The sequence below is a fragment of the Xenopus laevis genome, chromosome 5S, assembly GCF_017654675.1.
Source record: "Xenopus laevis strain J_2021 chromosome 5S, Xenopus_laevis_v10.1, whole genome shotgun sequence".
NCBI classification, from domain to species: Eukaryota; Metazoa; Chordata; class Amphibia; order Anura; family Pipidae; genus Xenopus; species Xenopus laevis.
In genome coordinates this window covers 109,712,333-109,856,511 of record NC_054380.1, presented here as the reverse complement: position 1 = coordinate 109,856,511, position 144,179 = coordinate 109,712,333, and the positions used below count along the sequence as shown (strand labels likewise).

At 38.3% G+C, this 144,179-nt stretch overlaps 3 protein-coding genes across 5 annotated transcripts in view; all 3 read right to left on the bottom strand.

Annotated features, from left to right (window-relative positions):
* gyg1.S (glycogenin 1 S homeolog) overlaps positions 1–11,553 on the bottom strand; it is an 18,250-nt gene extending 6,697 nt beyond the window's left edge. Inside the window, exons 1-2 of one of the 3 annotated variants that reach the window (XM_041564020.1) lie at positions 11,402–11,553; positions 288–423 (exon numbers count right to left, since the gene is read on the bottom strand). In XM_041564020.1, the coding sequence (XP_041419954.1) occupies positions 288–423; positions 11,402–11,510 (245 nt within the window). In that variant the 5' untranslated portion in view covers positions 11,511–11,553. 3 annotated transcript variants of the gene reach the window in all.
* Positions 11,554–52,165: 40,612 nt separating this feature from the next.
* cpb1.S (carboxypeptidase B1 S homeolog) lies at positions 52,166–64,332 on the bottom strand. Its single transcript, NM_001095031.2, is given in 11 exon segments — positions 52,166–52,614; positions 54,125–54,209; positions 54,722–54,924; positions 55,047–55,137; positions 55,220–55,330; positions 55,824–55,925; positions 56,438–56,539; positions 58,023–58,119; positions 59,139–59,263; positions 64,095–64,170; positions 64,258–64,332. Coding segments are annotated over 11 exon segments (1,242 nt in total). The 5' UTR covers positions 64,323–64,332; the 3' UTR covers positions 52,166–52,429.
* A 15,431-nt stretch (positions 64,333–79,763) lies between these two features.
* Positions 79,764–113,622, bottom strand: agtr1.S (angiotensin II receptor type 1 S homeolog). Its single transcript, XM_041564958.1, has 2 exons — positions 113,533–113,622; positions 79,764–81,619 (listed from the first exon to the last, which is right to left on the bottom strand). Exon 2 carries the CDS (start codon positions 81,573–81,575, stop codon positions 80,484–80,486), a length of 1,092 nt encoding a protein of 363 aa, XP_041420892.1. The 5' UTR covers positions 81,576–81,619; positions 113,533–113,622; the 3' UTR covers positions 79,764–80,483.
* Between the last annotated feature and the right edge of the window lie 30,557 nt (positions 113,623–144,179).

Sequence of the window (144,179 nt, the reverse complement as noted above, 5' to 3'; positions counted from 1 at the left end):
GCCCCATTTATCAAAAGTGATAAAAGAAGAAAATTGTGAAATCTAACATCACCAATTAATAATGTAAAAAAAAAAAAAAAAAAAAAAATCAATTTCCTTGAAGCCACCCAGATGGCTTCATTGCTTGTCACTTGGCAGTGTCACGGTCAGAAACCAAGCCTTGTACATGATGGAACACTGTTCTTTAGGAGATCATATTCCTTACCTCATGGAGTCAGAGACCTGTGGAGTTATAATATTCCTTACCTCATGGAGTCAGAGACCTGTGGAGTTATAATATTCCTTACCTCATGGAGTCAGAGACCTGTGGAGTTATAAGCACAGCCAGCTTATTCCTAGTGTTATGTCGTCGGAGAGATGATCCCAACACCAGCGCTCCTTTCACATAAGTGTCATTCGTAGCCAGGGTGACAAAAGCTTGATCTTGAGGAAAAATAAAGCAGTTTTGGTGATCCCATCACTGGGCACCTTGGAAAGAGTCGATAGTTCAAATAAAACAGTGGTACCCAGATATGAAATCCCATTCCTGTACAGGTATGGGATCAGTTATCCAGAATGCTCTGGAACTGGTGTTTCCGGATTACCAATCTTTCCATAATTTTAGATATTTGTAAATTAAGTCTGCTAGAAAATCATGTAAACATTAAAAATAGGACGATTTCCCTTCCAATGATGATAAATCAGTTTGGATCATGTACAAGGTGCAGTTATTAGAGAAATGGAAGCCATTATTAAAAAAAAAAAAAAATTGTATAAAATGTATTCTATGGGAGAGGACCATGGCGTAGTTTGGTACAGGTCTGGGTCATCGTCTGAGCAGATTTATAGAAGTGAACAAGTGGAATGCTCTGACTTGCTAGGAGTTCACTCAGCTTTAGGGCTTCATGCACATGAGAGCAAACTCCCATGGTGCAAGAATATAGCTGGTTTCAACATGAAGGCATATTTCCACATGCATTTACTGTATATTCATAGTTTCCAGTATAAGGCAAGGTCAGAGCACCACTAGTGTTTGCATAACCACAATCAAAATGTATTCAAGTTAAGAAAATGCAAGGCTCATAACAGGGGAAGCTCAAATTGAGGCAACTGTTGGTTTAGCAGGGTTGTGGCACATAAGACACATGCAGAAGTACAAATACTTTCTTTTTAGGATACAACATTTTTGGCCCTTACCCAGACACAAAGCAGTGGATCGTTTGCCCCAGACTGGCAATAGTTAGCATAGGGATTGTAGACCATAGCTTAGAATCCACCTAAAGGAGCCAGGTTCATTTTTGGAAACTACTCCTATGCTGAAATACTAGGAAGGTTGGAATGCTGGCTCTTCCCTTTAGGCTGTGGCTGCTATTTGATGCTGCAAATTCAAGCCTCATTTGTCTTTAGATATGCTAATCTCGCTGTGTGACAGACAGCATTTGAATGGGAAGCCAGTATGCAAGTTACACCAAAGGAGATAGCTGTATTGTTCTGTTCACAACTTTGATCACTTCGTTTTCCGAAGTCACCCGGAGTGCCATCCTGCCGATGGGAAGGACATGTCGCTGGGCGACTAATTTAGCAGAACTACTGAACTCTCAATTCTGGAGAGAGATCTCTACAAAATCCGGAAAAAAATATAAAAAAAAATGCAACAGATAATGGGATAATGTGACATGTTGTAAAGTACACAAATTTCCATGTAGTTCACAAGGTATAAGCTACTGTTAATTATACAAAGAAAAAAAATGAAGCCAATTCAACAACATCTAGAACGGAGCCCGGAACGGTTTGTTTAAAAAAAGGTTTCTAAAATGCAGTATTCAATTTATCTAAATCTAAGTGCCTTATATCCTGAAACCTGGCTGCTGGTAAAGCTATAGATGAGCAACGATGGCCCTTATTGAACCAAATCAGCTAGAGGCAGAATTAGCAGAGTCTGTGAGCAAGCAAAATCACTGCGAAGGGAAGGGTGTGAAGGGGCCCAGCTGCATGGTCTGCAGCCTGTTCTTATTAAAAGAGGGAATGGTCATGAAATAGGCCAAGTGTTTAGCAGCCCACTGGGAATTTTCCTGGTATCCTGGTGGGATGTCCCAACACTGGATCCAGCTAGGGTGCCTATAGCAAGAGTTGGGGTCAGAGTTGAACCACCAGTAGATAAAAATTGAGTTAGCCAGATAGTACAAATATAGATCAGACTACCCTGTGACCAGGGCTTTTAGCTCTAAGGACTGGAATTGTGTCATAGCTTTGAACATTGATTTGGTAGCTGGTGGTTGTTATGTTAAAGTTATAGTAGAAAGACCAGCATTTCCTACAGTTGTGTGTGAGCACACAGACAATTGTGGCATGCAGAAAGAATTTTGTACTATTCTGACCTGAGCACACTTCTTTTTTTATAAAAGTGCATAGCCAAGAAGGAATTAAAGGGAACACTGACTGTGGGGCAGAATACACCAGCTAGAAATGGTCCTGGAAATCAAGGCCTTATTTGAATAAGCTGGTCGGTCCATATCAATGGAGGGTAGGGGGTGGCAAATTGGCTGGGTGATATTAAAATCATTTGTGAGTGACAGACTTGTGGGTCCTTGGGACAGCCAAGTATAGCAGTACATATGTACAGGTATTGGACCTGTAATCCAGAAAGATCAGGACCTGGGGTTTTCTGGATAACTGATCTTTCCATAATTTGGATCTTCATACCACAGAGATTTTAAGTGAGATACCGTCTGTTCCACTGAGCAGAGATGAAATGCAGGCGTCCCGTCTGATGTGCCAAATCCAAGGTTAGTAATAGGAATGTCAGACGTTGTTGATGCGTGCATACGACATGACTGTCAGATGCCAACGATGTGTCTTCAACAGTAGTGTTAGATGCATGCAGTGACAACGTCAGACATTCCCGTTACTTACCTTAAAGGTAAGGAGCAGCCAACGAGACACCCGTGATTCATCTTAGCGTGTTGGAACGGACGGTATCGCACTTAAAATCGCCCGTGGAGTTCTACCCTCAGTCTACTAGAAAATCATGTAAACATTAAATAAACCCAATAGGCTGGTTTTGCTTCCAATAAGGATTAATTATATCTTAGTTGGGATCAAGTACAAGATACTGTTTTATTTGAGAAAAAGGGAAAAAAAAGTTAATGGATTAGATTAAAATGGAGTCTATGGGAAATTACTTTCTGTAATTCGGAGCTTTCTGAATAACGAGTTTCCGGATAACTGATCCCATACTTTATGCTGCTACAGCTCCCTGAGCTTAAGGCCATAAATAGTGGGACAAGATACACACTTGCCTAATAAACGAACTAAAGTCTTCCAGTTCAGACTGAGCAGACAGTGTGAGACGCAACAAGGAATATCATGAAAGCAGTTAAATGCTTTCAGGAGAAACATAATCTGCTCAGAACAGAGTCTTCACAGGAGTATGATGCAACCTGTCGGTTGCAATAACGCTCGCATCATACTCCTGTGAAGACTGTTCTGAGCAGATTCTATATACGTCCTTACACGGAAGCATATTACTTTGAATTGCCAAAAGTTGATCATGCAAATTGCTTTTAGTCACATGATAAAAGTACTCCCTTTAGTTTCTTTTTTGGCTGCACAACAACCAGATGAGGGGGGAGGACAGAAAAAACACAAGGATTTGTATTAAAGGGGAACTATCCCAAAAATGATACAAACTTCCTCATACTGAAATAAAAAGCTTTCTAAATACAATCAAATATTCTGCATCGTTTGAAATCATCAAGTTTATCTGCACTATGCCTCTCTTAATTATCTTCTTGTAGCAGTTGGGGGTCAGATGAATGATCCCATATCCTATAGGGGGGGGGGGCTTCCTTTCCTAGCAGATGTAGTAGAGCTCAAATAGCAGATTCCAGTACAAACAAAATAACTGCCCTATGCACAAATCCTGCACGTAGAGAGACATGATGTCTGGTGATTTTAATAGAGTGAGCTCTAATACATCTTCTATGGAAAAGGAGCTCCCCTATAAGATATTGGATCATTAATCAGACACCCAACTCCTGGATGAAGACAGAATGAGGAGAAAGATACAGAGAGGGGAATAGTAAAGATAAACTTGATTATTTCAGAAATAATGCACTGCTAACATCTGCTTTGTTAGATATGTGTTCAGATGGAGAATGAATGATTGTGGTGGGGCTTAACTGTTTATTACAGAATGAAGCCACAGTCCTCCCTCATGGCAGGCATCAATACCACAGCGCAAAAACTACACAAGTCATTAAGCCGAGCATGGCATAAATGGTATTCGAGCAGTAATGGGCATCTGGCAGCCCTCCAGGGGTTGGGCAACACATTCCAGGATGAAAACAGGCAGCTAGAGAGGACATACAATGTGGTTATGTGACAGACCAAGATCAGATTAAACTGGACAGCTTTCTGTCGACAGATGTTTTTTTGAAGAGTAGAGGCTCAGGTATGAAGTAATGTTTGTATTGCCATATGAGAAACCTACTACATAGGCAAGAATGAACCATTTTAGAACCGTGTTCTGAATCAGACATTACTATACACATTGCAAGGCCATCCAGATATATTTAATAAAAGATCTGTATGAATAATCAGAAGACTTATATGTTCAGTCCCTGGCAGCTCCTCTGATAGCAGTGCTTTGCCCAGTGACAGCTATATGGCAAGTTTAATGCATATTTGAATGAAAGTCATTACAAGCTGGGGCTACTGAGTTCTTAAGGGATATTTGTTTAGTGCTACCCATAACACCCAAAGTGCAGCCTCTACTGGAATAAGTGGGCTCAGTTAACCCATGTGTTCCTTGCAGTGGAACACACAGTGGAAGAATCAAACAATTGGGTTTAAGAGAGCTAAGCCATTGTGTAACACATGCAAGTTATTTTTCATGTGTGAAATGTAAAAGTCACAGCTACATGCGCTTGGGTAGAGAAAATACCAACCCTTTTAACAGATTGGTGGGTTAAACACTCCGTATACTTCTGGTTGGGAGAAAAACCATCCTGAAACCTCTTGTAAGACACCAAGCTACATGCAGGATACACTCAAACCTCCTTTGGGGTGGGGGAAGATCATATTTGAACAATACCAACATAACCCCCACCGGAAGTAGGTAACAGTGGCAGAACTACTGGGGGGAGTAGGGGGTGCAGTTGTACCAGGGCCCATACTCCCTCCCCAGAAGATTGCGAACCACTGTAGCTGGCTGCAGCTGATAAGAAAATACATATGGAGGGGTGGGGCCTGGATGTACAGCCCGCCCCCACCTAGTTCATTACTGGTAACTTAGGACACACCATAGAAAAGCTTATGATTATTCCTCCTTCCACAACTCATACAGGTAGCATTCTGCTAGCAAACACGTTTGTCAGACCACCAGATGGTGCAACAAAAAAAATATCACTCCAAGTTTCACTGCTATATAGGCCAGCAGCACAGACTGCAGAGACCAGGGTAAATGCCTGGCGGTGTGTATACAAGCTCACCCATTTTATATACAATGCAAATTAATGTAGATTTTCAACAATTCTAAATGAAAGACTATCGCTACAGTAAATTTTGGCCATACATCTCAAAATTAGGTTGGGCAGTTGTAGCCAATGGGAGCCATCTGGACATGAACAGCAGATAGGGTGCCAGCAAATGCATGGTATACCTGCAGATGAGGAAAATAAGCCATAGGTCACATCAGGCAGTATTTAAAGCAACATGCTGCAAGTCAGCCCAAAACCCCCAGTTAAACAGTGCAGTCAGGCAAAGCCACATCTTAAAGTAGAAGGAAAGGTTAAACCTAAGTAAGCCTCATCAGAAAGGTCCACCTAAATATACTAGTAAACCCTCAAAGTAATGCTGTTCAGAGTCCTCTGTCAAAAGACTGCATTTTCCTTCTATTGTGTACACATGGGCTTCTGTATCAAACTTCCTACCTTTATCTTAAAACCTCCTTGCCCCAGGCGTGAGCATGCTTGGTTTGCTCCACTTCCCCACCCCCTTCTCTGCTGTAATCTGAACCCAGAGCTATAAGTGAGCAGGGAGAGACTCAGGCAGGAAGTGATGTCACACCAAGCTAATATTGCAGCTGCTATCCTAAACAAAGCCTGTAGAGCGTTTTACTCCGGTATGGTAAAACATTCTACAGAATAAATATAGCTTACACTATTGCAGCTAATATATTTGCCTCCAAAGCTTTTTTCTCCTTTAAGTAAACTTGGTATGTTACATTAGGTTGTATTTACAGGGGGGGGGAGTTGTTGGTTATACATATAGTGCACAAAAGACAAGGAAACAAACCCACCACCTTGTTCATGTAACACATAAGAATATGCCAAACTATCATTTTAAATGCCAGAAGTTCAGGTGACAAAATGCCCAGGGACACATTGCTCTATAGGGCCAACATTGATAGTTATTTTAGAGATTTGCTCACCACTATTTAGCAAATAAAACCCATCTAATTCTGAAATTAATTTGTTCTGTAAGGAGGGCCCTAAAGCCCTATTGGACCCAGGGTTGTTAAAAAGTGGTTTCTTTATATGGATTCCTGAAGTAAACAGGAAAGAAAGTTAGTTTAAGTGTGTGACAATGTTTTGATTCAGTTTTAGCCAAACCAATGTCATTGCCTTCTACTGACTTGTGTGGGAAGAGACTGGCAGCATGCAAATACTCCTAGTTAAAGCCCCAAGCACTCAGCCTTTTACTTTCAAGTCAATGCGAGACAGCAGGGGGTGATTTTGGGGCCGGTACCCCCCCCCCCCCATGAACCGACAGCTTTAAAGAGGACAGTCAACTGGATTTACTGGGGTACTATGTACATACAGTAGAACCTCCATTTTATATCCCCTGATTTTAAATTGTTGTTTTGTGGTCCCATCTATATATTATGCATTATACATTTCCCTGATTTTACACCATTTTTCTGGTCCCCTGAAAAATTTAAAATGGGGGTTTGATTGTACGTATGTTTATTTGTATAGCGCTCCTTGAGGGCAAAGCACTGTACAGCAAAGTTAGTAAAGGGGTCCCTGCATTATTAGAAATACAATTCACAATACAGATGAAGAGCTCAGTGTCAAGTGTACTAGTGTGTTTTGCAGCCCCCCACAAGTGAATACAATTTAACAAAGGGGTGTCCAACATACAAGACTTTCAGTTCATCAGAAATAAGACTTCCAATTAACTCTTTCCCTTTGTGGCTGTTTTTCCAATATTGAAGTTTCATTTTTCACCTGTCTTTCTGAAGCAGCTACTTTGGAGGGATTCTTTAGTCATCTCAAACCTCAAAGTTCAGACGGGTTCATTTATGTGTAACTTTTAAATGGAGAGGGGAGTGGGATTGATATTATAATTCTGTCACACCATTATGTGTTTTAGCACAATTGAACATTAAGCAAGAGTAGTGAGACAGGTTTTTAGGCAGGCTCACATGAAGCTCCAGCACAGTAATGCAGGCAAGCAGATGTGTCATGTTTGTAGCCATAAATTCATTCAGCAAGAGAAGCCTATTCTCCTGGATGTGATCACTTAGATCTGGACTCTTCGAAAGAATAGCAAGACAAGATCAGAAGCCGTGCGAAGGATACCACACAGATGGCAACATCCTAGATGCAGTAATAGAATAAATATAGAACATGGCAGCAACATCATTTAAGGAACACATGCCAAGAAACTAAATACAAAACTATCAGAAGAAACTTCCACACAACCATGCCACCAATTGCGTATTTGCACCGCAATGCAAGTGGGCCAATAATATTCAAAGAAATTCTGCAGGATCTACAACATGTACTTCACACCAGTGCCCTGTATGTTTCCAAAGAGGAAAACTAGATCAGCACTTGACATGAAATTCAAGACACTGTATCTGTAGAATGCTTGCTTGTGCTGTGAGCAAGTCTTAAATACACTGCAGCCTAGAATATTAACCCCATATTAATTTGACTTACTGAGCTGCCAAGCTGTGGTACAGCATAATTGTGCCGTCTGCAGAGAAAATTCCCAGCAGGAGTTAAGCCTGGAAACACAATATGTAGCTTTACCACCTGATCCACTATCCCACAATAGGTTTAACACATCCAAAGGTCGAATTTTAAAATCTCACATAAAACTCCTCTAGATTTGAAATTATACCAATATGAAATTTAACAAAATCTATTTTGACAAAAAAAAACAAATCAAATTCCATTTGAATTTAAGAACTCAAAAAAAAAACCAAAAAAAAACAAAAAAAAAAACACACAACTCGAATGTCAGGAAGGCTGCAAACAACTCCAAGTTGATCCCTGGACCTCTCCCATTTACTTTGGGCTGAACTAGACAGTGCTATTACATCAGACACGTTGCCATGCGATGACACGCATGAGACGTGCCGGGGTGGCATGCATCTGACTTGTCTGATGAGGACTCAGCGTGTGGCATCTTTATCCGACAGTCTGATACATGTTGTTTGTACCCACGATTTTATATGAAGCGCAGTTCTTTTCTGCACATCCGACACGTAGGAGTGTTATTGCATGGCAACGTGTCTGAAGCACAGTGTAGTTCAGCCCTTAACAGGGCCGGAACTAGGGGTAGGCAGAAGAGGCGCCTGCCTAGGGCGCAAAGACGTGGGGGCGCTAGGCAGGTAACTGTTCAAAAGTCTTCTGAATACCCTTAGTCCGGTTGACTGGCTCCCTGGCTGCCCTTCCACCTGTCACTCTTCCATACCTTCCCAAAATAAAAATGGCAACAACGTCGCATAACGAGGAACCAGAAGGCAAAATGAAAGCCAAAGTAAGGACTCTCTTATATTAACCAATCACAGCAGAGCTTTGGAGATGACAGTAAGCACTCAAACCAATGAGATTTCAGGAGATGTGGCTGAATATAGAGGTGAAGCTGGAAGTTTTTCAGGGTAACTATCAGCGCTGCCATATTAATGCACATTAATAGCACAGTCATGACGGAGTAATAATACCATGTTGGCTGTGGATGCTGCCGTTTGAAGGGGAACTCCATTCAAAATTTAGGGTTCGGGGGCGGTGGTAGCCAACCGAATGCCTAGGGCACCCCGGTTGGCTTGGCCCGGCCCTGGCACTTAAAACAGCAATTCAGCAGGTTTTAGGTGGCAAATATTGTAATCCGAGTTCTTTAAGGGCCAGAGTATGATAAATCTAAAAAATGTAATCTATTTATTTATTTTTTTTTAAACTCCCAGTTTGGACCATAAAAAAGAATTTTTTTTTTTTTTTTTTTTTAGAAAAGTGGACTTTTCAATTTGACCCTTGATAGATCTGCCCCTTAGTCAATACTTATACAATAAACAAGTTCTCAAACTTATAAAGGCCATGTTGTGCTACCAATAGCCCATGCCAATAGCCTTTTCTATACATTCACGGAATAGCCTAGCTCTTTAGAACTAGTAAGTTAGACACATTATACATCCTGTTGTGAAGAAAAAAGGGGGGCTGCCACTGAAAATGAATCCTATTCTAGGTATGTGACCCGTTATCCAGAATGATCTGGGGGGTTTTCTGGATAAAAGATCTTACCATAATTTTGACCTTCATATGTAAAGTGAACTAGAAAATCATGTAAACATTAAATAAACCAAAAATGTTGGTATTGCTTCCAATAAGGATTTATTAGCCTGGATCAAGTACAAGGTACGGCTTTAGTTTCACCAAGAAAAAAAAAAAAAAAAAGAGTTGACTTTTCCTGAGTAATTTCACTCATACCTTCATGAGAATATAGCGTTCTGGCAAGTCACTCCAATACAGCATGTGTTTTTGATTTTCTTTGAATCACCTGTATAAGCACTTTCCATTCTAAGTGAAGGGGGGGGCTGAATGATGGTCGCCCCCCCCCCCTTACAAAATGCAGCATTTGAAAATGTAGACTCTGCTGTACCAAGTAGGGATTGCACAGGGCAAGGCAGTCGCACTTGGAAATAATTAGAGAAAGACTGAAGGAGACCCCAGAGAGCAGGCCTGCATTCCATCTCTGCGCAAACAATTTTTACCCATTTTATTTATTTTTTTCTATTTTCTAAATTCCCCTGGGCTAACCTGTACAAATAGAAACCACTACAGGGTTGCCAGGTTTCCAGCCGAATTGGGCTACTAATTTAAAGCCCAGGTGAAAGTACAAACTAGCCATGGTAGAGATTTAGCCTACTTTTTGGGCCTTTGGCTAGTTTGTACTTTGGAAGCCAGCCAAAGTTTTTTGTTGCCCTAATGTGCCAAGCCCGAGTCTCCCGATGCATGTTGGGCAATGTAGTTTGTTTAACAATTTGCCAGCTGCCAAGTTGAATGAAGACTACAATACCCAGCATGCAATGGGACCTAAGTCAGGAGTTACCAGATTTTTGGCTCTGTACCCCAGTCTCGCGTTTTCTGGCGACTTCTCAATTTCAGACAATTTTGGGGCAAAAATCTACTGACCACCAAAATGTCTAAAGGTTCACCTGTTTTACCAATATTTATTGAAATTGTACGTGTATTGGGTTCTTATGGGACCCCCTATACTTGCTGGCCCTCCCCCAGACCCCCTCTGTAGTTACACTCCTGGTGACGGGCAAATCTGCCCCATCGAAAAAATTACAAATCAGTGAAAATTTGACAGCAGTGCACAGGCAAAGTTCCTGCAAACTGGACTGTTTTTTTGGTTTACAAAATATTGAGAAAGATTGGGAAGGGTGGATGTTGTTTATACAGAGCTCATTGCCTCCAGTTAGGCCAAATTCTAGGAGGCAGGAAGATTAAAATCAAAAGCATTTTTCCTTGCCAGCTTTTAAACACTTTAAATACTAAGAAACAGAAAATATTTGGCCATATGTTTAACAAGAGGTGTATATAGGGGTTTACTCCTCCAACAAGGAACCCGCTACATGTGACCCGGACCGAATCACTTTCTCCAGGAGGGGGGGGGGGTAATACCATTAAAAACGTCACCTCATTAAAGGGAAGCGGAAGGCTGACTAAATAACTGACTCCGTTCCACCCCCTGTAGTGGTGAAAGGGTTACAGCGAGTGTGTCACAGCTTGAGGCTAATGGATAGGAATGGAAGGTGCAGGTAGAACACAAACGGGCTCATCTCTACCTGTAAGGGAACTAGAAGCGTCCAACACCTGTCGGCAGGGAATGCTGGGAGCAGTAGTAGTAGTAGTAGAGTGGGATAAGTCATACTTTCTCCTGCCCTTTGCAAAGTATCACGATGTTCCCTAGACTCCCGCAGTCACTTTCCCCCTAACTAGCCAAGTAGCCGGCGAGTGCAGGTTGCTGTCACGTTGGTGTCAGTGCGAGGGATCCCACTAGCCGCTGTCCCACACGCCGTGTAGCCTTACATAGGATCCCCAGCACAGGAGCTGAGCGCCCGGACATGCTGCAGAGTTATCCCTTTGGCCCGTAACTACTCAATAAGCCGAGCGTGGGTCCTTACCTGCTGCCATGTCTGAGCTACTGCGTGCTCTATGCAGCGATGGCGCGTGCTGTTCCGGACTGACTCTAGCCTCCTCCCCTGACCCAGCTGTGCAGATGCTGCCGCTCATAAAACCCACAAGGACCTGCCTCTTTATACGCGACAGCCACGTGACCAGGCCCCGCCTTCAATCCCCTGTGTAGAAACACACGAGCTCACACAGTCACTCTCCTCAATGGAGAGATTGTGAGGGAGACGTGCGCACGGGTTTCTGTGTCTCAATGGCTAATATTCTGCAACCACCGTCTTATAAATATAAAAATCACTCAGGACATAACTCAGACTGTAAGCTCTATAGGGCAGGGACCTCCTTCCCACATTAAAAAGTAAGAATTAAGGGCATTTGAAAAGTTGCTTAGAATAAGCCATTCTATAACTTGCTTAAAGCACACCAGGGGGCCCATTTACTTAGCTCGAGTGAAGGAATAGAGGAAAAAAACTTCAAATTTCAAATGTTTTTTTTGGCTACTTCGACATTCGACTACGACTTAGACTTCGAATCCAATGATTCGAACTAAAAATGGTTCGACTATTTGACCATACGATAGTTGAACTGTCTCTTTAAGAAAAAACTTCGACCCCCTAGTTCGCCACCTAAAACCTACCGAGGTCAATGTTAGTCTATGGGGAAGGTCCCCATGGGCTTCCTAAGCATTTTTTGGTCGAACAAAAATCGTTCGATCGACGGATTAAAATAGTTCAAATCGAACGATTCGAAGGATTTAATCGTTCGATTGAATGATTTTTCATTCGATCGAACGAATAGCGCTAAATCCTTCGACTTCGATATTCGAAGTCGAAGGATTTAACTTAGACAGTCGAATATCGAGGGTTAATTAACCCTCGATATTCGACCCTAAGTAAATCTGCCCCTTAGGGTTAGTTCACACGAGCGACAATCTCCCCGAACTACCTCAGCGTATTTTCCCATAGGCTATAATGAAAAGCCCCCTGTGCTGATGCACACGCGGCGGTGCGTTTTCCATAGTTGCCCGAAGTGCCTCACTTCGGACAACTATGGAAAACGCATCGCCACGTGTGCATTAGCACAGGTGACTTTTCATTATAGCCTATGGGAAAACACGCTGAGGCAGTTCGGGGAGATTGTCACTCAGAAGACAAGGCAATTTGTCGCCAGGCGACAAAATCTCCTCGAATCTCCTCGTGTGAACTAACCCTTAAAGGTGAACCACCTTTGTACACTGTTAGCCACATGAGTTCTGGGCTGAACACTTTGTTCAACATTTGCGAACCTGGACAACTTACTTACTGAAGTAATATGACTGCCTTTGTTTACATTTGTGACTAGCATGGGGGCTACATCCAGCCAGTGACAGTTTATTTAAATATATATATATATATATATTTTTCTGAGACAACTGTGTCTTTGATGAGGATTATTTTGGATAGCAGAGTGCCAAGGCTTATTATCATCATTATTTATTTATATAGCGCAGACAAGATACTCAGTGCTTTACCTTAGTTATAACAAACAGGGAATAAATGGTGGATAACAAATGAAAGTTACAGAGTACAATAGGATTAGAGGGGCTTACATGCGAGCGTTTACATACTAAAGGTTAGGGTACAATTGAGACATTAGGATTTTAGAAACAATTTGTGATTTATGATACAGCAATGGTTGATTAATTAAGTTACATTAAATAAGCTTCTTACAGGTTGGTCTTTAAGGAGCGCTTGAAAGTTTGGAAAGAAGGAGAAAGTCTGAAAGCTCGAGGCAGAGAGTTCCAGAGAAAAGCAGATGCCCGAGAGAAGTCTTATAGTCGAGAATGGGCAGAAGTGATGAGAGGAGAAGCAAGGTGAAGATCAGAAGCAGAGCGAAGGTTTCGTGAAGGAGTGTATTTGGAGATCAGGAATGAAATATAGGGAGGGGCTTCATTATTAAGGGCCTTGAATGTGAGTGTTAGTAATTTGAATTTGATTCTAGAGGAGATTGGGAGCCAGTGAAGGGACATGCAAATGGGAGCAGCTGATGTTGAGCGGTGATATAGATGAATGAGTCTAGAATATCTGCAAGGAGTTGGTTGCAGTAATCAAGGCGGAGATGATGAGAGACTGAATCAGTGTTTTAGTTGATTCTGAACTGAGATATGGTCGTATTTGGCCAATGTTGCGCAGTTGAATACGACAAGATTTTGCAAGTGTTTGAATATGTGGTGAAAAAGACAGATGGGAGTCTAGGATAACTCCTAGGCAGCGTGCCTGTGTGGTGGAATGAAAGGTGGTGTTGTTTACTGTGAGTGAAATCTGAGGGACAGGGGAAGATCATGGAGGAAATATAATGAGTTTTTGAGAGGTTCAGTTTCAGGTGGCGCTGTGACATCCAGGAGGATGAACTTGTTGCAACATATCTGTGAACCTTACGTTTTGGCTTCCACTGTATTTAGATGAACTTTGCTGAATGCAGGGACCATCCTATATAATAAAGTTGAAGTGTCTCTTACTCCAGTCCCTGTGTCCGTGGGATTGCGCTACTGCGCATGTGCCCCACGGACCGTATGTTCTAGCGCCCGTTAATTTAACGGGCTTAATGTCTAGTCTAATATAATTTCCCTTTCCAAATGTCTTTCCATTTTACACTGCTTCCTGCTTCAGTGTGTACTATAGTATGGGAACACTATATCACATACAGTATATCACAGACAGTATATATGAGCATAACTTAGTTTGATATAAGCTGCTTGCTGATGGAGGGTATTAGAAATCCTTGTGACAAATGACAATTTATCATATACAGGTGTGGGACCTGCTATCTAGAATTCTCAGGACTTGGGGTTTTCCAGATAACGGATCATTCCATAATTAGGACCATAGAAAATCATGTAAACATTAAATAAACCCAACAGGCTGGTTTTGCTTCCAATAAGGATTAATTATATTTTAGTTGGGCTCAAGTACATTATTACAGAGAAAAAAATTATAATTTATAACATTTTGATTATTTGGATAAAATGAGGATGGCCTTTCTGTAATTAATTGAGCTTAATTACAGATAATGGATCCCATACCTGTACCTTGGTTCATGATTTTATGCATATTATTGTTAAACTGATTACAGGAAAGCACGGGTTAATTTATAACAAGGCCAAAATTTAATTGATTTGCAATAACCATAATAATAATGGGCAAGTGCTGAGTCATTATATGTTACTGTAACCCTCTTATCCTCTTACTACAGATTTCAAAATAAGAGAGAGAGGGGAATGGAGTTACCTTACTGGAGGTCTCAATATTCTTCAAGGCCCCTTGCATATCGAGAGACTAATGTATAGATATCTTAAACCCTTCATGCTGGACTGTGTAAATCAAGTAGGTGCCAGGAGATCTTAAAAAAAAAAAGCAAAATAGCTGTTATTATAAAATTAGGTCGTATTCTTTTAACGTATTCTTTTTAATTTTTCTTGTATGGACTTTTGTCTGCTAGTTTTCCTGAACCTAATCAAGGCCAATGGGTTTAGTTTTGGATTCTAACAATAAAACTTTGGCCTCTTCCAATTATGATTTATGTTGGGCCTGAGCTCTGGAACGGCAGATCAGTATGAGACATTTTGCCATTGTTTATGGACTTTCAGCTTTTACTAATAGACCTTGTGAAATCATTAGCTGCCTGTTATAAAACAGGCCTTCTGTCAATGCCATTCAGCAATCCAGGATGTTGTAGAGGAGGAGAAAGTCTAACGTTATAAGATAAGAGCAGCTGGCAAGATTCTGTACTGACAGGAAGTCGTTACATGGTGCAATCAGTTTCATTAAGGCAGTGTTCTAAAATATAGCAGTAACAGTATAAAACCTGTTGAAAGACCTGGTATGCCTTTGCATGACCAGGTATTTCTGATCTCTAATGGAAGAAATAAGCATAAGGCCCATTAGCCTTCCATATGCTTTTGGCATGTAGGAAAAATCCTGAGTATCCAGAGGAAACACAGCATACAAACACCACATACTGTAGATAGTTCCCAATATTAAATCAGACTAAGTACCCTAGCCCTGTATTTCATACTATTATGCATCAGTTTTACACAATTTTAAAGTTAACATATTTCACATGGCAAAATATATTTCAAGATATTCCCTACCCCCAGGGGTCCCCAACCTTTTTTTACTCGTGAGCCACATTTAAATGTAAAAAAGAGTTGGGGAGCAACACAAGCATGAAAAAGTCCATGGGAATGTCAAATAAGGGCTGTGATTGGCTGTTTGGCAGACCCTATATGGACTGGCAGCCTACAGGGGACTCTGTTTGGCAGTACACCTGGTTTTTATGCAACCAAAACTTGTCTCCAAACCAGGAATTCAAAAATAAGCTCCTGCTTTGAGGCCAATGAGAGCAACATCCATGGGGTTGGTGAGCAACATGTTGCTCGTGAGCTACTGGTTGTGGACCACTGCCCTAACCCAAGGACTGCAATAGTTTTATATTCCACAACTGCCAAATAAGAAGAATCACTCCTTGACACTACTCAATTTTTAATGCATCAGCTTTTTGCAAGAGGGCATATCGGTTTCATGCTGTGTTGCAGTTCAGAGCTCTGTGCTGCTAATGTTCTGTTTTTTTGCCAGAATATTAGCCCAAAGAAGAAACTGAAGCTAGAATTCAAATAGGACTGTACAAAAACACAGCACAACGAGTTTTAGAGAACATTATGCACTTTTTGCACAGGAGATTAAAATTTGCAGACATTTACTACACCACATCCATATCATGATTTTTGGGTTGTTAAAGGGGATCTGTCACACTGAAATAATTCCAAATCGTTTTCTATAATATTAGCTGAGCAAAATAATATGTACCTTCACTATATAAACATTATTTACATTTTATTTCCTTCAGTCTTGGAAGCCAATCACAGCAAGAAGGCTTACATGCATATATTCCAAGATAATGGTTATACATCACTATCCGAGAAAACAGTCATCTATTAGAAAATAGCAGTAGATCTTTATTTAAATTACCGGACACAAAATCATGCTATGCTTATAAATGTTTATAATAAGAATTAGATAAATATAAAAAAAACCTTTATTTTAGTTAGCCTAGCAATTTACTAGATTAGCCAAATAATTGACAGGAATGTCTAAATTTATAATGGTTTCTTTTTGTTTGGAATACTATATGTATCATTGTCATCATTCTATCCTCCCATAGTAAACATCTCTATTAGGCCTTTTCAATAAAAATAATATTGATCAGTTAGGCAGGGGTAAGTATACATGTACAGGGGTAAATCCCTATGTATGTATTTAACTGATTTAAAGGCAATATTCACAGAAGGCGAGCTGCAGAACTGTGTCCCCAGCAGTAAATGTCACAACATGGTAAAGGTCCAGTTCTCAATCTCTCTGACTCACTGACACACCGATACAAAGCCTTTCACCTTTATATTCAGGACAGGACAGTAATTCACATCTCAGGCAGCATCTTAGCTGACAGTATCTTCAAGAAAACTTTGCCAGGTATTCAAGGAAACTGTGTCGGCAACATGCAGGGACAAATGCCTAAAATACAACTCCATTGGGCTCTATGAGACTTGGCTAAAAGCATAAGCACCTGTCTACACTTCTCATAGGGGCCAGTGGAAGGCAGTTACAGTCAAGTTGTTTGCAGCAGAAAACAAAATAAATTGTATTTGTGAAAATGATGACAGTTACCCTTTAAAGGTACAGTAACACCAACAAAAATATAAGTGTTTTAAAGTAATGAAAATGTCACGTAGTGTTGCCCTGCACTGGTAAAACTGTTTGCTTCAGAAACACTACTATAGTTCATAAAAAATAAGCTGCTGTGTAGCAATGGCGGAAATAAAAAAAAAAGCTATATGGCACAGGTTAACTAATGGATAACAGATAACACCATTATGTTCTACAAAGCTTATCTGCTATCTGCTGTGTAACCTGAGCCTTTTCTCCTTTAAAAGGCTGCCACATTGCAACACAGCAGCTCGTTTATATAAACAATAGTAGTGTTTCTGAAGCAAACACATCAGTTTTACTAGTGCAGGGCAGCACTGCATTATATTTTTATTACTATAAAACAATTTAATTTTTTGATGTTATTGGTCCTTTACCATTATTGTTATCGCTGCTCCTCTTGCTTGCTTTTCCATGTATGCAAGAGTTTCTCCCCAATATTATATAGGTTCTGCTACATTTAATTGCCCCCTGTGGCTGGGACTGTGTAGCAAAGTGTCTGCAGATGCTCTGTCATGCTTTGTAAGAGATCATGTTGACTATAATACATTCTTTTTATGTTTCTGTTAGAGAGTAGCTGGCTTATATTTTGATATATATGTACCTACCTGGAGATACCCAGAGCTAAAACCCTGTATCACTGCAGTAGAAAAAGTGACAGTATTATTCTTCTTGCTATGGTAACTGACCCCCACCCAATTGAGTTTTATTCAGTCTAACTTCTTTATTTATGTAGCACCACCATATTCCAAAGGCATTTACAATGAGAGAGTAAAAGGACACTGATCCTGGTGCCTCCCAAAATTGCTGTGTCTGTTCCCCATATTGTTACAACACTGGTCAACTGTACAACGAGCAGAGGCAATGATATACAGGCCCATTCCCAGCAGGTTTTTTCGCACAAGTTTTCAAGCTTGGCAGGCAGGGGACATCACACCCAGAATTCCCCCAACCACCCCTGACAAACTCCACACAGGATAAAAATATAATTTCAAACAAAATAAACATTTATTGCAGCTTTGCAAACATGTGTCGATGTTTTTTTTTCTATGTCAAGGTAAAATATAAAATAAAAATGGGACCAAGTGATTAACCAGTGACACAGTTCAGTGGGTAAATCCATTTAATCCAATACAGGGGACATCACACCCAGAATTCCCCGAACCACCCCTGATAAACTCCAAACAGGCTAAAAATATAATTTCAAACAAAATAAACATTTATTACAGCTTTGCAAACGTGTCAATGTTTTTTTTTTCTATCTCAAGGTAAAATATAAAATAAAAACGGAACCAAGTGATTAACCAGCGACACAGTTCAGTGGATAAATCCATTTAATCCAATACGAACGCTGAGATAGTCCCTGCTGGAGGAGATTGCTGTCCAACAGATTGCACTTTCATTTTCTTCCGTCAGCTAGTACAATGTGTGTCAGAATTAAAATAATAATGAAAAAGAGCTTTTTGTCTGACACCTAATTAAACCACAGTGTTATTAATACAAAAAAGGGGCAGATAAATGGTGTACAATCAATTCCATAGACATTACACCTAATTTATTATTACACTGAAGTCTCATATATTTCGGGATACTCAGATTAAAAACATAATGATTTTATATAAAACCTAATGGATTACTGATTGAATTTAAAGGAACTTAAGCCCCAGAAAACGTGTCTAACTTATATAGAGTTGATAATGTGCTTTGCTGGGCTACAGCTAGTGCTAAATATCACTCACATGAGTCCCACAATACAAACTGGCTACATAAAGGCAATGGACACAAATGCTATTGTCAGTGGCTGATCGGCAGCTGTTGTCAGCCTGAGTAATTTTGCAGGCTGAGAGAAGCGGATCTGCTCAGTGCCCCTTCTCCATTGATTTGAATCTGATCAGCCTGTGTGTGCTCACACACAGGCTGAGATTAGCCCAATTAAGCAGGCTGAAAACAGCCGCTGACAACAGCCTGTGTATCGATAGCCTTAAGCTGGCCATAGACTCAAAGATCTTTCCCCTATATGCCACTAACGGCATGGCTATATCAGGGGTAATTTGAATGTTCGGCCATATGGCCGAACGATCGAATTACGATACGCCAAGGGGCACCGACGGGTCGGTTAAAAATCAAACTTTCCCGATCAATATCGTGGCCAGATATCGATCGGGAAGACCCGTTGGAAGCCCCCATACACAGATAAGCTGTCAAATTGGTCTAAACGACCGATATCGGCAGCTTTATCTGCCCATGTATGGCCACCTTTAGGCTTCTCAGGACATCAGGGACAACCGTGACATGCAGCTTATTAACCAAAACCTCACACTAGAACTTACGTTTCCAAAGATATTGTCAGGCGCTGCTGGGTTTTGATCCTGAGATCTCCTCGTTACTGGCTGCTCGCCCTAACCCCTGGGCAGCCAGCAGGTTCTTAGTTATACTTTAGCAGGATTAGCCTTCTCACCCCAGCATTCTTATTGGTGGGTTGGGCTTAGCCAATCAGGGCTAACCATGCCCTACATAAGGCCAGCCCTCCTCACAACCAGTGCTTGAGCATTGGCCAAGTGTGAGCACTGTGGCATTGTCCCTGGCTCGAGTTCTCTAGCTCTGGTACCCTGTATTGTCCTGACCTTGCTCCTGTTCCAGTCCTGCTGCTGTTCCAGTCCCTATTCCTGTCTGACTCTTTTCGGCCACACCATTAGGGATGGGCGAATTTTTTTGCCTTGTTTCGCCACGAAAATTACGCCCATAGACTTGTATGTCATTGTGCGTAAAAAAAAAAAAGACGCGTGTCAAAATAAATTTTCTTATGACCATAGACTTTAATGGGCGTCGGCGACATTTCACCACTGGCGAATTTTTGGCGAAACCAATCGGGTCAAATTTGCCCATCCCTAGAAACCATCCTGATCCTGTTCCTCTCTCTTCACCTGCACCGTCCTGTCCTGTTCTGTTCCTGTTTGAGTCTTCACCCAACCCGTCCTGTCCTGATCTTCATTCGCTCCATCATTATTCATCCAAACAATGACTCTTTGTCCTTGTCACCCTATTCCTGCCGTGCACAGTACTGGCTCTTGCCTGAAAGACTCACCATTCCCACCTCTACCCCCACAGTTAGAGTTGCCACCCGGCCGGTATTTTACTGGCCTAGCCGGTAAAACACCTGCCAAGGCCAGGGCCGGTATTACAAATTTACCGGCAATGCAGTTGCCGGTAATTTGTAATACCCTTTAAAAAAGCCCCTGGCCTGCCCCCAATTCGCACAGAACTTACCTTTTTTCCAGCGCTGTGGACATCTCTGCGATGTTGCTCTGCCCCTTTTGTGACATGTAGCTCCGCCCCTTTTACATCACAGACTGCCCCTTTTTTGTGCCCACCCCCACTGGCCGGTAATCTTTTTGAGTAAAGGTGGCAACCCTACCCACGGTGCACCCTACCTATCCTTGACAGATATGTTAAACAGCCCTTCTGCTTCTTATGATATTTACCCTTATTTCATCAAGGTTATAACCTATATCATGCAGTGCTTTTGTGGCCTCCACACACAGTCAGTTATTTAGAGGGCCCTGTGTTGGTATTCTTACATTAGTAGTTAGTTAACACATGTGTCTAGAGCAGGTTTAGGAATTGGCTAGAAAATGTGAATGGTATACATCTCTGTGAACCCCTTTTCAAATGAGCCCTTTCATCTCTAAGGTAAAAATAAATATACACAGAGCAATTTAATAGAAAGATAAGGTCAGTTCATCAGCAGGGTTTATCTTTGATACACTTTCCAGTTAAGGAGCATTAAACTCCTAAGTACAACGTGAACTGAATAAATATAGCTTATATACTGGAAATTCCTTCTGCTTATAGTTTTCATTAAACAGCAATAGCAATATTTTGTATCGTGGGACATATTTTCCACCCATTAAGGTTAAACACAGGTGTATTTTATGCTCTACACAGGCAATAAAGTATTATGTCAAGCCTATAACCTATAAGTGGGCTAAGGCGCCCCTATTCTTGTCATACCTTTTTTATGCCACTAATAGGGGATCTCTTATTTGGAGATCCAATAGGCAGAAATGTCGAATTTAAGGGAAGACCATGTCCCATAAAGGCAAGCCGAAGTGATCTGAGTGCCATCCCGCTGGCGATTTACATTCTAGCCTGCGGGAAGGCATTTTGGGGAGAGAAGTCGCCCGAAGATGGGAAGATTTGTCACTGGACGACTAATCTCCCCGAATTGGAGCCTGTACCACCATCCTTATGGGATTCTTCCGATTTTCTGTATGTACTGTGTATCCTTTGCTTGAATGGCTGCGCCCATTGCTACACAGCAGCTTGTTTATATAAACTGTAGTAGCGTTTCTGAAGCAAACACACCAGTTTTACCAGTGCAGGACCACACTACATTATATTGTAATTCCTTTGAAACACTTTCATTTTTGGTGTTACTGTTCTTTTAAGTGTTATTGATGTAAGATTCGTGTAATCCAAATTAGGATAAAAACCCTTATCTGACAACCCCCAGGTCCCAAGCATTCTGAATTATATATCCCATGCCTGAACTAGCAATTAGTTCTGCTACATTCTCGCTTTTCTTCATGTATGAGTGAGGGTAGCCTAAACCTATAACTGCAATTCTGCGCTGTGAACCTTGACAGAGTCTCTGTAAGACGCGCCGGGAGATTGCTGAGATCTCTTACCTCCTGGTGTGTCTCTCCCAGGCTGTTGGTGCGCAGGCGCGCACTTCCACATTCTGGCCCCAAGTGATGCCGACATTTGACGCTGAGCGTCATGACATCACTTAAAGGCACCAAATTTGAATTCTTGGCACCAAAACAGCTTTAAAAGCCCATTTCTTAATTTTGTGAACACCCAAGCTGGTTCCAGTTTTACTGTTCCTGTCGAATCGTTTGATTCTGATCTGAATTCCTGGTTTTCGACTCCTGCTTGACTTTGATTCCTGCCTTGAACCCCTCACCTGATTCTCAAGCACGTATCCTTGCCGGTACCTCGTTTACGGACTTAATGTTGTTACGCACTTCCTTGTTGGTTTTCCGCAGCAGAAAGCTCGGGCCCCAAAAGGGCATCGGTGAACACCGGAATCTGCAGGGAGCCAATGTGCATGTGAGTGTACCCATCACCTTTCAAGGTTCCAGAGAACGTGAGTGTTATAGTCACATTTGACACTTGAGGTTGAGGTATTTTCTTTAAACAACCTATAGCACAGCAACATCTAATACTGAAATTCAGATTGCACTGTTTCTTTAATAAGGAAAGTAATTTACCTCCCATGTACAATATAAATGCCAATACTGCGTGCAAAGAAGGAATGCCCTCAAGCTATACTAGTTATTTAAAAGAAAAATGCAAAGGTAACGTAATTAACTTCTACATATGGTTCAAGTTTTCCTAGTCTCATCCTTTATCAAAATACTGCTGGGATAGAAGTGGATTATACAAAAATAGGAAATTATGTGAGGATGATACGTCTATAAGATGGAAAAGTAATAACATTGCATTTATAATTTCAAAGAGCTTTCTCTGCTGAGTCACTTTTCATTGTGTTGGAACAAAGATATGGGTACAACATAAGGCTGAAGTGCTTGACCTTCAGCAGTGGACTCTACTTGTTGATATTAAAGATTCCAGAAGCTGTTCCATTAAGAATGTAGCCCATGGCCTCTTCAGGGGCACCACTAAAAGAAAATACTAAAGGAGCAGCATTTTGTTTCTGCATTGAATCAGTTACTAGTTACAACACACAATACGAATAAAACTTGCGTGTTCATATTAACAATCATTTCCTTTGTATACTATTTTCAAATATCTCGATCTGTCTTCATTCAGCAAGACAATAAAGCATATTACCACATTATATCATATGGCAGGACATTGCAGTACTAGATGAAGCTGGCAGCAAAATGCAACTCCCTACAGAGGATATGCACATTTAGTGAATTCTGTGGTAGGTATCACCCACCATATAATTTGATATTACCTATACAAAAAATACAACAGCTGTCTAGTACATAAGAGATGTAGCTTGGGAACATGTGTGGGGTGGGTCATAACAAAGTTTTTATTTTAACAGAAAAAAAACTAACGTTTCGGCTAGGGACCTAGCCGAAACGTTAGTTTTTTTCTGTTAAAATAAAAACCTTTTTTTCTCCATAAGTCCTGTGTGTATATACAGTATATGCTATATGCTGGGCTCACTCCCTCCTCTCTATAGTATCCTTAGAAATCCCTTACACTGGTCAATGGGTGCCAACTGATCTGCATATTTAAGGTTACATTTACTAAATGGATTTTAAGGTTTGCAGATAATATATACAAACTGCAACTTTTTGTTTAGCTAATTCATAAAGAGCCTTGAGGTTCTATAGAAAATGTTTGCACTTTACAGAGTGATTTCAATAACTTGGGAAAAAGGGCTGCAAATTGGGCAAATGAGGTTCAAAGTTTATAAATGCAAGGTCATTTTGTATGAATTTTATATGAATACTAGTTATAAACTAAAGGGAAGTGTGTTGGGAGCCTTCATATTTGTAATAATTTGGATGTCAATTCTACAACTGAAGGCAGCATTAGTATCAATTCTGATACTGATCTAATGAACATGAAAAATATTTGTAAGCACTGGCCATATCCAGCTATGGGGTTTGATAGCTCAGATATCAGGTAGGTATCAACTGTCCAGCACAAGCCCCTGACTAACATAATGTCTTCACCACATATTATAAATGCAAGTTTTTGGAGGACAAGGTTCAGTTAAACATTTGCATTCAATGTGCACCACAAACTGCAATATTAAAGCCCCATTGGAACAGATTTGCTGGAACCAGGAAAGGTAAGTTTTATAGTGACAACACACAGAATGTACTAAAACTAAAAGGCTTAGTTAGAACAAGTAAATTAAAAACACCACTGAACACAGATATATTGGTGAGGGTGTATGTCATACCTTTTTATACTGTGACAAAATGCATGCACTGGTGGCGTCCCCAGCCTGTTGGTAAGATACGTTGCTTCTGTCCCATATGTGAGTGTCCCAGACTGACACTATACAAGAATTACATGATTTATTGACCAGTACGTTAGCTGTGGAATATGAAGCATTTGCTATCTGTGCTACTGTGTAACAACTGCCAATGTCATTACATCTAGAATGCAGTACTAGGAGATAAAAGCATACCAATGTGCATTCCCAAGCAGCTACAACAGTAAGAAGTATCTTAACATTGTCCCTGTTACGTCGTCTTTCTGTTCAGCTGTTAGCTGCTTCATGTTTTATATGGGAAATACAATCTCAGCACTGTCCCAACTTTTAGTGACATGCAACTTTGTGCAGTAACTCTCAGAACTCAGGTGAGGCTGAGAAAAGATAATTCATGAAAAATAAGAAATATTTACTGAGGATGCACCAGACACATTTTGGGATTTTTACAGGATATCGATTTAGTAGAATGGTTATAGTTCATATTAGGTTGGACTGAACACTTAGGGGCAAATGGATTCAAATTCTAGAACTCATTTGAGAAAATAGCAGCAAAAAGAAAATGCGATCTTCAATCAACAATTTTTTCCAATCTTGAATGTTCCAGATATAGCTAAAAGAATCTCCAATAAAAAATTAAAATAAATAATAAATGCAGGAAATGATTACATTTTCATAATTGATTTTTTTTTTACAGCCACTTAATACAATGATTGTTTGGAAATGTGGTGTCAAAAAAAATAAACATTGGTCGCAAAAAAAAAAAAAAAGTGATTAATCTATAAATCTATACAATTAGAAAATGATATAAAATAAAAAAGTATAAAATTAATACATCAGCAACCCCAGGTCACATGACATTAAAGTTGCAGACATCTGAAAACAAGAATTTTTTGATATGTCTTAAAATTGATCATGATAAATAAGAGTTCAGATTTGGTATTCAATATATATATATATATATATATATATATATATATATATATATATATATATATATATATATATATATATATATATATATATATATATATATATATATATATATATATATACGCCATCCACTGCCACTTCTCGTCTTAAACCTTTCTATCTTGCTGCTCCTTTCCTCTGGAATTCCATCCCTGAATCCCTCCGTAAGGAGTGGTTTCTTAATCTTTTCAAGAAAAAACTAAGGGGCTGATTTATTAAACCAAAATTTTTTTGAATTTTTTTTTTGAATTTTTTTGACGCCAAAAATTCAAAAAAGCCATAGAAAAAAGTGCAAACTTTTTGGGATTTATTATGCGACAAACCTGCGACAATACGAAAATACTCCAGCTAAAACCTGTAATCGTGTAGAAGTCAATGGCAGATATCACTTTTATAACTAGATCTTTCTTTGATTCGTGGTTTTAGAGGTTTACAGCTGTTTTTGATGCTGCCCTTTGTGCAACAATATCAAAAAACCCTAGTTATTGTGTGACAAGTCGAAAAAGGTGTGTTCTTTCTGACTTTTCCAGTTTGTACTTTTTCAGTTTGATTTTTTTCATAAATTTCATGACATTTGGGGTTTAAGAGAAAGTGAGTTTAGTTGTTGTTTCAAAAACCTCTAAAATCACAAAAATTAGACTGTTGCCTTCATGAGTCTACCTTTTTTCCTCAATCTTTTATCTTTTTAATGTCAAAAAATGAATAAATCAGCCCCTAAGTGACACTGAAATGCACTGGGAGCACCACCCTGGGGTCTAAAATAAGAGATGATATGCACATTGACATCCCCTTAGTGAATGTGAGTTGTCTTTGATCCTAATCAGTATAGCTGACAGACTTGCCTGACTGGTTCTGCCTCATTAGGTCAAGAACATGGGATCGTTTTTTCTCCTACAGATTAGTAATTCTGTGGGTTAAGGGCAAAATACTAAAAGCTTGCTTCTTACTTATACTTGCTTGTCAGGCTATTGTGTAGAAGTTAGTGGTTAGTAGTCTAGTGTAGCTGATGGTTGGTTCATCATAGGAATTGCACTGTGTTAACAGCATTTTTTGCTATAGTAGAACAGGGTTTTTCCATTTTATGTCCCATTTACAAGCATAATTGGATAAGGATCTAAGAAAATATAGCTAAAAATAAAAGTATAACTTTTTCTGTGTTACAGTTTCCAAGTCAGCACAACTTGGAATCTATGCGGATTTTCTAAAATTCAAACAGGGCAATACTGAAGCAGCTGAAATGTGTTAACTTCTCTATAATAAGAAAAGTGTTTCACAAATTGATCAAAGCAGACAAACTAGTACATTTTTCAGTGTCCGTTATTCAACGCCTATCTGCTAAATGGCATGTTAGTGCTCAGCAGTAGTACTAAGCGCTAACAGTCCTTTCAATCATTAAACCCAGATGTGAATTAATGTGGAGATTAATGAGCATTTTTACACACTAGAAAAAGCTCCATCATGGAAAGGAACTAAAAAAATATTGATGCTTAAGAAATTGACCCCAGAACTGAAACTTTCCATTCCATAATCAAAGTACTTGGAACCTTACAATGCTAAATGTGTCCACTGTAAAGAGTCAAACTGCATGAACCCTGTTAAATGTTACAGTCTTGTGCAATGGGGTTGTCTGCTGGGAATTGTGGGTTTGTGCAATTCCCTGCTACTCATTTTATATAAAAGCTGTGTCTCAAGCGCTGGTACAAGGCAGCTTCTCTGGCTAAACACAGCTGCTTATATCTTCAGCAATCCTTGGCTGCCAAGCTACATAGTATTCAGGTATATATTGAAGAACTCCTCTCCGTGCATCAGACAAAAGGCTTAGTATTGATGAGATTGCTTCATCTTACTAACCAGGCTTTCACTGCATAAAGGAGGTGTACCAAGGTATGAGAGAGGTATGACCCAGAGATTATTAAAAAAAAAGGTTATTTGCTAATGTTCAGTGTTTGCTTTAACTAGAATATACCTATAACACCAGTCCTGTAAAATATGCAGACATAGAAACTTGAATGAAAACAATACCTTCAAAATGAATAATCAAGCAACAGTTTATATCGTATTAAGTGGCATGTTAAAGAATCTTACCAAACTGGAATATATATTTAAAGGGATACTGTCATGGGAAAAAACAATTTTTTCAAAATGAATCAGTTAATAGTGCTGCTCCAGTAGAATTCTGCACTGAAATACATTTCTCAAAAGAGCAAACAGATTTTTTTATATTTAATTTTGAAGTCTGACATGGGGCTAGACATTTTGTCAATTTCCCAGCTGCCCCTGGTCATGTGACTTGTGCCTGCACTTTAGGAGAGAAATGCTTTCTGGCAGGCTGCTGTTTTTCCATCTCAATGTAACTGAATGTGTCTCAGTGGGACATGGGTTTTTTCTATTGAGTCCGTTTCAGCCGCCATATTGGTTCTTTAGGGCGCGCGCCCGCGTCTCGTTGTACTTATTGACTGTGACGCTCAAGCGTCTGATGCAAACGCGCAATGGCATAAAAACTTGGCACGAAACTGTCACTATAAAAAGCCCAGTTGGGCTGCTAGACCTTGCCCGTGATAGGATCTTGTTCGTGGTGCTTTGTGAGCTTGTTATTCTGATTCTGGTTTTGACCCCTGCCTGCTAAACAACTATCCTGACTTCTATATCTGACCCTTGCCTGAATATCCACTACCCTGCTGCTGAACCCTCCTGTCTGATTGATTACCCAGTTTTGACCTTTGCCTGCCTGATTACGATTGACATCTGCCTGCCTCGACCCGGCCTGTTCTGACGACGATTCTGGTTTCCTGTTTTGACCGTGACCCTCGGCCTAAAGACTCTGGCCAACAGTCGTGCCCCTCTGCCTATCCAGAACCTCTAGCCTTGCACCTCTCGTTTAAGTCCTGGAGGCTTCCAAGTAGCTGAGGGCTCCTCCCGAGGCCACCGGTGGTCACACTACAGGTGAAGCACGAGCCGAGACCAGGGTGCTTGGCATTTGTTCTGGTGTTGGGTAATGGGAGCTTACAACTGCTTTTGCGGTGCAATTAAGTTTTATGCATTCCACAATGCAATTTTTAATTGCCATTAGCAATAGGCGGCTCTGTACCCAAGGGAATTGTTATTAACAGTAAATGCAAGACAAATGACCAAGTGCAAGCCTGAGGTAAGTTAGCATTTGCATTGCTGTGTGGTGGAATGCATTAAATGGAACCTTACGGCAAATATTATTTTAAGTGCCTGTGGGTCTGAACCCTCAATTCATTTCTGACCATATCTCTCTCTGCCATAGGCTGGAGTAACTGTAAGGGGCTAAAAAACTTTAACTTGGAAGAGTAAAGTGGAGGCAATATCAGTCAGTTGGGATCAACACTGAGCAATTCTGCATCATACCTTTGAACAGTATAAAGTTAGAAATGGAAGCAAAATGTCTGATTGGTTGCTATGGCATACTGCACTGGTGCACAATTGCTCAGTGTTTGGAAATGCTACCTGCTAAGATTTATTATGCAAACATTGCTTGATGGGTTATTTATGGCTTAGCATACATTTTGGATTCAGACAATATATATCTCCCACAAAAGATTTGGCAGAATAGTGAACTAAATGCAAACAGGAGCAAAATCAATAACACTATAAAGCTGTATCATCTTTGAGCACATAGTACCTCCAGTTGCCCAGTGCTAAACAAAATTACTGTACAGTAAGGGTTCTAATTTGGTTTAGTAAAATACCAAGGATTATTAAAGACTGTGAAAAGCGCTCTATTTGGTGCATAAAATATGGGTTTAATATAATGTAAGCGCAAGGAGTAAACTACACATTGCAGTGATACTTTGCACACTAAGGCTAGGGCCACATGGGGGCCAAAATCGGTTAGCTGAAATACGCTGGTTAATTTTATTCATACCGTTAGCAGTAGCCTTCTCTTTTTTCCATATTCAATTGGCTCAGCACGAACAGACTCGGCGGGATTCGACGAAGAATCCAAAATCTGCCAAAGTCTGTTGGCAACAAGCCGTTTCAATGCGCAAAAGAGAGGAGGCTACTGCATGTGGTAAGGCTGATATCAGCCAGAGTATTTCAGCTAGCTGATTTTGGCACCCGTCTGGCCGCTAGCCTAAAAGAACTCATATGTAACTGTTTTGTAAACCCTGACTATAAGGGCAATTTACTTACACAAGTGCAGATGCAAATCACCATGTTTTTAATTTGCAATGCCATTTTTCCCCCACAATCCCATTACAGGCAAGTGGAGTGTCGTGTTTACTGCAAAATTAATGCAATGGCACGAGTCATTGTTTTTAAACAGACACACATCTTACATTTTTGTAGTGTTTTCACCCATTGGAGATCAATGTCCTGTATAAAAGCCTTTTATATGGTCATGGAAGTCCTTCGGACCTTACAATATCCTTTTGTTTTGCAGTAGTATATTATTCCCTACATAATTGTTATTTCAGAATCAAGTTGCAAATCTAATATACACCCAGAAAAAGCTCTTACACTGCCAGGTTTAGAGTCTGGCCACAGCTCAATAAGTGGCAAGAACCACACACCATTTATCAAGTAGTGACATTAATCTTTGGATAACTGGGATGAGGGTTTCATATAACGGAACAGCTGCAAATACATAAAAGGTTTTGAATCATACAAGTTAGCACGCTGTCGTATTAGAGGCTTTCCCTGCCAGTACTCTCCAGTAAACAAGCAAGCTGTCCACTAATGTTTTCTTATTGGGTGCCAATAAACTAGCACATCAAGGGGTTTGCTCATACCAAACACATACAGTACAGTCATCTAATAGCAAGACTAGCAGGTTAATATGTATTCCACCATCATCTTGTACTGTTATGACTTAATAGAATGATAAACAGTACAGGTATGGGATCCATTATCCAGAAGCCCATTATCTGAAGATCTCTGAATCACGGAAAGGCTGTCTCCCATAGACTCCATTTTATCAAATATTCCAAATTTGTAAAAATTATTTCCTTTTTCTCTGTAATAATAAAACTGACATTGTACAGTACATGATCCAAACCAAGATATTATTCATTTTTATTATAAGCATTGCTAGCCTATTGGGTTTATTTATTGTTTACATGATTCTCCAATATTTTTTTAATGTTTACATGATTTTATAGTAGACTTAAGGTATGAAGATCCAAATTATGGAAAGATCCATTATCTGGAAAACCACAGGTCCCAAGCATTCTGGATAACAGGTCCCATACTTGTAAAGCTTAGTTTAACATCTGATCCCTAATTAACAGATAACAATAATAATTTAGATTATTACAAGTCTATTTTTCACACAGCCTTTAATATTCTGTTACTTTAAATTCCATTAGAAATTCAGGTTTTTTATATGTATGTATTGTAGGGACCCATAGGGTTCATTTGCATACTGGCTCAGGAAGTCTTGTTTACTGCTACCTCTGCCCTTTGGAAGGGAAGCACCCTTTATTGGCCTAAGTGAGTTATGCCAAGTTCTTGTTCATAGTTACAGGGGTACTATCTCGAAAATGATAATTTTATATTAGCTTCAGCATACTGAAATAAGAAACTTTCTAAATACAATCAAACTCTTCATTCAGGAGTTGGGTGTCAGATGAATGATCCAATATAATTTATAGGGGGCTCCTTTTCCTAGCAGATGTATTAGAGCTCACTGTATTAAAATCACCAGACATCATGTCTCTCTACATGCAGGATTTGTGCAAAAAGCTGTTATTTTGTTAGATTTTGTTTGTACTGGAATCAGTTATTTGAGTGAGCTCTAATACATCTGCTAGGAAAGGAAGCTCCCCTATAAGATATATTGGATCATTCATCTGACATCCAACTGCTGAATGAAGACAGAATGAAGAGAAACAGATGCTGAGAGAGGAATAGTGAATATAAACTTGATTATTTTAGAAACAATGCGGAATGTTTAATTGATTGTATTTAGAAAGTTTCTTACTTCAATATGAGGAAGCTTATATTAAATCTTCATTTTTGCAATAGTTCCCCTTTAATATAATGGGAGGGAGCACATAACACTTTCTCTTTGAGTCCACCTGTCCTCAGGGGTGGATGCTGCTTGAGAAACTGGAGCATAATCTCCTAGTAAAGACAGTGTACCCTTAGGAACCCCACCCCTTAGTGAAGTCAGTTACCAGTGTAACTGTATCCAAACAAAATTGTACTTTTGGGCTAAGAAAGGGTTACAGTATCTTTCTTAAAGTGGAGACTAGTGAACTAGAAATAACAGGTCATAACCCTCCTTTTGGTCTAACATTATGTCTGGCCCAATCCTCACCTCATTACAAGGTTACAGATGCATACAAATAACATTGGGATAGTTACAAGTATATCCAATACAGCTAGGGTTTCCATCCACCTGATTTTGACCCAGACAGGGTCGGACTGGGGGGCTTCGGGCCCACCAGGGCTACTGCCTATGGCCCCCCTCCGGCCACCCCATATGCTCCGGCACGCCGCAACGCGTTTGTGCATACACGCACGATGGCGGGTTTGTGTGTATGCGCGTGGCACCACATGAGTGCACGGCGCCATGTTTGTGCGCACAGGCAAAATTTTTATCTTTCCACAAGCTCAGACAAAGAGGGGTCACGCCACTAAGAAGCGGATCTGGCCCAGGGCCAACAAGAGCCCGGGGCCCATCGGATTTTTTCCCATTGTCCCGCCGGCCCAGTCTGACACTGCACCCAGACAGCCTGATTTTCAGAAGGGCTGTCTGGGTCAAAAGTACCTGCATGTTTTTTTCAAATTAGGAAATTGGGCAGGATTCTCCTAGATTGATGTGGCAATTGGACTGATCGCCACGCCATAGCCCTGCCCCATGATGTCATCAGCTCTGCCCAGCACCCCACCCGTACTTCGCTGTCCCGAAAGGTAACAACCCTAAGTACTGCAAATATATATTCAGCCCAACTAATTCAACTCTCAATTCACTAATAATGATTCAGCAAACAATCACTGTTCCCAAATAATACCCTACTTTGCCAGGGTCGGACTGAGCCAGCAGGACACCGGGAAAAAACCCAGTGGGCACTGGCCCTCATGGGCCCCTGCTCACTCAGGCCCGCTCCTCCAATCAGTTGCCCCCTGAAGTAAAGGAAAGTATTGGTGCATGATAAGACGCAGCGCAGCACCACTGCACAACAACTTACATGAGGTGGGGGCGATTTGGGTAGTTGAAGGGCCTTTGGTGTTGCAGCCCCGGTGGGCCCCAGTGCTCCAATCCGACACTGTCAGATGCCAGTGCTACAGTAGGGAATTTTGACTTATTCTGTGCAAGCAGAAAACAATCAAGCCAGACTGCCCCGCCACCAATTTTTTTTTTAGAGATGTATAGGACTCTAGGCAGCTTTTGCCCACTGCTTTATTAGATAAACTGGGACTAGCTGATCATATGTGTTGTTTTATTCCACCTTGCTTTTTGCCAACGAGGCACAGAAAGTCACAGAGAGTGCCCTAAGCTAAGGAAGAAAAAAAAAACTGAATAAATCTAGATGGGGGTGGTTTTGCTGGTTCAATCAGTCCTACTCTTGTTTTTTTTTTTATTGCTGCAGTCCATGAGTTCATTTTTATAGATTTTATTGATGCATTTAAAAGAAATACACAGGACACAAAGAAATAAAAATACCAAATGGGGGGTTGAAATTATACTATTACTAAAAATAGGTATAGACTAATTAATGTTGGCCTTTAATGTGTTTAATAAACACTATGCTTTCACTTTGTTGTGTGTTGTATAAAGGTTAGGGATTACAAAGCAAGTTTTTACATGATGGAAACGTGTATGACACGCTATAGTGGCAGCAAACATTGCCATCTACTGTGAAAATCAAATATTGCACTGCTCTTTATTTGTTTTCAGGAAGGCAAAGATGAAGAGAAGAGCAGAACATAGGGTTTTTATTATCTAACGGCTATTTAGGGTCTAGCATATCAGTTGCCCATAAATAATGGTTCTGCTTCTGAGGGTGCATTGAACTGGCTGAGCAGCATTATGCACCCCCATGTAAATGCTGATTTGGAGAAAGCAAGTGTACTCTCAGCAGCTAAAAGAACACAAATCTAATTTGAGAAAGTGAAGAATGAAAAAGAACAAAAAAACTGTTATTTTAACATGTACAGTATATATAATGTATATTGGATATAATATAAATTATGAAGAGTGAGCAAGAACATATTTGGCTATATAAGCAACTGCCAGGGTACTTTGTTTACTGGTTGCTATTATTTGGGATTGCGGGAGGAGAAATCCATTCTTGCCTTCCTCACACTCTAAAGTGAATGAATACTTAATTCCCAGTGAATAAGCCCAGTCATCAGATGAGCCAGCTGTGGGATCTAGAAAGCATACAACAAATAATAACTGTTATGATATTACTTAAAAGGACATTGCCATGATTCTAATGGTCCCTTTTATTCAATATTTCACATTATATTACAAGTAATTAATTCTATCATTTACAGTTTTATCAATATTTTGGAAGGTTTTTGAGTTGTGTGTTGGGCGATTTTACTATGTTTGATCCTGCGCTTACAGGAACGGAGCTTTTCCTCCTATGAACTTATTTTAACATGTGGGATGCTGAAGCTTGCTGCAGTCTTCTTTAAACCTGCTTTTTGGAAAGGTAAAGGGAGTCTGGGGTGTCATCTTTCCCTGTATGTAACATGGGTAATTTTGAGAGGAATGTCAAGAACAACCGATATTTATTTTATTATATTCTCTTATATCCTCTTAGATAGACAGATATAATAAATATGTATAATAGAAGTTTTAGGACAAGAAAACTTTGCACTTGCTGTCTCAGTTTATATCTCTAGTCAACAGCGCAAGGATTCTCTAAAACAGAAATATCAAAACAAACTGCCCCATATGCTTCAGACTCTCTATTGTAAATATCTGGATTATTTTTCTGTTTCACATCTATGACCACTGTGACAAAAAGCTGGCTAGGATCTCAGCAATAAAGTATGACCAAACTGCTGCTTTGTGACAGCCATAAGGCAACACAACCACTTAAACAGCAGAATATACAGTACAGGTAGGAGATCTATTACCAAAATTATCTGGGATTTTCTGCATAAGAATTTTTATCAATTACCATAAATCTCCATACCTTAAAGGGGTGGTTCACCTTTAAGTTAACTTTTAGTATGTTATAGAATGATCAGTTCTAAGCAACTTTTTAATTGGTCTTCATTATTTATTTTTTATAGTTAGTTGAATTATGTGCCACCTTCCTTTAAATGTTTTTAGCTTTCAAATGGGGGTCCCCATCTGAAATCAAATGCTCTGTAAGGCTACAAATGTATTGTTATTGCTACTTTGTATTACTCATCTTTCTGTTCAGGCCCCTCCTATTCATATTCCAGTCTCTTATTCAAATCAACGAATGGTTGCTAGGATAATTTGGACCCTAGCAATCAGACTACTAAAATTGCAAACTGGAGAGCTGCTGAATGAAAAGCTGAATAAATCAAAAACCACAAATAATACAAAATGAAAACCAACTGCAAATTGTCTCAGAATATCACTCGCTACATCTTACAAAAATGTAACTCAAAGGTGAATTTTCTGTCACCTTGGCCTGGGTTGTCCACACTGTCCTGACTCTCACACTTCTCCCTGACTGTGGCTGAAACACGGCTACTAAGCCACTCTGTCCTTGTTGGGGTGCCAGCTACCCATACTAACTAGCCCTGTCTGGCTAAGGTACCTAGTATATCTACTTAAAAGACCTGTCTACCTATACTTACAGGAACCCCTGTAAGGGCTGAACCCCTCCTTTTATACTTTCAACCACCTGTCTCTTTATTTCCCTCTAGTGGTAAAGGTGAATACTGCACCTAAACTATATTGCCCTGCTGCCCTCTAGTGGTAGTTTACTACAATTAGTTACTACTAACACATTAATGCACCCACATTCCACATTTACGTTCAAAATTTCCATACATACACAACAATCACCTCACCAACATTTCAATCAATGTTTACATACATAACGTTTCACCCTATTACAAACGTTCTGGATAACGGATTTCTAGAAAAGAGATCCATTTTCAAGAACAAAAGTAACGGTAATTTTCCCATAATTCAATATAATAACCCTTTTCAGCACTTCTCTACTGTTCTAAACATACCCCAACGTTTTCAGACCCAAATACAAACAGATTTGGTAAAAATAAATCCATAGTGAGTGATAATTGGCATTTATACATACATCCCATGGGATAAAAAATGTCTGAATGACTGAAATCATGTATATAGTTAGGTGTGGTCAATAAAAGTCCCCTTAGTTAAGCTATATTCAAAGAAAGGATTTACCAAGAAGTAAGAATATGCTTACAAATTGCGGAAGCAGAAGGTCCATAGATATACAATCTTCCATAAAGGCTGTTCAGTTCAGATACTGCTCCTGAATAAAAAAAGTAATACGATCCCTTAATCTACTAAGTATAGGCTGTCTTACCTTGGGAAAAAAGAGCTTCCCAGCCATGATTTGTATTATCTCCAGTAGTGGACAAATACAGCCACCCATAAAGCTGGTCGCCTTTTCTTTACCAAAAACCATTCCACTTTTAACATTCATTTCCTCTTTCAGATCATCATCATCATCTTTTCTCTTTATCTATCTAGCATAGCCCCTTCCTCTAATAAATATTTATCATGTTGTGCAAGTGAGCAAGAAGATTACTTAAGTACACTTATAAATAAAATGAAATCCATCTCTACACTTGTTTTCCAACTCACTTCCTCATACCTCACCAAAAGAATTGTTCATATGTACACATACAAACATAATCCCCAGGACTTTAATGACTTATTTTAAAGCAAAGTAAATTCTATTCACACACAGTTTCCTTTCCCTTCAAATACCACTAATTTCACCCTTCCTAAATCTCCTCTTTCCCTATTCTGCTCTTTTGATCTTATAACTGAGTCTTGAATTGCATTCAAGCTTCTGGTACTGTATTTCGTATTTCTTCTTTTTATTCAAACAGGACTGTGTCACACCCATTTGTAAAAAGGCCACACTGGACCCAACTATTGCCCTGTCACTCACTGCTAGCCTCTAAACTTCAGGAACTTGTTCAGGAAATTACTAACTTTCTCTGGACCCTATGCAATCTGGCTTTCAACCCACACTCTGTACCGATGCCTTATGTAGAGCTGCAAATGATGTCTAGACTACCAAGACCAAAGGACAATGCTATGCTCATTCTTCTGGATTTACAGTATCTTCTGATTTTGATACTGCTGATCATGCCATTCTAATGCAAGCTACATCCTGGTTCTCTTCTTATCTGGTTCTCTTCCTACCTTTCTAACCACTCCTTCTGTTACTTTAACAAATCTACTTCCCTGGTTCAGCTTATTGTGAGGGGTACCTCAGGGTTCTGTACTTTTCCTGCTATTCTTCCTACACACTGTCTTTAGGAGACCATATCACTTCATTTGGTCTTTAAAATCCCTTATGCAGATGTTATGTACAGTTCCATATGTGGTACACTCCTATATACAATCCGCACATGCATGGTTGCTGTCTTATAGGTATCACAGGTAAAGTTTCTCAGTAACAGACATTCTTCAGGACTTCATAATGTGGTAAAAATAAAGAAAAAATTATTGTCAATGTTTTGGTCCCATTTTGGACCTTAAGAGACCTTGTTTGGAGATGATTCTGGACACATTGACTTTGATATACTGTATAAATATATGCAGTCCCAAGGTGCACACTCACAGGTTTTTTTAAGAAGTTCAAAATAAAAAAGTTGTTTATTAAGACTCAACGTTTTGATCCACCACAGGGATCTTCGTCAGGTCTTTGCTCCTCATTACATTTCTTCACTTGTCTTCCTGTACATTCCTGGACAACTCTGCTCAGTGTCTGTTGCTCTGTGTGTACTTTTGCACATTGTAAGATCGTACAGCAATGTGCTTGTAGCATTTGTAGCTCTTTATTACGTTACATATACGTACATTATTAATCCTGTGGAACAGCTCTAAAAAAGTACATTAGTACTTAATACTTAATTAGCACTTAATACATAATTAGTACTTATACTATACCTCGAGTCCCAAAATCCTCAGCAGAAGAAAAGAACATCATTTCTGGTGGGCCACAAGCTATAAATTTCCCTTTAAAGGAGAAACAAACACTTAATAAAAAAACGCCAAGGACTTATATATATATATAATTGAAGTCACCATGACCACATACAGTCATATAACAATCAGATCCAAGGGGACAGCAAAAGACAGTTTGCCCTGAGTCTTGAAAGAGGCCCTTAAACACTGGTCAGACAATGTCTTCAGAAAGATTTTGATGAAAAATAAATGAAAGAGTATTCATGTTTAAGGTAAATGTAAAACTACTTGCCAGCTCTTTGTTATCGGGTGCGAGATTGTACGTGTCGTAGAAAGGGTACAATAACATCTGCGAGTAGTAGTGGATACTGATGTATGCTTTGATGGAATACACATAACTGTTCGGTGAGTTGCAATTGATCCTTAGCATGCAGCTCAGATTCAAAAGCAAATAGTCATTATCTATGTGGCCCCCGTCAAGTCACTGATTGGTTACAGTGGAAACCAAAAAAGCTGCAAAGCAGGAAGTAGTGTTCTGTCTACTATGTTAGACATCCAGTCACTGCAGCCTTTATAAATTACATTTTTGGCTAAATAACTATATTAGAAACATTTTTTATTTTGCACATACTATCTATTTAGCCAGTTTTTATTTTTCTACTGAACGATTCCTTTAATGGTAACAATACTTTAATACTTATTTAGATAAATGCTGTTTTTGTGCAATCTTATAGTTTTGCTTTGTTATTACACTTAAAATTACTTGGATCAAGACTCTTAAAGCCCACTATGATTTTGATTTGCTAAGCAATTTAATGGTGTGCCTGACTGTGAAATGAATATGTTCCGACTCCTCCAACTGTGAGATTAATGATGAAAAAAAGTTGATTTCAAGGAAAAGCTGCAATTGTTTTTGTTTTTTTTATTGCTGTTTTAAATTGATGGGTTTTTTAAATTGTTTCATGGTTGTGAAATGCTATATTGACCAACATCATTTTAATGTTCACTATCTCATTTATAGCTGCAGAACAATTCAATTTCTTGTTTGTAATTGAAGGTTTTATATTTATTTTAACAAAATAAACATGATAAACGCTGTTTTTCAGATCATGGGGAGTGAATTATCTGCACATATTAGTGTAACATAACACCCTTTTATATGATAAATAATGGCACATGGGTGTTTTAAACACTAAATTCCCCATGGTTAATGGTAATAAAGCATCACAGATCACATGGAATCACCTCTAATATCAGTGAATGGGAATTGAGGGACAATACATTGGAGGATGTGTATATCAATGTGTTCCAACCTTTATATTCACTGTAAGGGGATGTCATTACAGGTATACCGTGTCAGTGAATTTAGTCACACAATGTCTTAAATTTCCAGCCAACCACACCAATGAAGGTGTAGGATAGGATTGGACCCTAGTCTGTTCCATTGGTCAAACTGGGTCAATGCTTTTACATTTTGCACAACTGATTTTTATTCATTTCAGCTGGAGGTTCTCATTTTTTTTTAGTTCAAATTGCCCTTTGGAGGTCCAATCTTTGGTTGGCCAAGGTTTCAGATATAACAAGGTTTCAGATATAAGAAAATATTGTTTTGTCAGTCATTCAGCCTTTATTCCAACAACAAATAAGTGTAAATCCCGAAAATAGCTCCAATTATAATGTGCAAGATTGACAGGTTTCCTAGTCCACGAGTATAAAATACCACCCTCTGTATGCAGCTCTTTGAATAAGCAAAAGGTTCCCTTATCTAACTATTATTTACATTTTTTTCACTATAATTTTCTATTTTTTGTTGAAACTTTTATCTTAAAGTCCTTAACACACCATGAAATGTTAACGTTCCAGTTGAGATCTGTAGCCACACAGTTACCATCATCTGAAGTGTATCGATTCTTTCTCCATAAGCGATCCTGCCAAAAAAGAAACATTTGTTTTGTTGATAGACTTGTTCCCTACCTGCAAATTTTCTTTGTAGACCACTGTAAATGGCCTTGCATGTCAATAAAAACTAAAATATATAAGGTACATGTAATTGGCAGATATGATTTGCTTATCTTTGAAACACGTATACAGGAGTAAATTAATCTGTCAAAGACTTTGTGAATGAGATATCAACCATATCCTCTTGAAGTTTGCCTTAGTATTGGGTGTGTGGCTGTCTATGATAGAAAAAGTTAAATTGTAAGCTCCAGTGGGGAAGGGACTGTTATAAACTACTGAACACATTCTGAATTATTTGTGGTAATTATTATGGTTCTTAATGGGAGACATGGGCAGCTTGGGGCATTGACTGAAATTATGTTGAGTAGTCTTGCTTTGTCTTGTGCTTGGCTTGCTGTGGTTGCAATTTAACCTTGAGACTTTTGATTTAGGAAAATGTCAGACAGGGTTGTGTAGGATTCACTTCATTTAAGTGTTATCCTTAATAGCATCATGAGGAAAGGATGCCGGAATTTGTTCAATAAATTGGAGGTACTGGAGGTATTTTTGTTGGCACATTTCATAAATGATTCAATAATAATTATGTAGTAATTATGCCCATTGTATCTTATTGGTTGCTGAAGTGGCTGCACAAACAAGCTAGGCAATGCATTAGTAAAATGCAAAGAAACCCGATATACCCTTCCACTGGATTTAGAGTCCTGCATTGGGTCGGGTATCCACAGAATACCCGCAAAGTGGTCTGGTTTTGGGCAAAAAGTCCCTGATTCCTTGGCTGTTCGGGCAGTCTATGAGTAACCGTCTGGGTGCCCAACAAAGGTGCGGGCTTGATCCCTTCCAGCCACCCTTGTGATTCTTCCAGTTTTTAAATTTTTGGGGGAAGATTCAGCACTTCCAGGCAAATGTAATGTCCCTTCCTGTTTCACGTGTCTCACGGGTCGGAAGGTTATTTGGTCTATTGTGGGTCGGGTAGTAGGAACATGCGGTTCAAATTGTGGGTTTGCGGGTCTGGGTCGGGGTTTAAAAAAATGGACCCGTGCAGGTCTCTAATTGGATTATCCATGCAATAAAATACTATTTCAAAGATGAACAGCTTTTATTTTTGCCATTTTGACTGGTGACCCTGAAAATAAAAAGACTAATAGAAAAGGTAATAAATGTGCTTGTCTGTTACTATTACATACACGTATATATTTTAGATACATTTTAGGACTTTCTTAAAGGATGCTTGGTGTTTTGGCTTTTTAATCTATACTAGACAACTTGCAAACAGAGGTTACAAGCATTTACTACTCTCTTTTGTAGCTGCTGTAATTAGTTGGGCTACTACTGTGCTACTGTGAAAAATGACAAACTGTGTTGGGTTACTCAGTAGCCAAGATAAGCAAGCAGAAGAGGAAGAATCTAATGAGCAGGCTTTACTTCAGTGCTGCTCTACAGAACTATAGATATTTGTCTGATATTTGATATTTACTAGTAGCAGAAATAGTAATACACAGGTATAAAAGATCTAAAATACTGTGCATAAACCACTTGAGCATATGTTTTCTTAACATTAGTGTTGAAACTGAGGCAATGGGCACAATAACTTCCCCAATAACTTCCCCCTTCCAGTGACTACGGGTCAAGTATGGCGTTTTCATGTTGCTCCCCGGGAGCTCTATTTTTTGAAATGCATTTGAAAGCTTGATATATAAAAATACATGCCCCCTCATATCTGTTCCTATTTTCCTATACTATCAGATCCCAACAATGTATTGCTATGAAATGTGGAGGCTTGAGACTGGTAATGTTAAGGGGCCGATTCACAAAGGGTCGAATATCGAGGGTTAATTAACCCTCGATATTCGACTGGGAATAAAAATCCTTCGACTTCGAATATCGAAGTCGAAGGATTGTAGCGCAAATAGTGCGATCGAACGATCTAAGGATTATTCCTTCGATCGAACGATAAAATCCTTCGAATCGAACGATTCGAAGGATTTTAATCCAACGATCGAAGGAATATCCTTAGATCAAAAAAAGTTAGCCAAGCCTATGGGGACCTTCCCCATAGGCTAACATTGAGTTCGGTAGCTTTTTGATGGCTAACTAGGGGGCGAAGTTTTTTCTTAAAGAGACAGTACTTCGACTATCAAATGGTCGAATGGTTGAACGATTTTTAGTTCGAATAGTTCGATTCGAAGTCGTAGTCGAAGGTCGTAGTAGCCCATTCGATGGTCGAAGTAGCCCAAAAAACACTTCGAAATTCGAAGTTTTTTTACTTCGAATCCTTCACTCAAAGTTAGTGAATCGGCCCCCATATGTTGAGTTGCAGCAAACATATGCATTTTCACCAGCTGAACTGAAAACTGTGTAATTGTGGCATTGGACTGTGATAAATCTACATGCATTTATTCAGATGAACCTCAAGTCTAAATTGAAAGTTCAGGAAAGTTTGACTATAAAGATTTTCATTCATCCAGGTCATGGTATATCTAGTATAGGTAAATTTAAAACAACTGGACTTGCTGAGTAATCAATGAAGACGTTTCACTACTCATCCGAGCAGCTTCTTCAGTTCAACTGACTGGTGTGGGAAGTTCTCGGCATATCAACTCTTCTACTAATCCAATCACAATGGCACATAGTAACTCTTCAAAGAGGTGACATTTGAAGAAATTCACAGAGGTGTTGATTCTGTGTAGTTACTGTCATGCAACTCCTAGAGACAGGTGTTACATGTGAGAGTTGCATGAATGGATGTGTGAAGTGTTCTGAATCCGCCGGGGTATAGATGTTAGAATAGCATTATATGTAGCAGACAGGTGGTGTCGAAGGCCCCTGCCTCTGTTCAGGGATGGTTTCTCCACCTTGACATGAATCGACTCAGGTAAGTTTGTTTTTTGACCTTTTCAATGTTACCTTTGATAGATATGCCACACAGTAAGTGTCCTATCTCCATACAGAATCACAGAAAAAAACTGAAGCCAATAACCTTCTTCTAAGAAACAAACAAACAAAAAAATCCATATAGCAGTGGTCCCCAACTAGTGGCTCATGGGCAACATATTGCTCTCCAGTCCCATTGATATTGCTCCCAGTAATAAGTCCAGAAAAATTGTATTTTAGTGGGAGCACTTACCAGACTCTGGACTCAACGTGCTGCATACCCTGCCGCCATCCCATGCGGTCAATACGGATTCGTATAAGGATGGATTTTTTTAAAGATGGATTATTAAAGGTGACATTTTAACTACTATTTTGCTACCTTTGTCATCTCCATGTTTTGTTGGATAAAATATGCATAATATACACCTGTGGGGGTCAGGTTACACGTGAAGCACAAGAGTTTTGGTTGGGGTAGTTGCTCCCTTGAACACATTGGACTGTTTGTGCTAGGTGACAGCCTGCTTGGATTTCCCATTATCGATACACTGCAGATGCAGGGCCGCCAGCAGGACTGCTGAACTTCTCTCATGGTGGGAGATGCAGCTCCTGCTGGTAGCAGATTTGAGGGCCATTCTCTCTGTAGGTAGAGGCAGCCTAATACTCAATGGATATAATGACATAGTGCTGATCTCAAGTCTTCACTGAGGAACAGCAGAGCATAGTAGTTATCTCTTACACCGGCTTTGTAGTTTTAGAATATTGCCTTGTGTGAGGCCGTCAAGGTTCTATTTATTTGATAAAATGTAAATAAATGATGTGGCCATTCTACCTCATTTCTGGCTCCTGGTGTTTTATTAAGGTACAGTATGTAACAATGGGGTTCAGTGGGATGGCTGAAAGTGAAGAGTCAATTGAGGAGTTCCCTTGTCAAATGCGACACTACAATATCCTCTCAAAAATAAAACAAAGCAACTTTAATCTGTATAAAAGCTAAAGGAAAAATTTAATTATATTTTTTTAAAATGAATAATGTTTATTTACTTTTGTAAATTCAAGACTGGTAAACTGCTGTTACACAGGCACATGGCCACCAGGTGTCAGCATTTCTACGATAACAGGATATACTGAAGCATTGGAGATCAAAAGTCAGCCTTGTTAGGATGAAAAATGTTTTCCTTTATTTATATAGTGTGTGTAACTAACGTGTTTTTATTGATTTGAATACAATGTGACTTTATGTCTGTGAAGGTTTTCATTCATTCATCCATCCATGTCATTACTACATTTAGTAGCTAATCGGATTATCTGTGAATCATTTTTAAGATTACACAGCAACTCCATTTGCTAATGGCTTACCACTAGAATACACAAGTAAGGGATTCCTTTTCTGGAAACACATTATCCAGAGAGCTCCAAATTACTGGAAGGCGAGATTTTCAACTCATCTTACTGGCACAGCGCCATTGTGTGTCGCTGACATCTAATGTGATAGTTGTAAACATTCCATTAGCTGCATGGATTCTTTCCTGCTGAAAAGCTAATGCTGAACTGTACAACTGCTCCTAATTCACAACATAAACTGTTCTTTCCTTCCTCCCTCCACTTTTGCTTTACTCCATGTTTGTGATTTTCCCTAAGATCTACAAAATGGTGACAGAAACATAGCTGGAATGGTTAGCCCTTCCTTCACACCATATGTAACATCCATGGTCAGTGGTAAATGAAACTATTTAGACAGATCATTGTTGACCCCAAATCTTGCCTCTCTAGATTTAGCCCATACTGCCCATCCTGCTCTGGAACCAGCTTGGTGGGGTTTGCTACTAGGGAATACATACTAAAAGAAGTAATATTCCTGCTATAAAACATGACATTATCCTAAAGTGATATATGTGCTGTAGGAGGAAACCCTCAGTCCTGGCAGGATATAATGATCTAATCTAATGCTGGGGAATCCAAATAAACAGACTGTGAGAAATGTCTCAGTACAGCTCATAGTAACCCTTTATGTATGTTTATTAAAGGCCAAGTAAAGATGGATTCACTGGTGGGTACCAACAGTGTCAGACTGAGAGACCACCAACAGACCTTAAAGTGGACCTGTCACCCAGACACAAAAATCTGTATAATAAAATTCCTTTTCAAATTAAACATGAAATCCAATTTCTATTTTTTATTAAAGCATTCATAGCATCTAAGCCTTAGGCATAGAGGTGGGGCAGACAATTACTTTCACTTTCCATTCAGCACTTCCTAGATGTCACTGCTCTCCCCACATTCCTCCGTTCACTTCACCGTTTAATTGTGTAGCCAGTGCATGGGGATGGACATCAGGTCCCCCATTCTGGTGCACAAACAAAATTCTGAGATAATACAAGGTTTGCCTTAATAACAGTGTCCACAAAATGGCTCCTGCCTGCTTGTTCTAATTATGAATTTCCAGACTGAAGGAAACAAGATTCAAATAATTTATATTGTGTAATTAAAGTTCATTTTGTTTGACTAATGTGATAAAATAGGATTTTGAATAATTTTTTTGGGTCCCCTTTAAACTGAAGGCCCACTGTACAAGACATTTTTTGTCTCTCTTCATTCTCACTTTTTTCTCTCTTAATTGCTTCTTCTTACACAGTATTATCCACCTCTTGTCAATTTCTCCTCTTTGTTCTTTCATACAAATGAGCAATGGCCATATTATAGTTATGGATAAGGCAAATGGTTGGGGGGATAGACACCTGGGCCTACACTGGCAGCCAGTTCACCATGGGGTGCCAATATATTGCCCCCCCCCAGTGAATCCAATGGCTGCATTCCCTGGGCCAGTGCTTTTTTCAGGAAAAAACAAACTCAGCCATGCACGGCCATTTTATTCACCTTCCAAGGGTCCTTTGCAATGAATTACACAGTGCACAGTAGAAAAGTCTGATTTTAAACCTGGGCTTTATATCTGGGAATAAGTCAAAATGGCAGCGATTGGATTAACTGGGGGATTCTTTTCAAAGTCCTGTACCTGGGGAATAACAGGAGATTGGAGGGATATAATTTTAACCTGGGTGCCACTTCCATGACTGAGTGCATCAGGTATGTTCTGCTAGTGTGGACATCTTGTAGTTGCAGTGTATTAGCAGTATAATGCAAAAAAAATCAAAGAATATAAAAAACATAACAGAATTTAATGAAAAAAGCTTGTCTTCTGTGTTATTTTACTAGCTTGATATCTGGATCCCTGACTCAGCATCAGTACTGCGTTTCTTGACAGCGCTATATTAATAAATGATGATGAAAATGAGTATAACAAGGAAAACGCACTGATTTCCATGCAGAAGGCCAGGTGTCATATGATGTTCAGGCCCTTATTGATCAAAGCGGAATGCCCTATGAGTAGGTCTGATTGTTACAGCATTTTGCAATTCTGATGACAGGGCACTAGAAAATTTAAACCATATGGCAGTTGGAACTGTTTTTTTCTCACTATGGATTCCATTTATGCATACAATGCAAATAAGTAAAACCTCCTCCATGTAGAGGACTGATGACCACTGATGACCACATGTGTTTCTTGGTCAAAATTCTGGAGGGTGACAGCATGGGATCCTCAAAGCAACTCTCAAAACATCTAAAAACAAAGATTGTTCAGTATCCGTACTGGTCATAGTTATGAGAAGTACAATGACCTTGATACGGTTTGAGTCTATAAAATCTACCTGCTGTGTCAGGAAATAGACAACTGCTATATCCACTAACTTAAACTGTGCCTGCTCTGCAGATTAATGCCTGGTCTGCTAATATTGCTGCTCAGAACCCTGCACTTATATCACACTCTCAGTTTGGAATCTCATATGCGGGTCATCTAATTTATTTGCTCAAGGTATTATTTGAAATCCATATATTTATGTACATTCTATGGCATTTTGTATCCTCTAAGGAAAGAGTGATTGTTATTAGTGCCACTGAGGATAGAAGAAAAGAAAGCACACATGTTTTTCACAAAAGGCAGTAAGTTTCCCCAGGGCAGTAACTCATAGCAACGAATCAGCAGGTAGAATTTGCTGGTTGCCTCTTTAAAAGCAAACATCTTATTGTCTGTTATGGGTTACTGTTACTGTGCTTTTCATCACATATGGGACATGCCCTTCAATGCCCTCATCATGTTTTTTTAATAAGTTAAATTAAAACAAAGATTTGAGGGATTCCACTTACAGTAGGCCCAGGTGATCACAACTTATTCCATTTACCAAGACAGATATATATCTAGACTTGAAGGTTCCAACATTCTAATGTTCAAAAGCGTATTTTCTTCCAGTTCTGGTCTGTTCCTGTGCTCTGTCATCAGCACTTAATGTTCAAAAGGATAAAGTGAAACAAGACACACAGGTTGATACATACATTTAATTCAAGCAGACAATGTGTAGTCCTGTTCTTCTGTTGAACATTTATTAAATGGCTATATCCATATTGTACAATCATCATGTCATGTTTTGCCATCAGGCCCGGACTGGCAATCTGTGGGTTCTGGCAAATGCCAGAGGGGCTGATATAAGGTGCCATAGAATGTCACTATTTATTGGGCTGGTGGGGGGTCTGTTTGTTCCTCTATGTACCTGAAATGCCAGGACCTAATTAAATTCTCAGTCTGGACCTGTTTGCCATGTTATCTGTGGGAATCTCGAAAGGTTTTTCTTTCATCTAGACTGACCTAAAGAATGTCAACATAGAAAGAGTCAATAAGACGTCTTTTTGATATTGCACCAGAATCATCAGGCTGTACCCTGCTCTTTGCCTGGGCTCTTCAGATGCTTGTCAGATGTGCAAAGGATCTACATAAAACCTTACTATAGTATATACTCTCTCTTGTCTAATCTTGCCTAGCCCATTGTGCCTCTATAAACTGTCTATAAACTGTTGCTGCAATTCAAACCTTTAGCTATGAAACCTTAGTACTTTATTTGTGTTTAGAATAGCTTTATAATCAATGCACTCATCTAAACTAAGGTATCATCTGATCAAAATGATCGGATCATGCCATTCATGAACTATGTTTTCTATTAATCCACCTAGATCTTTCTAAAGTTTAAGGAATTTGTATATTTAGCTCACTCTTGCAAAATGTTAAGTACATAACAGTCATTTCTATATTAGACATCTTTCTTCTCCAGGTCCATAGCTTTAGCAACAGACAGAATATTAATTTTCCTTTGTGCTGAGAAATAAGGGAACGCTCCTGTTTAACTGGAGAACTGAACCAATGTCTATGTTTGGGTAAGTTGAAGCTCTATTATTTGTTAAATATCCACCAGAGGATGGAAAATATGATATCTCCTGTAATTTAAAAAAAAAAATAAAGTAATGGTGAATAAAATTTGTTTTGCTACGCTATGGACACATTGATGATGCTAATGGCTCACAAGCAGACACACACAGTTTGAATCTGGCGCAGCTGCAAATGCACACAGTGTTTGCTCATTGTGATAATTTTTATAGAGAAAGACGCTTCCTCTAAAGTCAGATCTGACTAGTGATATGTTATGTTGCAAAAGACTTTTCATGCGTTTGTGAGGATGTTTTCCCATATTTACCTGAAATATTTTTCAATCACACATTTCCTCAGAAGTCAGTAAAAGATTAATAGTTAAATGCTAGAATCAGATTTCTCAGAGATCAAACCGGGCATCCAGCTGGATCACAATGCATGATTTATGCCGTTGGATCTGATTGTCAAGGATTTCTTAAGTATGACACAGCGCAAGCATATTGGATGAGTTGTCTCCACAATTCCAAACACCATATCAGTTCTCCATTGCACAATTCGATGCCGCAAAACAAAAGAGGTAATTTATGACCCACAATTTCAGTTACAGTCATGCAACTTTAGGCACAGTTGTTGTATCTTATTTAAAGGTACTTGAATCTAAATCCACTTCTTGCACCTCCACTTAGTTGTACTTTGGGCAGTTATTTCCATACTGCCTCCTCTTGTGAATTACTTGCATTGTGCATTGATGGTGGCATTAGTTCCAGGGTTCCCACAGAAGTGCAGAATTGGGTTCAGTTGTCAATCTGACATCAGTAATGACAACAAAGCACCAAAGATTTTAAGTGCAATTGCATCCTTTCTGCTTAAAGCACACATGCAACCATGTTAATTTTATTATAACCAACCACAAGGCTGCATTGATACTGGAATAATGGGGAAAACAATGATTTATGGGTCAAATTCATGGCTATTTGAACACAAAATTGCACTTGCTTTCACTTGTGCTCTTAAATAAACCCTCCAACTTCTGAATTTTTGGAGCACTTCAAAAGTGCTGGTGTTGGGGATAGAGATGATCTCTTAACTTAGCTAATAGCATATTTTATTGGTTTTCACAATTAGTAGCTAAAACCATGGAAAATGTCTGTTTAACAGGCAACACATAAAAAAATTCATAATACAAGTGATTTAGCTTTCAAAATGTCTTTCTCAGAGTTATAGGGAAACATACCTGTGCTCTAATGGCCAGGCATCTGATGAGTTCAACATGTTCTGGGCTTACTTAAAAAAGCTTTTGCTCTTGAGGATAAAACAACAGTTAAAAAGAAGATCATAAAACAGTGTTAAAAACATGAAATATACATTTTCTTAATTCTCTTGAAAGCTTCTGGGCTCAGCAGAAACTGCTGCAATGCTCACCTAGAAGAGTAAAGCCAACATGATATGAATGTTCTGCACCTTTTTATACTTGGCCTGGCTGATTATTATAGGCTTAAACTTCAATAGAATCCTACCTCCATGGGTTAAATACTGTGGTGCTCTATCTGGGAACTTTACTGCTCTTCAGTTCCATACATGAAGCAATAACAAAGAGAAATCAGATGGCACTCACCAAGCAAAATGTGCTGAATTTTTATGATTTATTCAGATCTCTGCACAACTTTTCAGGGGATTAGCCCCCTTGAGAACTTAAGAAAGGGGGTTGATCCCCTGAAACGTTGTGCAGAGATCTGAATAAATCATAAAAATTCAGCACATTTTGCTTGGTGAGTGCCATCTGATTTCTCCTTGTTATTGCTTATTTTAGGCTTAATTATATGTGCTGCAGGACACAACGTTTCTGTGGCTAATTATAAACTTGTCCTTGTTCTGTGTGACAGTTGAAAGGGCTGAAATGGTTTTAGTACACCTGTGGGAAGTTTCATGGTCAGGACCATGTGCAGACTAAACCAAGGCACTGCTTCAAAATACTCAAAATCTAAAAATAATTCACCTTTAGTCTAGTGTAGTTATTTATATATAGGACACAAGAGCCACGATTATCCTATAAATGATACACTTGTGATTTTACAATAGGGGGTACTTTATTCACTGTATAATACACAAACACCATGGATATCCTGTAACTGATATAGTGTCATCCATTATAATCATTGCTTAGTGATGTTATTTCTGTTACACTCACTGAAACTGTATTATAATAAATAAAGTACCCCATATTTTAAAATATGAGGAGTTGAGGACATTAGAAGTCCTGGAGTTCCATGACCTGGAACACGAAGGTGCCTTTATATAGTGATGGTCTGTTCATTTGGCGCCAGAGCCAATCAGTCAGATACTGCGCAGGATTATGAAACACATTTTTGCAAGACTTATGGGATGAGATATATTGAGGCTATATAAGTGTCATGAATGACTAGCATATAGTTGGGGTCCTGGATTTGATTCTAGATAAGGCAATATATACAAGGAATTAGGAGATAGGGACCTTGGGTTTCAAGATCCTCTGGGGCAGGAACTGATTGATATCTTATATAATATTAACAATAATGATAACAGCCATTACTGTTGTTATCATTATTATTATTATTGTTAGCAGTAGTATTATAAAGAAAATATTAAAACAAATGCAAATTATGTACTGGAAGGATTAGATTGGGTTTGTTGATATAAAAAAAACCTCTTTTCTTTCGGTCATTGAGCCTGAGTATTAGGTTTGGCAGTCTGTTAAATTGAATGTAATTAAATATTTTTTAGAAGTTTTTTTTAATTAAGACCGTTCCTTCCCAAAATATCTGTACACTTACATGAAAATGGTAGCAGTAATATCATACTGGATATGTTTCTGTGCCCCTAGTGCTGTTCTACTGCATCTAAGGATATTACTGATCATGAATGGGAATTTAAGGACTGTTTAAGGTGTAGTATGTGTACTTCCCTGGAGGGTTTGAACTTTAACAAAAATAGGGAAAGTTGTGCTCACCACTAAATTTTAATTAAGCAGGGGTGCAGTGACAATCTGACCACACAATTCATACAGACAAATATGAGAGGTTCTCTGCACTCAGCCCAGACCAGGGATGACTTTGATGTAGCTGGCCATCTTGAGTATATTTATGGACAAATAATTCCTGTTTTATTTAAAGAGTTTGTAGTAGCTGTCTCAATGTCTTCTACATATTGATAATTGCATAGGACATCTTGAACTGGACTATAACAAACTCTCAAGCTGGCCATCTAATATTTATTGTCACCAAACGAGCGGATCTTTCCCCGATATGCCCACCAATAGCAGGGCTATATTGGGTTAATCTGAAAGTAGCCCCAGGACCGAACAATCAGATTACAATGAGGAGCAATGGCTCCAACAGGTCGATCGCTGGAAAAATTAAACCTTCCCGATCTATATCGTGGCCAGATATCAATTGGGAAGACCCATTGGAAGCCCCCATACACAAGCAGATAAGCTGCCAAATTGGTCTAAATATGGCCACCTTTAGATTATCAATTCATCAACAGACAAGGTCTTAAATGATTCATTAAGTTTGAGAGACCCACCTGTTTCTTTATTATTATATTTAGATTAAACGTATGGGTTATGGAAATGAGGCATTTTGTATTCAGGGCAAAGACAGTGGTGGTCACATTTTACCTATCCCTAATAATAGAGTTTATCAAATGTGCTGTGTGCCATTAAAATAATAAATATTGAATCTGGACAATAGAAGTTATAGCAAGGATTTATAGCAAGGTTGCTGACAAAAGGAGCATGCACACCCAAAATTGCTATATTTGTGTTTTGGTAGTTGTACTCCTTCTCACATAACACTGGATTGACACCCATTGAGCAATATGAAAACTATGGATTGAAAATAGTAATGAAAATGGGGGAAATGTAATAAAATTCGCAAACCATAAAATTCCCAATCGCTATCCTGCTGGAGCAAAGGGTTTGCAAAACGTTTGTAAAGGCAAAATTGTTCACAATGTAAACTTTTATTCACATTTATCCATTATTACATTTACCCATATGAGTTGCAAGTTTCTGTTTGTCAGCCAACTGTTCCACTATTGCCCGCATTTTAGAGGGAAAAAAACCCCATTCACCATAAAATTGTCCAAAAGTGAACTCAACAGCCACTTCATTTTTGCTATTTGTAATTGGATTGCTATTGCATTTTTCTGTTCACCTTTAAATATGCCATCTTTTTTACTGGTAATTCATTCTGCTCAATTTCCTGTTATATACAGAAAATCCAGGCTTATCCATTGTAGTTACAGAAATAGCCCTGGCAAGATAACAGTTCAGTATAAATGTTTCAAAATCCATTGAAGAACAGTAAGAGACAATATTTCCAGTCTTCGTGCACTAGTTACAATCACTTTCTAAAGTTACTTTTCAGTGCACTTTTGCAAGGAATTTAGGGGGTTATTTATCAAAGTCCGAATTTATCTCAATATTTTCTGCTACAAACTCCGATCAAATCCGCTCGGGTTTTTTACACTTATTTATTATTAAATTTTCCCGAAAATTTGCTTTGCGGTAAAAAAAAAATCAGATTTTCACGTTTTTTTCAGATTTTTTCATCCGATTTTCACGTTTTTTTTCCCCACAATTTTCACCTGAAAACGCATACAAAAGTCATTGATACTTCTCCCATTGACTTATATGCAACATGGACAGGTCTGAGATGCTGGATTTTCAGATTCGGACTTTTCCATCCTCAGGGTTTAAAAAATTCCCCAAAAAATCTTTAAAAGTCTGAATTTTATTTTAAAAATATCACAATTTTTTTGCATTTGGAGTTTAGTTAATAACCCCCTTAATGTAACAATATAAACATGACATCAGGCATTTCGGAAAAGACTCAAACACTTGCTGAAGCCCCCAAAAATTTATTTTAAGCTGCTGGTAACATCATTATGTATATTATGTCCACCATATTGTTTAGCTAGAATGAAATGATCCAGTAATGACAAGATTGTATTATGTATTTGTAATTAATTAATTTGATTTAATCACACACCAACTTAAGTTCCTGAAATCATCAAGAAAATGTAATTTTTAAAATTGAAAATATTAAATACAAATGGGCCTGCCGAAACCATTAACACTAACTAACTACACTTTATGCAATAACTTCATTAAGCATTGTTTTTAATGTGGTTGGCAATGTATTTAACAGCCAGCAAAGTTTCTTCAGAAGTAGGTTTGATCTGAGTTTCGGGGAGGGCAAAGCCATATCGTCCTGTGTCACGGAGCTCAAAGGTGAAGGAATATTTCACACCTGTATCATAGGCCCAGTCGTCTGATCCACCTGCTGCCAGGTCTACAAAAAGAAATGCTTTTAAATATAGAAAGTGCTTCACCCAAACCCCAAAACAGGATTGTTTACTAATTTCGTGCTTGTGAGAAATAACTCATAATTAATAAATAACAATAATTAAGAAATAATTGCTTATCCATTGGGGTTTAAAGAACAGATATATATATATATATATATATATATATATATATAACATAAAGTCAAGAACTTACTTACTTATTACTAGTTATTTTAAAAGAGTTTGAGTGCTGGATAATTAAGTTAATTAAGTATCTCTAAAATATAATGCTGAACTTTGATGGAAATGAAAAGGTAATACCAGGCACAATAATGAATAATCGATTTAATATAGGATTGTTTGCGTCTGTATAAAGATTACTAAAAGAGGACTGAAAATACATATTTCAGATAGTTGATACAGGTATGACTAGAGCAAAAATAAAATTGTAAATGTACTTTTTGGGGTTTATTTCCCTAATGTCCACAATTCAGTTGTGTGGACTCACTAGGAATGATAGCACAATGACACCTTGGGAGCACAAGTAAGTTGTCCTTTTGGTACAGTATTTCACAAAGTTTTTGGCTACATCGGGAACAGTTATTAAAGGGGTTGTTCACCTTTGAGGTAACTTTTAGGGGGTCATTTATCAAGGTCTGAATATCCGATCGGATTACAACGAGGAGCAATGGGCCCCAACGGGTCGATCGCCGGAAAAATTAAACCTTCCCGATCTATATCGTGGCCAGATATCAATTGGGAAGACCCATCGGAAGCCCCCATACACGGGCAGAGAAGATGTTGAAGTATGGCCACCTTTAGATTATCAGTTCATCAACAGACAAGGTCTTAAATGATTCATTAAGTTTAAGAGACCCACCTGTTTCTTTATTATTATATTTAGATTAAACGTATGGGTTATGGGAATGAGGCATTTTGTATTCAGGGCAAAAACAGTGTTTGTCACATTTTACCTATCCCTAATAACAGAGTTTATCAAATGTGCTGTGTGCCATTAAAATAATAAATATTGGATCTGGACAATACAAGTTATAGCAAGGATTTATTGCAAGGGTGCTGATAAAAGGAGCATGCACACTCAAAATTGCTATATACATTTTAGTGAACAATTTTTTCTTTATGCACAATCCTACCTTTAACCATGCAATTTTTAATGGTCTGTTTTGTGTTTTGATATTTGTACAAAACAATGGATTGACACCCATTGAGCAATATGAAAACTATGGATTAAAAATAGTAATGAAAATGGGGGAAATGTAATAAAATCACTATCCTGCTGGAGCAAAGGGTTTGCAAAACATTCGTAAAGGCAAAATTGTTCGCAATGTGAACTTTTATTCACATTTATTCATTATTACATTTACCCAAATGAGTTTTGAATAGCTGCTTAGAATTAGCCATTTTATAGCATACTAAAAGTAAGGTGAACCACCCTGTTAAGTAGAAGTTAAATTATATGCTCATTATTTGCTACTTAAAAGATTTGCTACTTACAGATTGTTGTTCCTCCTGCACCGTAAGTGTACTTGGTTCTATACAGTGAGGTCAGTTTGTTTACTGCTCCCTGAGCAACTGAGTTCTAAAATGAAAAAGAGAATTGCTCATTTTTAAAAGTGATTGAAGTTTTCATTGTTTCAGACAAATACACCATTTACATTGCACATACAACATTCTTGTACTTTGATGGAACATGACTGGCAATCAATGGATTCTGGCAAATACAAGAAGGGGCTGCTGTAAGATGCCACAGACACTTTTATTAGGTTGCGGGGGGGGGGGGTCTGTTTGTGACTCTGTGTGCTGCTAATACCATGAGCTATTTTGTGTCCCAGTCCAGACCTGAATATAAACCATAAAAAATATCACTAGAATAATTACCCACCACATTTCGAAATACAACTATTGCTCCTTGATATAGATAATGAGGCTTTCCCATGTGTAGAAAAAGTCAGACATGAATATATCTGCCACACTGGAGAAAATATGATGTCTTCCTTATATCTAAGGTGGGGTTTTCACTAATAAGGGTTTCATTCATGTGAAATAGTGGTTGATAACTTGCATTAAACATGCTTTATATTTCATACTCACCAGCTCATTGTGATCCTTAGCAATGGAATAAGTGTAGGAATAGGGGAACAACAACATCTGACTATAGGAATGGATAGTAAGGTAACCCTTGATTGAACCAATGTTTTGGCGGATGAAGTTAGCCAAAGCCTTTGTCTCTGGTTCAGATTCAGGAGCTGCGCCGCAGTATGTTTCATCACAGGCTCTTGATGAGGCTCCAACAGCTTTAAAATAGCACAAATTACCATCTTAAAACACACATATATATTTACATATACATGCAATATACATTATATTATCTGTTATGGGTTACCGATTACATTTTAATAGAATAAAGACTACTTACTGCACCAGCCAGCGTTAAAATTTCTGTTTGGGTCAGTTCCAACACAAGAGCTGTTTGCATTAGGAGAACGAGTCTTCCTCCACATACGGTTCTACAATTTAAATTTCCACATTTAGTTAAAAGGGAATTAAACTCAGTAGGGAGCTTAAGCTACTGTATGTAACTCTACTTACAGTGGTCCAGGTGTAGACGTAACCGTCAACATTTAATACTGGCAAAATGTAGAAGTCCAGGCTGTCGAGCAGAGAGGTAAATTCAGCTTCAACGCCATATGAGTTCACTGCCTGCATGTAGACATAGAACATATCTTAATATAGAATAATGAATATTAAAAGACCTTTTTACACCAAAATGAAAATTTTAGGTTGACTTGACATATTGTTTATATCCGGAATGGGTCAAGCAAAATAATTTCTTTTACAAAGAATTAACCCTCCCCTTGCCTACATCACGCCCCATTATATTAAAGAGTGTATGAGCTTAAATTGTAATTAATCTAGTCTACCATTGGGCAGAAATTAATTCCCAGACCTGTCCATGCCCAGCAATTAAGCAATTCAATTCAAAAAGGGGAAGTATATAATTAGGCAATACTAATAATAACGCTCCAGGAGGGAGACCCTTTGAAAGAAGCTGTGCCACACGGGATTCTGTCTTTATTATGAAAAGTAAGAGCCGTTCCAACATAAATGTATACTATATACAATATATCATAGTGATAACTGATGAAATAACTGTTGATTTACATGGTGTTTTATGGCTTCGCTTTTGTGTTACCTCTTTAACAAACCACTGGCAGAAAGCAGGGGTGATCCATTCTCTAGCATGAAACCCACAGTCAATGAATACAGCTTTCTTGTTTACACCGCTTTTCCCAACCTTTGAAGTAGAGAAATACATTTCAATAGTTTAAATTCAATTAGTTCAGTTGGAAAACCATTTCATTACTTGCGGAAAAGGTTGAAAATTCATTTCAATAGTTTTAATTCAATTAGTTCAGTTAGAAAACCACTTCATTACTTGCGGAAAAGGTGTGAGTCCCTGTAGGACTGTGTAAACTCATGTACTTGCAACAGCAGAGAGTGAGCACTCCATGTGTAAAATGGAATACCTGTGTAGTCATTTTTTATGTGGAAAGCTTCCAAAATATTTGCCAATTAGCATATACATTTGCTGTGGAGGTTGATGAGTAGTCAAGTTTGGGACTTGCTCGGTATGAGTGAGATAAGTATGTAGAGAAAAATCTGAGCCCACATCTTTTACTGTTGAAATTTTGGCCTCTCCACTATATTTCATGTCAGTTTTACATGATTTTTAACATCAGCTGTACAACAAACAACTTAAAAAAGGGAAAATGTCTTCATGCCAATGCATTACAAATACAAGTGTACCTTCAGCAAGTAAATAGGACGGCCTTCATATGAGGATCCCATCTGAGAACGAGACACAAGTCCTGGGTTCTGAGCGGCAATGTTAGCAGACCAAGCATTGATCTGTAGAACAGGCACATAAGGAGTATTATATTACAGGGGTTTCATGTAGAGATACAGAAAAAAATTGCATTTTCAATGTGGCCAAAGCTGCAGAAACATGGGTTTATTTTGTTTTAGATACTTTTATTACTGTTTTGGCTCTGTTTTAACTGTGAGATTAGGATTCAGTACCAGCTATAGGTATACAGGGTTATATTGCTTGTCTAATACTAGGAGTTAGGGAACATATTGGGCAACACTTACATAGTGACACTTTTACCATCTTGTCCTCCTACACTTAGGGGCAGATTTACTAAGGGTTGAAGGGAATTTTTGAAGTAAAACAATTCGAAATTCAAAGTAATTTTTTGGATACTTCGACCAACGAATAGGATACTACGACTTCGAATTTACTTTGACTTCAATTCGAAGTAAAAATCGTTCGAATATTTGACCATTCGATAGTATTGTCTCTTTAAAAAAACTTCAACTTCAATACTTCGCCAAATTAAACCTGCCAAAGTGCTATGGGGACCTTTTACAACCATTTTCTAAGTCTTTAGCGGTCAAAGGAAAATCCTTCGATCGATCACTAAAATCGTTTGAATCGTTCGATCAAACTATTTTTATTCGACCGCAGGAGTGCCAAATTTGTTGAATTCGATATTCAAATTCAAAGTTTTTTAATTCGATGGTCGAATTTCAAATTTTTTGTACTTCGAAATTCGGCCTTTGATAAATCTGCCCCTTATTTTCTCTCTGGTAATGTACAGATGAGTTATCTTCACTGCTATAGCAGGCAATGTGTGACTCACTGTGTGGCACATTTATAGTGTGAGCTCTATTTGGACCTCTCTAAAGGCAGGTCTAACAGTGATCATTTTCTCAAATAAATAAAAAGGGTGGTAAAACAATCTAATGTTGGTTTTATAACACCCTTTCCATTTCATACCTTTAAAATATTGGATTTTGAGATAAGGATAAAACATTTTTGTGGTCCACAGGTTGTGGTTCTTTTAAGCATGCATTTTCAGTAAGTCTATGCATGTTTAGAAAACCAACACAAGCAAAAGAAATAATCCCCTAACCTGAGAACTTCCATCACTGGACACTGGTCCTTCAGAAATAAGGAACAAATCCACAAAACCTTGATTATACTGTAACAAGTGGTTTACCTTCTTGCCTTCAGAGCACCTGCTCTCCTTTCAGTAATGGACAAAGAGGCAAAGGGGTGCCTTATTTCTGTTTCCAGAACAGTAGAAGAATGTTGCTATAAACCATTGCTTTTATTGCCTTCTTGTACCCTTTTTTCCAAACCAGGCTCCCCCTTTTTCAGTTACTGTACATGTAATGCATGCTCAATAACCCTACTGCCTTGGGTCATAACAAATTTCTTTGGCTTCATCTCATAGCTTTCTCAGTCAAACAACTATATCCTTATTTTATCCCAGATAATTGCAATCTACTTACTATATGCATATACACAACAATAATAGTGCAATACCGTGTCAAGATCATTGTATTTCTCATAGCTGTGAACAGCCCTGATGTTGCTGTCCCTCTGTTTTTCTAAGGCTTCTTGCAGATCATCGATCATTATTCTGCAAATAAACATGGATACGATGAAGCACAATTGAATCATATACATTTCTGTTTACTGTATTATACAAACCATGCAATTTTTAAAATTTCCAATAATGTATAGGTGTATAATTGGTTTTCCATTTTTTTTTTAAATTTAGATGGTACATTGAAGTCATTGTATTTATTTCTAGAGTTTTTCTGCACTGAAACGATACTATCGAGGTGTAGGGATGTAGCGAACAGTTCGCCTGCGAACTTGTTCGCGCGAACTTCGACCGTTCGCGTCCGCCTAATGTTCGCGAACGTTCGCAATTTGAGTTCGCGACCATTCAACCGATAAAATCGAACGATTTCCATTCGTTCGAACGATTTCCATTCGTTCGAACGATTTCCATTCGTTCGAACGATTTCCATTCGTTCGAACGATTAAAATCCCTCGACCGTTCGATTCGAATGAAAATCCTTCGATCGAACGATGAAAATCCTTCAAACGTTCGAATCGAACGAAAAATCCTTCGAACGTTCGAATCGAACGATTTTGCGGGTGTTCGAAGCTCGCGAACGGTTCGCGAACGGTTCGCATTTTTTGCCGGTGTTCGCGAACGGCGTTCGTGAACACCAAAACGGCGGTTCGCTACATCCCTATCGAGGTGCATGTGGTAAGATAATAAATTAGCCTAATTCTTTCTCCCCTTGTCACGTGGAAAAGTGCATATTTTAATGAAATTTCTCCCTTAAGTCATTAGACCTAATAAATAAGAAGAGTTCACAACACAGGAATATTAAGTGGAAAGAGAATCCAACAAGAGGGAGGCAGTTTAAACGTAAATGCATTATACAGTATGCTCTCTTAGTAGATAAAACAATTAATGGCCAATTTAACACAATGTATTTGTCAGGGGCAACCAATCATCAAATTGCTTTGATCTAATTATAAAAAAATCTATTACATTTTAAAAAATCAAAGTGAAATCAAATTGGTTGCTATGGATAATTGCACTGTGGCAAACGAAGAGAAACCAACAAAAGAACCTACTCATAGGGCATCCCACTTTGCTGGAGAAGGGCCTGAACCTCATATGAGGCTCGGCTATCGGCATGGAAATCAGCTCGTTTTCCTTGTTCTACAAGTTCTGCTGTGTCAGGGAGCCAGAAATCAAGCTAAAAGGAGACGTAAAAGATAAATTGAATGTTTGTCAAATAAATTATATAAGCTAGCGTAATTAAAAATGAACCAATTATTATGAAATAAAGAGACCAATAATATAATGTGAAAACATCAATTTAGCAAGTGCTGAAATTATATTTATGCAATTAAAAAGATTTAATTTGTCTTAGAAAATCATTCTGTGACTGACTTCCTTCATATGCAGTTTCCATCATTCTCATCATTCCTTGTTTATGGCATGTGGTCCTTAGTTAAAATACTCTTAAATGCCCTCTACCATTGGACCTAACATCTCCTACAAACCATTGAGCTAATGGTTTGAGACTGGAGCCTTAAATTCTAATAAATTAGGTGATTATCTATACATTCCATGGAACACCAAATAATTTAATTTACTTTTCCCTCAAACATTGGGAACATTTATTCATTATATCTTCATTTATTCATATCTGTACTTTATTTATGCTACACACTTACCCCTTACCATTTAAATATGTAGTATACTCTGTACTTTGTGCACCTTATAGGCCATAGGAGAAAATAAACTGCTCTACCTTTATCAAAAATGGCCAATGTAATATAAAACATATGTAGCTGGCTTATACTTTATATTTTGGCCAGAGATATAGATTTGTATTTAAAGCATGCTTTGCAAAATGACAAGTGTAAAATCCACTAGCAGCTTCATGTACTCACTGAGCATGAACTCATCCTGCAATTGGCTATTAGCATATTATTTAGTAAGGACACATAGGGTAAATAGCCCTATGACTTTAAAATTTCTATACTTCCTCATTTCCATAGTTACTGGGCAAATCCACATGTATGTATTTTGTTTATTAGCATATGCTTATGAACACTTCAATATAGTCTATGTCAAGTCTTCCATTTTGGCCTTCAGTTGCTGACACAGCTGATTGTGTTCCAGGAAGCCTGGAGGCCCAGTGTTCTGCCCTAGAGGAACCCTACCTCTAGTGAAGTTGGGAAGCAGGGTCACTGTGAACGAGGCTTTAGTCAGATACAAGTTACTTTAAATTATAGCACTTTCTAGGAAAGTGATGCAGATAGATTAAGCTAGCAAGAGCAGTCTGTGCTCCAACTAGGAGAGATATAAGGGAATAGCTCTCTCCTAGGCTCTCCTTGCCTATTGAAGGGACTGCAATACTGAAGATTAATTCAGGCATAGTCGTCTCCCTGATCAATTCCTGCTTTAGGTTTAGGGGATCTAGACCTCAAAAGGCATTGAAACCCTTGAGGTGAACCTTTTAACTCCCCAAGCTCTCTTTACATGATGTCATATTGTTCTGTCTCCTTATTGATTGTTCTGACATTGATCATTTATTGCTGCACTGCCTCATTGGATCTGTGAGTATATTAACCCTGCGGACTTGTCTTGGACAATAAAATCTGTTCTGTTATTTGCAAGAACCTCCTTGTGTCCCTTTTATTTAAGTCACAACAGTGTAAGTGATTTGTATTTCAACTACCTCTCTCCTTTATTCCTTCATCCATCCTGGTTGTTATAGTGCAATTTAACCAATGCTGTAACTTTTCCTAGCTGGAACTTTTCCTAGTAGTAATCTAGCCAATAATTCACACTAATCTGGTAACTCACAGTAATTGCACGGGTGTTGCCTTTCAATATCTTTATTTTCTGGTGCATTTTAATGCATTCAAGGAGCAATGTACCATCTAACAAATAACTATTGCCTTCAAGCACCTTCTCTTCTGGCAGCGAATGAATAAATGTTTGTGTAGTTTTCGTTAATACTTCAACTACAATGAAAACAAAGGCTGAACATCCCACACCATATTATATACAATTCTTTCCATCTACTTATCTCTCTGGCAGTAAATGCTTAACAATATACATTTCAGTGTACATTTGCCATTATTTATGGGCCATGTGAACAGGACTTTAGGAATGAAGATTGGAGGAGTGATATTGGCCGGTATTGCTTCCCACCCATCGGTTAGTGACTGCCTCCTACTCCTACAGAGATAATTAAAAATGTCAAATTGTCATGCCATGCTTCCTGAAACACTGTTTGCATTTAGCTCAGCAGTTTTTAAACTTTTAATCACTTATTTTAGCAGAACTTTAGAGCAATAATTCTGTCCTGAAATGCAGCAACATTCAAGCTTACTAAGGATGATATCATAAGGAGAAAAAGCTGAAACCCATTTTTTTTTTTTATAAAAGAGACTGTTTAAATGTGATGGCAGTAATGTATTAGTGCTTTAGCAAATGCTGACATTTATATGAGGGGGTTCATTGTACAGTGAATGACCTTTCCATATTTGTGTTATAGTTATTTCCAAGACACAAGGCCACAACAGTTGGGAGGATGTATAGATTCTATGGGAGATAAGTGGTTTCTAAAATGATAAATATTAGGAGCAAGGTTAAAACAACAGAGATTTAACTCCAAAAATAAAAGGGAATCCCACAACCATCAAAGCTTATACACAGGTCAGATCAACTGCCCAAGACATTATTCAGCTTTTTTGGTGTGTGTGTGTGTGTGTGGGGGGGGACGCTTAACCAGGGCCGCCATTAGAAATCACGGGGCCCCATACAACAAAATTTTTGGGGCCCCCTGGGCCCCGCCCACACTGACGACCAAGCTCCACCCCATATCCCGCCCACTCCACATCGCAGTTAAAAGACCACACAGACATCAGCGCTAAAAAAGTAACCCCCCCACACACAAGTTGTAAAAAGCTATTGATGGTCAGGGCCCCCTTATAAAAAATTGGGGCCCCAAAAAAAAAAAATTCAATTTTTTTTTTAAAACATTGGTGGCAGGGGCCCCCTTATAAGTTAAAAACAAATTGGGACCCCAAAAAATTTTTTGAAAAAAAAAAAAAAATTTTTTTGAAAAAAAACTGGTGGCAGGGGCCCCCTTACAAGTTAAAAAAATTTGGGGCCACCAAAAAGAAAATTAATTTTTTTTAAAAAAAACAAAAACAAAAAACAATGGTGGCAAGGGGCCCCTTACGAGTTTAAAAAAAAAATTGGGGCCCCAAAAAAAAAGTTTTAAAAAAAAGATTGGTGGCAGGGGCCTATAGAATATTAAAATAATACATTGGTGGCCAGGGGATTAAAAAAAAAAAAAAACCACAAACTGGTGTTCAGTAGGATTGAACTCATGGCTCCAGTACTTCAACTTCGCCTCCTTTCGTGACTTCGGGTCTTTTCACCGCTTCAGGACTTCAATTTCGGCTGTTTTCGTGACTTCGGGTCTTTGCGCTGCTTCAGGACTTCGGCTTCGGCTGTTTTCGTGACTTCGGGTCTTTTCGGCGCTTCGTGACTTCGGGTTTTTCCGTGACTTCGGGTCTTTTCGACGCATCGGCTTCGGCTTTTCGGCACTTCCGCATTCGGCACTGAAGAGGCAAGACGTACGGCTCGGGCGCTCGTAAGGGGGGCCCGGATCTTCAAAAAAATGCAGCGCTGCCGGGCCCCCCTTCATGCCCGGGCCCGGTACGCTTGTCCCCCCTGTCCCCCCCTGATGGCGGCCCTGCGCTTAACATCATGAAAGCTCAAGAGGAAGTCTAATTTTCTTTCTTGTATATAGAGTAATTGGCGTGGACTTTTTCTATTATGTAAAACTGCTCCTATTAAGGTCTCTAAGCAGAGAAGAAACTTTGTGTAAGAAATACAGTTTTCTTGCTATACAGACACAATTTTATTTTTATTTTAAAGTCCTTTTCTCCCAGATATAATAAAAGACACTAATGGGGAATGTAATAAAAAGTCAGTAACGTAAAAGTTATGCCTTTGTGCATATACATTTTCCTTTGTGCGCATTTTATATAGCTTTTCTGAACCTGGAAACTGTTTAGCGACCACTTCTGACAGTGGAAGAAGGTTTGCAAATTTTATAGTTTGCGCCAGTGTGCAGTGAATGTAATAAAACTTCTTACTGTAAAAGTTATGTTTGCTCCAAAAGATAACGAAACCTTCAAGCACTTCTTAAAAGTGGGCAATGTACAATTAAAATTTGAAACAGTTTAAGGAAGAAAATTACATTGCAAATTTTTATTCTTATTTGTGCAAATTGTTTTGCTCTTTGCAATTTTTATTACATTTCCCCATAAGTTTACCCAAGTGCAGTAACCCATAGCAGCAAATTAGATGTTAGCATTTAAGCAGGTGACCTGTGGATTCTTCCTGCTGATTGGTTGCTATAGGTGATTAGACCAGAAGCAAACTTTGCACCTGTAATTTCTGGTATTAGGGGTCTCAAGACACCCTCACTGAATAAGCTGGGGAGCTAGTGGATATTTACGTTGCAGGAATGTCCATAGTCTGAAGAGCAACATTGCATACTGGATAGATAGACAGACAGACAGACAGAGATAGATAGATAGATACATGATAGATAGATAGATAGATAGATAGATAGATAGATAGATAAACAGATGATAGATAGATAGATAGATAGATAGATAGATAGATAGATAGATATTAACCATAACCAAACAGCCAATGTGGTATCATAAAGTACAGGTACCAATCTAAGAAAAAAGAACAGCCTCTTTTTATACTGTATATCCGACAACCATAAATGTACTCTTGAAATAAACAATATATATATATATATATATATATATATATATATATATATATATATATATATAATATATATATATATATATATATATATATATATATATATATATATATATATATATAATGGATAACTTGTGGTGACACATACAAGACTCTGTTAGGTGTCCTATTACTGGTACAAATTTACCAGCTTCTAACATGTTATCTAATGTGATAATACAAGAAAATGCAGAAAAGCCCAATCTTACCCCAGCTATTTGGGCCATAGATTTGAGAAGTTCCACGTGTTCAGCATTTTGTGGTAGTGCGCGAAACACTTTTTCCCTTGGGTAAAAAGAATAGAAATATTATGTTTAGTACAAAGGTTTTTACATTATCTAATAACAAGAAGGAAATGCCAATGATTCTTACCCATAAAAGCTTCTGGGTTCAGCAGAAACTGCTGCAATGCTCGCAAGGAGGAGTATGGCCCACATGATGTCTGATAGGATGACTTTGGTTTTCTGCTTCCTTTTATATGTTGCTCTAGTTGTTTTTTGGCTTCATGATTTGCAGTACGTGGCAGAACACCCATTTTAATGTGTAACTAATTATAGACCTGGCCTTGTTGTATTTACTAATGGCAAGAACTGGTTGTTTTTGTACACCTGTGAAAAATTCCATGGCCAACATCATGGTGGAGAAACTACACAGTGGTTATTACATCATTAAACATCATGTTTGCTGTACATACATATGTTCATACCCAGTAGGTACCCTGACATATTACAAGTAATTAAAAACAGCAGTCATTTTGATAGCATTATATTCCTTAGAAATAAATCATCTAAAGGGGAGAATATACTTAGGGTTTAGATTCCAGTTATGCTTTCTCCAATAATTGTAACACATACTTGTTTACAGATTTCATCCTTTCACTAAACCGGTTCTACTGTATGCCTGAGTAACCGTTGTCATGTGTATTTTTTAATTATTTGTTTGATATTTTTTAGTGAATTCTCTTCTTCTAGCTTAATAATTTGCTGCAAAATAATGCTAATTATCCTCTCTCTAGCTCTATTAACTAGTTATGAATTTTTTAAAGTTCCAATGATTAAATCAACTGAAAAAAACATTACAATCCAAACGGACCTAAACCCCCAAATAACGTCGCTGGTTGCTCAAGTGAAAAACATTAATGGGTAAAGGGGAAGATTGACTCTCAGAATCTGTTCCAGGATTTTTCATACTAATTTGCATCCACATCTCACCCCAACCCATACAGGAAAGATTTATTTGCAACCAAACCTTTGAAAAAAACAGGGGATTCTATGAGTAAACCTACTTGTCTCTTGTCTTGATTTTTACCAAATTTTTAATGTAGTTTCCTTAATCTAAGACTGAAATAACTTCGCTATTTACAGGTATGGGTTCCATTTAGGCTAGGGACTTAGGGGCAAATTCACTAAGCCGCGAAGCGCCGAACGCTAGCGTTAATTCGCTAGCGTTTGGCATTTTCGCTACTGCGCAAATTCACTAACGAACGCTGGTGTAGTTTCGCTAGTGTTACTTCGCAACCTTACGCCAGGCGAAGTTTCGCTAGCGACGAAACTACGCAAATTCACTAACTTGCGCAGTGTACTGAACGCTACCTTTTACGCTAGAATTCCTTCGCCACCTCAGACCTGGCGAAGCGCAATAGAGTAGATAGGGATTGTTTAAAAAAAAGTCAATTTTTTTTCTAAGTCCCAAAAACGCTGGTGTGTTTTCTACATGATGGCTGATAGGCTGAAAAAGATCGAAAATTTTTTGGGGCTCCCCTTCCTCCCCCCTACATTTCCTGACTCATGGCAACTTACCTAGACAGTGGGCACATGTGTAGGGCAAAATACATTTTTTATTTGCTGATTTGAAGGTTTTCTAGGCATTTGTAGTGCAGATACGTGTTCCTCCATTGAAATTTGAATTTCGCGCCGTATGCAAATTAGCCTTCGCTAGCGTAACTTTGCTTTATATAGCGAATCAACGCTAGCGCAACTCCGCAACCTTACGCTACCCCTGTGCGCAACTTCGGATTTTAGTGAATTTGCGGAGCCCTGGCAAAACTACGCCTGGCGAAGTGCGGCAAAGTGCGGCGAAGTTGCGCCTGGCGCAACTTCGCATCTTAGTGAATTTGCCCCCTAGGGTTTTCTGGATAAAAAAAATGATGACACTTGAACACTGAAGCTGTGCAATTGTGTCAAGTAATGCTGAAGCAATTACTTGACATTACATATTGTACATATTTTAATGTAATATCCACAATTGCATCAGGAATCTTGTCCCTCATGGCAGCAATACATTGTAGGTAAAAACATGGTAACTTGTAAAAGTTTTTGGAGTCTTTGGTCAAAATAGCATAAGAAATCTGATTTTTTGAGTAAAAAATCTGAAATTTTTTTTTTTTTCCCCACAAAGCAAATTTTCAGGAAAATGTAATAATAAATAAGCATAAAAAAACCAGAACGGATATGTTCGGAGTTTGTAGCAGAAAATGCTGAGATGAAATCAGACTTTGATAAATAACAATGTGGTATAAATAGTGACTAGAAGGAAAATGAAAATCCACAGGTTTGGTAATTCTTTTCCAAGTGGATTGGAGTGGGGGATGGATGCAAACTGCACAAGAGGGTGTATGTAAAATCCTGATTGTGAGAGTTATCCTTCATGTTCCCTTTCATGTTTTTCACCTCTAAAGCCAGAACTGTGAAATATGTGGGTTCAGGTCAGTCTGGCTGCTAATTTTATTATTTATATATGGAAACTGGATTTAATTCTTGGGCCAGCAACTCTTGACCTTGGGCAAGGTAGTTTATATGCTGGTGAAAAGAAAGTTAGCCACCCTGCCTGAATGATTTAGTATTCATGTGCAGGGTCTTAGTTAATTAAACACATTAATATGCGCCATGTCACCATCGATTCACTTTTCAGATTGCTGGAACCAGTTATAAACATATTACATTCAATCTAATGAAAATGGCATACAAAACAATTAAATACAATCTCTTCCCTTAAGTGTTCATAGAGGTGTTTGTATTAACTCTTTTTTTAAATAAAACACTATATGAAATATAGTTTTGTATTAACTCTTTTTTTAAATAAAACATGTATACCTGTATATGAAATATAGTTTTGATTTAAACATAAAACCAAAGTATGATCAGGAATGCCAGGTAATTTAGCATGTCATGGTTTATTTGAACTGTTCATCTAAACTAATCCATTTTCTTTCTTTTTTCCTCCATTCCATTGCCTGTTCTGTTTTTTATCAAAGAATAGAAGTCTTATCTGTGGAAAAAAACAAGGTAAATGTTTGTTAGCAGACTTGAAGTGTCGGTAACCAAAGACCGATTATATGGAAAACCCCATGTTCAAGCAGTGGTGTAACTATAGAGAATGCAGGCCCCATGGTGGGCCCAGAGCATTCCCCCTACTCAGCCACAATCTTACTTAAGACCCCCATACATGGGCTGATAAAAGCTGCCAACAGACAGAGTCAGCAGCTTATTGACCCGTGTGTGGGGCCCTCCGAAGGGCTTCACCGATCTATATCTGGCCGGAAATAGGCCAGATGTCGATCAGGCAGGGTAAAAAATTCCGTTGGATCACGGCCATATCTATTTGTTGATGTGGTCCCGCAATCCAACTACCCGTATTGCCTCCATTCTGATCCGATCGTTGGGCCCTAGGCACCTACCTCAATGTGGGCACATTGGTGACTGGAAGGACTTCATGTTGCCCAGGACTCAAGGTTTGTTTTGGGGAAATGTTTTTGCTAGAGCAGGGATCTCCAACCTTTTGAACCCATGAGCAACATTCAGAAGTAAAAGGAGTTGGGGAGCAACACTAGCATGAAAAATATTCTTGGGGTGCCAAATAAATGCTACGATTGGCCATTTAGTAACCCCTATGTGGATTGTCAACCTACACTGAGGCTCTGTTTGGAAGTGCAACTGGTTTTTATGCAACCAAAACTTGTCTCCAAGCCTGGAATTCAAAAATAAGCACCTGCTTTGAGTCACTGGGAGCAACATCCAAGGGGTTGGAGAGCAATATGTTGCTCACAAGCTGCTGGTTGAGGATCACTGGGCTCAGGGCCGGCCTTAGGCCAATTGGACCAATTGGGCCCAATTGGGCCCCGCACCTCTGGGGGGCCCCGCACCACAGGGCAGCACAGATAATATTTCCCTCAGCACATGATATAGGTCTAGCCTGCCCCCAACTCTCATAGGCCCAGCTTTCCTCCAACCTTGCTAGGCCCTGCCTGCCCCCAATCCAACCAAGCCTGCTCCCAAGCTGAATCGGCCCAGCCCCAAACTAATTGGCCCAGTCCACTCTCCTATTTCCTCCCTCTCTCTCTTACCCTGTGTGCCCCTATTATGTTACCTTGTCTGCCCCTTTCCTTTCTATTTTGTGCCTGTATGCCCTTATTTTCCTAAATACTTGGTGTGTCAGTAGCCAGCAACACTTTGTCTAGGGGCCCCGCCAACATGGTCCCAATTGGGCCCCACATGTGATAGGACCAGCCCTGAGTCTGGGCTTGAGGGAGAGTGCAACAAAGCTGTACATTTAATTATTGTTGTGAAGATATTTCTTATGCTGTTAGTTACATTTCTCTCTATTGAAAAGGTATCAGCTATGCTGTAAGTCCCTGAGAAATAGCAGCAGCAAGTTTGGTGTGCCAAAGAATCATTGTTTTCATGGGTGCCCTTCAGCTGTTTCCACTGATTAAAAAACACAGACTTGAATATTTGGAACATCCAAACTGCCAAACAAAAACAAATTATGGCACATTAAATACCTAATTCAACTTTATAAGAAAAATACATTGTGAAACTTTCTTCAATGGTTTTATGTTTTTTAAGCGTTGTCTATTAAATTTTACATTTTTTAAACAGTTCTCCATAAAGTAATCTTTGACCCCAAGTCTGATCAGTGTGGGAAGGGATACAGGCTATAGTTGTTTCAACAGCATATTATAGCCAAGAATTTCCCCATAACATATGCAATTTACTAAAAAGACAAAATGCAACACGATTTGTTGCATTAAATTCAAAAATGGTGAACATTCTCTGTTGCATTAGCAAAAATTCTGATTTTTTCCAGGCAAACATTTCTACAACTGAATTGCCACAAGAACAAGTTTTCACCAAGATAAATTTATCCATGTTCAGGCAATTTAACTGCCATTTTAAAGATACAACAGGCACTTTTGGATCTCAATTTTTATGTCACCTCTTCCATACATGTTTTCTATTTCACATGTTTTCTATTTTCCCTTCTACAATTGTATGGGGAAATCCACTGATGAATTTCCACAAAGAATTTATGCCAGGAGAAATGTTGGCAAAGGAGCACTTTGGGTAATTAAGGCAAACTTTGGTGAGCTTATACAAGGAGAAAATTCACGCTCCCATCTGTCTGAGCCTTTAGATGCAAACCACTGTGTATGGATCACTATCAATATACTCTATTTTATTATAGTAGCACAAAAGAGAAAAAGATTAACCCTTAAAGTTGCACCACCCCATCTTTAAATCCGAGGACTCAAGGAACAATAAAACTTAACTTTTAATAAGTAAATTAAAACCGTAAGTCCAGAGGAGCGTTTAAAATAAGGTTAGGGACAGGGAGGCAAAGAACTCGAATTCAAATGGGCAAAAAAGTACACAGCATACAGTGGGTGTTTGGGATGTCAAAGAGTAACCCACGAGCCTACAAATGTAAATACTGGTAAGTCACATACAATCATTTAACAGCCATAAGTCGGGGTAAACCTTGTATGATGGCTTTTAGGACTTAAAATATCCACCACCCCTTCACCCTCAAGCACACCCTCCCATAGCCAAAGAGAGAGAAGCCAGTGTATTATGGCTGTATGTCGATTAACCCTGAATTAAATCAGGTAAATTAAATACATAAACTGCCAACCCTGGCATGCGAGTGCTGGTAGGCAGCAGAGTTCAGTTAATAAGCCATAGACTGAGATAGGGATTAACACAAAGCGCAATCAGGTCTGGTGCACCACCCCTTCACCCTCAAGCGCCCCCTCCCCTTTTCCAAAGTAAGCAACTTTAAGGGTTAATCTTTTTCTCTTTAGTGCTACTATTTATCCATATAACCCTGCACACCATTTGTCTGTTTCTCTTTGATTTAGGGGTGGTGCTCCCTTATTCAGGCTTACTTACATTCTATTTTATTATATACTGTATATATGTGAATAAAGTACCCCCTCTTGTAAAATATAAGGATATTATCAGTTAACGAGGAGTTTCATGTATGTTTTTATACAGGTCATGGAACTCATAGGTAACTTCTAATATCCTCATGTTTTGCAACTGGGGGTACTTTATTTATTATAATACACAAGTTTCAGTGAGTCATGTGACAGAAATGACATCAGAACTCACCGTTTATAACTGATGACATCAGAACTCACCGTTTATAAGGATATCATTTACAAGATATTCATGGCTTGTGTAATATATATATATTTATATATATATACAGTATAGTGTGAGTACAAGTAACAAAGGCTATGGAAACACAGGTTGTTGTCAGTGGTTGTTGTTAGCCTGTGTATTTTTGCAGGCTGAGAGAAGCAGATCTTCTCAGTGCCCCTGCTCCATTGATTTGAATTCGATCATATATAGCGAAGCTGAAACTGAGGTCAGTGTTTGACCGCACACAGGCTGATCTGATAAATGGAGCAGGGGCACTGAGCAGATCTGCTTCTCTCAGCCTGCAATAATACACAGGCTAACAACAGCCTGTGTGTCCATAGCCTATAAACTTGTTGTCATATTTCTCATTGGTACACATAGTAGTGTTTCACCTATACACCTGGTTACAAAAGGTAAACACCAAGATCATGTAATGTGCACTCTGAATTGGGTTGGTTTAATTGGGTGGCAGGACTAGAACTTTTGCTTGACTAATGTAATAAAATAGGATTCATTTTGCAGGACAGCCTTCCTGTGGAAAGTGAGCTCTAATACGTGATCTAATCGATCAGAGTACCTGGCTTGCCTGTTCCTTCCAGAATACTCCATCCTATATATATATTGCAAGTAAATCCAATTTATATAAAATAGAACAAAAAAACAGCACCAGGCGTCTTGACTTGAAAAAAGTGATATATTGTTACATGGTATATACCCCCCAAAGGAATGCTGAAGGAAAGGGAAGGCCAGGAAGATATTGCACAAATGCATATCTTGTAGCAACAAAAATTTGTAGCAACCAATCAGATACTTGCCTTCATCTTCTAACTTGTAGCAGACCATTCAGATCCATTTGTTGCTTGGTTGCTGTAGGGTATTGCATAGGTGAAAAGTTGCCCAGTTTTAACCAGAAGATGTATACACACAGGGGCACATTTGCAATGGGTCGAATATCGAGGGTTAATTAACCCTTGATATTCGACCATCGAAGTTAAATCCTTCGAATATCGAAGTCGAATGATATACCGCAATACGAACGATTCGAAGGTTTTTTATCCATCGATCGAATGATTTTCCTTCGATCAGAAATTGCTAGGAAAGCCTACGGGGACCTTCCCCATAGGCTAACAATGGTGCTCGGTAGGTTTTAGGTGGTCGAAGTTTTTTTCAAATGGTCGAATATTCGAACGATTTTTAGTTCGAATAGTTCAATTCAAAGTCATTAGTCGAAGGTCGAAGTAGCCAATTCGATGGTCGAAGTAGCCAAAAAAATACTTCAAAATTCGAAGTTTTTTTTTTATTCTAATCCTTCACTCGAGCTTAGTAAATGTGCCCCACAGTGTCGGACTGGGATGCCAGAAGCCCACCAGAAAACCTTAGACCATGGGCCCATTCTCCAATCTAATTTTCTTACACTTCTCACTTAAACTTTTTTTTTTCTTAGTTCTTTTTCTTTACATGATATACTCTATTTCCCATCTATGTGGCCTCTTTTTTTCTATAAAGAATGAGGGAATGAACATGAAATTGTAACAAATGCTTAGAGCCAGGAGGGCCCACTGACGACTGGGCCCACCGGGAGTTTTCCTGGGAGTTTTCCTGGTATCCTGGTGGGTCAGTCTAACACTATATACACACATCATTCAGTATTGGCTGGGATTCACCCACTGCTGTGTGCAAACAGCTAAATTGTGGGTGCTTGGCCTACAATTAATTAGAGGGAACATGAAATCATAGCTGCCAGGTACCATATATTTCAATGTCAATTCTATGGGATAGATTTTACTATATGGGCACACTGAGCAAATATAATTATCACAGAATTAAAAAAAAACTACAGCAAAAAGCGACCAAGGAATGATCCCAAATTCAGTCATGGGTGCGTATGTGGTGTTTGAGGGGTGGATTCTAGGTGCACTAGACTGTTTAAAGCTATATGTTATATATGGAGTGTTCAGCACTAACCGAACTGCATTGCCGTATAGGAGGAGTCACTCCAATTAATGAAGTTCCCTGCCAAAATATTTGATAATCACACTAATTAGCATTCCTTGATCCTTCAACTGTGTGTTAAAAAAACTCTCCATAGGAATATTAAACTGGCAGGAATCCTCCAATATTCCTACATAGAGTTTTTTTTAACACACAGTTGGAGAATCTAGGAATGCTAATTAGTGTATGGCACTGCAGGAATTAATATTAATAAGATTAAACTGGCAGGAATCCACGCATTTAGTAGAAAATAGACTCCATCTTAGCTATGCAGAAAGGAGCAGTGTAACCTAATGACTTGGAAATGAATGGGTTAAACAGAAAATCTAAGAGGGATGCCTTTCATGATGCTGGTTAGTAATGTATTGCCCATTATCCAGAAAGTTAATAACTGCACTGGTGGTAAGTGGCCCCTATGGTAGTAAAAAGGGAGTCGCTGTATAAAACATATTTGGCATCATTTAAACCTTTTTTTCACACTCATTTGGAAATTCCATTACCTCTATTGCCAGTCAAACTCTAACAGCTGCTAGGTTTCATCTGTTATTTACAGCCAGTCGCCCAACAGAACTTGTTTTTTTCCCAGCTGGGTCAACATGAGCTGAATAAAGCAGATAAGCAACATCTTAGGGGGACTCACTTCTTACACAACGGGCCCCACACTACTTTGTATAAATATGTTGCCTATGGAAAATGTTATTTCTGCGTACGGTAAGTATATTTCTCCTTATTTACACAAGGTGAGCAGTTAGTTAACCTGATTTAAGACTTATTCTTACAGTATACTCTTCCCAATCATGTACAACTCTGTGATGACACATAACTTGAAATGAAAAGCCTTAGGGACAAATTCACTAACCTGCGGAGTTGCGCTAGCGCAGGCTTCGCCACATTTCAACCCGCACTTCGCCAGGCAAAGTTTCGCTAGGGCGCCGCTAATTCACTAAAATCCGAAGTTTCGCTCAGGGAGGTGAAAGGTAGCGAAGTTGCCCTAGCATTAATTCATTAAGGAAAGCGCAGTTACGCTAGCGATGCCGAATTTGCATATGGCGCCAAGTTAAAGTACAATGGACGTATATGTAGCAGCAAATACATGACACTACACAAGCCTGGGAAAGCTTCATAAAATAAAATAAAGTTGTTATATTGCCCTAAACATGTGCCCACTGTATAGTTTAGGTGCCATATGTTAGGAAATGTAGGGGGGAAGGAGGGTACACCAAAAAATGTACGATCTTTTTCAGCCTATCACCCTTACAAAAGGAAAAGACGCCAGTGTTTTTTGGGACTTAGAAAAAATTTCAACTTTTTTTGAAGCAATCCCTATTTACTATTGCACTTCGTCTGGTCTGAGGTGGCGAAGGCAAGTCTGGCGCAAGAGGTAATGTTCAGTAAAATGCGCAAGTTAGTGAATTAAAGTAGTTACGTCCCTTTGTCATAGTGCAACTTCGCCTGGCGTAAGGGTGCGAAGTAGCGCTAGAGTAGGTCCACTTCGCTAGCGAATTTACGCCAGCACCCGTTAGTAAATTGGCGAAGTAATGAAATGACGTCACGCTGGCAAATTTACGCTAGCGTTAGGCGCTTCACACTTTAGTGAATTTGCCCCTAAGAATGAAAAACCTGTACCACATGGATGGCGTTTAACAGTTTATAACTTTATTTGTGCACTTCCGGAATTATATTCCACTTTAAAAATCTTAATTGCCTGTTTTAGGAAAAAAACAACAAAAAGTCCTGCCGGTAGCTCTTTAGAACTGAACTAGGCTCTTTAGATCTCAACCATGAGGCGAGTTGAGAAAATTGGAAAAATTATAATTTTGTTTGTTTTTCATTATCATGTTTTGTTGGGGTTTTCCATCCACACAGGAGTGCATTTTTTGGCACTTCCAATGGAGAAAACATCCAAAACAATTTATATTCCAACTCCAAAATGACATTCTCATTTTGTACACAAATCATTGGGGAATACATATTAGAATTCCGCAGGCCTCACAACATTCTATCTTTGATCCATGTGCAGCTGGAGTTGACTCTAAGCTGATTTAACCCCATTGTGACCTGCTTGCTGTGTTCTGCACAAAAGCTGCCGGGTTAATTTCGAATTTTAATGTGCAGGGTACACCTATAGTCATTTGTACCCATTCTGCACTTATGTCCCTATTATATATTCTACTCTCCTCACAGATTGGAGGGTAACAGTACATTTTGGAGACTATATATGAATCTGGCCCCAATTTACCCCCATTTTACCTTGATTACCTTACTGCCATTTTGTTAGAATGGTCAGTGAATGCACATGATCAGTGTACTTTGAGCAGCTTCTGAGAAGCCATGTTTTGGGGTTGTTGCAAATCACCACCAGAAAATGAAGATTACGTATCATAGGGCGGATTAATTATTATATTCTGATACAAATTGCATTGTGTAATGTGCCTGTGTATTTGTTTCAGTGAGATGTTGTTTGTATGCGTAAGCTGTTATAGTATCTCCTTACTAAAGCATAGGGGAGGTGATACCCCTCTGTAAATAATAAATACTAAATAAATTCAACTTGTGATATGCCTTAGAATGGCTCTAAAATATGGGGTATATAAGGATACTTCCACACCAGCCTTTACACTCCACTCAGCTTTCTGATGTGCTTGCACTAGGAGCCACTGTATTGGTGTAGATGCAGGCACATGGAGAGTATTCCAGCAATGAAATGTACAAGTATGCTCTATGTCATGGAAATCTGCTCTGGGCCGACACAGGGCCTCATTTATCAATACTGGGCAACTTTGCCCTTGGGCAGTTACCTATAGCAAACAATCGGTGATCAGCTTTTTAAAGCCAGCTGCAAGCAGTACAATACATAGTAACATAGTAAGTAAGGTTGAAAAAAGACACATGTCCATCGAGTTCAACCCTTCTACCTATCTGCCAGTTGATCCAGAGGAAGGCAAAAAACCCATCTGAAGCCTCTCCAATTTGCCTTAGAGGGGGAGAAATTCCTTCCTGACTCCAAAATGGCAATCGGACTAGTCCCTGGATCAACTTGGACTATGAGTTATCTTTCATAACCCTGTATTCCCTGACTTGCTAAAAAGCCATCCAACCCCTTCTTAAAGCTATCTAATGTATCAGCCTGTACAACTGATTCAGGGAGAGAATTCCACATCTTCACAGCTCTCACTGTAAAAAACCCCTTCCGAATATTTAGGCGGAACCTCTTTTCTTCTAATCGGAATGGGTGACCTCGTGTCAGCTGGAAAGACCTACTGGTAAATAAAGCATTAGAGAGATTGTTATATGATCCCCTTATATATTTATACATAGTCATCATATCACCCCTTAAGCGCCTCTTCTCCAGCGTGAACATCTCCAATTTGGCCAGTCTTTCCTCATAGCTAAGATTTTCCATACCTTTTACCAACTTAGTTGCCCTTCTCTGTACCCTCTCTAATACAATAATGTCCTGTTTGAGTGATGGAGACCAAAACTGTACGGCATATTCTAGATGGGGCCTTACAAGTGCTCTATACAGTGGAAGAATGACCCCCTCCTCCCTTGACTCTATGCCCCTTTTAATACAGCTCAAGACCTTATTTGCCCTTGATGCTGCCGACTGGCATTGCTTGCTACAGCCAAGTTTATCATCTACAAGGACTCCAAGGTCCTTTTCCATAATGGATTTGCCTAGTGCAGTCCCATTAAGGGTATAAGTGGCTTGGATATTTTTACATCCCAGGTGCATGACTTTACATTTATCAACATCGAATCTCATTTGCCACTTAGCTGCCCAGATTGCCAGTGACAATGAATGTAGCAATCTGATTGGTTGCCATGGATTACTGCCCATGGGCAAATTTGCCCAGTGTTGATAAATGAGCCCCACCTGAGTGCATAGGGGCTGATTCTCGCCTGAGTTTACCATAGGCTAGTATTAGTCTGGTGTGGCAGTACCTTAAGAGGGCAGATGAAAAAATATGTAAATTTCCAGGGTCATTATTGGAGGCAGTGGTGCACATACCCGGTGCTGGGTGCACATAGTAACCCGTACCTGCCCCTGTGCCTTTTCCACCCACTTATATCTTACCTGAGAGTGAGCAGGGATTCTACAACTATAGAGGAAGCAGATCCGGCAGTTTGGGCATCCCTCTACCTCGCCCTCCCTTGTCTGCTGAGGCAATGACCTTCACTGTGATAGGCTGAGACAGTAAACTCTATGCCTCATTTAGCTTAATATTTTCTCAATCTTAAGTTTTGTTTTTCCAAAAATATTAGGTTTTATCGGTAAACAAACAAATATACCTCACAAGAGAAGCTGTAGGGATAAGGTCACACTACATACTGTATGTGTAATCCTGTATTTATTCTTTTTTTATACCACATAATCAGTAACAGACACATTATCTGCCTTTAGAGATAAAAGTAACATTTTATCACACAATATATATCAAGTAGTGTTACAAACATGATAATCACAAACAGTGATCAAAGCTCACCCCCATGTCCATGTTTGAATCCAGTCCACATTTAGGGTTTTTTTTTTTAAATAAACTCCTGGTCATTGTTTTAAAGGAAAAAAACACAATTTTTTCATCGGAGAAGACTCAAATTTTTCTTGATTTATTAAACCCCGTTGCTGTGAAAAGTCTGAATAAAAAAGTACTCCATCTCAAACCTGCCGAGTTGATGTAGAGTCAATGGCAGGTGTCCCATTTACAATTGAAAGATATGATGATCTGTGCTGGATTTTGTACAATAATCCTATTCATTTATGATTTTCGGGCAATAATCCAAAAAAAATCAAACGATTTGGATTTCTTCACAATTTTATCGAGTCTTTCCCAGCACTAGATTTATTTGAGTAAATTTATTGATAAATATGGTAACACGGGAGTTGTTGAATTGATTTAATAGTGAGGAAGTTTTGGATTTTAGTAAATAACCCACTTAATATCTAACATGAAGATTAATAGCAAACCATTGAAACAAACACAACTGGTCAAGTAAGCAAGCATGTGAAATGATTTAAATCAAATTGTAATTTACTTGGTATTAAAAAGTAAACATATGTCAAATTAGGGATTTTTTACTTCCGTAAAGCTGCCATTTTGTGGAAAAAGGATCAGATGGAGCTGATACTGGCCTTAATAATTACTTTGCTTTGTTTTTACCAATAATATACTTCAGTTCATTGATTGAAGTACCAGAGATGATCCTCAAGTTTTATTTAAAAAAAAAAATTTCCCTAAACTTTTCCTGCCTAATTGTGAAGTACTGTGGAATACATGTGATGTTGTAGCTTTATGGCAATGGTTTTCTGAAATTTTTTTGGTTCAAGCTTTCCTTTGAGGGCCAAAAGTTGGTCAGAGTCTAACTAATCTAATAACAAAGTTACAGTTAAACATTTCTATATTAGCCATTCAGCCAAAATTTCTAGAATATCTGACAGTAAATCGGTGTTTACCCAAAATATTCTTCTAATTAACATTTTAAGATAGGCTTAGAATTATCTAGCAGTACACATTTCCCCATATCTCACCCTAAACAGCCTGCAGGCTAGATAACCCCAGACATTGCTTTGGGTCCCCATAGGGAGGACAGCATTGAGAGAACAGATTTGAGAACTACATTTTATTGGATGTCTTTATCAAAAATATAGGGCATACAGGCTACTGTCTTATTTGCAGGCCCATTAAGAAGGTCTTGTTGACCAATACATCAAACCCCTTTCCCAAGTGAGCTCATACTTGACCCTTTCTAGCTTTCTCCCCTTTAGGGATGTCGCGGACTGTTCGCCCGCGAACTAATTCGCGCGAACATCGACTATTCGCGTTCGGCGAATGTTCGCGAACGTCGCGCGACGTTCGCCAATTTGGGTTCGCCTTAGCTGGCGCTTATTTTTGCCCTCTCACCCCAGACCAGCAGATACATGGCAGCCAATCAGGAAGCTCTCCCTCCTGGACCACCCCCACACCCCCTGGACCACTCCCCTTCCATATATAAACTGAAGCCCTGCAGCGTTTTTTCATTCTGCCTGTGTGTGCTTGGAAGAGCTAGTGTAGGGAGAGAGCTGTTAGTGATTTGAGGGACAGTTGCTAGTAACTTTGCTGGCTAGTAATCTACTTGATACTGCTCTGTATTGTAGGGACAGAACTCTGCAGGGATTTGAGGGACATTTTAGGTTAGGTAGCTTTGCTGGCTAGTAATCTACCTTCTACTGCAGTGCTCTGTATGTAGCTGCTGTGGGCAGCTGTCCTGCTGCTGATCTCTCATCTGCATCTGTTCTTCAAACAACTGCCACCTAGCTGTCTAAATATCAATAATAATACCGTCTCCAGAAACACCACCCGAGTGACGTTTTTCAAGCAGCAATAATATATTCCGTATCCAACGGCTGTAGTGTATACGTTGACCTTGCAGGCATTATTTGCCCAGTCTTTAACCAAGTGCCACCTAGCTGTGTGAGCTTTTTCACATTCCGTGTCCAGAAACATCACCTGAGTGACGTAGTGTGATTTCTGCCCTTTACAGCACAAAACGCAGCGCTGTGTCAACAATGGATTTTTCAGATACATTTTTGCCCTTGATCCCCCTCTGGCATGCCACTGTCCAGGTCGTTGCACCCTTTAAACAACTTTAAAATCATTTTTCTGGCCAGAAATGTCTTTTCTAGCTTTTAAAATTCGCCTTCCCATTGAAGTCTATGGGGTTCGCGACGTTCGCGAACTATTCGCATGTTTTGTCGCAAGTTCGCGAATATGTTCGCGAACATTTTTTCCGCCGTTCGCTACATCCCTACTCCCCTTTAGGGGATTTCAGACACAAGGACCAAGGAGGGCTAAAGGGGGTAATAATACAGAGATTTATAGGCATTTTAGACATGGTTAAAAATGCACTAGTAATGCCTTCATAAAAGCAAGGTGGAAAATAAATATATTGAAAGCAAATATATAATTTCCCTGGACTTTTCCTGCCCTTTTCATTCTCTGGCTTGTTCCAGACATGAAAGCTAGGGGGCATTCCATGAGATACCTAAATGCTGCCCACCTCTCAACCCCTCTGTAAAAAGCAGACAGGGCTGCACAGTGAGACACCAATCTTCATACTTCTTGGAAGCTCCTCAAGAAGTAAGGTGAGGGGTAGAGTTCAGAAAACAGGCTTCTCTGCGCAAGTTTGTTTTTATTTTGCATCTTTCTCTGCCTTGGTTAATAAACCCTAACATGTATACTTTGAAATAAATCCATTAGTAATTATCCAACTATTCTAAGCTTTCTATTATAATTCTCTTATAACCCCACGAGTGTGCTTTCTTTTGTATTAAGTATTTTGGTGACCTCCCTACTCATCACTCAATTCTCCAGTGTGATTCTGCAATGTTCAGAATGTGATGATTCAAAATGGTTAATATAGCACATAAAAAAATATGTCTAACTGCCTCCAACTCCAAGAATTTCCAGAGCAATACAAATTGCATAACCCAAGTTTTTCATTACATTTTGATCTGTTGGGAATAATATAATACACAACAGAGTGTCAGGAACAGTAAAAGGGAGGAAAAGACATGTGGTCCAGATGTGGACCTGGAGAGATTACAGCAGGGTCTGCATGATCTTTCAATTTTACAATATGCCTTAAAATTATAGAAAAGTTTAGGTTGATCTAGCAGCTGATTGGAGTATGAACAATCAATAGGTATGAACATCAACTTTTCTGTTTAAATCCGTGAATGTTATGAATATATTTTGTATGCGCCAGGTACATTATGGATTATATACAATAAGTTAAATGAGTTAATGTACAATAAAAGATATATACAGATGAATACTGACTGTCAAATAAATTAATGAGGTATACATACAGTATGATGGCACATTCAAAACATATATTTACACATGAGTTTCCTTCATCATCGATTAGTCTTACATTGCGAATGGCTGCTTTTTTGCAATACGCCTCTACATTATCTATAAATGCACGAGGTATACAAAGCAAAGCAAATGCAAAATTAGGAAAGCCTTGCTTTTATAGTCTGTGAAATGATCTTGATTTTCTTCTGTATAGTAATGTATAAGTATCTCCATATGAGAATCTGGAAAGCTGCCCGTTGCAGAAGGTAATATTTAATAATCTGGAATTTCTCCACTTTATAGTATAGTATTTATATGTTTACTTAGGAATACAATACCTACTAACCTATTTGCAATGTTCTTCAATGTCAAATATCCACAAGGCAATTTTATTTGATGCGCACTTGGTGTCAGACAGACGTTGCGAAACTGTACTCGATTTGGTGTTGACGCTTGCATGGGTCCTCATTTTTGGTGGTATATATTTAATGAGTTGTAGAAAATGTTTCCTGAATTTCTTTCCAAAAAACCCATACAAGAAAGGGTTCAGGCAGCTGTTAAAGTAAGCAATGCATATTGTAATGGGCATGCCTGTGTCCACAATATCGTACATTTTGCAGTTTTGGATCACATCCATCTGAATTAAAACATCCAGAAACGTAAAGACTTGATGAGGAATCCAACAGAAAAAGAAGAGTAGAACAACAGCTACAATCATCTTAAAAATGTCATCGTTTCTGGCCCTTTGAGCTCTGTAGACTTCTTTCAGGGTCTTCCCAATTAATGTGTAACTTGTTAAAATGATTACAAAAGGAATAAAAAAACCAACAATATTCTTGACCAAACTCATGCCAACCATAAAATATATATGTCCAGAATGATATACTAGGGCACACACTGTTTGATTTGTATCAGGAAATATAAATATCTGACGATATATTACACTAGGCAGGCTTGCCAAAAAGGCTACAAGCCATATACCAACACATGTTAGCCTGGCTACCATTACAGTGCGGCGAATGCGGGATTTCATGGGATGGACAATGGCAGAGTAGCGGTCAATGCTGAGGCATGTGAGTAAGAAGACAGTGGTATATAGATTTAAGGTTATAGCAGTTGATGCGATCTTGCACAATAAGTCACCAAATGGCCAGTGATAGTGCATTGCTGTGTAAACTGCCCATAAGGGTAAAGTGATCACAAAACATAAATCAGACAGAGCTAAATTCATTAAAAAGACGCTAGCCATTGTCTTCATCTTCATATAGGAATAAATCACAATTACCACCAGGCTGTTGCCAAATACTCCTACAACAAATATTGTGCTATAAATGATTGGAATGGTGATGAAGATGTAATTGTGCATTCCGGACTTGGAACATTTAACCACAATTTTTTCCACTTCACTGTTTTCTCCCGCAGATATGTTGGACAACATCTTTTTGCCTTTTCCGCCTCAACGCAGACAATTCCTTGAATTACCTGTAAAACAGAAGCATATTTGAATGAATAATCGATTCATGCCTATCAAATTCTATTAGATAATATAAATGTCAACATTTGCAAAACAATCCATTCATTTTGGTTAAATTATGGCAATAAAGATAACTTGTCAACATTCTTTCTTCTAAATGGATCGCTCTAATGTATTTCAGATTCTTCAACGCCAAGGCTGACTTTAGGGGGTGATTTATCAACGAACTTAAATTTTTGCTACAATTCAAGGATTTTTTTCAGCTAAAACTCACAAATTCGATTTAGAGTTTATTAAAACTTGAATTTGAGAGATTTAATAAGCATAAAAAAAACCAAATAACTTGAATTTAAAGCACCCGAGTTCATTCAGAAGTAAATGGGAGCTGTCCCAGTCAACATTAAAGTAATTTCTTCATTCTGAGCTGTAAACTCACAAATTCAAGATATTCAAGTTTTATTCCACAATTTTATTCAATCAAATTTTTTATATTTTTATATTTATATATATATAAGCAATGCCAGTCGGCAGCATCAAGGGCAAATAAGGTCTTGAGCTGTATTAAAAGGGGCATAGAGTCAAGGGAGGAGGGGGTCATTCTTCCACTGTATTTAAGCACTTGTAAGGCCCCATCTAGAATTTGCTGTACAGTTTTGGTCTCCATCACTCAAACAGGACATTATTGTATTAGAGAGGGTACAGAGAAGGGCAACTAAGCTGGTAAAAGGTATTGAAAATCTTAGCTATGAGGAAAGACTGGCCAAATTGGGGATGTTCACACTGGAGAAGAGGCGCTTAAGGGTGAAATGATAACTATGTATAAATATATAAGGGGATCGTATAATAATCTCTCTAATGCTTTATTTACCAGTAGGTCTTTCCATCTGACACGAGGTCACCCATTCTGATTAGAAGAAAAGAGGTTCCGCCTAAATATTCGGAAGGGGTTTTTTACAGTGAGAGCTGTGACGATGTGGAATTCTCTCCCTGAATCAGTTGTACAGGCTGATACATTAGATAGCTTTAAGAAGGGGTTGGATGGCTTTTTAGCAAGTGAGGGAATACAGGGTTATGGGAGATAGCTCATAGTACAAGTTGATCCAGGGACTAGTCCGATTTTGGAGTCAGGAAGGAATTTTTCCCCCTGAGGCAAATTGGAGAGGCTTCAGATGGGTTTTTTTTGCCTTCCTCTGGATCAACTGGCAGATAGGTAGTTAATAAAAAAAAAAAAATAAAAGGTTGAACTCAATGGACATGTGTCTTTTTTCAACCTTACTTACTATGTTACTATGTATATTCTGATTCTGCTCACTGGTATAACTCCAGGCCGGTGCAGTTTTTCTGCTGATAGGAGCACCGGCCGGGGGTTTCAGGTAAGTAAATACAATTAATTATGATGCTGCCCACCTCATTTTCCTAATGATAATATCAAGCTAAACAGTGTCTTGTGCAGATTAGGCAATAAAGACATGACACATTGTTGCTCTTTATCTTATCAGCAATGTATTTGCGAATTCTAAATATAGTATTGCCAAGAATATGATTCCTCTAGTTTCGACATTGCTGTATGGGAAAGAAATCACTTGCAAGCAGCTGGATAAACTGGACCTTAGTGCAGTAAGTATAATGCACAGAAGCACACAAGTACAGTATGTCTAGCATGGCCTAAATAAGAATAACATGAAATTCACATATTTGCCATTTTGTAACAACATGTAAGCTTGAAAAGACATTTCTATATAACAAGACCCTTACACTGAAACATTATTGTATGAAATATTACTGAACTGAATTTGACTTTTGATTAATCCACTCCCAATGATTCAAATGCAACTTAAAGGAACAGTAACACCAAAAAAATCTAAGTGTTTTAAAGTAATGACAATATAATGTAGTGTTGCCCTGCACTGGTAAAACTGATCTGTTTGTTTCGGAAATACTACTATAGTTCATATAAACAAGCTACTGTGTAGAAATGGCGAAAATTGAAAAATGGCTAAATGGCACAGGTTAAATAGCGGATAACACCATCATGTACTACAGAGATTATCTGCTATCTGCTGTGTAACCTGAGCCTTAAACTGCTCCATTGCAACACAGCAGCCTATATATATAAACAATATTAGTGGACCAGACAAAATATGTTCTAGTGTTCAAAAAGGTAGGGCTGGTTTTCTTTTTGAAAAGATGGAGAAAGTGTTACTTATGGATGAATTCAGGGATTAAATTCCAGAGGTAAGGAGTTGCAAGGTAGAAAGGTTTAAGATAATAGATAGCAGTGGGTATGGATGGTAACAGTTGCTCTTAGAGAATCAGAGGAGTGAAGGTCTTTGAACATTAGCAGAACATTAACATTAACATTAACTGTGCTGCTGTCACTTACTGAGTTTAGGGACCCACTCACAATATACAGTACACATAAGGGGTTATTTACTAAACTCCGAATGTAAAAACCAGGAAAAATTTGTGATTTTTTTTAATAAAATCAGACTCTTAAAAAAATCACAAGTTTTTCGGAATTTATTATACCCTGAGGATGGAAAAGTCAGAATCTGAAAATCTGGCATCTCAGACCTGTCAAGGTTGCATATAAGTCAATGAGAGAAGTCCCAATGATTTTTTGATGTGTGCTGGGTTTCGTGCAATACCCCGAAGTTTTCTAGGTGAAACTTCCGAAAAAATTGTGAGATTCTTGAAAATTGGATGAAAAAATCCGAAAAAAACGTGAAAATATGATTTTTTCCCACAAAGCAAATTTTCGGAAAATTTAATAATAAATTAGCATAAAAAACCCGAGCGGATTTGATCAGAGTTCGTAGCAGAAAAAATTTAGATAAATTCAGGCTTTGATAAATAACCCCCATAGAATATAAATGTCACAATATAAGGCTGATTAGTACTTAATACAGATAATTACTACATGTCATCTCAGAAACCAGCCCAATTCGCATTATTCGCATTCCTGTAGCATCAGCTTTTATTACAGACAAACCTCATTTCTGCTTGATAATTTTCAACAACCCCTAAGCTTAGCTGCTCAGAGCCCACTGAGCATGTGAGTGTCACAGACACTTTCCAAGATGGTGACCCCCTGTGAAAAGTTTGAAGTCCTGGATCATTGCTGCTATTGAGAAGCGGAAACTTTAGGCTGCTGCAATACGTTTAGTATGTGAAATATGGCATTAGTAACGTATTCATTTTTAGGGTTTAGTTCTCTTTTAAGCAGTAATGGAGAGGGACTCGTCCAAGATATCCGTCAAGAAGTGTACTGATTTAACAGAGTTAATGGCCATGCCATCAGTAGTACTGGTAAAAGGATGGGAAGACCATGAGCTTTGTTTTAGCTGGGTTTAGTTTGAGGTGGTGTTGGTTCATCCATGTGGAAACCACTAGGAGACAGTATTATCTGGTTCTGAGATCCAGAAGTTAATAATGGGGTGTCTAGATGTATTTAAATGCCAAATAAATTTATTTACAGAGCCTATTTTTAAGGTAGGAAAGACTGGGCATCTGCTCTGAAATATATTAAAAACAGTGCATGTGTCAGCCATGAGCAAATAGAGGTCATCAAGCTGTTGTAGAAATACAGTAAGAATTATACTTCTAAGACGATGACAGGTGAACCATGTCTAATTTGTCTAATTTCTCCTAAGATAGAGATCAGAGGCTTCCTCCAGGCATTCGCTAGGCTGCTTGCTTCCTCACCAGTTCTGTTTATTGTGTCATGGTAACATTTTAACAAAAAAATAATATAATATGTTATATTATGAACCCCTCTTCTCTAAAGTGAACCAAATAACCTTACATTTATATTTTACAATGGGAAAGTTCTGAATAATGAAGAGAAAAACCCCAGAGAATATCCAGCTGATGACCAGTTCCCACATAATGTTCTACATCAGGGCAAGGAAATATGTTTCCTTTAATTTCAATCAAAATGTACAAAAGATCACAAAGGATAATGCACAATGGGCATCTAAATTAATAATTTAGAACACAATCTGTAACAAAGTGAGTGATATGTATATAATTCTCCACCCCAAATCTGTACAATGAGTACTGTGCAATTACTGTAGGTTTCTTAAAAACAGAGCACATTCTCAAAAAGCAGTAGTTGTTTAAAGAATGTGCTCTTCATTAAGGGTAATATTAATGGAAAGTAATCTGAACTCATGTTCTGAATAGCGGGCGCAGGGTTGGAACTAGGGGTAAGCAGAGTAGGCACGTGTCTAGGGCGCAAAGCTGGGGGGGGGGCCAGGCAGGCATCTTCTCAGCCTTTCCTACCCCCTAGTCCGTTCCCTGATTGCCCCTCTGCCCGGGTTGTCCTGTCCTTATTTTTGCGCTGCATCTTGTTTTTTTCAATCAGGGGGTTTTGCGCATGCGTGCGCGGTCCCTAGTGTGCGTGTTCTTCTGCGCATGAGTGTGCTCATTTTTTAGCGTATGCGCGCCATTGTTGGGCGCTCATATCGGCCAGGCTGCCGGGGGCGCCTGACTGGGCTGGTCCGGCACTGAAGGTGTTTTGATGAATATTCTATAGTCAGATTTTGGTGTTTAGGAGTGTAAAATTTCATCCCATAAGATGTTGAAAGGCAATTATCAAAGGCTTTACTCTGATTGGCCAGTGCTAGATCTCAAGCTGTTGTAACTGCATTCTATAACCTTTTTCTTGTAGCTGCTTGTAGGATTCTTCTTGAGTTGTTCATATGTACCGCAATCACTGAGTAATGTGGCCACTTTAGAGTAATAGTTTGATGTATTTGGTACCATTGTACATCGCCCTTTAACCACTGGCAGGATGTGACACATGTGTCTTTGGCAAGCAAAACCAAAACCCTCCTCTCCTGCAAACTGATGTTGGAAGGGGGAGCTTTAGCACTTGCTAGGGCTGCTGATACTTTCAACCAAATATTTTCAGACTTAGCAACTGGTATCTAGTTATTGTGGATGGAGGATTCTGTTGCTGTGATTAAATCAACCACAGGGACATACTGTGGCGCTACAGCAAAGTTTAGACCCTTAGCCAAGACTTCCTCCACTGGTTCGGTGGGTTCCACATGGTCACACAGGTCCTTGATGTTCTGGGATATCTTGTTCTCATCTTCCCTCCTCCTTGTTGACTTGTCTCTTCTCTGGTTGTTGCTGTTTCTTGACAATAAAATGGTGAATTTTTCAATTATCCTCTCCTTGCCCTTGGAATATTGTGTTAGCTGGGCTCACTCTGTGAATTAAACCACTCTTTGCAAAGTAATATCAGCCAGCCTCTGTTTCACACACTCGAGTTTATGATTTAAGGCCTCAAATGAGAAGTTAGTCTGTCTCACCTGTTCATTCAACAGTTGTTTATGGGTTTCTGTAGGATCAGTTTGGCTTTTGTCCAAAGAACCCCGGTGTAAGCTTCACGGTGTGATTTCCTGATATTGGCAATGTAGGTTAAAATGTAGATGATTTCTGTAATCCTCAAGTTTTCGAGCATGGCAGCAAAATAATTTGTAATAAGTAATGAAAATGAACAGTTTTTCATCAATGAATAAAACAGAATGCAAGAAAACATTCATTGTTTCCCCAGAACAAGCACATAATCTAATTCCTATATCTGCGTGTTCCCCTCAAGTGAGAACAATTCTCAATTTATAAAGGACTCAGATAATTGAAGACATTTTGATTGGCCTTGCAGCTCTTAAACAAATGAGATTACCTCTTGAGATGTAATGAGGTGATAATTAAAATGACATATTACTTCAAATCCTCATAGACAACATGCTTTGTCCCAGCTATCAGTGTCACTTATAACAAATAAAGATGACTCTATTCCAGAAATTCATTCACCTTAGATTTCAATTAAAGGCTTGAGAACAAATGGGAAGCTTCTGTTACTTGGATACATTAGATTTGATCAATAGTTCTGTTAATGTATTTATAAGAACAAAAGCGCAAAATTAAACTCTTTTCTGATTTTGGATATAAATTGTATATATGAATGTGTATATCTGTGTGTATGTATTTATATAGCACTTCTTTTGTACCCAGCACTATACAGTAGAACAATAAACTAATAGAACAAACAGAAGGTCGTTGCAACAATAAATACAAATGAATGTATTGTACAGTTATTATAAAGACTAACGGGGGAATGTAATAAAAGTCGGTAACGGAAAAACTATTCGCAATGCTAAAAGTTATGCCTTTGCATGAATAAATTTTGCTTTGCGTTAATTTAATATAGATTTTGCGAACCCAGAAACTGTTTCGCGTCCACTTCCGACAGCGGAAGACTTTCGTTTTTCGAATTTTATAGTTTGCGTCAGTGCGCAGTAAATGTAAATATACTTCTTATTGAAAAAGTCGTTATGTTTGCTCCAAAAGATTACGACACCTTCAGAGGCCCCTGCCCCATAGAGCTTGCAGTCTAAATGGGAGGGTAACAATTAGGCACAAATAGGAGGATAGTAAGTGGATGACACTGCAATATAAGTGACAGTTCTCAGTTCAGGTGTTATGTGAGTGCCCCAAGATTCTCCCTGGAGGAATTCACGGATGGCATTCCAAATGTAAGAAGCAACAAAACAGAAGGGTCAGTAGAAGTGGTTTGGTGCAACCAAGTAGTTGTTTTGAGAGGAGTCAGATAGGAACGTATGGAGACACAAGGGAAGACATGTATTCAGATGCAGAGGAATGAAGGACTATGAAGGTTATGAGCAGGAGTTTGTATTATGGGAAGCCATGATAAGGACTTCAGCAGGGAAGGGGCCTGTACCATGTTGGATGAGAGGAGAAGAATTCCGGCAGCAGTGGGGACAGATCGGAGTAGCAAGTTGTAGTAGTCTAGTCGGGATGAGAGCATGTATGAGCTTCTTAACTGCTGCAGGTGAAAGAAACCTACACTATGTTTTTAATCACCATATTTTATAAAAAAAAAAGTAAAAGTCTTTTATTGCTTAACTTTAAATATTTTTGGCTCATTTGTGAATACTGAGTATTGAATATACACAGTGATGTGCAAATGTGTCCCATTTTGCTTCACCTAAAAATTTGCGAAACTGGGAAAAAATGAGTGAAACACATTGAAGTTCATAGACATCAAATTGTTTTTTTCTGCGTGCAACACTTTTTTCTCACTCAAAATGCATTAAAGTCAATGGGTGTTTTTCTTGTGGCGACTTTTCAGTTGCATCTATGATTAAAAAAAATACAGGTATGGGAACAGGAGCCTAACTACAGAGGAAGCAGACCCTGTGGCTGCAGGGGGGCCCAGGAGGTATAGGGGCCCCATGAGACCCTAATTCATATACAATTTCAATAAATATTGGTAGAACAGGTCAATCTCTAGTAGAGATGCACAGAATCCACTTTTGAGATTTGGCCGAATCTTTCATGAAAGATTTGGCCGAATCTTTCATGAAAGATTTGGCCGAATACTGAAAAAAATTAGAATCCTAATATGCATATGCAAATTAGGGGTGGGAAAGGAAAAGGTGGGAAAAATGTTTTTAATGTTCTTGTATTGTAACAACAAGTCACGTGGTTTCCCTTCCCACACCTAATTTACATATGCAAATTAGGATTCGGATTCGGTTCGCCCATGCACAAGGATTCGATCGAATCCTGCTGAAAAAGGGCCGAATCCCGAACCGAATCCTGGATCGGTGTATCCCTAATATCTAGACATTTTGGGAGCCTGAAAAAAATTGCTGTGGGGCCCAGTAATATGTACTTATGCCACTGTATGGGACCTATTATCCAGAATGCTCGAGACCTGGAATTTTCCTGTAATATTATCTGCAATAAAATGTAATCATTAAAGGGGTTGTTCACCTTTTTTAATTACCTGTACAAGGTACTGTACTGTTTCATTATTACAGAGAAAAAAGAAATACATTTTAAAAATCTGAATTATTTGATTAGAAATGGAGTCTATGTTAGATGGCCTTCTCATAAGTTTCTGGATAACTATCCCACACCAGCACCCGGCCAATCAGAGCCCTGGAATAGAAAAAGGGGACGGGGATAGTTGCTCTCCTAGGCTGTCAAGACCCTGTTGCCCCTATACGGGCCATGGGGTCCCATTCCCAGGAATTTTCCATAAAAAAGAACAGAGCACCCAGAGACTTTATTTTTGGCTTGCTTTTTTTTTTTCCCAAAATAATTTTTATTGTTTTCGCACAATCACATACATCAACAGTGAAATTGTACTTAAAATTACAGCACAATATGAAATAACAATATTTTTGGCTTGCTTTAGATGTTTTTGCTTCAACAGTCTTAAATTATTTCATATGATAAATAGTTCTGTGCAAAGAAAATTATTTCGTGATCACTTCACTGTCATCTTGGCTTGATTTGTTTCTGTATGAGAAACAGGATGTTTTTGCTTCCTTTAGTTCCAGATTAGATCATCTGTTTAGTATCTTTATGTAGCCTCAAGAAGGGTAACTAAAATATGCTGCATGTATGTATTTTGGGCCTAATACTGCATTTGGCTCATGCTGAGTGTTATTTCTAGTATTTTGCTTCTTTCCACACAGTTGATACGATGCAGTAATAAATAGTTATTCATATATCATATTCAGCATTTTACAAGACACAAATAAGCGACAAGCAGTTTCAGTTCCAGCGGGACAATGTTTTGGTGGAATCCATGACGTCTCACTCAAACTCCCTGTACCACAGAACTGTGAAATGGTTTAGAACAACTTTATTCTTCTTTATACCACTTTTTAATCACAGTATAATTACATTTCTAGGTGCCCAATATATCTGTGAAGACTGATTGTTGTGGCACATTTTTTTCAGATTTTGGCCTTGAAATTGAAATTGTTGAAATATTCAGGATATAAATGATCAGCAATTAATGGCTAGCAGTTTTATGAAATTAGTTATTTGGTTCAACTTCAGTATTTCATAAAAAATGTACAGGTAAGGGATCTGTTATCCAGAATACGTGGAACCTGGAGTTTTCTGGATAAGGGATCTTTCTATAATCTGGATCTTCATACCTTAAGTCTACTAGAAAATCATGTAAATATTAAATAAACCCAACAAGCTGGTTTTGCTTCCAATTAATTATATCTTAGTTTGAATCAAGTGCAATGTACTGTTTTATTGCTACAGAGAAAAAAGAAATCATTTTTAAAAATTTGGATTATTTGAATAAAATCCATGGGAGTCTGTCTTTCCATAATTCTGAGCTTTCTAGATAATGGGTTTCTGGGTAAAGGATCCCATACCTGTATTAACTTAAAAATAGGGAGATGCACACAAAAGTGAAGCAAAATGTTTTTGATTTTCAGTTTTGGTTTTGCACAAATTGTTTTGGAAATATTTGCTAAATTTTTGAATGTGTTGTCTCATTTGACATTACATTTCCAAACAGCAACAAAGGATGAAGGGCACAATCCTAAATAATATTCAACAATGCAGTTTTCTTTCTCGTGCCTCTGCTTTTATCTTGTCATCCATACAGTATATGATGCTCTTTTTTGTGGCATGCGAAGATGAAAATATTACATGGAAAAGGAATAACACTATTACAAAAACCATGAAAAGTGTGTGATTAGAGTAACTTGCTGCCAGTGTTTCCCTGGGTACCCTTAGGCTCTGAGCAACTCCCTGCAAGAGCAGTATTACCTTTAACACTTATACTCCAGTGGATCTCTGCTTGACTCTTACTACAGATCAATCAGATTGAAATAACTTCTAGTAAATTTTTGCTTCTTCAAACAGTGAACTGATTTATTGAACTCAGGCAGATATCTGTATCACAGTATTCAGATGGTGAAATAATCAAATACATTCAGTGCAGTCAGTGGAAATGACACATTGGTATTCAGCCTATCTTGGTGATCCCTCTATCCTTGGCACTTTCCCTGCTCCTGAGCTCACCCACTCATGTCCCTATTTGGCTGCTTGATCACCACAAGGGTGCTAATCCTCAACTACTCTCTTTGTTGGAGCCATAAACCTGCTCACTAAATAATCTACCATTACCCTTCACTCCTAGAGCTACTATAGCACAACCTACTATCACTAAATAGAACTGTCCCTAATCATGGTTGGTCACCAGCTGTACCCACCTCCCCACAAAGTAGGATCCTAGAAAAGAGCCCTGAACACATGTGTGCTCTCTCTTTTATATTTCTAAACACTGCCACCCACTTGACGGTTGCAGCGTCGATTCTTCACCTTTCCCTTTTGCCCCCCAAACACATACCTTCCATCCCCAAATAATACATACACACACCACTGGTTTGGAAAGAGATGACCGCAGTTGTTTATTTTAACACAGTAATAACAATAAATAACATGTATAACATTTTTTTTTTTTTTTTATTTGAAAATTTTTATTATCTTAGAAGAGAGAGAAAGTCTTACAAACATAATAATACCACATGTATAAGTGGTGCATTTACATTATCTTAGATTGGCACAAAAAATTTTTGCAGGCATTGTTAAAAACATTACTGTGTGTGAGCAGTAAACCTCTTTATTGAACCTAGAATCCTTTATTGGTGCTGTCGTCATGTGCTCAGCCCGTAATATGAGGAAAGTAATGGCCAATCCACTAACAATGCTTTGTGTAGTTCCAAGAGGGGAAGAAAAATGAGAACAATAGAGATAATAGTGTGGGAAAAATAAAGGGGGAGAGAGTGAGGGAGGGAGGTCAGAGGGTGAGAGCAGAGGAGCCAAACCATTGAGTCAGTTTGAGTCTGATTGGGTTGTCTCGAATTCAGCCCAGGGGAGCCATAGCAGTGCATTTTTGTATTCTGTACCTTGCAGAAATGCTCTAATGGTTTCCATATTCCGTATCCATTGCACTTTAGAGATAAGGGCCTGTTGGTTTGGTAAGTAGGTGCTCTTCCACTTGGCGGCTCTTAGCGTCTTCGCTGCCGTGAGTATATGTGTTGCTAGCCTATTAGAGTCTGAGGTCCGCAGTGCTGTAAGAGGTAGACCCAAAAGGAATGAAAAGGGGTCAGGTTTTATGGAAAGTTTAAAAATGGCAGATAGGGTGTGAGCCACCATGTCCCAAAAGTCCCTAACAACCTTGCAGGTCCACCACATGTGGTAAAATGTACCCCGCTCACCGCATCCTCCAAAACATAGTGAGGGAAGGCTGTTACTGGAGAGGTGGGCCAGCTTTGAGGGAGTGCAGTACCATCTGTATATCAGTTTATAGGCCTTCTCCAGTACTATGGTGCACACCGACGTTTTACCAGCCTTATCCCAAATTGTTTGCCACTGTTCCTTGTCAATTGACGCTTGTAAATCACTCTCCCACTTATTCATATACGGTTGTGCCAAAGTGGTATTATCCTCCGCGAGCCGGTCGTATATTATCGATATCAAGTGAGCAGTCTGATCTGAGTTGTTGCACAGAAGTTCGAATCGAGTGGGGGCTGGTACCAGAGTGTTGCTCTGGAAGAAGGTTTGGGTTACAAAATGACGTATCTGTAAGTATCTAAAAAACTGGCTGTTTGGAATTTGGTGATTGTCTTTAAGGTCTGAAAAGGTACGTATCTCTCGCCCTGTTACCAAAGTTGAGCAGAGATGTGCTTTATAATCTATCCAGGGGAGAAAATCCTTAGTTTCTAACCCTGGAGGGAATTTTTATTTCGTAAGAATGTGCAGAATAATGAGTTGCGTGAAGATAGATGTAGTTTGTCTCTATATCTATCCCAGACTTGTAAGGAATGCGTCGTTGTGGGGGGAAGGTGGTTAGGAATGTCTCTATCTTTCTCCGGTATCCACATAAACTGATCCAATGTCATAGGGGTCAGGCTCGTGTTTTCAATTTCTAACCACGGCATGATAGGAGTTCTGTGCATCAATACTACTTCAGATAATCTTGCTGCCATATAGTATCGGAATATGTGTGGCACTCCTATTCCTCCTATATTTTTTGGTTTTGTCATTATGTCCAGTTTTATTCTAGGTCGTTTATTATCCCAGATGAAATTCGTGATGGCCTTTTGCAATGAGTTAGCTGCCCTTTCCGAAAAGTATACTGGGAGAACTCGAAATAGATATAATATCCTTGGGAGAAGTGTCATCTTCACCGCCGAAATACGGCCAAACCAAGATAGCCCATATTTGCTCCAAGTTTGTAAGCTTGATTTTAAGGAGGCCAGTAGTGGAGCATAATTATTGTCATACAAGAGGTCATATTTGGCGGTTAGATGTATCCCGAGATATTTGATTGCCTGTTCTCGCCAATGAAAATCAAAGTTGAGCTGTAATAGTTTTTTCTCCGTAGGATGCATCTTTATTGAGATTGCTTGCGATTTAGAGTGATTAATCTTGAACCCAGAGATGAGGCAAAATTGGTCTAACAGATCGTTCAGATGTGGTAATGAGGTTTGTGGTGAGCTTAAGGTAAGAAGAATGTCATCAGCGTATAAACTAATTTTATGGTCTGTCTCACCTACCCTGATGCCCGTAATTTGCGAATGGTTTCTGATGGCGTTGGCTAGGGGATGTATAACATTTTTAACCTTTTACTAACCATTTGTATAACAAACCTTTTACCTTTATAACATAACATTATAACATTATTCCCCCACCCGGGCGGAGGGGAATGGGGTTGGGTTGGCTGTACCCCAACTGCAAAGGTAGGTTCCTGTTCCATTCTCCCAAGCCCTAAACCGGGCTGCCTACATTCCCATGAGGACCCAGGCCTACCTTGCTACTTCCACTCACTTTGAAATACCCCCTTTTAACTTCCCCTGGGGGTCCTTATAAAGGTACCCTCCGCCAACTGCGACTTAAACCACCCATCTACGGGAGGGAGGGCGGGATGCTGCGTCCTGTCGCCTCCACGTCCCGGTGCTGAATGTAAGTATCCTCTCTTCTCCTACAGGAACCGCAAACCCAGGGTCCCTCCAGCCAATCACCACCTGCGATAGAAAAAAGGGGCGGGGCCGGCGCACTCCTAAGCCCCGTCAAGGCCCTGCTACCCCTACCCGGGTCGTGGGGTCCCAGGACAAACAATGAACCAGATAAAGTTGCCACCTTGTCTGATGCTTGAAAACAGGCAGGGGGCAAGGCCGGTGATGTTGGGGGCAGGACTAGTGACGTCAGGGCTGGAAATGATTATGTGGTGATTAGCGATTGGCTGATCTCCATGTCATTATTTTCAATATCCTTTCCAGATTACCTAGTTTGGAAATCCGGACATCAAGATTTCATTTTAGCCTTTCTAAATACCGGGCTGTCCAGGTGTGATATCCGGACAGTTGGCAACCTTAAAACCAGATAAGATTATGATAACATTCGGGAAAAGGCTTTTCACCCAGGGCTCACTAAGGATCACCTTAGGTTTCCAAATACAGTGGAAACTGCCTGTGTAAAAACATCTAAATCTCAGGGTCTCTACATATGTTTATGTAGAGACCCCGTGACTTGCAAGGCATTGCAAGTCACACAGGGAGGCCCCAAGTAAAAGCAGACCACTCAGGGTGGCCCCAACCTTTAGAGTAGACAGATTTCAGCCACATAATTTGCCCTGTTCTTATCCATACCTCCCAACAGTCCCTCTTTTGACAGCTCAACCTGCAGTCCCTCATGTGTACTGGAAAGTCACGACTTTCTCTGCACTGAACAGCCAGAAAAAGAAATAACGTTTCTAACTTAATTGGCTTTTGGCAGAGAGCCCAGAACAGCAAACAGGTGCAGATAAGATACTTTTGTAACAATTTTGAGATAAGAAAATAAGTAATTGTAACAATCTAGATAAGGAGGTCCCTTGGGAAAAGTTAGACACACAGCTTAAAGGGCAATTCACCTTCATTAGCAAAACTGTAATAACTGAAAAAAACCACGGAAATATGTTCAAACTTTCATAACCTGCCAAATGTTGTAAAATGAACATGGTAATTAGGGGGTGTGGCCACACAAATGGGTGTGGTCAAAAAGATTTTGCCCTGCTATGCATGCATTATTTTTTTGTCCTTCTTTTTAATTCCAAAATGTTGGGAGTTATGCTTATCCACCATGCTGCAAAATTATCCCCATATTTCCTGCATAATTGCATCCATGTGCACATGCACTCTTGCGTTTTGACAGTAATTTGTTGCAATTGAGCTCAACATTTTGAATCAGGAGTTTGCACTTTATTATTTAGGCACAAGTGATTTTTTTATGTCTGACTATAGGGTAGAGTCAGCTCCAGGGATCCCCTTCATCAATTGGCAGACATATGTATATGTGGTTTATTAGGAGAGAATGTTATTGATATAAAGATGTGCAAGTGCATGGTGCAAGTACCTTTAAAAATTGCCAGCAATACAAGCAACAATTGCATCCATATTTGAAAGGCCACAGTTGCAGCTTCACTTGTATTTGAGTGTTGGAGAATTTATCCACCAGAGACATTGGAAAGTTCTTGCCATCATCTGTGACGGGAGGTTTTGGCCTTTAGTGTTTTGAACAACTTGTCACCAATATATTTATGATCCAAAAACAAATTCCTATGCTCATGCTATTATAAAAACTATATTTATTGTGTCATGTTAAAATACATTTCAATTACTCTACAAGGCTCCCTGTGGGGTAATTGAAATGTATTTTAACATGATACAATAAATATATTTTTATAATAGCATGAACATAGAGAATTTTATATTTGATAATAATATGTTACCTCTGTTTGATCACTAGATGTCTCTATCATGCTTAATTTTGCATCCTATATTTAATATAGATCCTGTAGCCAATGTATTTTTCATGGTTATTAACCAATATATTTATGTTAGTAACAGGAGGCTTCAAGGTGTGCATATGGGGCATTTCTCCTTTAGTTGAAACACTGTGGAAAAGAAAGGCTACGCGTGCCATTAAAGGAACAGTAACACCAACAAATGAAAGTGTATTAAATTAATTAAAATATAATGCACTGGTAAAAAGAGTGTATTTGCTTCAGCAACTCTACTAGTTTATATAAACAAGCTGCTTGGTAGCTGTGGGGGCAGCCATTCAAAGCTGAAAAGGGAAAAAAGGCACCAGAGACACATAGTTTGCCACATGTCCGGTTTTGACTTGGACAGCCGGGTAATTTGAAGGGCTGCCCAGGTCAAAACTTCCTGCCCGGTTTTCCATATTAGTAAAAGCAGGCAGGATTCTGCATGATTGACACGATGATCGCCCAATTGCTGATCACTGCATCATAGCCCCGCCTTCAACATCACTATCCCGCCCCTTTGCATCACAGCCCTACCCCTCCATGTCACGGCCCCACCCCCCTGCCCGGTCTCCACCGCGAGAAAAGGTGGCAACCCTAGATACACAGCTGATAACAGATAAGCCATGTATTGAGGTTCTTTATTGCTTATCTGTTATCTACTATTTGTCTTGTGCTTGAATGGCTGCCCCTATGGCCAAACAGTAGCTTGTTTATATAAACTATAACAGTTCTTCTGAAGCAAACACCCACGTTTTACCAGTTCAGGGCAAGACTACACTATTTATTCATTACTGAAAAACAATTTCATTTTTTGATGTTATGGTTCCTTAAACCTTCAATATCACATATCAAAACGGCAATCACTTATACTGCTAAGTAAGTACACACAGTAGAACACTTACTATATCATATCAGATTTGTTAAGCAGAACAGAACATGAGAATGCGGGCAGCATACATAAAACAGATAATGAAACAAATTAACATACTAAGAACTGCTAATGTTCTTACAAACCCAGTGATATCTGAGAACCTTAATAGAGTCAAAACACTGAACCCAGTCCAATGTCCTGGGTGAGTATCAGAAGTATGATATACAATCAACTGATACAATACACAGTGACATATTGATCTACTGATACTTAGCTCAGTGGAGTGACCCAGGTGGGTCAGGTATTCATCCTACTTTGCTTTTCTTCAAGGTGAGATACTGTGACAAGTGGTTTAAATTTGTATATTTGCATATACAGGTATGGGATGTATGGTTTGTTTGTGTGCACCCTGTATCATGGGATCCCGGGGGTGGCCCTTATTTCTTAAAATGGCAATTTTCTATTTAGGACCCAATGGTACATACTACAAAAAAGTATATTATTATCTTTCCGTAATTTGGATTACCATACTTTAAAAGAAAACTATACCCCAAACATTGTAGGTCTTTATAAAAATATATTGTGTAACATGGCTCATATGTAAAAATTCAGCATCATGGAAATAAACCATTTTCATGAAGCTGAATTTTTACATATGAGCCATGTTACACAATATATTTTTATAAAGACCTACAATGTTTGGGGTATAGTTTTCTTTTAAAGTATGGTAATCCAAATTACAGAAAGACCCCTTATCCAGAAAACCCAATCTTGAGCATTCTGAATAGAACCACAGTTTTGCATACAAAGAGTGCACACACTATCTATCTATCTATGTATCTATGTATATATGTATCTATGTATCTATCTATCTATTTATCTATCTATCTATTATCTATCTATCTATCTATCTATCTATCTATCTATCTATCTATCTATCTATCTCTCTATCCATCTATTTCTATCTATAGTCTCTTTCTATTTCTTTCGCTATCTCTATCTATCTATTTCTATTACTATCTATCTGTCTGCCTATCTATAATCTATTTATCTATATCTATCACTATCTCTATCTATGTCTTATTTCTATATCTATCTATCTATCTATCTATCTATCTATCTATCTATCTATCTATCTATCTATCTATCTATCTATCTATCTATCATCTATCTATCTCAATTCTTTAAAGCTGCATTATATAAAAGCACTGGTTCAGATCCTTTTTTATAAAATGACAAAAGAAAAAAATGTAGACAGTAAAACCTGCCAAAGAAAACTGATCATAATAATTCATGTTTTCACAGCAGAGATATAAAGTTGAAGCATGAAGGACAACACACAGTCCCAAGTGCAGGTGCTAAGGCATGCAGGTTGCAAGATGGAAAAGGATTAAGTGATTGGGGAGACAGATATTTCAGAGTTATTAATAGGAGGGTTATAGACCATATTTTGCACCAGGGCTGGTATAAAGAACTAGGTGAAATACTATTGTTTATATATTCTCTAATAATCTAAATAGAATACACACAATGTACATATGGCCATATTGTGTTTATAAAGCATCACATAAAAACAAAATTAATTTATAGCTGCTATTATGCATTCATTTTCCTCGAGACATCTGCTAGTCATATTAATATTACATTAAAGTTCCTCTGCTGAGCTCTGAATTCCCTTAGTTGTACTTCTGAAAACATATTCCCCATTTACCGTCATTACTGGTGACCTAACATATGTCATTAATGGCTTCATGATTCCATAAATTCTGAGCTAATAAACACATTTAAAATGAATGTGTAGACTTGCAACTCCCCAACAACTCAACCTTGCTTTGTGTTTGTGTGCCTGAGAGCAAGGATCAAGTAACAGCAGACAGTAGACATAAAATATTATAATTATACTTAAATTACTATGGTAACCAACATTTATTTTCAGATTCTGCCGGTGACTGCTGCATACGTCATTTAATTAAATGGCTTCATTCAAAGCCATGTTCTTATAATTAGATTATAATTGTCACGCATCAAAATTGGCGCGGGTATAAAAATTGGCGTGCATCAAAATTATTCGGACACCAATTGACTTTAATGCAGATGGACAAAATAGTTGTGCGTATAAAAATTGTCATTCATGTAAAAATTGTCACACGTCAAAATAATTTTGACGCCCATTGACTTCAATGCGTTACTTAAAATTCCTGGGAAAAAAACATTCATCCGTTACATTTTGGTCTTTCTGTTCTGCTGGGAAGATATTTTAAATCCTTTTTTTAAAGGAGAACTAAAGCCTAAAAATGAATGTGGCTTAAAATTGCTGTATTTTATATATTGAATTTATTGAGCCAGCGTAGAGGATCAGCATCTCTATAGTAGTGGTCCAGGACTTCAACGTTGTCACAGGAGTTTCCCATCTTGGATTTTGTTAGGAGTGTGACATTCAATTTCTTAGTGTGCTTTGAGCTACTGTTGAGAGGTTAAGTCATGGGTTGTTGCAAATCATCAAGCAGAACATGAGTTTTGCTTGTCATATAAATTGGTGGTACAAGGCTGATTATTACATTCTTATGCCAGTTGTACTGGGTTCTGAGCTGCCATGTATCAATAATCTGAATTATTTACTAATCATCCTTATAGTGTGACATATATACATATACATATGTATTGTGTGTTGGTTCCTAAGATCAGTAAGTGACAGCAGCACAGAGCATGTGCAGTGAATCAGCAGAAAAGAAGATGGGGAGCTACTGGGGCATCTTTGGAAACACAGATCTTTACTGTGATTGCCGTGGGCTGGTACAGAAGCCCAACGCTAATAATAAGAGAATCATTTCTAAAAACAAATGTGAGGAGAAAGCATCTATAACTTTTAGGAAACAGTCATACAGACATTACAGTAACAATTACAAGAGCTCTTTAAAAAAGCTACTACTTAAAGATTGTCTAATAGCAAAAAAAATATTTTCGCAGCCATCTATTTCACATGTATTTCATCTTACTCACATTTTGTATGTCACAATATTTCAAGTAACATGTGCCTATTAGACATTTCCTGCTCTCCATCTGCATGTGTTGGAATTTGTCAACGGGTAAAGGACACAGTGTCAGACTTAAAAAAAATGCCTTATGGAGTTAAAACCATGCCAGAACATGCTGAACTGATATATGAATGACTGACCAACACCAGAGAGAAAAGTCTCAGTATGTACTGAGATTGTGTCATGATTTATGGTGTTGTTTTTATTTCTGCATTATGATGTCTATATTACAAATAATTAGTGAAGGGTGAATTTGTCCCGTTTCGCCATGAATTACACTAATTTCCAGCGAAATTCGCGAAAAAAAAATTGCAAAGCGCAGATTCTGGCAAATTTTTGCTGCAAATTTGCGTTTTTTTTCCAGGCAAAGGTCAGGTTGGAGAGTTCAGAATAATGAGGCAGGCTAGAGTCAGGATGTAGTGTTCAGAATAGTCAGGCAAACAGGCAAGGGTCAAATAACAGAAGATCAAGCAGGATTCACGTAGAGTAAGCACTTGGAAACTACCAAATAGAACCTAACAACGGGCTATGAGTTTCCATTCAAACCCCTTTAAATATTTTGCCATTGCGCGATGACATCATCATGCCAGCACATGAACCCAGAAGCGCACGGGCGCGTGCGCCATAGGAGAACCAGCGTTTAACGAGAAAGGAAGCACGTGGCAGGCGTCCCCGCTGGAACCAGGGTAAGCTACTAGACCACCAGGGTAAGAATTTGTTACAGTTATTTGGTTACCTTCCCATTGCTCACTTAAATTTGCAGTGCAGCAGTAAAGAGTGTCTGAAGTTTATCAGAGCACAAGACACATGACTTAGGGCACCTGGGAAACTAAACATGTCTACCCATGTCAAATTTCAAAAAAATCATTTTTTTCTTTTAAAAACTGATTTCAGCATTCTGTGGAGAAGCACTATTAACTGATACATTTTTTTTTTAAATAAAAAACACAATTTTTAATTTTTTAAAGCATGGGTGCTTTAATGTCACAACACTTTTTAATGAATATAGAATACAATCTATAATACAAATACACAGACATAACAAGGATCGCAATGTAGAAGAAGCATAACACTAGGTTTGCTTAGATAGTAAACAACATCCTAAAAAGCAATAACTCATGTTGAGCACAAAAGGTGCCTTGAGCAGCTTTAATTAATTTAACTCTTGCCTCTTGTTGTGATAATTCTGATAGTCATTAGCCGCTCTGTCATGTCTTCACTCCCACTATATTACAAAGGTCCCCAAAGCATTGCAGTTCATGAGAAGAGAATCTTACACATAAATACATCATTCAATTGCTTAGTTGTACCTCTTCTGTATCTATGGATAAACTATGTATTTGTCTGTATGTGTGTGTCTAACTCCAAGCGAAAAACACGGGTTTTCATATGATTAAAAATATATGATATATATATATATATATATATATATATATATATATATATATATATATATATATATATATATATATCGTATATACTCGAGTATAAGCCGACCCGAGTATAAGCCGAGGTACCTAATTTTACCTACGAAAACTGGGAAAACTTATTGACTCTAGTATAAGCCTAGACACAACTACAGCCCTGTCTCCCAGCAGCGCACATTCAGCCAAAGCTACCCCCCCAGCGATCAACCGGACTTCTTTGCAAAGTTGATGGTGACAGAGAATTGCCAAACGGATTACTGTGTGCATTGTCCCACAGTCCCACTACCATGTACAGAGGATGCTGTCTGATATTGCCATCACTGTTAATCTTTTGTATAACCAACAGAGGGCGCACTGTTATTCCTTCATGTAACCAACAGAGGGCGCTTTGTGATATTGCAGTCACTGTTATTCTTTGATATAACCAACAGAGAGCGCTGTGTGATATTGCAGTCACTGTTATTCTTTGATATAACCAACAGAGGGCGCTGTGTGATATTGCAGTCACTGTTATTCTTTGATATAACCAACAGAGGGTGCTGTGTGATATTGCAGTCACTGTTATTCTTTGATATAACCAACAGAGGACGCGGTGTGATATTGCAGTCACTGTTATTCTTTGATATAACCAACAGAGGGCGCTGTGTGATATTGCAGTCACTGTTAATCTTTCATATAACCAACAGAGGGCACTGTGTGATATTGCAGTCACTGTTATTCTTCCATATAACCAACAGATGGCGCTGTGTGATATTGCAGTCACTGTTATTCTTTTATATAACCAACAGAGGGCGCACTGTTATTCTTTCATATAACCAACAGAGGGCGCTGTGTGATATTGCAGTCTCTGTTATTCTTCCATATAACCAACAGATGGCGCTGTGTGATATTGCAGTCACTGTTATTCTTTTATATAACCAACAGAGGGCGCACTGTTATTCTTTCATATAACCAACAGAGGGCGCTGTGTGATATTGCAGTCACTGTTATTCTTCCATATAACCAACAGATGGCGCTGTGTGATATTGCAGTCACTGTTATTCTTTTATATAACCAACAGAGGGCGCACTGTTATTCTTTCATATAACCAACAGATGGCGCTGTGTGATATTGCAGTCACTGTTATTCTTTCATATAACCAACAGAGGGCGCACTGTTATTCTTTGATATAACCAACAGATGGTGCTGTGTGATATTGCAGTCACTGTTATTCTTTAATATAACCAACAGAGGGCGCACTGTTATTCTTTCATATAACCAACAGATGGCGCTGTGTGATATTGCAGTCACTGTTATTCTTTCATATAACCAACAGAGGGTGCTGTGTGATATTGCAGTCTCTCCCCAAGTGAACTGTTGGTATAGGAATGATTAAAAGTGACTGCAATCTCAGCTACTGCCCTCTGACCCGAGTATAACCCGAGGTAGACTTTTTCAGCACATTTTGGATGCTGAAAAACTTTGAGTATATACGTGTATATATAATATTCTGTGTCTGACTCATAGGAATCCTTTCCCAACTCCCCTTAGGCTCACAGTCATTTAATATAATGTGAGGTTATAATGTGATGGATTCTGAGACTTGGGGGCTTATTTATCAAGCTCCGAATTTATCTCAGTATTTCTAAGATAAAAATCCAAGCAACTCTGAATTCACGAATGGACCTTATTTATCATTTAAAAAAATAGGTTCGAGCGAACTTCGGACCTTTGCCCGAAAAGTCTGAAGTTTTCGGACTTTTCTGCAAAAACCACAATTTTTTCTGAGTTTTCAGACTTTTTGGCCCAAATTCCCCGAAATCATCGGATATCAGTACTGACAGCAGTGCAGACACTGGGACCTTCCCAATTAACTAATACAGGACCTCGAGAACTTTGAGATGCTGGGTTTTTTGGATTCTGAGTTTTCATACCATCGGACTAATAAATCCTGAAAAATACAGATTTTTCTGAATTCTGAAAAACCGAATTTTTAAGATTTTGGGTATTCAGAGCTAAAAAAATAACCCCCTTGAAGTAACTCTGTTTCCAGATAATCTGGGCACCACCCTCTAGGAGGGACTTCATTGTCCACAGTTCTATCAGATAATCCCTCTGGGTACTTTCCGTTAAACTGAACTCAGATCAACTCAGGTTTTGAGAATTGGTTTTGTTCAGTCACATGCATAGTACATGTTTCCTTTTAGTGAATTTCAGAGAACCTACATTTTTCATGGTATTTACACTGATTTTGCACCAGCGACATCTTAGCAAAACTCCCCATAATGTATTTGTGAGAGGAGTACAGGTATAGGACCTGTTATCCAGAATGCTTGGGACCTGGCGCTTTCCAGAAAAAAGGTCTTTCTGTAATCTGTATTGTATTGATACCTTTAAAGTCTACTAGAAAATAAATTAAACCTTAAGGGGGTTATTTATAAAAATCAGTTTTTTATCATTGGCCTTTTAAAGGGGAAAAAAATATTATTTTGTGGAAATTTTAGGGATTTATTAAAGCCAGAGGGTGTTAAAAGTCTGAATAAAAAAGTACTTCAACTCAGACCTGCCGAGTTCATGTAGAAGTCAATGGGAGATATCCTGAAGATATTCTGAACTGCGTTTGGTTTCGTGCCATCATCCGAAGATTTTGTGGTTTTCGGGCGTCAAATCAGAAATCACAGTTTTCTATATTACAGAAAAGCGACTAATTTTCACAAGTTTTTTCTTGCACAAGAAATTTTCGTTTAAATGCATTGATAAATAAGGGGAAAATATCTGTGCAGATTTGGTTGGAGTAGTTTTCCCGAAAATTCTGATAAATTCTGATATTTTGATAAATAACCCCCTAAACACAATAGACTGCATTTGCTTCCAATAAGGATTAATTATATCTTCGTTTGGATCAAGCAAAGTGCTGTTTTATAATTACAGAAAAAAATTAAAAAACATTTAAAAATTTGGACTATTTAGATAAAATGGTGTCTATGGAGACAACCTTTCCATAATTTGGAGCTTTCTGGATAACGGGTTTCCCAATAATGGGATGGCATTTGGTATGTTACCAATAACTTATACTTTTAACCAGCATCAATAAAGAAAAATAACGTAATAGCAAAAACATCCTGTAGAATGGAAGTTAATTATTAGGCAAAAGCAACCCAATAGTTCTTAAACTATTTTAAAGTTTAGAGTTTTATAGATAAAACATTAGCAGCATCCTACTTCCAGACACTGAATACTGTATGTCATCTAAATAGTTATCAGTTGTTTTATGTTACGTTATTTGAGCGCTGATGTAATTTATTATTATTATTATTATGAATTTCTGTGGCCACTTCTCTTATGCCATCTCCATTAAATGAATTATTAAACCAATGGGCTTGACACGCAACGTTTTTGACGCAAGTGACTTTTCCGACACACATCCAAAATTTTTTGACGCCTGTAAATTTTCATGAAATTTATTCACCGGCGGAAAAATCTCTGCAAATTCGCTCCTGCCAAATTTATTCGGCCATCACTAGTGAAAAGTCATGCTTTCTGCTTTAATAACCAGCTAACACTGTTTGGATACTGAGACGCCTTATTGAAACTGATGTGCTTGTAAATTAAGGTTACATTCTCCTGAGGTTTCATATAATTACAATTGGGTTGATTTGCTGAAAATGGTTTTGTATGTAGTGTATATACTGTATATACCACTCCGCTTCTCAATATCCCCCAGTTGCAGGGGTAAAATTCATGTGTGTTCTTCTAAAAGAACCAGGAACAACGGAATATTCATAAAAATAGAAAAATATATTTACTGAAGCATGTATAGCCAGAGTAACGTTTCAGTCCCAATATACAGGTATGGGACCTGTTTTCCAGAATGCTCTGGATTTGGATCTTCATACCTTAAGTCTACTATAAAATCATGTAAACATTAAATGAAGCCAATAGGCCAATAAAGATTAATTATATCTTAGTTGGGATCAAGTATAAGGTACTGTTTTATTATTACAGAGAAAAAGGAAATAATTTTTAAAAATGTAGATTAGATGGAGTCTATGGGAGATGCCTTTCCGTAATTCGGAGCATTCTGGATAATGGGTTTCTCAAAAACGGATCCCATACCTGTATATGCAGACTGGAAGTGAAACTTTGTTTTAGTTATAGAAGAATTAAAGTTGATTTGGTTGGTATATGTTATGAATATGTTATTCACATTTTTCAAGACGTTTGAAGACCCACTTAACATCATTAAGGGAATCTGCATTTCAACATCTCCTAGTAGGAAAAAATATTTGTATACCAGGTTGTTTGTTCTGTGGGTGGCAAGCATTATATCATTATATTTAAGTATGAAGTACTTTCCTCTTGATATTAAGGGGCAGATTTATCAAAGGTCGAAGTGAAAATTTGTGTACTTCGACTAGGGAATAGTCCAAATTTGATTCGAATTTGGAAAAAAAAATGAAAATTTGAATATCGAAATTTATCTCTTAAAAAAGTGACTTCGACCATTCGCCATGCAAAACCTGCTGAACTGCTGCTTTAGCCTATGGGGGACCTCCTAGAACCTATTTGGAGTCAATTGGTGGACTTTGGAAAAACATCGATATGTACAATTCGAATGCGCTATTACTTATTTCATACAATTCAAATTTGTACGAATACGGACTATTCACCCGAAGAAAAAAAAAACGTATTTTTTAATAAATTTTGGTTGGTCTTTTTTTATTCAATATCGAGGTGATGGAAGTTTAAAAAAAACTCCCATCACCTCGAAATTCGACCCTTGATAAATCTGCCCCTAGAAGTAGTGAGGGGCGAATCTGTGCACTTAACGCATTGAAGTCAATGGGCATCAAAATAATTTTGACGCGGGCGACAATTTCTATACATCCGACTATTTGGTCCAAATGCATTAAAGTCAATGGGCGTCCAAATAATTTTGACGCGCATCAATTTTTATGCGCACACCAACAGCAGATTTTTCGCTGCAAATTCATGTCTGCCGAATTTATTCGCCCGTCACTAATTAGGAGCTATTAGGGATATCAGGATGGATGCCAAAGCCTGCGACTGTAGAAGGATACTGAGATATGTATCCCAGAAACAGGTTAAATAATTCTGTCCTATAAATTTTACTTGGATGTATTTTATTTCTTATAATAACAACCTTTTGCCGAAAAGGTTATTTCTGTGTATAAAAAAAATACACCACCTTTCAGCAGCTCTTAAAAATGACTATGCACAATTATAATGTATATTTTAATACAATATAATATTTTAGTAAAATGCATAATGTAATAATTGTCTAATGACGACTATTACACAGTGAAATGCAAATTTATGAATATATTTCCCATTTTGACTTATTATATTTAGGACTAAGAGCGGTGGAGCGGTAGTGGTCTTTTTGGAAAAGCATATTTATTAAAAACTGGCATGTTATACTTTATTATGCTTGTAATATATATGTAGTATATGTACTTGCAATCAAACAAATGATGGAAAGTTTGCTGTGTTTTTTGGACCTTAGTTGTGGACAGAACATTTCTAGAACTTTTTAACATTTCTCGTATTTGTAGTGTTTCTTGGAATGTTCATGGGAGTATTATTACATAATGTAGGGGGGATAAGTTAATACAAATTGCAGGTCTGGTATATCACATCCTCCTGTCTCTTTTATATTGGGAAACAGGCCCTCCTTGACAGCGCCGAAGCCGTGCTGCCCTTCCGAAGTCCCAAAAGCAGAAAAGCCGAAGTCCCAAAGCAGTGAAAAGACCTGAAGCCACGAAAACAGCCAAAAATGAAGTCCTGAAGAGGCAAAAAGACCCAAAGTAACGAAAGGAGGCAAAGATGAAGTCATGAGTTCGATTCTACTGAACACCAATTTGTGTTTTTTTATTTTATTTTTAATCCCCTGGCCACCAATGTATTATTTTAATACACTATAGGCCCCTAGCACCAATGTTTTTTTTAAAATATTCTCTGGGGTCCTAATATTTTTTTTAACTTGTAAGGGGGGCCCTGGCACCAATGTCTTTTTAAAAAATTATTCTCTTGGGCCCCAGTTTTTTTAACCTGTAAGGGGGGCCCTGGCATCAATGTTTTTTTTTTTAACTTATAAGGGGGCCCTGACCATCAATAGCTCTTTATAATTGTGTGTGTGGGGACGGGTTACCTTTTTTAGTGCTGATGTCTGTGTGGTCTTTTAACTGTGGTGTGGAGTGGGCGGGATCTGGGGTGGGCGAAATTTTGTTGTACGGGGCTCCGTGATTTCTAATGGCGACCCTGATGGTGACTGCAGAAGCTGGTAAAAATATATATAAATAGGAAGGCCGGTATTTTTTTTCCAGAAAAGATGGAAACCCTACAGTCAATAAAATATCAGCTTTGAACTCAATGGAGGAACATCCTCATTTCCCTAAACTTTACCATGTGCCAGTGAGAAAGAAAACATTGTGGAATTCAGAGAAAATGGGCAATTAATTCAGACTGGATGTGACCACAATGTCCACTGGGACTACATCTAAAGCCAAATAAACATGGACATACTGTATCACTTTTTGGAAAAATATTCACACACAGTGACTGTAGAAAAGCTCTATGTGGTCTGTTGAATATAGAGACAAACATGACATAAGCCTTAAACAAACAATCATTTGACTTTAGATCTTCCCATTAGGGATGTAGCGAACTGCCGATTTGGTGTTCGCGAACGCCGTTCGCGAACACCGGCAAAAAATGCGAACGTTCGTGAACAGTTCGCGAACTTCGAACACCCGCTAAAATCGTTCGATGCGAACGATCGAAGGATTTTAATCGTTCGATCGAACGATTTTCATTCGAATCGAACGATCGAAGCATTCGATCGAATGCTTTTCATTCATTCGAATGCTTACAATCGTTCGAACGAATGGAAATCGTTCGATTTTTAGCGGTCGAAGGAATTCGAATGGTCGAATGGTCGAACGATTTGTATTCGAATCGAACGCGAACTCAAAATGCGAACGTCGCGCGACGTTCGCGAACATTCGGCGGACGCGAACGGTCGAAGTTCGCGCGAACAAGTTCGCCGGCGAACAGTTCGCTACATCCCTACTTCCCATATACTGTAGATTCATCAGGGCAGTTTGTTCTTTTAACCCTTTTATACAAGTCTTCCCAGTTGCATTTGATTTTTCCTTTGAGTTTAATCTGCACACATTTTTCAAATAATTAGAAACAAATGCATATTTAAAGGGGAACTATCGCGAAAATGTCAAATTTTATATAAGCTTCATCTGTAACAAAACCTCACCCTGGTGGTCTAGTGGTGGTGCGGCAGGGACGCCCGCCGCGCTGTCCTGCTCCTTCTATGCCAGCTTCCTAGTGCGCGCCGCGTGCGCACTACCATATTTTATAGGCGCATGCGCGCTGGCGTGATTACGTCAGCGCGCAATGGCGCGAAATTCAAATAGTATTTAAAGGGACATTTTTTCCTATGTCATTGCCCGTGATAGGTTTTGTTCCTGGTGCCTTGTACCTTGTGCTGAAAAGCTTCTAGTCTGTCTGATTTCTGTGTTTGACCCTGCCTGGCTGTTTGACTACTCTGATCTCTGGAACCGGACCCTTGCCTGAAACCGACCTTGATTCTGCTTAACCCTCCTGATTGACATTCTGGTTTGACCTCTGCCTGTTATTTGACTTCGATTCTGCCTCATCCCATCTGATTGATTACCCGGTTTTGACCCTTGCCTGCCTGACGATTCTAGCTATCTGCCTGCCTCGACCCAGCCAGTCTGACCACGAATCTGTCTTATCCTGTTGTACCGCAACCTTCGGCCTAACTGACTTTTACAACTGTCGTGCCCCTTTGCTTGCCAGAACTCCTCGCCTTGCTCCTCTCGAAAAGGTGGCATCTGAGTACGCTGAGGGCTCCTCCCGAAGCCAAAGGCGGTCACATTACTGGTGAAGCCAAGCCGAGACCAGGGAGCTTGGCACTAGTTCTGGTTTAGGGTGCCGACCGTGACATCATCATCCTGATATAAGATATTTCCTAAATATAATCAATTACAAATTCTGAATCGTTTCTGAAATAATCAAGTTAATATTCACTCTCCTTCTCTCAACATTTGTCTCTTTTCAGTCTCTTTTCATGCAGGAGTTGGAATTCTGTCTTACAATAACAGTAACAATAGCAACCAATCAGCAAGTAGCATCTACTGATCTACTGTTCAAAGCAAATATCTTGACGGGTTACTAGAACTACAACAACACTGTGCACTTGATTTTAGATTACCCCATTGTAATTATATTACAGGTATGGGATCCATTATCCGGAAACCCGTTAAAACTCCAGATTATGGGAAGGCCGTCTCCAATAGACTCCAATAGACTCCACTCCACTATTTTGGATTCGGCTGATCCCCCAAATCCTTCGCAAAGGATGCAACTGAATAACGAAACAAATCCAAATCCTAATTTGCATATGCAAATTAGGGGTGGGAAGGGGAAAACATTTTTGACTTCCTTGTTTTGTGACAAAAAGTTATGCGATTTCCCTCCTGACCCTAATTTGCATATGCAAATTAGGATTTGGATTTGGTTCAGCTGGGCAGAAGGATTCTGCCAAATCCTGCTGAAAAAGGCCGAATCCTGGCCGTATCCAGAACCGAATCCTGGATTCGGTGAATCCCTAATTTCAGTCAAATAATTTACATTTTTACAAATTATTTCATTTTCCTCTGTTATAATACTGGATCCTAACTAACATATAATTAATCCTTAATAGAGGCAAACCAATCTTGTTGGGTTGAGTGAAAGTTTAACTTATATTTTAGTAGACTTAAGCTTTGTTGATCTAAATTATGGAAAGACCCCTTATCTGGAAACCTAAGGTCCCAAGGATTCTGGATAATAGGTTGCATAAAGCTCCAACATATTCTCTAGCGGTGTGCAATAGAATGGTGTATATATCAAACATACACACTATATAACAAATACTTTACAAGAGATAGAGGTCCCTGCTCATAAATTCATGAATTTAACTCATCATTTGTAAATGGGTGGCCCCAAAAGTTATATTCATGCATGAAATGGATGATAAATAGTCCATAATACAAAGGAAATATGATTGAAACATTGATAACCAAAAGATTTCTCCTCAGTGGGAGAGTGCACTGATTTACTATGAAAATTTTGAAAGAATAATATTATACAGGAGTGTGATTTAGAGGATGATGCACTGAATATTAATCCTACATTTATCCCCAAAAATGTCACACTGCAATTTTGAAAAAAAGAAAAAAAAAAGAAAGACATATTTCACGAAGACAAAAATAAAACCCAGAATATCATTACAAAAGTCACATAAAATAAATGTGTCTTTGCACTTTGTTCTGACTGCAAGAACAAGGCATGCGTTGTATGGAATGCTGCTGCAGGATGATAACCCCACTCTCTGATCTATTAAGTGCTGATTAGTCAAAGTGTCAGAGACAGTTGGGAACATGTTATCATACAGAGTTCTCAGACGACATTAGTGGATCCGTTTTCATGGGGCCTAATAAACATGCCAGCAACTTCTTCATGGAGAAACATTAAAGGACAAGGAAAGTCTAAAATAGAATAAGGCTAGAAATGCTGTATTTTGTATATTAAACATAAGAATGAACTTACTGCACCACAAGACTAATTAAACAAATGATTTATGCTTTCAAAGTTGGCCACAGGGGGCTGTCATCTTGTAACTTTGTTATACATCTTTGCCTGACCCTGCACATGCTCAGTGTGGTCTGGGCTGCTTAGGGATCGTCATAAACAAAGCTGCTTGAATTCTGCATGGCTGGGAAGTAAGGCGGGGGCTCCCCCTGCTGTTCATAAGTATGATTGTTTCCCTGCTCAGCAGTTAGGGACCATCTGACAATTCCTATCCACAGCAGTAAATGAAGGAAAAATTTCACTGCATACAGTCAGGTTTCTTATAAAAACGGTGCACATTTTTTAATTAAAGTATATTGGAAATAGGTTTCTTTTTCAATAAAGAAAGTAAAAATGGGATTTTATTTTTTTGCCTTTCCTTGTCCTTTAACCCATAATTAATATACGTTTTCAACTTTAAACCTTACTGCATGTAAAAATACAGACCCCTCACCATAATTCCTTTTGAGTTATGCCCACGAGTTATTTGCTATTTTCTAAATGTTCTATACATAATGGTAAGAACATATTTTGCATCAAATAGAGTAAGTATAGGCAACTATCTCTGTAGCCTTGCAGCATCTAGAGGGATAAAGTTTGTTCTACCCATCTACCATTGTGGACAAATCCTCATTTCTCAAAGCTATTTTGATAATAGCTGTGGTAGAAGACACCATTAAAGAAAGTACATTGCCTAATTTAGGGATATTCTAAGTCAAATTCTTAGCTATAGTGCTGATAGGTCTACACAGGTAAGGAACCCGTTATTCAGAATGCTCAGGACCTGGGGTTTTCCAAATAAGGGATCTTTTCGTAATTTGGATCTTCAAATTTTCATGTCTATTGAAAAATCATGTACAATTAATAAACCCAAAAAGCAGGTTTTCCTTCCTAATAAGGAGTGAGTATATCTTAGCTTGGATCAAGTGCATGGCACTGTTTTATTATTACAGAGAAAAAGGAAATGATTTTTTAAAAATTTGGATTATTTGATTATAATGGAGTCTATGGGAGAGTCCAAAAAGATTCAGCTTTAACAAATCAGCCCCTTGTTGTAACGGTTTCAAAAGCAGAACTAAAGCTTAACTAAAAAAGTAGCTAGAAATGTTTTTCATTATGTTTTGGGCTTCTGTATCAGCCCAAGGCAACCACAGTCCTTTAGCAGACAATCTGTACCCCCAAAGATGCCCCAGTAGCTCTCCATCTTCTTCATCATGTGCTGATTCACTGCACATGCTCTGTGCTGCTGTCACTTACTGAGCTTAGGGACAGACACATTATACAGTACATATAGAATATAAATGTCACAATATAAGGCTGATTAGTAATTAAAACAGATAATTACTACATGGCAGCTCAGAAACCAGTGCAATTAAACCCAGAATTTAAAAATCAGCCTTTTATCTTCAGCTTATATTAGAGACAAACCTCATTATCTGCTTGATAATTTGCAGCGACCCCTAAACTTAGCTTCTCAACTACTTCAGAGCCCACTGAGCATGTGAGTGTTGCAGACACTTTTCAAGATGGTGACCCCCTGTGACAAGTCCTGGATAGATTTTGAGTCATATTTATTATGATGTTTATAAAACAGTGGGATAATTTACACCACAGTGTAAAAAACAGCATAACATTTTTGCGTTGGAAACAATGTAATATAATGGTCAGCAAAACTGGAGTTCGCAGGGAGTAAAAGTTATACACCAACCATGCAATATATTATGCAGCTTTTTACAGTTTTCTCGTTGAATTTCGTTTTACACAGCATAATAAATATGCCCCTTAATGTAATAGCACAGCAAAAGCTAAAGTCAAAGTAAGCAGATTTACAAACCATATTAAAAGATTTTGGGGTTTATATCAATATACCAACCACAGCCAAATATATAGTATATCTGCACATTCAATTGCTAAGCTATTTAAAAAATATCTCTTACTATTCATGTCATAAAGACAATTTTGCTGATCCAGGCATCCAAACACCGTCACCACATCACTCTTTTTAGTCCCCGGCACCTTTATATAGACTGGCACACAGCCCACTTCTCAAAATTAAGGTTACGCTCAGACAATTACATGTCTCAAAACTTGTATAGAATTTTATGGTCGAAATACAACTGTGGGAAAGGAATTATGACTTCCACTCTAATTATGACTTGACTTAAATGTATTTAATGTAGTTAATTTATTACATTTTAATAGCTGTGGCAGAAGACACCATTAAAGAAAGTACATTGAGCAGATGAATGTGAGAACAGATCCTTACCTCTACAAGTCGTCTTGAGTTTATATGTTCAGATGTTATAGCAAATAGAGCAGCAGCAGCCGGCACTGTAGAGTTCAGTAAGTTCCATTCAGTGACTAGCAGCTGTACTCAGATTGGGAGAAGCATTGTGCTTTATCCTCCAAATCAACGGCTGGGCACGCCTCTCCTCCTCATCTGATTTAATAGCCTCGAGGAATACACAGTGTGTATGTATGTAGATTAAAAAAATAGACTTTGATTTTTTTGGTGTGAAATTAAAACCTGGAAGGCTTATCGATTACTGTCTACTTAAAACAAATTACATTAATTGTCTTTGTTAAAGCAACGTAATTGGAATCCAGAGCAATCACAGGTAACAGACGATTACAGCAGATTGTTTACATTAAAATTAACAGCATTTCCCCACAGTTTCAGTGTTGGTTTTGTATACCATTTTTATGAATAATAAACACAACCACCTTCACCTAACATTATAATATTATAATAACGCAGTACCTGGGATCAAGCACACTACTATAACTCTGGATCAACTAGCAGTTAGGCAAGTTGTATACAGACTTTAAGGTTGAACTTGATGGTTGTGTGTCTTTTTCAACCTAACTTACTACAGTATGTTACAGCGGCATCAGATTTAGGAGGTTATTTATCAAAAACCAAAGATTTCTCACTATTTTCTCAAAACTCCCCTGAACAAATCCGCACAAATTTTCCCCCTTATTTAGTAATACATTTTCCCATAAAATTCTTGTGCACGGACAAAACTCAATAAAATAGTGAAAAAATCCGAATACTACGACCTTTTCGATTTGACACCCGAATACCGCAACTTTTTCAGAAACCCAGCACAGATCAGGATATCTTCAGGACATCTCCCATTGACTTCTATAGGAACTCAGCAGCTCTGAGTTGGAGTACTTTTTTCATTCAGACTTTAAGCACCCTCTGGGTTTAATAACTTCCTAAAAATTTGAGGTTTTTCCATGAAAAAATGTTTTTCCCCATTAAAAGGCCAATGAGAAAAAAATTGGGCTTTAAAGTAGAAGGAAAGGTTAGAACTAAGTCAGCTTTATCAGAAAGGTCTATACACTAGTAAACTCTCAAAGTAATGCTGGTCAGAGTCCTGTTTTCAGCTTAAACCTCCAGGGCTTGGGCTTGTGCATGCTCAGTATTCTTCTCTCTCCCTTTCCCCTCCCTGCTATTATCTGAGCTCAGAGCGAGCAGGAAGAGGCTCAGGCAGGAAGTGATGTCACAGGAAGCTAATATGGCAGCTGCTATGCTAAACAAACAGAGACAGTGTCTACAACTGTTGACTGAGGTATGGAAAAGCATTTTAAAGAATAAAAATGGTGTTCTAGCTTGCATTGTTGTGGCCAATCTATTGGCAATAAACTGCCTTAGTAGCTTTCCTTCTCCTTTAATAAATAACCCCCTGTGCGTGGCAGCCCTTTGGTGCCTATGTGGTAAATGAAAACATACAGGAAAAGAATCCTGTGTCATCCTATAATTGCCAGCACACACAGAAGGTCCTTCGGTACATTGAGTATAATAAACTGCGGACTGCACACTCAAATCACAAAATGGATAATATTAATAATTTACTATATCAAAAATACAAAATGCACAACATAGAAAAGCCCTACGTGTTTCAACCCATAAAAGGTGTTCTTTATGAGTAAAAAAACATAAAAAAGGCAGGCATTTGAGTGTGATGTCCCCAGTTTCTATATTGGAGCCAATTATGGGTTTGCCTCCAGTGTACCTGCACCTCACTATAACATGTTGGGTGTGAGTTTCCTACCACTGTTACTTCTGTGCATCAAGCACTGAGGGAGTGTTCTAAGGTCTTAGGATGGCACAAAAGACAGCCCTGAAAAAAGAGGCTCTGCCCATACCTTATGCTAGTATATACTTATGCAAAAAGGGGGTGGCAAAACATTAGTATGACAGCCACAAACATGGGTCTCAAAGGGGAGAGCACAATATAGAATGCATTTACAACCTAAATAGTTGTATTGATGCATTTAATTATTAGGTATTTGTATCCAAAAATGGTCCTGCACTTCCACATGGTTGCCAATGGGGGGTTCAATTAGGAACAAAAGTTCACCCTGCAAAGTTCAATATCACACACAATACCATGTGTTTTACCGACAATGCAGCATTTTTTCAATAATTATTCAATAATAATTGGGCTTGTGTTTCGACACAAATCGAGCGCATCTTGCTTTATAAGAGTGGAAGTTTGCATATCATCCAGAGAATGTGTTTAAAATGACTATTGATTCAGATACACTGGGGCCAAATCAGCTCAGCCTATTAACTCAAATGGTTGTGGAAACCCATGGAGCTACCAGATATGGGTCAGTGGTAATTCCAGTCAGTAGGCCCAGTTGCACAAAATTCATCAGAAGAGGTAGGTTGAAAGAATTGGCAACCATGTGGAAGTGCAGGACCATTTTTGGATGTAAACTATATTGGATATAGTAGTAGTAGTAATAGCAGTAGTAGTAGTAGTAGTAGGATATAGTAGTAGTAGTAATAGTATTTATATAGAGTTAGGGTAAAGGGATACAAATACAAGCCATAGCAGTTAACATATACAACTTACATACTGTATACAAATAAACATTTCACTAGGATAGAGGCACAGTTACATTTGCATGGAAGTCCCCTAATAAATCAGCCTCATGTTTATGCTGTTCGTCCTGTGTTTCATGCTATGATCCTTTGGCTAATGTCACACAAAGAAGTAAAATCCTGGCATTCAGAAAAGACCAGTACATTTGATTTCTGGCTTTTAAATCATGCCCAGGCTAATCTTGTTCAATACCCACACTTGACCTTGTCCTGAATACTGGCTATTACTTTGTCTGTATTGTCTATTCTGAAAGGCTTTTGTTGCTGCATGCATTTGTTTATCTACAACTTAAGGTCACAGTTGGAATGCCTTACTGGCTGAAGATAAGATCTGGAGGACATCTTCTAAGGGTCAGGCCACACTGGGCGTTTTGGGGAGATTTGGTCGCTTGTTTTTGCGCGACCAATCTCCCCAAACACCTTCCCCCACTCTGCACCGGCTAAAATTAAAAAATGCCAGCGCCTCACGAGGATACTTCAGGCGACTTCGGAAAACGCATCGCTGAGTATGATTAGCACCGGCGTTTTTTCATTTTAGCCAGCGCAGTGTGAGGGAATGCGTTTGGGGAGATTGGTCGCCGCAAAAACGAGGCGATAAGTCGCCAGGCGAACAAATCTCCCCAAAACACCCAGTGTAGCCTGACCTGAAAGGCGGAGACACACGCTCGGATTCGGGGAGATTAGTCACTCAACGACAAATCTTCTGAGCAACTAATCTCCCTGAACTGCCTCCTGCCAGCTAGAATCTAAATCGTCGGCAGAATGGCATTCAGAGCACTTCGTTTTCAGAAGTCGCCCCAAGTTGCATCACAAGGAAACTTTGGGCAACATCGGAAAACAAAGCGATCCGAGTGCCATCCTGTCGGTGATTTCGATTCTAGCTGACAGGAGGTAGTTCAGGGAGACGAAATCTCCCGAATCTGAGCATGTGTCTCTGCCCTAAAGGGGAAAGTAAAGCTGTACATAGACAAGTGACTAAACCCCAAGTTTCAGTAGTGACATGACATCTTGTGTAATGCAAACACCAGACTCTCAATGGATTCCATTAGAAATTCAACCAACAGGACCTATTTATGATGTAGATCTGTTTTAAATACTAAGAAAAAACCCGCTATCCGGCGCTGATCCAAAAATCATGCGGAATCGCTTTTGAAAATCGTGGCTTTAATCAAACACACAGTGCGAGTGTAATGGAAATGGAGGAACTTACCCCACGGGATGGACGCCGGCGTCAGAATGTGCGTCGGCGTCAGGACACCAACGTGAGGACGCCGGCGTCGGCGTCATGACGTCAGCGCGTCAAGTTTTGGCGCCAAACTATGGACTATTTAAATCTATTTGCCCATCCTGTCATTGCCCAATTATAGGTCTATCTTGTATACTGTAGTTCCTGGGTGCGATTTCTTGCTATTTGGATTCTCCGGACTTATTGCCTGTTTAACGATTCTGATTCTTTGCTGCCTGTACCGACCAATTTGCCTGCTTTTGACCATTCTTCTGATAAACCCTCTTGTACTGCGAACTTGGTGTTGTTTTGTCTCCTCCTTGGTCCACACTACAACAGAGCCTTCGGGCCCTGAAAGCGAGATACATGACAGTGGGTATGTGAAGAAACTAACGCGTTTCGTGCCCGTGTGGCACTTCCTCCGAGTTCAATGTTACACACATGTGATTTAGTTTAAATAGATTAGGTGATACGTGTCAATTAAAACATTTGCATATCAATTAAAAATATATGCATATGAACATTCATTAAGTTCATCCATCCCTTGTGATAAATAAATCAATAAATGAATAAATAATTAATACCAAGTGTCTCAAAAAGATATCATGTTGCTTATTATTGGTGTTAAATCGAAAATTCATGTGACATATATATGTGCATATGCATAAATACTTAAAAAAATGTTGCCAATATATTAAACCAATTGATTTTTATATATTCATGCTTCTCTAATAAAACTCTAAAAAACACACACAATATCAATTAATATATATATATTTTTTGTTTCCAATATATACTTCATATATTTATATATAAAACATTTATATATAAAAGAATAGACACTGCTCTGGCTGATGACTCAATGATTCACGTAAACACCACAATCCTATATTAATAATGTTAATAGTGATGGTAACAACGATAATTGGGATAATGTATTATTTGGGAACTACATGCGGAGTAAATTAATCATATTCTACAGAAGTTTTTATCATTATTTTCTCATTATTCATTTATTATTTCTATTTTCGTTTTTGATTTTTAATATTTGCACTCATGTACTATTGCTCATATATTTACTTATTATTATAAATTTCGAAAAAAATGTTTTCTAAAAAATTGTTTCGTTTAGCCCTTTTTCCATTTTGATTCAATCTACAACAGATTTGATGTCACATTCCTTATTTAGCCCTTTTGGTGTTACTGTTTCCAGCAAAAGTATCCATTTAATCTCTTTCTTGGACAACAGTCTATTAATGTCTCCTTTCCTTTTCCCCAATTTCACATTCTCAATTGCCTGAAAAGAAACAAAATTTTCATTAGCACTGTGTTTGTCAATTATGTGTGCTGATATGGCTGAGGATATATCCTTTCTATTTATGAAGGCTAAGGGGCAGATGTATGAAGGGTCGAATATTGAGGGTTAATTAACCCTCGATATTCGACTAGGAACTAAAATCGTTCGACTTCGAATATCGAAGTCGAACGATTTAGCGCAAATCCTGCGATCGAACGATCGAAGGATTATTCCTTCGATCGAACGATTAAATCCTTCGAATCGAACGATTCGAAGGATTTTAATCCAACGATCGAAGGAATATCCTTCGATCAAAAAATCTCAGGCAAGCCTATGGGGACCTTCCCCATAGGCTAACATTGAGTTCGGTAGCTTTTAGCTGCCGAAGTAAGGGGTCGAAGTTTTTCTTAAAGAGACAGTACTTTGATTATCGAATGGTCGAATAGTCGAACGATTTTTAGTTTGAATCCTTCGATTCGAAGTCGAAGTCGTAGTCGAAGGTCGAAGTAGCCCATTCGATGGTCGAAGTAGCCCAAAAAACACTTCGAAATTCGAAGTTTTTTTAATTCGAATCCTTCACTCGAGCTTTGTAAATGTGCCCCTTAGTGTTCAAGGACTCTATCTTTTAACCTTCTAGTGGTTTTACCCACATATTGTATGCCGCATCTGCATGTGGCTAAATATATCACGTTAGTGGTGCGGCAGTTGATATATGTATTACATTTATATATTTTTCTTGTGTTGGTACTTAGTATGTCCTTTGATACATTAATAAATTGACAACATTTGCAAACCTTTGCACCACATTTATATGTTCCAACACAGCGTAACCAATTTCTATTCTCTTTTTTCTCAGGCAACATACTAGGTGACATTCTATCCCTCAGATTAAAGCCTCTTCTATATACAAACTGTGGTCTCCCCAAGTCTCGACCGAACAATATTGGATCCGATCTTAATATTCTCCAATGTTTTTTGATTATATATTCTACTTCTTTTGCCTCCGAGCTATATCCAGTAAAGGCAGAGACACACGCTCGGATTCAGGGAGATTAGTCGCTCAGCGACAAATCTCCTCTTCTTCTGAGCAACTAATCTCCCTGAACTGCCTCCTGCCAGCTAGAATCTAAATTGCCAGCAGGATGGCATTCAGAGCACTTCATTTTCAGAAGTCGCCCCAAGTTGCATCACGAGGAAACTTTGGGCAACTTAGGAAAACAAAGAGATCCGAGTGCCATCCTGCCGGTGATTTCGATTCTATCTGGCAGGAGGCAGTTCAGGGAGACGCAATCCCCCGAATCTGAGCATGTGTCTCTGCCCTAAAGGGGAAAGTAAAGCTGTACATAGACAAGTGACTAAACCCCAAGTTTCAGTAGTGACATGACATCTGGATTGTGTAATGCAAACACCAGACTCTCAATGGATTCCTTTAGAAATTCAACCAACAGGACCTAATTATGATGTAGATCTGTTTTAAATACATCTTTAATGCAAATGACAGCTAAACCCTCAAGAAGATTTACTGTATCTATTCAAACGTTGCTTTTCTTTCCAAATGTGGCCAATACTTTTTTAAAGTCCATTTAATCCAATGCACCTCTTTAGTTTGAATTGTATTGAACTGAAACAAGTTCAATATAATTAGAGGCTGATTAAACACAATTAAACTAGGGAAATCTACTCATGTGGTTTCAGGAAGTTTAAATTGAACCCCACAGAAACTCAAAATGGCAACTTAATATTTGTGTTAATTTATCTGCTGATTATAAAATAATAGGCCTCCAGTTTCATTACCCTTATACTTGCACTGTGGAGAGGAAATTGTCACAGTAGGGTCTGTCCTTATTAATGATATTTTATACTTTTTTGTTTTCACAAGTGATGCTCACTGAGATATCAAATATGATTGTTCTGCATGTGATGAGCATTCTTAAGCCCCTGTTTCTCAGCTTCAATTATTAACAAGCAGCTGACGACAGTAGAGTCATTACTGAACATGTAGATCGGGAATTAGAAATGATTCATGCACAAAGTCTTAGAAACAGAAGAGGTAAAAAACATCCTGTTCTTTCTCACAATTACTTGCGTTCCTATTAGCTTGGAAAAAAAGAAAAAGCATTCAGCATAAAATTAGCACTTGAGAGCATAAAGGAAAAATGGAAGGATGAGCTATTCGGACTTACTTACATTGCATGACATTTGTGTGCTTCTTTTGGCTTTTTGCAATATTATTTATTTATGGTTCGTTTAATTACATATAAGTCGTGGACCATAGATAACACATCTACACTTTTACTTTCCTGGTTTTCATGTTTTCCACAGTTTTGCTGTTTTTCACAGGGCAGCCAATTCTAAGGGTAAGGGGACCTAAGAAAAAGTCAAAAAGGATTAAACTTGGCTCAACTAGGAAGACTCTCTGTTGAACAAAATGTACTGTACAAAACAAGTGACACAATTCCTGATAATTGTCCAGCATGGACAGACATAAATTATAATAGCAGCAGAAAGAAATATTATGCAGTCTATGGCTCATTGAAAGCGCAAGAATTTAAGATTTGAAAAGAAACCACTATAATACTTTGAACAGCAGCCATACAATGATTATCAGTTGTTTATACAGTGATATCTAATTAATCAGTCAGTTCATTTTCAACTGTCCTTTATATTTTGTATATTGAAGTGTATATCCTCTGTGTTTATTCTAACACTGTGAAGAGAACTCTGTATTGGACTGTGCCCATGACAAGGGGACTCCTTAATTTGACCTTTAGCCTTGAGCCATCCCACTGAATGCCATTGTTACATATCTTAAAGAAACAGTTCAGTTTAAAAATAAAAACTGGGTAAATAGATCAGCTGTGCAAAATAAAAAAATGTTTCTGATATAGTTAGAGGCTGGAGTGAGTCTGCTTTTCAGCTCTCTAACTCTGTTAGTCAGCGACTTTAAGGGGGCCACATGGGACATGTAGCAGTAACTAGTGGAAACCAAGAGAGCTGAAAAGCAGGAAGTAGTGTTCTGGTTATTATGTTAGACATCCAGTCAATACAGCCTTTATAGATTACATTATAACTAACTGTATTGAAATTTTTTTTATTTTGCACAGCCTGTCTATTTACCCAGTTTTTATATTTATACTGAACAATTCCGTTAATGAAACATGGGAGACATGGCATTGATTCACATTTTATCAGATTAATAGGACCTTGCCACCAGCCTAACCCAAGGCAATATTCTAAAGTTATAATTCCATAAGAGATAACTACTATGCTCTACTGTTCCTCAGTGAAGACTTGAGATTAGCACTATGTCATTACAGTAATCCACCACTGAGTATTAGGCTTCCAGAGAGGATGGCTCCAAACTATACTACCAGGAGAAGCTGCATCTCCCACCATAAGAGAAGTTCAGCAGCCCTGCTGCCGCTCCTGAATCTGCAGTGTCTCAATGATAGGAAATCCAAGCATGCAATCACCTAGCACAAGCAGTAGTAGCGTCTGTATCAATCAACCCACTGTGCAGTCACAGGAGAGAGCCTCCTCCCTCTTCTAAATTTACCTGTGCAGTACTCTGGCAAGGTCCTACCACTGATGTGACAAATACATCTTGAAATATAATTTTTTATAGTCACTTTTTTGATCCAGAAGAAGGGCAAAAACCCAGCCTGAAGCCAGCGCCAATTATGCCTCAAGAGGGAAAAAATTTGTTCCTGACCCAAATAGTCCATAATATTTGAAATTAATATATATAACTACAATGCTGACTTTTTTATATAAAATTCAAAAACTACAATATAATATAATATAATAGATAATATGAGAATATAAAGAAGGAAACAGACATTTCACAAAATATGCAAAAAGGGGAAAGGTGGGAGGGATATTTCTACATATTCAGAAGATAAGTAAGTGAACTGCTTCTTCCCCTGACATCACATCCCTCTCTTTCTCCACCCCCAGGCCTGCTTTCCCCTTTCCTAACTCATTCCGTCTCACCCAATCACAGCTACATCTGATTCTGCCAATCACTAAACATAAACCAGTGTAATTTGGCTGCTGGTCATTCAGATCCCTTATCATGCAGCCCCTGCACTTATAGCCCCAAGGCCTTCCTTTTTTTAGGTTGTTCTTAAAGGACCAGTAACATCAGTTTAAAAAAAAAAAAATCGTTAGTATAGAAAAAAAAAACTAAAAGGACAAATTAAACTTTTAAATCGCTAAGTCTTTATTAATAAATAACTTACCAAAACTCTGCTTGCGCTCCTCTTCAGAAAAGGTGATCCGGCGATCCATCGTGCGGTGCTCAATTTATCCTCTTTGCCTTCCTTATAGGAGATAGCCGGGGAGGAGAAATCAATTGCCGCATGATGGATCATCACTGTGTCATTTTTTCTGAAGAGGAGTGCAAGCAGAGTTTCGGTTTAAGTAATTTCTTAATAAAGACTTAGCGATTTAAAAGTTTTATTTGTCTTTGTGGTTTTTTTTTGTTATACACTAAGGGGAGTGCCTGTGGACATTTGATGCAACAGAGCCCTGTCCTTACTGCCTGCCATTGGATAGGGCTGCATTGTAGGCACAGCATTGTGTCTTGTACCTTGTAGTACATTGTTCCGTGAGCCTTGCACCTTGAGCAGTTTTGTGCTCCTTAGGGTCAGTCCACACGAGCAGATTCGGGGAGATTTAGTCGCCTCTTCTTCTGGGCGACAATCTCCTTGAACTGCCTTTGCATGTCTTCCCATTCGCTATAACGAAAAGTTGCCTGTGCTAAAGCACACGCGACGCTTCGTTTTCCGAAGTCGCCCGAAGTTGCCTCGTGAGGCAACTTTGGGCAACTTCGGAAAATGTCTGTTTTTTTTACGCCGGAGCATTTTCACCAGCCTGCGCTGTTTCGCAAACGCCCCAAATTCGCCCATCACTAATAAGAAAAAAACATGTGCGATGGTCTAGATTTTTCAATGTACTGTTTGTTTGATTTACACAAATACTACTGATCTCATAAGATCTACAACAGTTAATTCTCTTCCCATTTTATTTATGTTTTCCTTTGCTTCTCCAAGGCAGATTATACCCCTTCCATACCTTATCTCAATGCCTTTCTATTACCTGTTTTCATCCTCTTCCCCTTGGATACTGAATACTTAAATATAATATAATGTCAAATATCTTATATCTATACATTTCTTATTTAAATTATTTGATTTGTTAAATATCAAATAATGTAAACAAGAAAGTGCCAATATATGTTTTATTTGACAGTTACATTCTATTTATAATAAGATTTATATGTTACTTTATGTATATTACTTATTGTTAGAATCTTTTTTTATATTTTTTCATTTCTATAGATTACTTTTGGTGTCTTGTGAATAATCCATTTAGAAAGAATACATTCCAGATAAACAAAAGGGAGATTACAACTAGGATAAATAGGAATTTTTAAACTATTGATTAAACCCAATCTCCCCTGGAGAAAGCTTGGCATGGCCAACCTAGAACTAATTTTAATATGCAATTTAAAAGTTATACTTGGACTTTGTTATACTTGGACTAATATTTTTTTATGGTATCACTTGAAAATATATAGGACAATCTGAAATTGAATTAGGACTTACGCTTTTCTCATCAAATTGAATTTGCCCCAATATTTGCACTTGGATAGAGAACTGGCTAGATAAATTAGATTGCACACTATGTCCTATACTAGTATTAGAAGTACAGTATTTATGGATGATTGACTAATATTATAAATCCTCTTTATTTGGTGTTAATTTTCTCGCAGCTGAAATATCCATCTACATTTAGAAGTATATTGTACACTGACAATTATACTCTCTTATACTTCTTGCTATGAAAGCAAAGATTTGTATGTACTTTATACCGTAGGCAATAGTGTAAAACTGGTGGCATCCACATTGTATCAGGATTGTATGGCTGCATAGATACAGATAGCCCTGTGTACAGGATGTTAATGCAAAGATTCTCAGTCTACCCAGGTAACTAAATTCTTCTTAAGAGGAGCAAACAATGAATGTACCATTTCCCTGCTTAAACTAATGCTATTTGACAGGCTATATATAATTGTGTTAATTTTTTTATTCTTTTGAGCAAGTCAAGCATACTCTCCACTAGATTTACGCCATCCCTTTATCATACATTCATCTGTTTTTTTTCCTACAAATTCATCAGTTTACCTGAATAGTTTTGTATTTCATAGGCACAAAGCTGAATGTATGACCTAGTTAAAGAGGCACATAAAACTGTCCCTGCAGCCTTTCTTTCTTTCTTTTGCTAGCTTCTCTACTGAAATTTTTTGGACTATAAGTGCCAGTACCATGACCACAGTACACTTTCATTTATAACAAGCAGGGTCTTGTTAAAGAGGCACATAAAACTGCAGATATTTTAAAAAACAATATAAAAATTATGCCAGAGGGCCCTGCTCATAGGTTTGTCATGATGCTGCAAGAATGCCACATCTACAAACACTGTTTTATTCAATTCCATATGTTCTCTAAGTCATGGGACACCACTAAAAACCCTACTCCATTAACAACCACCCTCGGTACATAATCATTTAGGCCTTGGACACACATCGGGAGAACGGTTTGCGCCTTGTTTTTTAAAAAAGCTGACTGCTGCGTGAATACTCTAGCGGAAGCTCCATAGCCCACACTGGAAACCACTAGTGTATTTACGCAACAGTCACCTTTTTTAAAAACCGCGCCAAAACCATGGCAGTTCTCCGCATGTGTGTCCATAGCCAGTTCCTCCTATCCAAGAGACAGTACTTCGACTATCGAATGGTCGAATAGTCGAACAATTTTTAGTTTGAATCGTTCGATTCAAAGTCGTAGTCGAAGGTCGAAGTAGCCAATTCGATGGTCGAAGTAGCCAAAAAATACTTTGAAATTCGAAGTATTTTTCATTCTAATCCTTCACTCGAGCTAAGTAAATGTGCCCCTGTATCCAGGTGGGGCAAATAAACCTGACACCAATAGATATCTATGATAAATATTGCTTCATGACAAATGGGAGTTGTAAGAAAGTGATATTAGATAGTAGTATTCCTTACAATAGCTTTAACTGTTATATGATACATCAGTGTAGTACTTAATTGCATCAATTCATTAAATATTCTACAATGTATTTTGAATTTATATTCTGAGGCTTTTTCCGTTGGGGCTGGATGTCAGGAACAGTCAGTTCCCAGAGAAAAAGTGTTAACTACATAAATATTATTTATATGCACAAACATGTATCTACTTTGACTGGGTGAGCGGGAGTAACATGACAATACTTTTGATAAAGAAATATATTTTGTTGCAGTATTGAATACAGTTGAAGAAGACAAATATTGCTTATACACTGACATCTACTCCCTTGAGGTTGCTGGAAATTCTGAAGTTGACAAAAGTTCTCACTGATCATTCATAGACATGTGCAATAGCCAGTTCAACTCACATATGGCTCACATCTGGGCTTCGTTGTGCCAAACGAGTGAGTAAACTTAAGTTGTTTCCTGGGAATATACTGTAGTTCTCTCTCATTCTTTACAGTAAAAAGGTCAGATTTTAAGCACAGCTTTTAGAAACACGTATTAGAGTGGGGGTAGCTTTACAATATGAATAGAAGAATCTGTTGTGTAATGTGTTAATGAATAGTAAAAAAAGAAATACTACACTGTTTCTCAAATGTCCAATAAACAGTCTCGACCAAAAAAATGTGGGCTGTGTCATTTTAGTTGTTGATTTGCTGTTGGGTCCCAGGTAAGGCCTCTGCCACTTGCATGGCGCTAGCAGCATATTCTTGCTCATTTCTCCATTCAAGTCTGGTTAAAGTAGCAACAGGTATAACAAGCACATCCATTGTCTTCTATGAATCGATAATGCTCAGCAACAGTGCTGAGAAGTTTTATCTGTTTGAATCCTTGTTTCCTGATGCAAATCACATCTGGGGAGATACGATTCTTAAAAAGTATCTGAAATTATCTTTACTGCCCTGTAAAATGTATCAACATGATAAATTGTCCCCTAGGTACTTTATATGAAAGTATGTTAACAATGACAGTAGTGGGAGAGAAACCTTCAGGCCATATTTGAAGATCAATGGTACAAAAGTAAAACAGTGCAACTTGTCTAGTTTCCCAAACTTTAGCACTCTATGGATTTCTGTATCTATGGATTTCTGTATCTGTGGATTTCTGTATCTGTTGCTTGTCTTTTCTGAGACAAATGCATCACTATTGTGTTCCATTTCTCTGCTGATATATTACTGCTCAAAGGGGCTATGTACTGTATTATACTATGTAGCCTATTTATTAAACCTCAATATTTCTGGTCAAGTTTTAACGGGGAAAAACTAAAAATTTTAGAGGGGAAAATGACTAAAACCTGTTGAAATAATGTAGAAGTAAGTCTCTTTAAAGGGATATTGTCATGGGAAAACATGTTTTTTTCCCAAAAAGCATCAGTTAATAGTGCTGCTCCAGCAGAATACTGCACTGAAATCCATTTCTCATAAGAGCAAACAGATTTTTTTTATATTCAATTTTGAAATCTGACATGGGGCTAGACATATTGACAATTTCCCAGCTGCCCCAATCATGTGACTTGTGCTCTGATAAACTTCAATCACTCTTTACTGCTGTACTGCAAGTTGGAGTGATATCACCCCATCCCTTTTCCCCCCAGCAGCCTACCAACAGAACAATGGGAAGGTAACTAGATAGCAGCTCCCTAACAGAAGATAACAGCTGCCTGGAAGATCTAAGAACAGCACTAAATAGTAAAAGCCAAGTCCCACGGAGACTGATTCAGTTACATTAAGTAGGAGAAATAACAGCCTGCCAGAAAGTAGTTCCATCCTCAAGTGCAGGCACAAGTCACATGACTGGGGCAGCTGGGAAACTGACAATATGTCTAGCCCCATGTCAGATTTCAAAATTGACTATAAAAAAATCTGTTTGCTCTTATGAGAAAATGGATTTTGGTGCAGAATTCTGCTGGAGCAGCATTATTGAATTATTAATTATTGAATTATTGAAGAAACATGTTTTCCCATGACATTATCCCTTTAAGAACTGGAACATGTTTTTTACCTTCAGGACTCTCTACAGTTTTGGGTTGTTTGTGCTGGTATTCCTTATTTAATCCGATAGATTTCAGAGAAACAATTTAAAAAGTCCCATGATTAGAATTGATTGAACTTTTTGTTGCACAGATTTTCGAGGAGTTTTATTGGCTAATTAAGGGGATTTAGACTTGGGAGTTTGGTCAAATTTTTAAAAGAGTGAGAAAAAGCCAAATTTTTGGAAATAACCCCAAAATATAATATCATCTCTATTGTCTGCTGGCTTCAAACTACTTTTATGTTAGTACTCGGATACAAAGACTAGCTGACATTATTGCTCATCTCTCATGAAATACATCATCACAAGTACAGTATATCATCATCACTAGGACATTTGAGAAGTAACTCATGAACCCAGTGCAATGAGCTAAAGGCAAAATTCAGATGTAAATATATTTTCCCACAATGCCGTGTTTTTCCCCAGTATTCCAGTGCAAATGCAAGCCCCTACAAAAGATATCGTATTGATCAATGCACATTCCCATGCCACATATTTTATTAGGAATTCAATCTGTTCAAGTACATCATTTTCCATTGTTCCAAAGGGTTTTTTAGTGGCCCTAACTCAGAGGTGTCCAAACTTTTTGCAACGAGGGCCAGATTTAGTGAGGTGAAAACATGTGAGGGCCGACCATTCAGCCTGACATCTATTCCAATGTAGCTAGCTTGTGATCAGGATCATTCACTCCTGGAGATGGACGCATACACGCCGTTAAGGAAGTGGAGAAGTAGAGTCTGTTTGGACTTATTCTCTGTGCCTCATTTAAACAAGAAATTGCATAGTCATAGCAGTAATGTTTGGGCACATTTGTGAAATGATCTTCCACTTCGTCTATACTGCTGCCTGTGTGCTGAAGGTGTTAGCAATAGACACATACTGGCACATAGTGACGCACTGCTCTCGCATACTTCATTAGTTCACTGTACTGGCACGTCAGTACGTCTATTGACACCTTCAGCTATAGAAAAGTATGCGAAAGGGGCACGTCACTACATGCCAGTATGTGTCTATTGCTAACACCTTCAGCACACAGGCAGCAGTATAGACCAAGGGGCAGATCACTTCACTAATGTGCCCAAATATTACTGCTACGGCTATGCGATTCCTGATTGCACTGTGCTGGGGGCCACATTATTATTAACTTCATGATGGAGGCTGAGGGCCGGTGTAAATTTGAAAACAGGCCGCAATTGGCCTACGGGCCTGACTTTGGACATGCCTGCCCTAACTATTTATAACCAGTCATATTTTTCATTGGCTGTTACCACCCTGCATAGTTGTAGTTCCTGGACTCTTATCTAAAGCCTTCGATTTTACAGGCTCATCTGACCCCATTATAGCTTTTAAAATGACTTGCCAAAAATAACATCAATTATGGTATCTGTCATCCAAGCTTAAAAAGCTGTATAATAAAAGTCCTTTTCAAATTAAGCTGCCCTGTCTCTATGCATTAGGCAAGTGGGGCAGGTATTTAAATAATTTGAAGCCTCTACAATTTGCTTCAGAGAGAGAAAAAATTCCTTTTCCTGACTCCAAGATGGCAATTGGACAAGTCCCTGAATCACCTTATAATACAAGCTATCTTCCATAACCCTGTATTCCCTCACTTGCTAAAAAGAAATCCAAACCCTTCTTAAAGCTATCTAATGTATCAACTTGTATGACTGATTTAGGTGCCCACATTTCAGCAGGAAAGACCTACTGGTAAATAAATCATTAGAGAGATTATTATATGATCCCCTTATATAGTTTTACATAGTTATCACCCCTCTTCTCCAGTGTGAACAACCCCAACTTGGTCAGTCTTTCCCTCTTAAATTCAAAAATGTCCTGTTTGAGCACTGGAGACAAAAACTGTACGGCATATTCCAGATGGGGCCTTACCAGTGCTCTATACAGTGGAAGAATGACCCCCTCCTCCCGTGACTTTATGCCCCTTTTAATACAACTCAAGACCTTATTTTCCCTTGATGCTGCTGACTGGCATTGCTTGCTACAGCCAAGTTTATCATCTACAAGGACTCCAGGGTCCTTTTCCATAATGGATTTGCCTAGGGCAGTCTCATTAAGGGGTTGGATATTTTTACATCCCAGGTGCATGACTTTACATTTATCAACATTGAATCTCATTTGCCACTTAGCTGCCCAGATTGCCAGTTTGTCAAGATCGTGTTCCAAGGATGCCACATCCTGGATGGAATTTATTGGGCTGCATAGTTTTCTGTCATCTGCATATACTGATTCATTACTTACAATACCCTCTCCTAAGTCATTAATGAACAACTTAAATAAAATTGGGCCCACTACAAAGCCCTGAGGGACTCCACTAAGAATCTTACTCCAAGTAGAGTACTATTAACAATCACCTCTATATCTGATCCTGTAGCCAGTTTGCTATCCATGTGCAAATGACTTTATTAAGCCCAACGGACCTGAGTTTAGAAAGCAGTCGTTTGTGGGGCACTGTATCAAATGCTTTGGGCAAATCCAAATAGATCACATCTACTGCTTCCCCGCTGTCCAGCATCTTACTTATCTCATCATTAAAAGCAATCAAATTTGTCATGACACAAAAAGCCATGCTGATTGCTGCTCATAATGCCATTCACTAGGACACATTTTTTAATGTAATCCCTTAACAAGCCTTTAAATAATTTGCCCACCACAGATGTCAAACTTACTGGCCTATAACTGCCAGGCTGAGATCATAATCCCTTTTTGAATATTGGAATGACATGAGCTTTCCTCCAATCCACAGGCACCATACCAAATGAAAGCAAATCTGAGAAAATCAGAAATGGAGGCTGGTCTAACACTGAACTAAGCTCTCTTAGAAACCAAGGGTGTATTACATCTGGCCCTGGCAGCTTGTTTGCATTCATTCTTATTACACATGGGACCTAGTGTGTTGCACGTTACAATATCAACAAATAGTAGTTACAATACCATGTATTGCTTTAAGAACACCGAGTTACTCCATTAACAACATTAACAACACTGCGGTAGCTAATTTGTTCCTGCATAGATAAATCACATGCAATATTTTGATAACATGCTAGTTTTGTGGGTAAATTTGCGTTGATGTTTAACACTTTGCCCAACGAGGCTCTTTGGTAAATGAACCATTATGTATCTTGGTGGTTCATGATCTGCAATACCAACTGATGCCATATTGTCAGGTGGAAATTTAGGAATGCCTCTTTTGACAATTTGTCATTGGTCTTAAAACTTTCTACTAATGGTCACATTTGGTGTAATGATCTGCAGCGATGACATTCATTTTCCCTGCTTAGTGGAAATGATAAAATTCCTGTCTATTCTGCCAGTTTCGTTGTGGTGGAATGTATAATGTATAATTCTGCCAGTTTCGGTGTGTTGGAATGTATAATTCAGGAAGCAATAAACTTATGGTTTGTAAGTGCAGATAATATTCTCCTGGGGAACCAATGTACGACTTTGTTTCCATTTTGCCAAATAGATAACGACCTTTGCTTTAATCTGTAGTCAGGTTTAGCTTTAATCCAGTTATACTGCTATTTGGAAATGCGAAACGTAAAAATTCAGCAGATATTTTTAAAATCGGTGCATCCCTAATTATAATGTGCAACACAATAGGTCCCATGCTGTATGTTACCGATGATTATGACATCACTAGACGCTGTTTATAAGGGTAAATTTTACAGGATATTCATGGCTCTTGTAGTGATGAGCGATTTTTTTCGCCAGGCATCAATTTGCTGCTAATTTCTGAATTTTGGCACAAAAAAATGCTGAAACAAAAAAAAAGTTGCTGCCCATTGACTTCAATGTGTTTCGCGAATTTTTTGCCGTTTGCCAATTTTTTTTCGCAGTTTCGAGAATTTCTCTGGACAGATTCGCTCATCACTACTCTTGTCTATTATATAGACAATAATGCACCTTCTGTTGTTAAAGGGTGCCGTGCAGTTCCATGCAGCTGCATGTTTATACAGGTTATTGAGCCCCTAGATGACATTTAATATTCTTATATTGTACAGTGGTGGTGCATTATTTTTATAACAATGGCATATACTTTTCAGTGAATAATGTGACCTAAAATACATCACTAAGCACCATTTATAAGCATATAATTTATAGGATATTTGTGGTTCTTATATACATATGAATGTTAACCTCCAAAAACTCATGCAGTTTCATTGCTAGTCAGTCATTGCCAGTTCTCTTGCTAGTTTTCTCGCTAGCATTGTCAGTCAGTTGTACATGCAAACAGTTTGATTCAATTATAGCAATACAACTGAAGTATAATTTACTACAAAAAAACATCATCCCATGGGAAATCCTGACTTCATGCAACCTACCTATAAAAATGAATAATTTGCCACATGTTTTGACTTAACTTTGGCTTTCCTGTCTGCTGATGCATTATGGGTCATATGTGACAGCTTGTTATAGTAAATTAGATGGTGTTTCTATGTGTAAGTGGGCTGGACTGAATACATATTGAATACATATTGAATCGTTGTCTATTCTTTTATTATATTCCGATGTAACCAATGTTAACATGATCAAGATCAACATATTTCTTCACATTACATTACATTTTTTAACGGGAACAATTTACAGTACATTTTCAATAAACAAGAAAGGAATGTATACATGGCTGTAATACAGATATGTCAGCAGTATCTTTGGCACAATAACACAGCTGAAGCAAAGTATTAAAGTCAGTGTGAGATGAAAGCCACAGACACAGACCAGAAGAAAAATAAATGAAACAAGTGAAATAAGTTACTATAATAAACTGCAGGGTTGACTATGGTATCCAGTCTTGTACAAAAAGCTGTTTCTGGAAAGTCAAAACTGTGGACTATAAAATAGTATACATACTGTAAAATGGGAATGAAAGAAAACTTAAAAAAAATCAAATAATTTAGGAAGCTTTTTTTATACATTCTTTATTTTTCAGTTTTTCATTTTAAAGAGATACAACAAGTAAAAGAATTACACCATTTTCATTGCATGTACAATTCCCATATTGTTTCCACATTCACAGCTTGTTGGTGTATAGAAAAAAGGAAAAAGAAAAAAAAACATTGAGCAGTGAAGAGAGGGGAACCTTTTTTTTAAATTTTTTTTTAGAGAAGAATGTCTAGAACAAGTGCTCACAATCTACAAATGGATGATGGAAGACAGATATTTTCACTAATAAATTTTCAGCAACATCCATTGCCTCTTGCCAGACTAGAACCCTAGTAAAGGGCACGTTTCTATTCAGTCAGTGGAGTCTGGTTACGGCCTGGTGTTTGTAATGATTGCTGCTGACATCTGTTTGCCCTGTACTGCCCTCACCACTTCAATACTGAATTGGAATAATGGAGTTTTGCTGCCTGTTCTGGCCTCTGCTTGTATATTGTATTGTCTGTATCATCTACTAACTATCTGCTACATCTACTAACAATTTGTTTTTTGAAATTTGCTCCCTGTAATGACCAGTGCTCAAGTTTTATCTAAAGCCAACTTTCCTACTGATGGCTGCAGAATTTTCTACTGGTCTAATAACCCATAATATCTATGTAACATGATTAACAGAATATGTCATTGACAAATGATGACTGTGTACTTCCAACAATACTAGTGTCACAGAATTATTTGAACTCTGCTCCAGCAATTCCTAAAGATTTGCATTTAGCGAAATTGTATGTGACATCTAAAAAAGCAGTACAAAATCGTTGCTCTCACTCTGTTGAAAAATATCAGAATATTATAAGTCACTAATGAGGTCCATGACCATGTAAGGGCACAAGACTGAAGCCCAAGTGCTTTAATAAAGGTCATGAAACTCTGAATTGATGTTTATTATCCTAATACTTTACAGTGGTGGTACATTATTTATTATAATACTCAAGTTCCATCTAGTCATTACATAGGCAAGCAGTGCTTTTAACTGAAGACATCATTATGTACCATTTATATAAGGAATAATGTATCCACTATTGTAAAATCTAAGAATATTATAAGACAACCTTATTGTAGATGAGCAGGCACTCAAAAGACTAAACTTCCCAACAGGCATGTAAAAGCAATTTGATATTTATTTTGTACAATCAAGGCATCTTTAAACATTTTATGTCCACCAGCACTTAAACATAAGCGTGAATTACCTAACAAACCAGCCAGCATGTGCGAATCATGAGGCAAACAATGCAAATGTTGTCTCCCATTAGAGTCTGGGTTCTAATGAATTTTTCTACTATATTTAGGTATCCATAGCTTCCAGGCTTTGTTGTAATGCTGGGTTGGTTTCTCTGTCTCTGTATTGTATTTACTGTCTGTACATAGTAATATGATATAACATGTTTATATGCTTTCAAATAATTGTTATCTAAATGATGCCCTTTGAGAAGAATTCGAGTAGTCAAAGCTAATGAAAAGATGCACGCCCTGACAGGGATCTGATTATTTTCTGCATGCAACAAGATGGATTGAGTAGGTCAGGACTGTTCCCATGCTCCAACCTGCACTTGAAACAGAGTGGGGTTCTTTGGCTGAGATTAAAACATGTACTTGGAAACAGCACAGCTGTAGTGCTCTGGGACTTAAAACTGTTGTTAATTGTCGTGCAAATCCAAAGTCCTGTCAGTTTCCTTTTTTCAATGAAATGCTCCGTAGAGTAACATATGAAAAACAGACCAATATACTATCAATAGTATAACTGAGCCAATGGGAAAGAAGGAAGCTCGGACAGAAAGTTTGTAGACTGCAGCAGACCTGGGCAATTGCAGGGTGTCATATCGCACATTCCTCTCATGCATTAATCATTTTGTTTTTGCTGATATGTCAACCATGGCTACAAGTCAATTCCTGACTGTCACGAATCAGCACCCAGAATCCAGAACCAATGCTAGGCTCCCTGGTCTCGGATCTTACTTCTGCCTTTAACAGCTGCCTTTCACCTCGGGAGGAGCCAGGTCTTATAAAGAGAGGAGCCAAGCAAGGGTTCTGGATGAGCAGAGAGGCACAATGATTGAGCAAAGTCTTTTGGGCAACAAGTCAAGGGTTAGACGAAAACGTAGTCAAACAGGCCGGGTCGGAATTCTGTTTCGCCATTAAACTGGCAAAAAATTTGCGAAACGGCGATTTTGACACCGACGACAAATTAAAATCAATGGGTGTCCGTTTATCATTGCTGGTGTCTAAATTGGCGCTGGCGTTGCTGGCGTCAGAAAAACTTTGACGCTGCCATCGAAAACGACGGCGGCGCCGCCAACATTTTTTCAACCCCGGCTAATTTTCGGTGCAAATTTGCAAATTTCTTTGCCGGCGGCGAAACGTCCAAATTCGCACCTGACGAATACGTTTGGCCATCACTACTTAGCTGCCCAGATTGCAAGTTTGTCAAGATCCTGTTGGAAGGATGCCGCATTCTGTATGGAATTAATTGGGCTGGATAGTTTTTTTTGTCATCTGAAAACATTAATACATTACTCATCCTGGAGTCATCAAATCATCTAAAAAATAGACATAAAAGGGTGCAGGGCAGTCCTGTCCTTACTACCTGCAGTATGTACAGTACATACCATTAGGCCTACTTCTACTAGTGCTCCCTAACTTGTGTACCTGAATGACATGTAAGTTAGGTGCATTGCTCTGTCTACCCTCATAAATACTTAACTGCCAAACACTATTCAGCAAAGGGCAGAGACTTTCCATAACTCAACAAGCATAGAGAACAAGGTGCAAAGATAAAGGAATGACAGATTGTCTTTTTTTTCACTTTGCACCAGCCTTCAAATGATCCCTAAAGTGTAGTTTCATTTGAATGAGATTGACTAAAATGAATTAAAACTGAAGGTTTGGGTGATCATTCTCTGATCTCTTTGGACATTTTCAATATTCTCAATAGGAAATGTTGCAATTTTTACAGTTTATGCATGAGGGTAAACAAGGAATTGATAAGAGAGTTTACAGTCAAACCTAAAGCTGAGGTCTTGATAAAGCAGAACTGTAAAACATGTGTCTAGTCACGTTTTCTCTGTATTTACTGAGACATTTTTCTCTCTAAATCAGTGAAGATGGGCTTAAGGCATATCCTTTATCATTATACAAAGTCATTTTTAGCTACAATGATGCAGTTCACTATGTTGTTTTTGGAACATGTTGTCTTCTCTTTTTAATACAATTTACTGGAGTTCCGCACATTCTGTGACATCTACTGTACGTAAATGTGTCCCTGCCGTGCCCAGTCATGTCTGCTTTGCAGTGCTTGTTCTCTTAACAAAAGATTTAATAAACCATAATTTTTTGTTGAGTGACTCCTCAGTTCTTTGTTGTTCCATATTTTTGTTAGGAAGCCATTTACTTGCACATGAATATTCTATGTCCATTGTATTTGTGTTTTACATTCTGCTAGTGGTTTAGCATGAGCCAACACAAGTTACGTTTTAAATGTGTTGGTCTGTCCATCCTCATCTCTAAACAACCTCTTTTGCTTCTTACTTTTTAATTTTTTTTCATTTCACTTTGGAAATGCTTAGCACCCAGTGTGGCTCAATACATCTGGTCTTTTTTTATTTATCCTTTTTTTGGATTACAAGAGGTTCCAGTTCTTGGTTTATATCAGTCTGCAATCTCAAAGATTTGTTATTATATACAGTTTTTATTATATTACTGTTCTCTGTCTGTAGCATATCGTTTGTGGTTACATTTACTTTCCCACACTTTAATAATGCTGTTGAATAATCTGTCGACCAGCATTTTTATTGCAGGGCCGCATTTGGAAATACATTTGTGAACAAAAATTAGCACTTTTTTTTAAAAAAAAAGTACAGGAAAGTCCTGCTGGATAATTGCAGCTTTTGTACGTGACTAAAAGCAAGAGCACGTAAGCAGCTCTGCATTGAGGCCCATTTACAAGTACAGTATAGCCATTAATCTAAGTGAGTGTTCCACACGGCAGGTGCACAGATACAACATTTGTCTGTCTGCCGCTAATGACAGGAACAGGAAAAAATAAACAGATTACTTTTCGGTACAACACTCTTCGAAATCGCTAGATAGAAGCCTGTTAATGGAGATAAGGTTTCCAATGATAATTATTATAATAATAGCAATGATCTACAATATAGTATCCATTATTTATGCAGATTGTTCAAATCACACTTTGGCAGAAAATTACAGAACAACATGGGTAAATATAAAGAAGACTTTGCCTTTATCCTCACATTGTAGTGTGAATGTACACATGTATATGGAAGATGGGGCTCAGCAAATTGAAGTGTCACCAAAATTGTCTTCTACTTTGCATAGTCCAGACCCACATCTGGTGATTGATTGGCCACAGCGATATGATGGTATCAGTGTACATGCTGGAAATGGGAGATTGATTTGAAGGACAGTTGTCTAGAAGCTATGAAGTGATGCAGAGCAGGGATAAGGTTTGACATATGGTTTTTGCTGCTATAATTATAAGCCAGAACAGAAGATAACATCCAAAGACTTGATGAGATAGTGGCAAGCACCATGTACAAATTCAAAAATTTCATCATTTTTCACTTGTGTTTAAGGAGTTAAAAAAAATAGGAGTAGGGAGGAATAGGGAACGAAGGATGCCTTCAAGGCAGCTCTATTTACCAGGCAGATAACAACTCAGCCACACCCTCTTCCTAGGATAAAAACACCTCCCCCAGCTCATTGGTCAGTATTTTACTCCACTGCTTAAAAACATCAAAATACTTCATAGCCCTACTGGTGTGTGTTATTATGCATGTGTATGTGTACATGTGTGTGTCTTACCAAAATGCACACTACACAGGAAGCAGCTCTTCTCTGGATCAACTATTTTTATTTATCTGTGGCTTTTTTTCTAGGATCTGTAGTCATTAAGAAACAACCAGTTGATGAACTGCTTCCTGAATTTTACATTTTACATCCATGCCAAGTATTTAAGGTGAAAACTATAACTTAGGGATGTGTACAGATATAGATCTAAATATAGGGTTCAATGGGGAAATATGTATGCTCTGTAAATAAACATCCAAAATAACTATTAAAAACTCAGTGAAACTTGGGCATAGGACAGCTATTCCAGATGGATTGCTATGTAATGTACTTGCCCGCTGGGAGTTCAACATGCACATAGTGGCTTTTTATTGTGATACAGTAAATTACTTTCTTATTTATATTCACATTAGTATTTTTGCCTTTTACTGTATAGTTACATTGTTTTTTGTGGAAGAAAAGGAAGGATAATGTGGAAGGAATACAAGCTAGCAAATAGGATTACATATGTGCATTAACTGCATGATAATAAAAATAGAAAAACAAATCTCAATGTCAAATATGAGTATTCTCATAACAGTTCTGAAGCCTCTGCAGTTTGCTGCCTCAGAGGGGGAAAAATTCCTTCCTGACCGCAAGATGGTAATCAAACCAGTCCCTGGATCCACTTGTACTAGTTATCTTCCATAACCCTGTATTCCTTCCCTTCCAACCCCTTCTTAAAGGGATCATGTCATTGGAAACCATGTTTTTTTTCAAAACACATCAGTTAATAGTGCTACTCCAGCAGAATTCTGAACTGAAATCCATTTCTCAAAAGAGCAAACAGATTTTTTTATATTCAATTTTGAAATCTGACATGGGGCTAGACATTTTGTCAATTTCCCAGCTGCCCCTGGTCATGTGACTTGTGCCTGCACTTTAGGCGAGAAATGCTTTCTGGCAGGCTGCTGTTTTTCCTGTTTTTCCTTCTCAATGTAACTGAGGGTTTTTACTATTGAGTGTTGTTCTTAGATCTACCAGGCTACTGTTATCTTGTGTTAGGGAGCTGTTATCTGGTTACCTTCCCATTGTTCTTTTGTTTGGCTGCTGGGGGGAAAAGGGAGTGGGGTGATATCACTCCAACTTGCAGTACAGCAGTAAAGAGTGATTGAAGTTTATCAGAGCACAAGTCACATGACTTGGGGCAGCTGGGAAATTGACAATATGTCTAGCCCCATGTCAGATTTCAAAATTGAATATAAAAAAAATCTGTTTGCTCTTTCGAGAAATGGATTTCAGTGCAGAATTCTGCTGGAGCAGCACTATTAACTGATTCATTTTGATTTTTTTTCCCCATGACAGTGTCCCTTTAAACCTTTAAAGATATTGAATATACAGTATCTGCCAATATAAATGATCCAGGGAGAGAATTCCTCAACTTCACAGCTATCACTGTAAAATGCCCTTTCCAAATATTTAGATGGAACCTCTTTTCTCTTAATCACAATGGATGCCCTTGTGTCTATTTAAAGTACTTACACATAAATAAAGCATTAAATGTATTATTATTTGATCTCCTTATATATTTATAAAAATTTATCATATCCCCCCTTAAGCATCTCTTCTCCAGTGTAATCAACCCCAACTTGTCAAGTCTTTATTCCTAACTGAGATTTTCAATACCTTTTACCAGGTTATTTGCCCTTATCTGGACCCTCTCTAATTCAATAATATCCTCTTTGAGGGATGAAGACCCCAACTGCACCGCAAATTTTGGATGGGGCCTATGTAAAGTGGAAAAATAACCCGCTCCTCCCGTGAATGTATGCCCCTTTTAACACACCTCAAGATCTTATTTGCACTCGAAGCTGCTGACTGGCATTGCTTGCTACAGCCAAGTTTATTGTCTACAAGGTCCTTTTCCCATTATGGATTTGTCTAGTGCAGTCCCATTTAGTATATAAGTGGCTTGCATATTTTTACATTCCAGGTGCATGAGTTTACATTTATCCACATTGAATCTCATCTGCCACTTAGCTGATCATGCTGCAAGAATGCCACATCCTGGATGGAATGAATTGGGCTGCATATTTTTGTGTCATCTGCAAACACTGATACATTAATTACAATACCCTCCCCTAAGTCATTAATGAACAAGTTATATAAAAGTGGACCCAATACAGAGCCCTGAGGGACGCCACTAAGAACCTTACTCCAAATAGAAAATGTACCATTAAATGAACAGTAACACCAAAAAATGAAAGTGTAAAAGTAATGAAAATATAATGTACTGTTGCCCTGCACTGATAAAACTGGTGTGTTTTCTTCAGAAAGCTGGCTACACAAGCTGCTGTGTAGCCATGGGGGCAGCCATTGAAGCCACAGGTTACATAGTAGATAACAGATTCACTCTGCAGAATACCATTGTATTCCATTATAAAGCTTATCTGTTATCTGCTAAGTAACCTGTGCCTTTTTCAGATTGAATGGTCTCCCCCATGGCTACACAGCAGCTAGTTTATATAAACTATAGTAGTTCTTCTAAAGCAAACAACTAACTTTTACTAGTGCATGGCCACTTTACATTATTTTTTAAAATAAAACACTTTAATTTTTTGGTGTTACTGTTCCTTTAACAACCACCCTCTGTACCCAATCCTGTAGCCAGTTTCCTATCCATGTCCATGTGTCATTAAGCCAAATAGACCTTAGTTTAGAAAGCAGTTGTTTGTAAGGCACAGGCAAAAATCCAAATAGATCACATCTTCTGCTCCCCCACTGTCCAGCATCTTACCTACCTCATCATAAAAAGCAAATTTGTTTGACATAACCTGTCCTTCATAAAGCCATGCTGAGTACTGCTCATAATACTATTCTCCATCTTATATAATGTGATCCCCTAAAAAGTCTTCAAATAACTTGCTCACCACAGTTGTCAAACTTACTCGCCTACAGTTGCCAGTCTGAGATCGTAATCCCTTTATAAATATTGGAATAACATCAGCTTCCCTCTAATCCATAGATACCATACCATATGAAAGTGAATCTGAGAAAATCAGAAATACAGTAGAGGCCAGGCTAAAACTGAACTAAGCTCTTTCAGTACCCAAGGGTGTATTCCATTTGGCCTTGGTTAAGAATGTTGTGTTGAGAATGAAATATTTGTGGTTTCACTGCAACATCTGTAAGCAGGAGCCCGTGTGTATTGAAAACCCTTTAAATAATCAATTTATGTACATCATACATTTTTAAAATCTGTATGTATTAATGTATAACCTTATTTATAAAGTTCTACTAGGATATACAGTTCTGTACAATTTTACATTATAAAAAAGTACACAAAAGGTAGATACATAGGAAAACTTATAGCAAGTAATAGTAATTAAATATACACGTGGTAAAAGACACATTAGAGCTTACAATCTAAGTACTGGACCTTTATACATAATTCTATAATAGCCAAGTTTTGTCTATGGCTTTAGGGGATATAAAAGATACAAAAACCTATCTCTGCAGCTGGATATTCCACCTTCTCTTGCTCTATCACAGACCAAAAACTAAGGAACAAGTAGTAAACTATGTGTGTGGGGGGTACATACAGTATGTGTACCATATCTTGCCAATGAAATAAATCATTAACACACCTTTTTCTATGGAGTGTGATATGTACGCTGTGACAATTCTGAATCATGTTTGAGCTATGTTACATTACAATGAACATTGCTGTATTTGTATATTTATACAAAATTATCATATTCCCCATACGAGCCTTATCGTCAAAGCAAGAAATTCAAGTTTGGCCAACCCATATTTACAACCTTTCACCTTTATTAACTATGCTGCTCTATAGAATTTCTATAACTCCATAATGTCACTTTTGTATCCAGGAGACTAAAAGTATACTGTGTGCAGTAGCTAGAGTGTTATCAGTTCTCTCCTGTATGCATTACTGAGCAATTCATTTCAGACGTTGAGATCTACAAGTACTCCTTGGTTAGTTTTCATCCAAGATTCACCTAACAAAATCCTTTGAAGGGTATAGGGTAGCATAATTTCTGGAATTGTGAAATTAATAATTTTCACGGCCAAATCCTTACCTTTCATCGACCATAATTTTTGTCTTCCACATAGATGCCCAGCCATATTTTCCAAAATCTTATGAAAGAAAAATACATCTTGCATTGGTTATAAGAGTCTTCATATTTTTTTTGTCTTTGGATAACACTAATATAGTTTTCAGTACCCATGCCCACCTTGCTTAGTTCAGCCACACATATTGCTACACCACTGTGTTATTTCTTTTTAACAAGACTAACAAGAGTTACAAATACAGTTTGACAAGACCAAAACAAGACAATGAATCTGGGCTAAGCTTTCTGTTCTGCTACAGTCTAAGCACTCAGATGGGGGTTTAAATAAAAACATTTTCTGATTGCCTGAATCCTTTTTTTCCTAAATAAGCTTGAGTCATTCTATAACAATCCACTGTGTGGTTTGTATTCACTGTAGCCTTTATAGTACATTTATCTTGGTATCCTCTTGATACTTACTGATTCTTAGTTTTACATAAATAATGCATTTCAGTTGATTCTCCCTTATTAAACAGATACTGGTTCCAATCACTTTTTAAATTATTACCATAATTGCTTAAATGCTGGAAGTAGAAGACATTTTGGTAGGGCCTCTGGTCTGTCAGTTAAGCGGGCTAAGTCTGCTGTGATTACTGGCCTATAACCTTCTATATCAGTCTCTCTTTCCACAGCCTTAAAGGGCATGTAAATGAAAATAAATCCAATTTTTACTTTCTTTAATGAAAAAGAAACCTATCTCCCATATAATTTAATTAGAAAATATGTACCATTTTTATAAGAAACCTGACTGTATGCAGTGAAATTCTCCCTTCATTTACTGCTATGTATAGGAATTGTCAGACAGTCCCTATCTGCTCTGCAGGGAAACAATCATACTTATGAACAGCAGGGGGAGCCATGCCTTACTTACCAGCCATGCAGAACTCAAGCAGCTTTGTTTGTTTCCCTCTAGAGCAGTCGGTAACTGTGTAGCGATTTGTAATGGATTTTATTTTTGTCACCCAGACGGTATTTTACCAGCCTAGCCGGTAACACATCTGCCAAGGCTGGGGCCGGTATTAACAATTTACCGGCAATTGCCGGATAATTTGTAATACCCTTAACAAAAGCCCTCGGCCCTCCACTGGAAAGGTACCTTTTATCTGTCTTCTGGCCAACACACAACATGGCTTGGCCCCCTTCTGCGTCATGGCCCATGTCTCCACCCCCTTTTGTGTCACAACCCGACCCTATTCTGGAGAGTTGGAGAATGTTTGTATTGAACAATGCAAAAACTAAAAAATCCACATTAGATTACATGACCATACATGACCCAGTGCAGTCTGCCTATTCTGATTATTAATTAATTGCTGTATCAGCTTCTGGCAGATATTCGACTTGTGCTGTTTTGATAATTTATGATGATCCCTAAGCAGGCCAGACCACACTGAGCATGTGCACAGTTTTGGTCTTGCAAAGATGTTTAACAAAGTTACAAGATGGTGATCCCCTGTAGCCAACTTTGAAAGCATAAATCATTTGTTTGATTAGGCTTGTGGTGCAGTAAGTTCATGTTTATGTTTAGTAAACAAAATACAGAATTTCTAGCCTTATTCTATTTTAGATTTTACTTCCCCATTAACAAGTCTTTACAAAATCTTTGTTCAGTTTGAAAGGACATGGTACAACATTAATGTGTTTATGCATGTGAAGCAGGTATATCCAATAGCAGGGCATTATGATTAGTGATTGATTTAAACTTTTGTTTTTTAATAGTATCTTTTGTATGTGGGGTTTGTTTTGTACAAATTGTTTAACGGTTTGGCCTAACCTCTGTGTCTTGTTTGCATTCTAGTCAATTTCATATTCATTCTCTCAATGGGTGGAATTATTAGATTATTTAAAAAAATGGTGGTATGATGATGTGAAAACTGACCTACTATTTAAAAAAAATGGCTACTAAATTAAAAAATGGAAGTATGATTGGGAAAAGTCTTAAATGAATGAAAATTGCATAAATAACAAATATTCACATTGTCCGATTATAATATTCTTCATTAGACTGTTAGCACATTTCAATTGATACATTTAATTAATACATCAATGATACTGATACATTTTAATTGTGTATTGCCTTTTTAAAACCTGTTTGAAGATGGTATATTTTTTGTGGACTGAAATTCTATAGAATATTTATGCAAAGAAAAAATTGTTTGCACAAATAAAATTATTTAAATAGCTTCAATAAATCTGAAACTTTGCTTAAGAGATCAGTGCATCAAATATTCTCAGCTGAGGCCTAAATTAACTTGAATAACAGAAGAGAGAATTTTCAAGTTTTGGCCTTATATACAGTAAGAGAACATTTACCCCATCACACACAAACCAAAAGGCAGCTAGCAGTATCTGTAAAGTGAGTTGCACAAGATTGGAATACATCAAGAAACAATTTCTATAAAAATACATCTGAACAACTGACTAACTTCAGTCCCTTTATGAGTTAATGAAGATCTTAATGCAGTAGACAATGTTGGTTTCTATACAGATATTGCA

Coding starts and splice junctions, on each gene's coding strand:
- agtr1.S (XM_041564958.1), bottom strand. CDS start 81,575: ATGTTGTCCAACATATCTGCGGGAGAAAACAGTGAAGTGGAAAAAATT.